Consider the following 123,240-nt stretch of genomic DNA (forward strand, 5'->3'; position numbering starts at 1 on the left):
CCAATTGGGCTGGACGTTGTTTTTGAACCTAGAGCCCACCTGCTGTTGCACGTGCCTTCAAAGTCCCCACAAAGGACCGATTTTGGTACCATGCAGGCACGCCCGCCTTCCAGCCCTATTACAGCCTATGTGGGATCTAAAGCGGTTTAGCTAAGGCTGCCTCATTTGGGCTTCACGAGGGCTTGCCCAAATTGAGCCCTTGTTCAAATTTCACCTGCCCTCAAGTAACCTACAAGGGGCCGATTGGGGCAGCATGCGGGTATGTCCGTTTTCTTGCCCCACTACGGCCGATGTTGGTCCCACAAAGATTTAATGGGGGCGGCCTCATTTCGGATCTATGAGGGCTTTCCCATAAAAAGCCCACATTTAGGTTGGATTGCCCTCAAATATCCGGCAAGGGACCCTTGTGGTCTGGATGCAGGAATGTGCTCTGCATTAGCCCAAGAAACACCGCTATGGGACCCATGCAGGAGGAGCAGGGGCAAGCCCAAATTGGGCTTGCCCACTTTTGCCCCATCGGGGACCGATGCAGGTTTTATGATGGTTGCCCCAGCCCCACTTGCCTACATCGGACCTACTGGGGCCCCACATTCTGTGCTACCTGGAGCAGTGAAAGGGCCCCGAAGACGGCAAGAAGGTCCCGAAAAAACATTTTATTAGGCTGACTTGCGCAGGCAAATAAACGTATACATACACTCAGTGGCGCCTATAAGTGATTGGCGGTCAACGAAGAACAGGGTGTCTGCAGCTCTTGGCCTCGCTCATTTTCAAAGTTGACAAGGCACCTTCGAGACAAGATGCCTAAAGAAGCTGCAACAATATGGAATTGTATAGAAGTAATTTCTCGGGCCTGCGATCATTGCGAATAAAGGTTGTGCTCCATACACGCGAAAAAGGAGGTATGCGATAAGACGTCGAAGGCGGCCGTTTCTTGCTTTGTCGCTTAGTGAGCAACCCCCTTTAAACAAACCGACCACGACGTGCCTACCGGTTTCGAAGTCTGTGTCACTCTGCGCATTCGTTAACATGGTTATGACCTACTTTGTGTTTACAGGTATGCTTTTTAGTTAGGGCAAACGAAATAGTTTAGAACAAACGTTGAATATGACTAGTTGATGATGTAAACAGCCCAAACTACAAGGGACAAGAGGAGAGAAACAGAACGAGCGCTAACACGCAACAAAAGGTTATGCGCTAAACCCTTCATGTATAAATGAACAATCAAATAATAAAAACCTGAAGCCACGACACTAAAACAAAGCTTCCAATGTACGCGCATAACACTGTGAAGCACTCTCCAGAAAAGTAATCTCCCTATTGCAAAGGAAAACAGTTGGTTTGCTAACGCATTCAAACCTTTAGTTGTGACTTAACAATAAGCCTTTAGCTTCGAGTCGGCAACCGTTCTTTGTCCGTTCCTCTTCTCCCTTCTAGTTCGCGCTTTATACATCAATAAGTATTTTCCCTATTCCAGGACTGCAGCTATACGTACAGCAGAAGTGTACAAGCGGATGCTCTTGAGAAGGTGAAAACATGGTCAAGGATCTGCGGAGGAAGTGCGCTACCGAGCCGAGCCGAAACTCACCAGCTTGATTAACAAGTTCCTTAGCTGCCCATTGGTCTGGTTGTGAAATGTCAAAGATGCATTTTATAATATGCGCCTGTAATGAATGCTAACATGCAGCTCAAATTCGGCAACAGTGTAAATTAACCACCCTTACCATGTAGTCCTGTAAAGCGCTGTAGTGAGCTCGCAGCTCTCTCTAGATCTTGACGCCGCCATTACCGTAAAATAACTTCTCTTTTATTTCGATACTGCGACTGCATCACAGCTAATTCAAATTTTCTACACCAGCAGTTCAGCAGCAGCGGCAATGGTAAAGCCGACGCGCTTAATTGTTCAGGCGTAGACAGAAACCAAGGGAGTAGCTTTGTCAAAAACTAGAAGCTGCCGGCGAAACCCTGACTGGCCAATCAGGCGTGCACTCCTGAGCGATCAGGGAACATTTCTGTTTCAGTAGATCTGAACCGTTCGAACGACGCAGCACGTTGTACGTACACATGCAAAACTCTTAGCGCGACAGCGCAAATGTTTTCTTAACACCCAGGTAGCACAAAGTAGGCTAAGAAGGGGGGGGGGGGTCCCGGTAGGTTCGGTGTAGGCAATGCAGAATAGCAATACAGGTTTAGCTAAGAATGTCTCATTTGAGCTTCACAAGAGCTTGCCCAAATGCATCTCTCGTTCATATTCCACCTGCCCTCAAGTAACCTACAAGGGCTTGCGTGGGACAGCATGTGGATATTCCCGTTTTCTTGCCCCACTACGGCGGATGTAGGTCCCACGGCAATTTAACGTGGTCGGAATCATTTAAAATCTATGAGGGCTTTCCTATAAAGAGCTTACATTTAGGCTGAGTTGCCCTTAAATATCTGACCAGGGACCCTTGTGGTCTAGATGAAAGAATGTGCTCTGCTAGCTCGAGCATTGCCGCTATGGGACCCATGCAGCAGGAACAGGGGCGAGCCCAAATGGGACTTGCCCACCGTTGCCCCAGCGGGGACCAATGCTGGTTTTATAATGGTTGCTCTTGCCCACTTGCCTGCATCTGGTCTACTGGGGCCCCACACTCTGTGCTACATGGGCACCGTCGCATTCACGTGGATGTTGCGCGCATAGAGTTTACGCCAATACTGAGTGGCACATCGAGTCACAAATTAACGAAAGTGTGGATGGCTGCTAATGCGCACATTCCAGTTGAGCCCTTCACGCTGCTTATAAATACATTCCGCCTTCAGTATAATGCCCCATGTTACCATTGATAACCAATGCATCAAAATGTGTCTCAGGAACGCGCACGTTAGGGGAATCAAATGCGAAGTCACCGCATTCCGCCTGGGGGATGGCACATCTCCAATTTCGTCGTAGTTCGCGTGAGGCATGCTAAAAAGCTACAAAAAGGCCACAATCGAATTTCGCAAAATATCACACCAGCCGCCCACTCGCCGTCCGTAAAAACTATGCTCCCCAACTTGTGGTGGCAGCGCTGCGCGGCCGCCTTGGGCAGTGTACCAAGCTCTCCCATAGAGTGACTGATAAGTACATGATCAAAAAGCGGTTTTGAAGGACTGATCACTTACCTGACGATTCACTGTGTGGCCCACGTAGGACAAGTTGCGAGAGCTAGCGATTGGAACAATTGTCGAAGCAGCGGCTTTGATGGAAAAGCGCACAGCTGTGGCGGCGGCACGCCTCCCGCTAGAAATAATTTCCATGTCGATATGGCATTTACTGTACATGCGAGAAATAGAACTTCGTGCCAAAAGTGAAACAAAGTATGCTATTTGTTTCACTATGGTGTTTCAATTACGCCTGCGCGTTGTAGTGACAATTTAGCAATGTTTATGTTTTTCTTTTTGTACGGATGTGTGCAAAAAAGATATCCTGGTGATTCTTGTGTATTGCTTCCAAACAAGCGCAGTGAATGCTTAATTGAAGCAGCGCTAAATATAAACATGCAGTGGTTGACATCAGTTTGTTGTTTTCGGCACTCGCATCTTACTCGACAAATCAAGATTTTACAAAAAAAAATTCATTGTTTGCAGAGCATGCGAAACTGGCTGCCTTCTAAACGTCAGCAACTTATTCTGAATTAAAAGTACTAAAGCCACCTCAACGCGAAAAAGGAAAGTGGCAAGTAGAGTACCCGGGTTAAAACATGACCGCTTTTGGCTGTGTTTCTTTTGACGCAGAACGGAGTGCCGATCGTGGGCTGTGCGATATCAACGAGGTGGTCGAAATAGCATTGCAGCCGTGCACTACGACAGCCCTTTCTCTCTTAGCGGTTTCATTCCCGCTTTCCGTCGTTCACTTGCGGTGCGGTTCAGGAGTCCATGGAGAAAGTGTGACAGATACGGCACCTTTCCTTTATATAAATCATTTCGTTACGGTCATTTGCAAATGCAGAACAGAAGGTCTAATCGGGCTTGAAAACAATCTCTAAAAGAAGGGACGAAGGCCGCAGTGTCTGTCACACTTTTTCCCGGAATGCCAAAACCGAGCCGACAGGTAATTTCCAAGCCTCATTCGACCTTGAGCGCTGCATGCAGAAAGTGGAAAATGACCTCCATCTGTCACATTCATTCTCTAGACACCTGAACAGCTCTGTAAGGGAATGGAGGAACGTTACATTGAAAGCGAAGAGAAAGGGTTGCAGTAGCGGTGGGCTCCGGAATATTTTCGACCGCCTGGGCCTTTTACCGTCACTGATATCGCACAGCACGGAGACAGCTTTTCGTTTCGTCTTTATCGAAACATAGCCAACAAGTGTGACAGATAAAGCGCATTCCCCTTTTACTCTAGCGGAATTAGGTATAGGCCGAAAATGCGCTCTATCAGGTTTTCTCCGTGTACGTCTAAAACGTTATGTAGAAGCCATTTACAAGCCTGATTTGACCTCAAATAGTATCGACAGGAATAGTTTATAGGATCGAAGGGCAAAGTATCTGTTACACAAGGTTTGTGGACATTTTACCATGCCGTCAAGATAGTATTAAAACATTTATTGAAACAGAGGAGTTCGAGCCCTCAGCCCCAGGGCACCCACACGGCCCCATTACACTCGAACGTTCATGTTATTTTGTTGTTGTTACGAACTTTATTTTTCAGCCGATGAAAGAGGCCCCCACTCCCCGCCCCCGCCACGAAAGCCTATGGGACGGAGGCCGGGGCCTCCGCGACTGAAGACAGGCGAAGCGATAGGCCCAACCGGCATATTGCAACAGAATGTGGGGGAGGGAGGCGGTGGTGGTGGGATGACTGCAAATTGTGCAGCAAGAATGGATGCAGATTTGGTGCTATCGGAATCTAATAAAAGGGGATGGGAGGGTTCGTGTATGAAGGAGGTGCCATAGAGTTTGGTGATAATTGTCTAGCGACAATGAGGCGGGGCTACAGTTGGAGACTGGTTTATAGGAAATAAAGGCCTTGTATATTACTTTTTTCAAAAACACATAGACCGCGCAATAGAGCTTATTTGCAATCCTGATTTGACATTTAGATGACGTCTACTCTAAGGTTTATAGCAGGGTAAGGCACAGCATCCATCTAAGTTCCTTTGTGGACACCTGACCCGCACCGTCGAGGCCATGTCCAATCGTCATTTGACATGCAGATCAGCATGCGACAACAGGAGTTTCGCTATAAAAAGCACAACACGTATTTACATTTTTTACAGACGGCTGAAATAATAAAGTGTTTAGTAGCACACTAACCGACAGTATAAACTTTTCGGTGCTTTGGCACCGTTAAACTTAGTGTGGTGCGATAGCTGAATTAGGCCATTTTTCTTGCTGTCGGTGTTGACGCAAAGGCTGCAATGCACGCGGCCATCTGTGCTGCTCATCTCTCACGTCTTGCACCATCGTCGCGGCTGAGTTTCGCAAAACCTGCTAACGTTTTTCCGGCGTTGCCGCCGCCCTTTTCATTTTAGCCCCCTTTTCCCTCTTATCCGAAAAGTTTCATCTCGTAACACAATGTCCTCCGGATCGCCTGATGCAGCCAAACGACGATAGTAACGAGCGCGGCTGCTAAGCTGCTCTTTCTCCGAGTTCATGGCGGAGCTCCAGCCGAGGCATGCGGCGCGCCTCTATATACACTAGGGATTGACGTTAGCGATCATGCGTCTCGCCACGCAGCTGCTCAAGCGTTAGCTACTTCCTACGCCAGTTGATCTTGACTTTGATCTTCAGCCTTGGTGGGAACAAATTAGATGTTGCTAAAGTTCCAACTTGACCTCGAAGCTGTTTGAATGTCACCGGAAACATTCGGTGCCCTGGCTTTTTATAGCCTAGTGAAGTTATTGCTTCAAAATGTCTTTGCTTGTAGGCAGCTGCCAGGGGCACATCAATTATCAAATTACCATGCTTTGCGTTTGTCCAGCTGTTTTCCGCCTACCGAAATTACAAGGCATGGTCGTTCTGTTGTCACTATCAAAGGTAAGTTTCCTCGTTTGCTGAAATGACGTCGGCACGTCCGCAGTTAAAACGGAAGGTGGCTTTTGTTGATTCAGGTAAACATTTTTGCAATTGGTACTTTTATATCTCCGTACCAAAAGTGCTTGCTTTTTTGAGAGGCCCCGTATTTCGCGGGCCGTATCCGGAATGCTCTACTTGGAATCGTATCAGCTAGGAAGACGCGAATAGCTAGGATTGGTTGGTTTGTAGAGTTTAACGTCCCAAAGCAACTCAGGGTATGAGAGACGCCGTGGTGGAGGACTCCGAAAATCTCGGCTATCTGGGGTTTTTAAACGTGCACTGACATCGCAGAACGCACGGAAGCTTTGCATTTCGCCTCCATCGAAAAGCAGCCGCCGAGGCCGGGATTCGATCCCGCATCCTTGGGAACAGTAGTCGAGCGCCGCAACCATTACGCCACCCCGGCGGGGCGCGAATGGCTAGGGATATGTGCAGATTATAACTTTGTTCGTCTACACCTCACATAATGCGAAGCCCATGACGTAACTGATGAAAACATATATTTTTTTTTTTTTGGAAGGGAAGCAATTAAGTGCGATGCATTCATACAGCTTCTGTCCAGTAGAAAGGAATTTTATTTCGTTGCAAGCAGCTCACAAGACAAATGAAGTTGGCCCCATTATTCTCATATGTGTGATGACGCCGAGATATACATAATCTATTTAGGACAAAGATAGCAAGGAAAAGGAGATGCAGGCTCCCGGAGTGTATTGCGCTCTCTTCTACCTTTCTCTCTCTATCTTCTCTATCTTTATACAACTCCAGCTTATCATTGGCTACTAAAGCATAACAGTATCTTCAAATACTTATCACCCTGCCATGATCATTAAAAGGACTTCTGTAATATAGGCTTTAGACGGTCACATTACGCGGTGGCTGCCTTTTTACACGCTATGCTGACTTTCCTGGCTAGGCAGTGCCATAATCGAATGGTACATTATTTAGGTAGTGTCAAACAAACTTATCATCACCTGTTCCCGGAAAGGTCCTAAAGTTCATTCCGTAAAAAGAGAAAACTTTTAAAAGTCTGATTCTTCTCTCCATCTAACACCAAATAGATACATAATAATAGTTTTATATGGCTAAAATTTCTTGCTAATGGTTGCCGATCAGTATATTGCAACCTGACACCATATTGGCAGTATCAGTGATGAGTCATTCTAGGACAAGCGCTCGGTTTATTCTCTGGATTCTAAAATAAAGGTTGTTTTTTTAGGCTCTTTCACTATGATGTGACTGGACGATTGAAGAGGTTTATTTTCGGATAGGTTTTAAGAAGGCGTGCATGGTGACTTAATCGATTACATAGTCACGAACGTAATTTAAGTTTTAGGTTGCCCGAACTTAACGCCTTGTTCTCTCCTTTAACCGGAGTTAATCTTGTCACACCTTTATGCCAATGGTACATAAGAAGTCAAAATGAACTACAAAAGTACAGAAGGTAATTTACTAGCAGTCTCAGCATGCCTTCCGTCAAAATAGATAAGATGCTGTTGAATGACAACACCAGCTGGTTTCCGCCTTCTTACTCCTTTCAAGAACGTTTATTTCGCCTTGCGTGGTGCAGTTCAGAATTTCACTCGAATATTTCCTCTATTTATCATCATGACTACATAGGTTACTGTAAACATGTATCAAGAAATCCTCGGCTACCATAACGGTTCTTCTTACGTGTACTGATGTTAATATACTACAGTTGTAGCTCCCCTTTCGACCCCCTACCCTCTCTTTGCACGGCGCTTTCCGTGTGTGCGCCGGTCATCAAATACCGTATTTTTAGATTCTAACCACTCTCCCTGGATTAAGCACCCCATAAATTCGCACACAATTCTCTAAAAACGTTTCCGTGGGATTATAAGCGTCCACCTTTCGCTAGGAATATTAGAGGTAAGCATGCCAGGCCCTTGTTCACTCAGTCGGCGAGCTGGAGCCGGCGGAGTACTGGGGTGGCCCGGTGTCTGGAGCGCGCACTCCGGCTTCTTGTTTTGTTCCGTTTCCACACTACACAATCGTAGGCGCCACAGGACGTCAAAGGATGGCCGGAAGCCATCCCGATAACTCTGTCAGCGCGCTGTTACGTTTATCAGAAATCGGTGGTCATTTAACGAAACTCAGCAGGTTCAGAGGGTCCGCGTGGCTTTTTTTGGTTGCATATGTTTCATAGCCATAGGCGTAACGGAAGTCGGAATGAGAGAAGAGAGCTAAGAAAGCTTGAAGCAAGCGAACTGTAGGCACGTTTGGCGAAGAGCTTTTTTAAAGTTTTTTTTTTTTTTTCATTTCGCTCACAGCAAAGGCGCAGTAATCTATCGCACTTATTCTGTGGACACCTGAACCGCACCGTGAGGAAAGAGAGGAATCTAGGAGTGAAAGTGCAAAGAGAGAAAGGGGTGCCGCAGTTGAGGGCTGCGGAGTAATTTCGACCACCTGGGGATCTTTAAGGTGCGCTGACATCGCACAGCACCAATCAACTCGAACCTATTCCGTCGCTCTGGACTGTAAAGTAAAAAACCATATATATTCTAGGCTTAGCATTATTAATGGCTACTCAAATGGTAGAGGCTAGACTAAGAGGACCTTTGGGAAATGTGGCTTTCTTACTTCCTTGATAAGGGCATCGATTTCCAGAGGATATCAGCGTTTTCTCAAAAAAATGTTTTTTCTCCCTTCCAAACTGTCACGATATCGGAGCGAAAACAAGAGAGAGGAAAATGGGCTGTTAAATTTTTCTATTCTAAGCAGACCCACCCCCAACTTCTCTTTCCGCATTGCAGTGTTAGACAAATGAATGAGACTAGAACCAGGTAAATACGTCAAGTTGACACCTACAGGATTTCCCTCTGAAATTACTTTTAGTGCCAGCGGAAATAATCTGAGTGCAGACTCACATAATCTGCACGCCGTCTAAGCTAGTTCGAGTGTTGAGTTGAGTTGACGCTTAGCTTGCTCATTGCATGGCTTGAAAAAAGATTTAAATTTCGCTTTATTTCTGGAATTCATGTTTCGTGCTTTGAAGCCCTCTACCGCACCACATATGGACTAAAGTGTTTGGCACCCGGTTTAAATTCGCTGGCACTTGTATTAATTGCGTTTGCACTCGTTGGAGCTGGCATTATTCGAGTTGACGTTTGGATTAAATACGCTGGCGCCATGAATAAATCTTTGGCACTCAAATTAAATTACACGGCACGGAGATTATACCAGTCGACGCTCAGATTATTTCCCTTGGCACTAGGACTTGAATCAGTGCGAAAACATTTAGACTCTCAAAGCGTTAACATTATTAAACCAGTCCGGAGCCTAAAACTTCTCTAGTTGGTTGTTCTGAGCCATAGATTCAGGATATTTTCGAACCCTTTATCGAACATATACATCTGTACCCACTCCGTGACACGTTTTTTCTTCTATCCTTATTGAGATCTACTGACAACATAATGCCAGCTTTCATAGCCTTCCGTCGTTGTAAATGGAAAACCTAACTGGTGCCCGCAATAAGCATCTCCACCTCGATGATCAGCAATTCAAGGGAACTGGGTTTTATGCTTAACTCTGATTGTGCAATATGTTTCGCTTGACTTACATTGTTGTTGATATTACGAAAGCTTTACTTGGCTTCAAAAGCATATCTTTAGCGCAAAAAGACTGGACACAAGAAAGACAAGTAGAACACGGGTGCTACTGGCAACTGATTTATTGAAGGGAGAACAAGGCATATAAATACAACAGGCGTGGTGCAACCGCAACTTTACAAGGAATTTGGATCCGGGGTAGAAATCGCAGTACACGCTATAGGAAATTCATCTCGGCATTGTACAATGAGATAGATGTGTCTTTAACAAAGTTCTGTCCCCATTTTTTTTTTCACAAACAGAAACGGGGCTCAAAATTAGTGGAAGCAATACCGTGGTCAACAAGACTCCTTATTGCAAGATATATTTCATGGTCTCGGAGTCGGTCATTCACCCAGCGCACTGTCTGCACAATATACATTTTGCAACAGGAAAGAGAATCATAGCAAAGCGAACAAATGTTTGTTTCTCTTCGCAACCCCGTATGTTATCTTCGCAAACAATACAACGCCTAAGCTGAAGAAATTTTCTTGATGCTGAATTGTGAAATCTCCGCCCCAACTCGGCCAACTAAACCCTTTTGTTGTTCATGGCGCTGACGCCCATGCTTCCTTTATCCTATGAGGTATAGGCTCGTTCACTGCATCTCCTATTTAAACTGCACTCATCGTTTTTCTATATTTCTCTACCGAGGCCAAGACGTTTCCATACCTCACCAAACCATACCTGACGACACCTACATAGGTATTGTAACAAAAGCCTGCATAAGAGCACTATGTGCTCTGCGCTGCCTGTTATTGCGAATTGCTTCATCAAAATCTAATGTTCTCGATAATATCACAGAACACATGTAGTTTCTCAGCTCAAGGTCTAATGCATTGAGAAAGAAAGTATTGTGCAGAATGGAAATACGATTAGTTTTTCTGCAGCGGCCGATATGACATAATAATGCAATAGAAAAGATATCCATACGATAGCAATATTCGCGAAACAATATAAATGTTCTCTTCTTGCACACACACACGTGCAGGTTTGTACGTGTGTATGCGTGTGTCATTTTAGTGCCAATGCACTATTTTACAAGGTCTAACCGCATATTCAGGATGTGCGATTTTTACCTTGATTCTGACCTTGCTAAACCAAGCAGAAAATGCTCACGCGCAGTCAAGCGTCAACTGATGGGTGCATCGCGGGCCCAAAAGACGCTGCACAAAGAGAGGTGGGGAGCAAACCGCGCACCCGGCATTTTAATAGGTATGTCGAAGGATGCTGGCAAGTTTCCTCTGCGTCACCTCGGAGTAGGAGTCATTAACGAATTTGCTGGGCAACAGCATTGTCTGGTTCATGTGGCGCCGGCAGTGGCTCAGCCCCGACACGGTGCTACTGACATCTTGCAGCGCGCCATGCTTGCCTGCATAGACACACCGCGAAATTCCTACGGTACGCCAGACCACGGCAGAGTGGCGAGTAAGCCTGGTCCTTCTACTGTTTCAGCCGAAGAAGCGCGCTGTGTCCGAGTTGTAACGGGAGAGAAGACGCCGTAAACGTGAACATGTTGCCTAATACGCGTACATCCTAGAGCATAAGAAGCTCGAAACATAGAGCAAAAAAAAAAAACAAATACTGGTAAACAGCTAACCCGAAATTAGACCGTGCTTTCGCACGTCTAACTCGGTTTAATCTTAGTTGAATACTTTCTTATATTTTGCAGCTAGTTTGTACTTACTAGCCTGGTCATGGGTCCCGCAGTTATGAAAAATAGTATTATAGCAGCCTGTGTCTAGCAAGGAAATGTTGGCACGTGACCTGATAGGCACTTCGTTCGGCGTGCTTTGCTCGGTCACGAAAGCATATAACACGGTAGATTTCGCAGTTCCCAACTCAGGGGGCTTTTTCAGAGGTGGATCGATGGTGGCAATCATGGTTCCTGGGTCAGAAAGGTAGCCCTCTTGACGCAAACATATCGCAGAGCTGCAAAATAGTAGCGAGCCCGTGGCCTACCTTTCAGTTTGTGTCGTTTTCTTTTTTATGCAAACATGCGCCCCGGATCGACCCTTTGATTGCATCTTGCCGCGTTCGCACCCGCCATTTTCTCATATCTTAGGCGCGCAATGTAAAGCAAATTAAAAGATGACACCGGACCGCTATTTTGATGAACTGTAACGCTTTGCATTGAACAGAACCAAGCATCACGCCTACTAGAAACAAAGGACCCCCTGTAGCTGGTCTCAATTGCATAGGTCATAAATAGATGGCGTTTAAAACCTATCTTGCTTGTGTGCCCGCCCCCGACAAGGATTAAATACGTTTTGCTCCCAACAGAACAAGTGCGATTTTTCTAATCATGCGTCAATAAATTCATTACTGTTCCCACATATTCTAGGCGGCTGAGTGTTACTTCCTGTATACTTTTGGTTGTTACACCATGTTAACAGAACAAATGCCCCCACATTATTTATCAGACAGCTGAAAGCAGCCTTGTCCAGGATTTGTTTCAGCGTTTATCATATATTGTACGGTTCTTTTTTCAGATATTCGCATATATTGTTATATCTACAGTTTTTATTCCTCCACAGTATTAGAATTGTGAAGAAAATATACCAGGGAATTTTATTTTACTTGATGTACAGCAGGATGTCATTGTAATATATTTGCATAAATTATGCAACCCAACGCTACTGCAACACCAGAAACCTTCAGCGTCTCCCAGTGTGAAAACATTATGATTGTCGCACGTTTTTTTGCTGGGGACGCTGGCAGCCTACAAGGTTCACTGGAGCTGTGACGGGAAGACACTGGTTTCATTCGTACGATGGGACAAAGCGCAGGAATTAGCCTTTTGATGCTAGGTGTACCGCCGGTATCCTCCATGACACTCCGAGAAGCAATATGTGTGCCTCGCCTCGGTGCCGGACTGGTCAGAGTATAATTTTTAATACAGTCGCAAGTCTAGAAAGGGGGAGCGGAGACATAGGGTGCATACAAGAATTAAGTTCCAAGAAATGATTTTACTTGAAACTAGGTGCGCACCTCTGTAGAAAACGAAGCCAGATTCTTTATATGTCATGTTTCTACCCGTGTCCATCTTTAATAGGCGACTACGATTGGCTCAACTCTGATTCTTACATCACCCATTTAGAAACAACGTACAACTGAAACTTTAATTTAAAAATTAGGCTAGCATCACACACGTCACTTTTGTTGACGGCAGTCCAACATAATTATTATTGCCGAAATGTTCACTCCTGGCTCTCTCGCAGACTGCCAGCAAGGCCCACGCAATAGCTAACGTATTCCGCTATGGCCAAGTACACCAGCAGAATAATACAAATACAAGGAGGCAAATAGTAGCCTATGGTGCGATGAACCCATGCGGAAAAGAACATAAGTGATGGTATGCATATACAGTACGTGTTTGTCCAATTTTGCGCTATTTATTGCCCTTCGTATGAGGCAGTTGACTGAGTCATCGTATATGCTTCCTGAACTGTTTACATACACCGAAAATTTCGTTATCAATAAATTGACGTTCTCGCTGCTCAGTTTGCTGCTTTTGAAGCTGTCAAATAAAACTGCTTGACGTTGGGCTCCAAAGCTCTGTGTTCATCGACATTTAAAGCCGCGGTAGCAGAGCATGTTCAAACAGAGAAGGTGTCAGAAATGTTAGCTCTTTCAAACTTCGTGTCTCAAAATATTTTCAATGCTCATTTTAATGGGCATAGGTATCCGGTACATTAGGTCATGAGGGCAGGCAGCAAGATCTAGTATTCAACAAATTGTAATTAGTACCATTAACATCGTAATTGTAATTAGTACCATTGATATAAATTAGTAACATCGAAGCACAAAGTGCTAGCAATAAAATACCGGAGCCGACTTAAATAAAAAAATAATAGGGAAGATGAAGACAGCGTTCCAATCGGTCACATTTTTTTTATGTCCTCAGCTGAAATAGTTAGATTGGCCATTAGCCCCTAATTGTTGTGGCCTCTGCTAACACTAATACTTATCGCACCGTCCTTCACCATCTGTTTGCTGATAACCTGGTTCTCCATTCAGTTTATTTTGCATGCCGACGTTGCCGGCTATACCGATTGCGCCAGGGACTTTTGAGATGCCTTAGAAGGCGTACTATACCTCAGTGATATAGGTTTTATTTCGGACAGTTCGAGATATGCCATGTATTAATGGGAAAGTGCAAGTCAGCGTTGGCCAAATCTAACGTATAAAGCTATAGTCAGATACAGTTGAAAAGTCTTCTTTATCTTGTCATAGGCCCGTAACCAATAGTTGTCAAGCTCAAGGTGCTTTGGCTCCCCAAGAATTTAGAAGATTGATGAAGGGAAGAAGATGACCTGGCGCCAGGGCGCCGGCACGAGACGCGAGCACCACCTGAACGGGCTAGGACCCGCAAGCGGCTATAATCCCCTAGCCCTATTAAGCAAGCTCGCTCTACAATAAAGCTCGTTATAATCTTGGTGGAATTGCGGGCACTGATTCTGGAGTTACGTAGTTGAACGCTTGGTACAATTATGCCATCTGATACCATCCAACCAACCGCTTGTTCACCGCCATTAGCAACCTGCCCCGGTGGGCTTCGTAAACGGGCTCCTGCCATTTTCAGTGGCACGGACGACCATGACGTAGAGGCCTGGCTGTCCTCCTACAATCTGGGCCTGCGCGACACGCGAGCATCAGATGAACGAGCTAGGAATTGCAAGCGGGTATCTTGACCTAGCCCTATTAAGCAAGCTCACCGTACAATAAAGTTCGTTGGGATATGCATTTCTGACTCCTTTCGTGTTTGTGGAAAAGTTACGTCCATCACTGTGGAGCATTAGAGAGTTACAGAAATGGAAAAGATGCAGTTTTGAAAGAAGTATTTGTCCTGACTTTTGCTGACGACGCCAGTCTCAACGATGTGCCCAATCCTGTGACAGTTTGGTGTGCAGTGCCTCGCATTAACGCCGGGTAGGCCTCCTTTGTGTCTTCGGGGCCACTGGATTAGATATATATGCCACCGCTGTGTACCCCTCGATGTGATGAATTTTGAAGATTAGCCAATCTAGAGAGGAGTGCGTAGAGTCATACGCTGATAAGCTCCCTTCGGGCCACCTATGTCCTTTACTAGATCATTTATTGTATGCTACAGAGGGATTATATATTTTGGTGGCAGCTTAGCAGTTAAACCTATTGAATCGGCGACTATTAGCCCATCGCCCCATGAGAAAATTGTGGTGTCTAATGTCGTTACTGATGTGCAACGTAAGCCCACCTAGCCTTCGCAATCTGGTCAGCTGTCAACAGATGTCGGGTGTGACCGCCTGAAGCGTCATATGCCTGTATTTCTCTGCTTTACCGATAAAAATATTGGCGCATGAGCTAGAACTACACAAAAACAATGGCTGCGGCGTTGAATGCCTGCGCGACTGAAACTCTTAATTCCACACTCAGATGTGCGGTGTAGGCAGCTAGCTGTCATGAAGCCTTGCAGTTCGGTCCACGGTTTGGATGTTCCATTTCTAAGCGCGGTCTCAAGGCGTGGCATGCCAACGTGTTCTGCCTCTTCTAAAGAGGACACTGTTCCAGTTAATCACATATCCTCCGGCCGGAATTCTAAGGGCAAAAAATCTAATAATTGCAGCTCCAGACCGAGGAGAAAGGTGTCGAGCACCAGGGAGGTATCATTTACCAGTGTGGCGACCGACATTGTGGATGCTTGACATAATAGCACGTTGGTCACAGTGGCGGGCCCGTCCGTGAGCTGGTCGTCGTAACCCTCAACGTGTGTGGGCTCCGCTCTTTAGAAGAAACGGGCAAAACTATGCCGGCTGTTTTGGACACTCGGTTAGGCATAGTAGCTGTTCAAAACTTTTAGAAAGCGAATTTATCGGGTTATTTGGCTTGTGTGCCCCATTCAACGCACTTTCCGACGGGTTGATTCCTGTTCTTTAAAACGTCTTCTGTTTCAGATTTTAAGCACAGGTAGATCCAGAAGCGCACCTTATATTGGGACTTTCGGCTTTACGTTATTCAGGGAGCTTTATCAGTGTCAATGATACAAATAATTGGATGAATTAAGCAGCTTTATTTAGTGACATTGCTCATCTTCTAGATTCTGATCGGTATATAGTACTAATTGGTGACTTCAGTTGTGTTTGCGAGCCACATGATCGCATAAGACGTTGTCAAAATGCCGATAAGTGCTCTGGTATTATTTCAGGAATGCAAGTAACAGTGCATTTCCAGCTTCTAATGTGCGTAATGGTTCCGTCCACCAAGGAAAATGAACATCACTGCGAAGTCTGGTGACTATTAGAGCAGTTTAAAAAATTCTTCTATGTTGTTTCGATAAAACGTTGCTCAGATATAATGTCCAGTAAAGCAATAGCCACTATGAACAGTCGTTTTAAATTACTACCTCTAACAACGACATTGCTGAGACATGACTTCAAGGCACTTTCGACGCACTGTCAACGTCAGCGCCAGCACCACTGCAAACGTCGGAAAGGGAGATACGTCTTTATCTTTCTAGTATTCGCTTGTTTACCCTCTTGCGGCAAATAAGAAAAGTGAAAGCCAAAAAGAAAAAATTAGTGAAAAGTTGAAATCACAACCACCATGTGAAGAAAAGGTGCAGAGAGAGCTAAAAGACTCCAGAACGAGAAGAAAGGCGTAAGGAACAGCCGCGTGGTCCCCTCCTATTTTTGTAAACCGGTACCTAGTTCCCGTCGCCTGTAGCAAACGTGCACGGGCGCCAAATGTTTGGAAGAAACAAATCGTACAAAAAGCTTGGGCTTGTGTTTTTACGACCATTTTTTTTCCTTTGCTATATCCCACTCCTACATTACGACAGTACAGGGGCAGACGAGTTATTAAAATAAAATTTCCTCACAACCGCTACTTTATTTATGTCTACAAAACACGCGCCATCATACTGGCATTTCTACAGAGAAACATCTAGGCGTATTATTAAACATTCTTGCTTATATGGTGCCAGTGTTTCATCCGTCTTCACATTTATGAAAGGAGTATAACATTGACGTCCAGATCGCATTCATCTCGCCACAAGGCTCGTCAAGCGCCGCATTTCAGGCAATATGTAAAGCCAATGTTTTTCTCTAATCATTTCATGGTGTTTCTGTGGAATAGATATAGTCCCCTCCAAAGTTTATGCCGCAGTGGGCCCTATGGAATCTTAACGCTCCGCTCGTAAAAAAGGATGACTTTGTGCAGAGAGCGAGGTTGGTTGGTTGGTTGGTTCATAGGAAGGGAAAGGCGCAGTATCTGTCACACTTGCTCTGTGGACACCTGAACCGCGCCGTAAGGGAAGGGATGAAGGTGGGAGTGAAAGTGGATAGAGAGAAAGGGGGGCCGTAGTGGAGGGCTACGGAGTAATTTCGACCACCTGGGGATCTTTAACGTGCGCTGACATCGCACAGCACACGGACGCCACTTCGTTTCGCCTCCATCGAAACGCGTATTGTTGCTTCACCAAGAGTACCGCATTATTCTTCACTTGGCAATATATTTAAACAAGACGTTCGTGGCATAGCTATAGAGATTGTTTCAGTAAGATTCTATTTTAAATAAGGTGAAGAAAAATGGTTGCTTCACAGCTTTTATAATTTGCACGAATTTTAACGTGAAGCGCCTAGCTCAAACACATGATAAATTGCTAGTATAAAGAGCCACCTTCAAACATTCCATGCACAGCGCTTTCGGGCAGCCCGCGTGAGATCCCTTAACAGTCGTTTAGACTCTGAGGAAAATGGATGGATAGATAAGGATGGATATTAGGAGAGTTCGCTTTGAAACAGGGTGATAATAGTGATCCCGCGGCTCAACCTTTCGTTGCATGCTTTTTAACTTAGATAAGGCTTCAACTTTAACTACTGTATATATATATATATATATATATATATATATATATATATATATATATATATATATATATATATATATATATATATATATATATATATATATATATATATATATATATATATATATTGTAGTGTGGTAATCTTCATCGATATAACCACTGACATGCGTCGCGTGCTGCCGCTCTCAAGGACGAAGAAGTTGTTCGCTGCCTTGCTCTTTCGCCACGCCTGACGCTTCGCTGCGAGTCTCCCCTGAGCGGCTGGAATCACCTGGGTTCACCGAATAAACACACCCCTACAATTGGTGGAGGTGCTGGGTACGTTCCCATCCACCCTGGAACTTAGAAGCCGCACGTTGACCACTGCTTCCACCATGCCAGACGAGACCACCTCGACATCGGCGCCCCTACCAACCACGGTACTGTGTTCTGGCGTTCTACGGCAGCGTGATCCATGCCTCTTCAGTGGCACGGCTGACCAAGACGTCGACGACTGGTTGTCGGCGTATGAACGTGTCAGCAGTTATAACAGATGGGACGACACTATTAAGCTAGGTAACGTAATCTTTTACCTGACCGACGTGGCGAACCTCTGGTTTCGCAACCATGAGGCAGACCTGCCATCTTGGTCTGCATTTAAGAAGAATTTTTCGGAAGTGTTTGGCCGTCCTGCAGTTCGCAAACACCGAGCAGAACAACGCTTGCGTGAGCGCACACAGCATGCCGACGAGTCATTCACAAGTTATATAGAGGACATCGTTGACCTGTGCAAACGTGTCGACCCAGTAATGTCCGAAGCGGCTAAGATCGGACACATCTTGAAAGGTATCTCCGAGGACGCGTGTCAGATGCTCTGGCTGAAAAATCCTGCCTCCGTCAGTGAAGTGATTAAACTCTGCCAGAGCTACGACGAGCTTCGAAAGCAGCGCGCTTCTACCCGGCGGTCCGGTTTTAGAGACGACACCATTTCTACACTAGCACTGGGTGGTTCTACTTCATCTGAGGACAGCCCTTTGATTCAACAGATAAAAGCCTTCGTTCGCGAAGAGGTCGCCCGCCAGCTATCCCTGGTCCCTCAATTACAAGACACTGGTCGCCTTGTTCCTGACATGGCTCCGTCTTTGGCCCCTACCATACGGCGTGCCGTGCAAGACCATATCGCTGATGTCCTTTCGCCCAGTTCCGTGCTCTCGCCCAGCCCAGTGCTTCCGACCAGCCCCGTGCCACCGCAAGTAACGGCGCCACTAACGTACGCCCAAGTTGCGGCCAGGCCGCTAATGCCAACCGCACCTGTTTCCTACCAGGCCGCCCCTTCCAACCATCCTTCACCATCGCCTGGGTCGGCGTTCCATGTCCGTATTCCAAGGGTACGCCAACGCCCTACGAACCCTTGGCGCACCGCAGACAACCGGCCAATTTGCTACTCTTGTGGGCTGCCGGGCCATGTAGCCCGTCTTTGCCGCCAACGCCTTCCACCTTCTTGCCCTGACCCCTGGAACTACACGTACGACGCCGACCAGCCCTCGCCGAGAACTCAACCCGGTTCCGAGTTCGTTCCTCGGGACAATCAAACGTATACCTCTCGCCGATCATCTTCCCCTCGTCGCCGTTCACCATCACCGCTTCCCCGACGTTCTACCGGCGCTGTTGAGGGAAACTAACAGTCGCAGTTCCCGGGGCAAGAACTGCGCTTGGTTCGAACTCTTCAAGTCCTCAGTCTTCTCCCGCAAACGTAATACAAGTGTTCGTCGACGGTGTCGCAATACTCGCTCTTGTTGACACGGGCGCTGCCGTATCCGTCATCAGTGAATCTCTTTGCCGTCGTCTTCGCAAGGTGACCACCGCACTACCCGACTTTTCGCTTCGCACCGCTTCATCCCAGCGCATTCATCCCTCAGCAGCGTGCACGGCCCGTGTTCTCATCGAAGACGTCTTATACACCATCGAGTTTATTGTACTGGCTCACTGCTCACACGACATCATCCTGGGCTACGATTTCCTTTCCGCTCATCATGCCGCTATTGACTGCGCCCGCGCGGAAGTTTCCTTTTTACCTCTTTGTGATACCGTCTTGTGTGACGTCCCTACCCGGCCTGCAAAACTCCTCGTCGCCAGTGACACAGACATTCCTCCATTTTCTGCTGCCCTCGTTCCACTCTCCTGTGAAAGCGTTATTAGTTCGACTGTCTTCTTCACACCTTCCGACGCCGCTTCACGCCATCCCTGCCTCCTGCTTCCATTTGCTGTCCTCAAGTTCGAAGATGGCCTTAGTGCAATGTACGTCTCAAATCCATTTTCGTGCCCGTCCGTCCTGCTACGCGGCGAGTGTCTCGGTGGTATTGAAGAACTTGATCCCGAGCTTGTAAATACTCTTCCTGCAACGCCTACTTCATTAGACGTTAATGTGCTCAGCTCTTGCGATACAGTGACCGCTTCGACACCACCCGATGTTCTTCAACAAGCTATTGACGCAGATCTCCCACCCGTACAACGCGATCAACTCGCTGTTCTTCTACAGAACTTCACTTCTGCCTTCGACCTTCCTCACACTGCTCTGGGTCGCACGTCTGTCGTTACGCACGCAATCGACACTGGTACAAACGCACCTTTACGACAGCGTCCTTATCGCGTGTCGGCCTCTGAGCGCCAAGTCATTGCTGACAACGTGGACGACATGCTTCGCCGGGGCGTCATACAGCCATCTAACAGTCCATGGGCTTCTCCGGTTGTTTTGGTCACCAAGAAAGATGGTTCCATCCGGTTTTGCGTCGATTACCGTAGGCTTAACAAAATCACGCGCAAAGATGTCTATCCTTTGCCGCGAATCGACGACGCCTTGGACTGTTTACAGGGAGCCGAGTATTTCTCTTCTTTGGATTTGCGCTCCGGCTACTGGCAAGTACCGATGGCTGATAATGACCGCTCGAAAACTGCCTTTATAACACCGGATGGATTATACGAGTTCAACGTTATGCCCTTTGGCCTCTGCAATGCCCCGGCTACTTTCGAGCGCCTGATGGACACTGTTCTTCGTGGACTCAAGTGGCAGACCTGTCTTTGTTATCTGGACGACATCGTAGTTTTTTCTGCCGACTTTTCTTCTCACGTTCTTCGCCTAAAGGATGTCCTCACGTGTCTCGCCGGCGCTGGGCTTCAGTTGAATTTGAAGAAGTGCCACTTTGCCGCCCGAAAACTCACAATTTTAGGCCACGTAGTTTCTAAGGACGGCATTCTTCCCGACCCCACCAAACTTCGCGCAGTTGCAGAGTTCCCGAAGCCAACCTCCCTGAAGCAGCTTCGGAGCTTTATCGGCCTCTGCTCCTACTTTCGACGTTTCATCTTGAACTTCGCCTCTATCATCGCTCCTCTGACCCAGCTCCTTGCCGGCAGCTCCGACCTTTCCGCCTGGACTCCAGCCTGCGATAAAGCCTTCGACACTTTACGCCGCCTTTTGGTTTCGCCGCCCATTCTACGCCACTTTGATCCGGCTGCGCCTACGGAGATCCACACTGATGCCAGCGGTATTGGGCTTGGTGCCGTCCTTACCCAACGTAAGCCTGGTTACAGCGAGTATGTTGTGGCATACGCCAGCCGAACATTGACAAAGGCAGAATCTAATTATTCAGTCACAGAAAGGGAATGTTTGGCCATTATTTGGGCTATCGGAAAATTTCGTCCTTATGTGTATGGTCGACCGTTTTACGTTGTGACCGATCACCACGCTTTGTGCTGGCTTGCCTCTCTGAAAGACCCATCCGGTCGCCTTGCTCGCTGGGCTCTTCGTCTCCAGGAGTTTGACATTCATGTCATTTATCGATCAGGTCTTAAGCATATGGACGCGGATGCTCTTTCCCGCTCGCCATTGCCTAGAGATAATTCGTCTGACCACGTCTGTGCCTACGATTTGTCGACTCTTACAACTATCGACATGGCTACCGAGCAGCGGAATGACCCCTGGATCAATGCACTTTTGAATTTTCTCTCAAGTCCTACTCCCGGTCATTCATCCAAAGCGCTCGTCCGCCAAGCCCACCACTTCTCCATTCGTGACGGTCTTCTCTATCGCCGCAATTATTTGCTTGATGGACGGAAGTGGCTTCTAGTCATCCCGCGTCATCTCCGTGCCGACATTTGTGCTGCGTACCATGGTGACCCACAATGTGCTCACGGTGGCGTATTGAAAACCTACACGCGCCTACGTCTGCGATTTTACTGGCATGGAATGTACCGCTTCGTAAGACATTTCGTGCGCGCTTGCGAATCTTGTCAACGCCGAAAAACTCCTCAGAAGCCCTCTGTTTCGTTGCAGTCGTTACCCTGCCCTGCTCGTCCGTTTGACCGCGTTGGCATAGATCTCTATGGCCCTCTTCCGACTACTCCTGCTGGAAACCGGTGGATTATTGTGGCAGTAGACCATCTGACTCGCTACACTGAAACATCACCGTTACCCTCTGCCTCTGCAAGAGACGTTGCTTTGTTCATTCTCAACAACTTGATTCTTCGCCACGGGACTCCGAAGGAACTGCTCAGTGACCGCGGACGCGTTTTCTTGTGCGACGCTCTCGAGGCCCTACTGAAAGAATGTCGCATCATTCATCGCACCGCTACTTCTTACCACCCTCAGACGAATGGCCTGACAGAACGCTTCAACCCTACTCTGAGTGACATGCTGGCCATGTACGTCAACGACGCTCATTCCAACTGGGACCACGTTCTTCCCTTCGTAACCTACGCGTACAACACTGCGATACAGACCACCACCGGATTTTCTCCCTTTTTTCCCTTATATATATATATATATATATATATATATATATATATATATATATATATATATATATATATATATATATATATATATATATATATATATATATATATATATATATACGTATACGTATACTTGTACGTGACAATATATATACGGGTTATCTTTAAGGTCCCTTGATTATTTCGATTTAGCTTCCATGCGTTCGTTACTACCCATTTATCCACTAATCTTCCAAAAGGTTTTTCATAAATCGAAGGAAATGCTTATTCTATACGATTTACAAATCAATTAAAAGTCAGACCACTTTTCTAATTTCCACATAATTGCCGTGGCGGTCCATGCATTTTTGTAGTCGATGGGACAGGTTTTGTATGCCCATGACATACCAGCTCAGCGCCATGCATTCCAAAACACAGTTGCCATGCCTTTGCGGGCACACTGTGTTCGCTTGAATTTCGCTGCCAAAATCCTATGAGTTATGCATCGAGAAACGCCAGAAACCAATATGCAGTGTTCTTCGAGTGTGGTCATCCGGTCTTGCCGCACCATTTCTTCGACCTTCGCGACAATCTCATCAGACACTGACGGTCTCCCGCTTCTTTCTTCGTCGTGAATTTCAGTGCTATCAGCTGCGAACTCCTTACACCACTCGCGGATGTTTTAACATTCATGCACGACTCACCATACACTTCCGTCGAGTGGCGATAAATTTCGATTAGTTGAACGTCATTTGCGTTCCAAAATTCACTAATTGCAAGAACTTCGCGCCTGGCTACAGCGATAAACGAGAGCTCCATGTCAAATGGCTGCTATGCCAAGACTGAGAGTCCCTTTCTCGCAGAGTGATGGCTTGTTGGAAGACGGGCAACAATGAGCACAGCTGTATGGCGAGCAGCCACACCGATAGTTTCCCTGCAGCCACAGCCCTTTGGAGACCTTAGTTTTTGTATTACCCTTGTATTATTCACAGAATGCACGTGTGTTCCTCCTAGCTTATACGAGATTAAAGCCAATGTTGTTTTGTTGCACTCTTTACTCATCATCATCATCAGCCTGACTATGCCCACTGCAGGGCGAAGGCTTCTCCCATATTTCTCCACTTAACCCGGTTCTGTGCTAGCTGCATCCACTTGACCCCCGCGAACTTCTTAACCTCATCCGCCCACCTAACTTTCTCCCGCCCCCTGCTACGCTTTCCTTCTCTTGGAATCCAGTTTGTTACCCTAAGCGACCATCAGTTATCCTCTCTTCGCACTACATGTCCTGCGCATGCCCATTTCTTCTTAATTTCCACTAGAATGTCGGTACCTTGAGTTATTTCGCTGACCCACTCTGCACGCTTCCTATCTCTTAATGTTACTCCTACTATTTTTCGTTCCATAGCCCTCTGGGTTGTCCTTAACTTAAGTAGAACTCTCTTGGTTAGCCTTCACGTTTCAGCTCCATAGGTGAGGACAGGTAAGATGCAACCGTTGTATACTTTCCTCTTGAGCGATACCAGTAAGCTGCGAGTCATAATCTGCGAGTGGTTGCCAAATGCGCTCCATCTCAATCTTATTCTTCTTGTTATTTCCTTTCCATGTTACGGATCTGCACTCTTGTCTATATTCTTGCAAATCATCAACAGCGGGGACGGTGAAATCCTTGCCTTAGCCTTTGCACTGCGCGACTATAGACCAATTTCTTAATCCCTCCCATACAATCGCAACTTTAATATCTCTGTATATTTCATTTATTAATTCAATTACTTCATTACCGATATCTTCAGATCAGAGTATGTTTCACAGAAGTTCCCTATTTACTTTCGTATGAGCTGATAATGTCAAGAAAGGCTAAATACAGCAGTTTTTTACGCCCTGGATATTTCTATGCATTGGATAATAAGATGATGCGATCATCTAGGCACCTACCACTCCTGAACCTGTTTGGTATTTCTCACAGTACATTGCATGGCTGGATGAACGCTGCCACGCTGCTGCCAAACGAGTGCGAATTTTATTGTGGTGATATTTTGCTCACTAATTCCGATGCAATAATACCCGACGTCGCCAGTGATTTGACCTCTCTTTTTTTCTGCCACTAAAACCACTGCTGCTGAAGTTCATGTTGAACTTCTTTTATGTATGATTAAACCGCTTTTTAAGGGTGAGTATAAGGCGATAAGCTTCCCTCAAACCTTAGCGGAACTGGAAGACAAAATTGATCTTTTGCCGCTTTCCAAAACGCCGACAACTGATGGGTTTTCATGAGAATTTTAGAAGAAATTTGAAATCTGATTTATTCCTCTCCCACTCAAAAGTATGAGAGGAGGATTGATAAGGCTTTTTTGCCATGAGTTACTCCGATACTGCATGAGATACTGAGGAAACCAATAGGCATGTCATGCTTTAGAATGTTGATTAATATGATTTTCGCTAAAAAGGATACTCCAAAATTAACTGCAGTTTGCGATGTCTACTTTAAAACTACCAAGACATGGGACATGGGGGTTGAGAGACTGGTGAATGTAATTTAACCTACAAGTGGCATGCCGGCTTCAGACTATTTCAGTGATTTTCACGAGCAGCTGACGCTTCTCATAATTGACCTGGGATTTGATCTGAAAGCAATCAATCAAGTGCCTGACTGTTTACATTTTTCTCTTTTAGATCATGCAAATATTGGTTCAGTTGTTTCTACAGGGATACGCCATTGCTACAAAGAGTGCTCAGCAAGCTTTAAATTAAACGGAAGTCTCTGACAACCAGTCACCATCAAGTCCTCTGTAAACCAAGGCTGTCAACAGTCTCCGCTTTTGTTCGCTCCATATTTGGAACCGCTTTGTTTAAGCATTATAAACAGTAAAGTTCTCAGATTTTTCGCATAAAGGGTCACGAACTAATAGTGTCAGCTTACGCGCCTGGTATTAGTTACGCACATGATCTCGTGTTTTTCTACTCTGAGAGGCCAAGTACAGATGAGGTTATTCGTTCAATGAAGTACTTTGCTTCAGTTTCAGAGGCTGAGAATAATAGTTGCAAGAGTTGTATGTGGGGATCAACACGAGCTCAATACGCTGATATGGCATGAACATCTAGGTAACCAAACAACCTTGGATTCCATTTTAGCGCGCCCATAAAGATGGTGTCCATTACTGGAAAGATTATGAGCCATCTGTTTAGAGCTATATATGCTGAGACTTGTGTCTCCCGTGCCCTCTTTTTTTGCCAGGGCTACTACCTGCACTGTGTTTTAAGCTGGTAAAAGGTATTACATTCTCCAAATAAATTAGTGAGAGAAGCCTTATACATTGTGTTTCAAAAGTGTGAATACAGTCGTGTGGAATTCGTCTTTTGAACCTATGAGGCATGCATTTTTTTCCGGCCTGTTCTCGCAGGCGGCCTTGGTCTTGTCTACCTTTAGTCCGCGAGTTAGTTTCAAATTCCAGATTTTCTTTTAGGTGGTTCAACCCGATAATATGTACATTTTTGCAAGCACATTTGTTCATATTTTACCCAATCTTATTGTGCATTTTAACCTTCCTCATTGTCCATGCTTATAGCAAGTAATCCAAGGAGTGTATTTGGCTGCTCGATTGTTTCTTCTCCAATTTTCCTCTGAGTTCATTTTTCAGCGTCCGGGAAAAATTGTACAATGATTTAATTTTTGTGCTCTTCTCTCCCTCCAAGTGCCGTTCCTTTTAATGTGGTTTACCTGGACACTATGTACCTCAAACAGAGCCCAAAATGCGTATCTCGTCGTGTATGAGATCTTTTGCGTATAAGGCACATGCGAGACTTTCAGTTAGCACATGGTTAGAAAAGAAAGCATTTTGTGTGTACGTAAAATTCCTCATTTATAGTTGTCCAGGAACTACAGAGCAATGTTTCATTCATTGCAAATAATGTATCAAATGTTAGAGCCCTGAATAGAAGACTTAAAATTACAGGGCAATATGTACAATAAAATACTTCACTATCGTATGTTGATGAACATTTACACACGTTTCTTCTAATTGGATTACACAGCATCTGCAAAATGTGCTTCATGGACTGACATTGTGAATATCTTCTCTACAATGGACAATTTCTGATTGTTCATTGAAGGGAATTGTATGCGCAAGATTAGTTCGAACAGTAGTAGCACTCGTTTGTAATGATATGAGCTGCAGTCTTCTTCAGAGCTATTTAACTAAGTACATCGTAATTTTGCATCACTTTGATCAGATGCTGTTTTTTATAGTAATATGTACCTAATTCATGTACATATAATTGTTTCACAGTAATAAATGCCATGCTGGAAAAAGGCGCCAGTATTGAATTATGTTGCAGTGTAAAAAGCTATAGAACACGGGGTACCTCGTTCGAATCCTGCTGGTGGTGAGTTTTTGCTATGTTATCCTTTTTCTTTTTACTTTTTCGCTTATTTAATGTAGGTGAGGCAGCTTTTAGCTTAGTAATTATTTGTGATTTGAGGCATTTTTCTCCTGTAGACCAGCGACACCAGAGCCGGGCGTGCAGGTTTGTCACGTGGCAGTATTCCGTATCCCAATATGTCCAGTCTTCAGCGCCATAGATCACTCTGGTACGCTGCGCCTCAGCGGCGCTGGTTTATGCAATAGGGAAGACTTCACTGGCATTATGAAATTAAGCAAACTCTGGAGTTTAGATTCGCATTTTTGGTTTCGGATCTGCAGTGTCCTGATCTGAAAAATATTTTTTGGTAGGTCTTGGAAATAACGTCTTTTACTCGTTAAAGCCTTACTCGTTACTCGTTACTCGTTATTAGAAGCCGAAAAACTGTCAAAAGCTTGCAGGAATTCTCTTTTAATAGCTTCAGTGAGCCTAGAAAATAGCAAGTATATTTAGCAATTTAGAACATGGACAAATATAAAATATTGAATTACATATATTTGAGGCAATAGGGAGAGAATAAAAATATCACAGACTCGTACCGCAACTTAGCATTTCAATTTTTCTTAGAATCAATGGTAAGAGAAGTTAATGCCTTGTGCCAATAGCCTGCACTTTTTGCGGCATTTGGGACAAAGTGCAGTGGTGAAGGTTCATGCATGATGTTAGGTGAGGTAAAACTTTATGGACGGAAATGGGAATAGGAAATAGGGATATAACAAGCAGGTTGGTCTTCTCTCTCAGTCCAAGGCTTCACTGCCTTTTGCTGCTTCATGGAATAGGGGAAAGATCTTTAGCTGGACGACAAATGATTCGCTGAACAGCGGCGTCACCTACTGCTCGTATGTGAGTTCTGTCTGATTGCACTTTTGTGGCTTCGCTGTACATCCCCCTGGTATGTGGAATAGAGGGGACAGGTGCTATATTAGGGGCAGCAAAGCTTTAGTGGGTGGGATGCATCTTACTGTTGGCATGTAAGTTAGGATATGGATTAGTTTTGATTAGGTGCTAGTATATGGCCTCAGCTGTTCTGTTTCTTGCATGGAAGAGGGTATTTACGCCTCTCCAGGCTAAGATGTTCCGGACTATCTCCATATGCGCCTTGCATAGAAATGGGGGCATAAGTAAGGCTGGTCGTTCACATGGCTGACCAATTCTCGGTGTTGGCTATTTGCTACCTCATATGTCTTGAGCCTTTCGTGGTCAGAAATTAGTTGGCATAATGATCTTATTTGTATTCGGCGGAGTTAAGTTATTGGTTAAGAGGAAGACCAAAAGGAGGAAGTGACAAGGCCAGGAGTGTTCGAGCTAGGCCTGCCGATTGCTAAAAATTCATTTTAATATCATCGATCACAATGTATTTTAAATAGTTTAACACCCCATTACATATTGTTGAAACGAAGTGTACTGATGCATCCCTCACTCTATGGGCCTAAAACCACAGTACCATAATTCTAGTTCCAGCTTTAGGCTGTGCATTTCCTGCTCTGCAACGCACAGCAGTTCGGAGCTTGCCCAACTGGACTCGACCAAGCTGCGTCCAAAATAACCACACCCTGCCTCACATCCCCGTCCTGCTCCGTCATCAAGAGACACGACGAACTATGGATAACCTAGCATGAGAATCCCACTGACTCGTGAGACAATTCACATTGGGAACATGGCCGCAAAACAGAATTTATTTATTTATTTATTTATTTATAATACCCTCAGGGTACAGTTGTACGTTACAGAGGGGAGGGGCGCATACAGGATATATATATAAAACAGAAGGTTAACAAAAGCGTACAAATCTGAAAAACAAAGCAAATAAAAAAGAACAAGGTACATGTGCAATTTAGGAAATTTAGGAAAACGGCATAGGTGTTAAAAACAACAATATAAAAATATAATAAGCAACAGTGAAAGATAAGCGACCACATCAGAGACCATGTGCATCGCCTCGAGACGCTGCCATAACTATGCACACTGGCCTTGCTCTAGCCATTCAGTGAATATCTGGGCTTTGGTCGTAGGGCGTATCCCAGCTGTAGCCCTCAATCTTCCTAGCCAGGTTTCTGCTCGTAATCATCGCGTCGGTAAGTCTTTTCCATTCCTCTCATCTCCGCACATCATCTCACGCCCGTTATCACGCCATACATGTGACAGACTGCAACTCTGTGTCCATCATCAAGACGGTCGTTTCGTTGCAACGGGTAGTGATGCGGACTTGGAAGACCAAGAAGCCAGCAGTCGAACGCGCAATAGCTCTCGCGTTCGTCCCACCGCCATGAATAAAACCATCGCATAGTCATAGACAATATTAGTGTTGCAGTGGGTTGTCACCCGGTTATATTATTATTCTCACAAAATGTCGCTAAACTAGCTGCGTCGATGTGCGTTTCAAAAACAAAGCGTTGTAGCTGTGGCATCAAAGCATGTGAAAAAGCTGCTACCAATCAACAAAAACGTACCTGTCTTAGACAGATTCTTCGCATTGTACGTTAGCCGTAATGTCACGGCATGTCGTGTTCTTTAGGTATTGTATACAGCCGCTGAACTGTTCATTGATTTCAATAATATCAATGATAAAAGCTGAAGCACACCTATGCACGATATTTTTATTGGAGTTTCAATGCATTAACTGATATTTCCAGATGCGTGGTGATCCAGCTTTGTTTTTCATGTACGAAACGGTCGGTTTAAAAGTTCCTCAAGCTTCAAACAGTGAGACAAACATGTTTTCGGAGCAGGTGTGAAATATTCTGTCCTAGGTGGGCAGCCTCCTCAGTCCAGGTAGCCGTGGACCCGAGTCATATCCCAAGTCCGGTTGACCAGACTACGCTGATCATCCAGGCTGGGGCTTGACAGCTGAGTCTCCCACTGCTCTTCCGTTAGGTCCCTGGTGGTTAGAGCACCATTTGGTATCTTGCATCCCCACACCATATGCTGTAGGGTGTTTGGTACGTTGCAAACTGCGCATTCATATCTGTAGGTGGTGGGTGAGATCCTATGCAGTAAGGTGCCGTGGACGTGGCTGTTGATTTGAGTTTTTCGCGGGGTGACTGCTTTTTATCTGGTTAGTTTTTTGTGGGGTGGAGAATGTTTTCTTCTATCAAGTCTGAGTCTGTAATGCAATAGGATAAGGAAAAAAATTCGACATTGCTTTTCGAAGGTTATTTATTGAGCTACCTTTGGAAGAGACACCAGGACATCTGATTTGGCTTTACCCTGCCACCTAGCAATCAGTCCGGATAGCAGCACAGGGATATTATTATTGCGATATTAAAAAAAAAATGTGAAACATTCGGTGCCTTACTCCACCGAATTTCATTCCATCCCTTCAGTTGTTTGTATCACCTGCAGATGCTTCAAAACACAAAACGCTAGGGTCGTTTATTAGTAGGGACTATGCTGCCACAGTTTGTTTGCTGCTTAGCCACCGCTCGTCATGGAGAAACTATCAGAGGAGCGGGCAGAGACCACATTGTTCGTGTCTCTTTTCATCGCCTTGTAAATTATTAATTCCCGGCAGGGTGCGAATAGGTGATTTTAAAAGGGAGTGGAAAATTCGGCCCTTACTCCGATCAAAAAACGGTCCTCCAGTCCCCATTGACTGTAGCGCTTCTGCTGAAAAAAGGAGGTGGAGGAGGGCTGCGGAGATGTAGAATGAATGATGATGGGCCAATTGGTTACGTGTGACACTGACGCACGCCATTTTCAGGTGAAAAGTCACCTTCCTAGCTGAGAAAGGTAACGTTCGCACATGGGCGTCTTAATTTCAAGAACATAGAGAGTCGGTAATAAAACAAACAATACAAGGTCTGGGGTTTGGTGCTTGTTAAGAACGCTAGAGCGATGTTCTTGCAAAGACGTTTGGCCATTTATAAGAATAGACTTATTGAGGCAATATATTTTATGGCTTTCGGCACGCTCTAAAACCCTGTATTGTGTTCGCAGTGGTTAAATGTCGGACTGTTCTTTTCGACCGCAACTATCATGGATATGGAGTTTCTTTAAAATAATTACCTGGTCTCTCTATATTTCCACACTTTATAGCCTGTTAGTGACATAACAAAGCCCGACTTTCGTATGGTGACTTCGACAGATACATAAAAGCCCGAGTTTGTGAGTTCATATAAGCTCGAGCTATTATAAGCTTAAGAGGCCTCCTTTTTGTCGTCTTGAGAATGAAGGCGCAGACCTGCTTCCTGCTTGCCTTGTTCTGCGTTATAGGAGCTTTAACGCATGGTGAGTTTGAGGAAAAAATGTTGGTTTTATATATCCTTATATGCAGCGTTTCCCAATTATAGGTACATGCTTGCTTACAAGAACGCATAATCCTTATAGAAATTATGCGTTAGTGTACCATACGGTGCTGAAATGAAAATGAAGAAGCCGGTGTGAATGTTTGTAACCTATGTGGTTTAACGACGCAAACAACTGACGAGAACTTTAGGTTCATTGCTTAAAGGGCTCTGCAAAGATTCCGTTGTCTTAGAATTTCTCGCGCTCACTCAGACTGAAAATTGAAAGGCTGTATTTGTACTCATCAGCTGATTAATGCCGCCTTCGTGTAAATTTCAGCCAAAATAGAAACTGTAAGCAAGCGATGAGCTGTATCTTAAAGGCACTAAGCCTTTGCTGCAGTTAGAAGTGAGTCAGATTTGGCATGGAACTTAGTAACGAATACTGGATTCTCTGTCTAGAGAATAGGCATGTATAACAGAAGTGAAGTCGATTCCTTTTTTGTGAGGATATAACTAGTTAACCTTCTTGAGGTCTGTGCGTGAAAGACAAGTCCTGAATATGAGAGACCTTAGTGGGCATACGAACTCGATCTCAATGGCAGTTGTGTGATGCATGGCAATGATGCTTAGAATTACGTTACAGCTCCAGTTACATATACAAATAGGTTTGGAGGTGAGCCCTGATTGATATGCTTAATAATTTTATTAGATTTAATATTTTCAGCGCAAGGTAATATTTGTGCAACTCTAGGTCACGCCTCGTTGCTCATGGATTCTGTTTACTATACTTCGTAAATGTCTCTTAAGTAGATTCTTGATGATTATCTCATTACTGGCATGGCCGTTAGTTTAGGCTTCGATATAATATATGAAGAATTGTTAGGTTTTATTCTTCCATAAGCTACCCGGATTTCAAAGACTACTTTCAATACAAATAGATGGTACTTAGAGTATCAATCGTGTCTTTGGGTTCAATGTAGACATCTTAGATACTAACGTTTTAAGAATACTAATACTTCGCATACAGTTGGCCCAGAGTTATGTTCCTTTGTACTGGTGGTCGGCGAATTACAAAAACAATGAACCTAAACGATCCAAATTCACCACCCCGTTTAGAGAAATAAAGCCAGGCCATCATATTGAGTAACAACACAAGAAACAGATTTGCAAAAAAAATCTGATTTACACATAAAGGATTAGCTACTAAATGAGCAAACCTAAATTACAATGAAATATTGCGAATAGGTAGATGCACTGTTATCCACTGTAGATGTTGCAGAAATAGTAATGATTCTGAAACAAAATCCTGAATAATTTTGAGATCAGCTGTGCAAACGTTACTTCACACTCTCTTTTTAGCATTTTTGATTGATATACAGAACAAAATAAACTACACAGCTTAAAAATCCAAAACGAATAAAGGAAACACTCTGTCTAATACAGCGACTTCAAGAAATTGCAGACATTGACAGATGTTAAGACACGAAATGCTTACCTGCTAGGCCAAACAGTGTTTTTCTTAATGACGTATCGCCGTGTTAGAGATTTAAGGATGCATAAAAGGTCTCGTTTACCTCTTCGAATGGCCCGACATTCAGAAATGATTAGAACGCCACTCTATCTTAAGAAAATAATTTCAAATGCGTGCTACTGTCAACTGCTTAAAATTACTTAACAGCAGATTTAACCTGGCTTAAGCTCGATACATCTGCAGTCGTAGGAAATCGACACTAATAGCAAACAGTCGACAAAAAATCTTTAAAACAATATGTCATGACAGTCGAGCAATGCATATGAAAACACATCGCTGAGAACCGATGTTATCTGGAGAATAGGGAAATCGAGAATTGTTTTTTTTTTTTTTTTTTTTTTTTTTTCGTAGGGCTTCCGAACCCCGAAATATGCAATCTAGACGGCGCTGAAGGAAGGTGTCCCGGTCGTGAGCCTCCGTACGAAGGTTGGTACTTCGATTCAAGGTACGGGTTCTGCGGTCCCTTCAAGTGGGACGTGTGCGGCGGAAATCGGAACCACTTTGAAAACTGTACATCCTGCATGCAGTTCTGCACAAGTGAGTGTACTTCATTATGAAGCGTAATCAGTGTTAAATAGAAATAGCATAAGATCGTATTATATGCTCCACAAAACAGAAATTAATGTTTAACAAAGATGAATCTCATTAACGAAATTACAATTAGGGGCATTATCAATACACAGTTATAGTAGAGATCGCGATAACTGAGGACTTGCTCTCCGTTTAGTTTCACCATCATGAAGCCCACCAGTTAGGGCTTGCATTAATACAGCGCCATATTTTCTAGCCAAATATAAACAAACTGACCTAACTAACTTTTTGACCAACGGCGTAGACACGCATTCTTGTCGTTATATGCCACAGCTTCAAAAAACCTAATTTGGTGAATAGTGACTGGGTTGAATAACGCAGTGAGGTTACTGATCTTACAAATAAATTGAATAATTTTATCAATGGTTATTAGAAGTTTCATCTTATTCCTAGGCAATATTTCAACATTAGTCACCTTAAATTTTGTGTGGCGTTTATGTAAAACGTTTCTAACCGTCGCCTTTGACAAAGTTACTAATACAGACACATGACTTCAGTCCGGATTTTGAAGTATTATTAGGCATTTGACTGTAATAGGCTTTCCATAAAATAATGTTTTGAGGACTATATCGTGTACATTAGTGTTAATGTTAATGTTTACTGTACATTACAGACCACCCACAGCCAGAAGAAGTATGTCGCCAGGTTATCAGCGCCGAGTAAAAGGAAATAAACGGGAAGAAAATTTTATCCCGAAATGTAATTAGGATTCTTTGTATCAATATTCAGTTATAAAGTAAGGTCGGTTTCTTTAGGCCACTATAAGGCGAAGGTAACCGCAAAAACCAAATATATTCGAAGGAAGTGTTCGTGTAGGCTGGCTTTCCAACATTCGTGCCGAACTTCATGTCTCCATCCTTACGTCTCTCATAAATTTTAAAGTTTGAAGTTTGTTTATTGTTGGACGAACATGCGCCGTGTAGGGTGCAGAGGTAAAGAGAAGATGCCTGACACGACCTCTGCAGCCTCACAGTTCAAGACAACTCATATCGTTTTTAAGAGGAACATCACTCAAGAGCAACAAAACTCGTCATTTTAAAATAACTTACATCCATGAGGTACGGCTTACGTTATATCGTAATAGTAATCAAAATGATTGTTACAAGGGTAGGAAATACATGTGAACAACAGGGTAATAACAACACTGGTATCACAAAACACAAAAACAGAGTTATTTGATTCAAACGCAAGCAGCGTATTTTATATCATGCTATGAAGAGGTCTTCGGATGGACCAACAAGGTGTGGACTAACCTAGAAAGAAACTAGAATTGCAAGAATTAACATTTCAGTAAATAATTGCTGAGAAACAGGCAAACTTTAAATAAATTCTAATTTATTACCAGGACAGCACCAGGTTATAGAAATGAACATGTGATGTCACTGGCCACCAACAACATTTTGCATTAATTTTGGAAGCTGTAGAAAGGTTTTGTGCACTGAACGTTAAGGTCATCGCTGTTGAATATTTAGTCGCTTGAAAGTTTATTGTCTGGCCCCCATAGTTAGTCCTTATGGCAGGAACACTGTAGTGTAGTTTACAAATTGCGTATGAAGTGAAACTGTCGACAGGTGTCATTTGTAGCTATATTAGAGTAAATCTATTGGAGCAATTTGAAGTAATAATCTTGATCGGCCCTAGGCATGTTATATTTTGCTATTTTGCGAAGAGTGGTTTGTTCAAGACTACATGAGACAGTCAGTTAGAAAGTTGTGTTTTTCCACATGAATTCATTACTACGCAGCTGGCTACTAAACTGTTCGCATATCTCAAGGGGATGCAGGCTATTGCTGCCTACTGGGTATAAAGTTTCCCCCGGCCTTCGTATTGTCAAGTGTTTTTGCTGGACTGGACAAAGCGATATACCTCTACACCTGTCCGATATATTCCTAGACTTGAAGTTCCTGAGAAGCTGTTTAGAAGCAGTTGGGTACACCGATACCGGTCACCACGCGGTGGCATAGCGGTCCTCGAGAGTCTGACGGAGAAAGGAATCGCCACTGAAAGAAAAGTGTCGAGCTGAGGTCGTCATGACGGCTAGGCGAGTACACTCGTTCGTTCAAACTCTGGGTCTACTTAAAGGTCTGCGAACTACCGGAAGAAACGTCCACAATCATTTTGTACTCGCAAAGAAGCAGGCACTACAGTCATCAAACAGGTACCGTAACTGAACTCACAAAATCACTGAAAACAACGCGGATGAAAAGCGTCTCTAAAAATTTGAGATCGTCGTGTTTGAAAAAAGTAAAAAATAACCTTTGCTCGTGGACTCCGCTTCACGACTGGGAGCTTTTCCTCCAGTGGTTTTCAGCTATGCAAAACAAAAGGAGTGTGCTTTGAAATGAAAGTGAACCGCTTGTTTTCTTACCGACAGAAGCAAGCCAGGAATTGATAACAATGCGAATGTAGCGTCAGCCAATTATCTATGAATGATCGCGCTTTGGCGGAGAGAATAAAGAAATTCTAAGTATACTTAGTATATACCTGCTTCTAAGTCCTCAACACATAAATATAGATTTTGAACATAAATTGTGCTTTCTCGTGGTTTCAATCGTACGAGGATAAATCGATCTGAATGTTATAACAAGGACTCCACAGCTGGTACGATCGCAGGATGGTATTCACCTTACAAACAACTCTTGCTTGCACGGTAACAAACGGGAACACATGAAGCAGGTGGCGGACGAGTACAAACGTCACACGCCAAGAACATAAACCACTTGCTTAATTACTACACATAATACGCAAATTTTAGACTTGCGTGTTCAGCATCTTATAGAGACATTCAGTCGCTCAATTCTAGTAGTCTGCTGAAGTCATGTTGTTCGGCCTGCGCGTCAGAAAGACCGAGATGCACCTGAGTTCGATTTTCCTCGCAGCGCATGTTGTTTTTACTGGCTCGAGCTCTCGACCCGGAAGCCGGTAAGCCTGCATCGTGTAAAGAGCAGAACGGTAATGGAGACAATTTGCTTCTCCCTGGAATGATTTAGGTTCAATACAAAAAACTCAAAATCGGAGCGTCCTTACGAACGCATATTAAAACAATGAAGAGAATGCAGCAAGCCAGCAGTAACCATTATTTTTTTCTCGCTAAATAATCTTGTCAAAACACTTTAGAAAACGAAGTTAAAGGTGATCGAACATGGACTGAGGGGCAAACCAGACCGCAAATAATATTTTGACATGTGTACTTCTCTTCATGTGTGCAGCGTAGTACTCACTGACGGAGTTTATGTGCGCTTTTGCTTTCGAAGAAGAAACTATTAGAATGGGAAAGAAGGCGGGAGGTTAAGGCACCAAAGAATGTTTTCAGCGAAAATATCTTTTTTCGTCGGAAACCAGGGGCTCATTGCATCAGAAAGAGGCAATATAAAAGGAACCTGCAGATAAACGAAAATTAGGCGCTGCATGATCATTGAACACGAAAAGCAGACGCAGTGGTTTCAGGTGCCTCTATGAAGAGTTCAGCAATTTCAAAGGGACCTGATAAGAAAAATAGTTGCCGTACAATACATTTCCGGAAATGGTTAAATACCAGTAGGCGAAGATCGTTACGCGAGACATTCGAAGCCATGTATCGCCGTACACATGCCTACCTCTTATGTAAAGTCCCATATTGGGGCCTTTGAGGTATCAATAAATAATAAAATAACAGCAGGTTTATGACTTGGTAAGAAATGTAGGTGCAATAGATTAGAAGGCACCTGACAGGTTTATAAAAATGGCGATAGCATGAAATGATCAAAAGCGGAAGAGGAAAATGAACAGGAGAAAGGCCATGTGCAAGCCACACATCAATAGCAAAAACTTACCTAAAGAAATGCCGCAGCAAATAATAAAAATATAAAAACTTTAGTCACTAAAAATTATGAACATATACTTCCAGGGTCATCATGTATATACACAAAGGGGTATCATATTCCGTTCAGAAAGGTGCACCATTCACGTTGTATGTGACTGCCTTCCAAGATAATAATAATAAACAGAGAGCCTGCGTCTGGAATTCTAGTTATCCTTTAAATACAGAGCCTACATGTTCATCTTTTAGTGGGATGACAGCTGGGTTGCCTAACGGTGGCTGTGGCGGCTCCCAAATTTCACGGGCCGCCATCTTGGTTCACAACATTGCCCTGCCTGCTTGAGGTATATCCACAAAGCATCTCTTCAAGAGCGTCCTCCTGCTGAACACGATCGAGATTGCACGATCGATCGTTAAGCTTAGATCGAATAGTGTAGGTCGAGTGCAATTCCGCTTGACTATTTTCATGTTTTAATTAATTGCCGTTACTTAACTGTGAATAAAAATTGAACTTCAGGATATAGCATCAATGATATAGCAGCGCAAGAAGTGGGCTCCCTATTTAAAGAGGTTCATTCCTCTTGTTTCCTTTGCTCTATATTTATGGTTCAGAACCGCCTCTCTCTATTTTCTATAGCTCGAACTTTTAGAGCCAGAGTGGAGAACAATGAATTTATGTCATGTTATTTTCGGTCGGCTTGATTAAAATGTCTGGCTCTTTCTGATGCTTAAAATGCCTAACTCCTTGCTGACCAGTATCTGGACGATGACCGTTTAATTGTACTCTCTTTGACTGGTCTGTCTAGCCATATATTGTTTCCAATAGGGTAAGCATCCTAGAATGTAGGCAGCGCTTCACAATGTGAAATTAGACCAATTGAGTTTATGCGGTAGTTTCGAGCATACTTCTATTTGTAAATTTCTGGCTGTATTACATTTCCCCACGAAAACAATGTGGTCGCGTTAGATGCACCTTAGCAAGTTTAGAATGTTACAAATGCATATAACGCTTTCGCGATGTTTGTATATATTGTGAGCCTTCCATGGATGTTCTTTAATTTGTACATGCCATGATCTTCCTCTTTCATTTGTACATACCATCATCATCGTCCCGCGGCGCCGGCTCCGGCACGCGCCTGGGTTTTGTCATCGGATTAAAACGCTAGACAAGGCATCGCTGGCCTTGCCGTCACGACCTTGCCGTCTCAACCTAGCCTTCTTTCACAAGTGGTGGAGGTCGAGTTCGATCCCCTTGCTGCCTCTCACTGGAGCTACGTTCCGGTCGTCGTTTGGCAACTACCACCATAATCATGTCCACCGAGAGCAATCCCGACCCGGCCGGACCCTCTACCTCAGCTGCACCGACGCCTCCGACTCTGCCCACACGTCAACGCGACCCACCGCTGTTCGCTGGTCGTCGTGACGAAGACGTGGACGACTGGCTCGACACATATGAACGCTGCAGTGCCTATAACCGGTGGGACGATGCTTTAAAATTTCTCAACGTTTCGTTCTATCTAATTGAGGTCGCCAGAAACTGGTTCATTAATCGCGAACCCCACACTACTAACTGGACCACTTTCAAACAGCAATTCCGACAATACTTCGCCGACCCGGCAGTTCGGACTGAGATTGCGACAAACAAGCTCGCTTCCCGCCTTCAAGGTCCCGACGAATCATATGCGTCTTACATAGAGGCTGTTCTTGCACTTTGTCGGCGCATTAGTCCCACCATGACGGAACCTGAACGTGTGCACCACGTCTTAAAAGGGATCAATGCTATGGCATATCACACCTTAGTTGCCCAGAATCCTTCAAGTGTCGATTCAATTATTACGACCTGTCAACGCCTCGACCAGCTGCAGTCCTCTCGACTACAGCCCGGCTTCGCAACTGGTCCGACCTCTGCTGACCTTGATCTGCGGGCAATGATTCGAGCAATCATCCGCGAGGAGCTTCAAGCCCTCAATCCTTTCTGTCGACATGGGTGCGATCATTCTTCCGCACCTCCTAATGACGCCGTTCTCCGCAACATGATTAAAGAAGAGTTAGCTACCATCAGCCGCCCTATGACATCTGAACCTTCTGCAATCCGCCCAGCGCCGACCTACGCGCACGTCGCGCCGACCTACGCGCCTGGGTTTTGTCATCGGATTAAAACGCTAGACAAGGCATCGCTGGCCTTGCCGTCACGACCTTGCCGTCTCAACCTAGCCTTCTTTCACAATATTGTTATGGATGAAGGAGGAAGGAGAGGGCAGTGGCGCGGGCTGGAGCGCGCGCGCTAGGCCCGCACACAGATTCATTAAACGTCATCTCACGACCATCGAGCATCTTCTCTCTGTCCTCTGTTCTTCTGTTGTCATCGCTTGCCGTCACATAACATTTGGTTGGAGGTGCGGCGTAAGTCATCCCCATCCTCGTCTTGGAGCATCGACGCCATCTCTAAGCCGGGACCATCGACTGAGGGCCCAGGGACATCGCCGAGCGGCTTCGCCCCAGCCCTTCAAGCCCAAACCTGACCAACTACCACCGCTCAGCCCCCAGCCCGGACCTGCAAGGAGAACAGATAGATTAATCAGAACCGAGACGAAGGACCCGAAAGACCCGAATGACCCGAAGGAACTGATGGACACGAACACGCAACCCCCGCCCAAGCTGCCCGACGTGACCTCGAGCCATCGGTCCCATGGACTCTGGTGACGGATGGTTTGCAGCTCCAGGGGAGGCGGATCACCCACGCATCAGACATCGTACCGGCAAGCCGTTCTCTTCTTACTTCTTCCTCTTCTTCAAGCATCCAGACACGCCCATCATCGTGCCATGGAATCATCATCGGTAAACTTCCTCGTCCACGATCGGTACGATCGCTCGGTGGCCCCGGGTCATGTTACGGACGAAGGAGGAAGGAGAGGGCAGTGGCGCGGTCAAGAGCGCGCACGCTAGGCCCGCACACAGATTCACTAAACTTCATCTCACGACCATCGAGCACCTTCTCTCTGTCCTCTGTTCTCCTGCTTTCATCTCTTGCCGCCACGTAAAAATATGTTAGTTTTATTGGCTCCGCGAATATTGTTTTCAGGTGGTCACATTGCACATTACCATGGGTGGTAATGGTGCAGAATATTGCGTATATTGAAAAGCGCTTTGGATATTTCGTTTTAACAGACGATGGGCGTCCAAATTTGGCTTTCGACCTTTTTTTTAGCACACCTTTGCGTTTTAGAGTGACTGCTTATTCGTGAGCTATATTCAAAGAGTCACTAGAAAAGCGACCCTTAATAAGAGTTTTTTTTATTTGTGCTGTTCGCTTAAGCAGCCCTTATCACCGCAACGTATTCTGGAGAGCCTATTGTACCAATATATAACAATATTTCGGTGATGGCCAGTGGAATATTGGCACAGTTGTCTACCCAGCGTCTTCTATACCAAAGAAGATTTTAGCTTTCAATTCTCGAAGCACATCGCATCGTAGTTTTGAGAAAATCGTAATTCAGTGGAAAAGTTAGAAAGGGTGACTTTATGCTGCATTGAAAGCTAATATGGGATGGGATACAAATAATTGGAGGGTTTCGGACACATGCTGCCATTCACGATGATCTCAATAGCGGAGGAAATAAGTAGATATTTAAGAAATGAATTTAGTATTTTCGATTCCAGAACTGCAATGTATATATATATATATATATATATATATATATATATATATCAGCGAGCGAGTGTGATTCGAAATTGCTACGCATACCGAAAGTGTCACGTTCTCATTGATGCGGCTGGAGAAGTTGAAAGCTTGGGGAGAAAATCAAGAAATGTAATGGAAATCTATCTTTTTTCTCCTGGTGTGGCAAAGATATAATACTAAACAGTGAGCTTGAACTCAAGCAAATGAGGAAAAAAAAATATCTAAAGAACCTGTGGTCCTACTTCAATTTAGAGCATTCATAGCCTTTCTCATTCGGGATCATTTTTCACCGCTCCTGCATTTCTCAATTACATCACTCACAGACAACATTAACTGAATTACTTATGAAGACGCCACGTTGAAATAGAGGTCAGATATAGTTACTGTAGATAGAAGTTCAATTACCTGCCAAACGTTTCCTAAAAGGTGGATTTACTCCGGTCTATTTTGATAAGAAATGCTTATGAAAGCTTTTTTGTCTTCATAAATATTTTTACAGTTACGATTCCTGATGTTGTGACTGGCTTGGTTTTTGGCATAGTAAAAGTTAGTCGACAAGAACTACGCACGCTGATTTGCGGAGAAATGAAATTTATTGCATGTATCCGAGTTAAAGATGGATATTTGCTTCACTGGAAATGATTTGCTTTGATTTTAGGTGTCTAACGTCCGAAAGCTACTCAAGACCATTAGAGACGTCGTAGCGGAGGGCTCCGGACATTTCGACTACCTCGGGTTATTTAGGGTGCATTGACATAGCACAGCACACGGTCGTATCGTTTTCCCCTGCATCGAAAAGCAGCCGCAGCTCCCGGGATTAAATCCTGCTTGGGCACAGTAGTCGAGAGGCTTATCCACTGTGTCTCTGCTTGCTTCTTCTGCAATTATTTCTTTCTCTTTGTTGCAGGACTGCTCTTTTAGACACATCTGTAGGCCTAAGTCATTACTCTGCTTGAGATTTATCTCAAGTGTGAAATGCCCAAATTCAAACAGATAGCACCACTTGGTAGTTTCTACAGAACCGCTTCCGCTCGGCACCTCTCGCTATCGCTATGCTGCTACACTATTTGCCACATTTCCGTAAAGGCTGTGGGGATCCTGCGCCCATTCTTGGCCTTTTGAAATACGCGAGCTCTATCCATTCTATCCTGGTTCGCGAGGAGACACTGCAACTGCTCATGTACATACTTTATTGCGGGGCGAGACATGTGCTCGTCTTGAGAGTGGGCCTTGATAAGGAAGATGAAAGGTTAAGACGGGGGAATTCCGAGGGAGCGCTGCTGAGGCATAATGCATCCTGGGTGAACATGGAGACGGCACGGAGGCTTACCAGGATGAAGACGAAGGTGGTGCCCTGTGAAAATAGTAAGGCTGTTTGAGTGAGTTATTATCACGCGCTAATGAATGTCTCTCGTACAGCTTGGAGCCATTTTTCCATGCCGCATCCCCCTATTCGTGCCCTAGTTTGTTTTGCTTTGCCGCTTCATGTAGAAGCGCAGTCCCCTTTTACTTGTGTCATCATAGCATAAGGCTGCCGCAAGCCTCGAATGTATGCTTCGCTTTACAGTAGGATCGGAAGTTGTATCGTTCCTAAGTGCTTTTTGCTGACTCAAAATAAGCGGGTCTTTTTGTACAGACTGTGTTTGCAAGTGGTCGGGTGAGACCATTTCTCGCGGGTCCGTTTTCTAGAGGCAGAACATGCAAACCTTTCGACTCGTTCTCCGGTTTATCAGCTTGAGTGCACTAATGTCCTGTCGCGAACGCCAATATAATGACTGCAGCCCTAATAACTGTAATTACTAAGAGATGCGCCACTAATTGGTTCGCAAGCTCCGAGACGCGTTTAGTTTCTGGGGTAGCTGTTCCGGTATGACAGGAGATGCCTTCGACTTGCGGGGCAAACTCAAGTGGAATAGTTACCTGTAGTAACAGAATAAGGCCATTTGATACGTAACTTTTGCCGGTTCAAGCCTGACAAAGTGTCGCCGTCTGAGTGAGCTAACAACAAAAGCAAAGTTTATATACAGAAAAAAAAAATTCGCGTTAGAACTTGGAATACATACACGAGGTTTAGAAAGGGAAGGCAAAACATGCATCTAGAGAAGCAATAATGCAAACACCTAGTTTACTAAGAATGCACGAGAAGGTCAGAGCACCAAAAAACCAAACTACAGATATATCTTGGCATCGACGGAAGTGGGGTGGGCTTATTCCGCAACTATAATTTCGTCCTGCTTTGTCCCGTAGCCTTCTTCTCTGTCCCTTGTCTTTTCGCGCGGTTTTATGATGCATTCCAATACTAGTCACCAACAAGTTCGCCTCTCACTATTATAACTTTTTATTGGGCTGACTCGCGTCCACAAAACAGTAAAGCTACACGGCTTCCTCAGTAGCAGCATAGTGCTCATCGGGCGTCTAACTATGAATGCGCGTTTCATGCGGCTGTGTTCAGTTCGAATTCGGCGCAGAAACACCAATATAAATTTACTCAGGCATGCTAAACAGTCAAGAAAGTGGACCGAAAGAATGAATGCAGCAGCAGCTACGAACCTTGCGAATAAAGGCTGATTCCTACTTACGCTGGTGGCCATGTAAGCAGTAAAGAAATCTGCTGAAGCGTTACTCATCTCGCAGCTGACGAGATTCAAACAGCACAGCAAAAAATAAGCCATAGTGATCCCGCGGCAACCGTACTGAGCTGAGATGCCGGTATTTGCATCTCAGCTCAGCGTCACCCCACAGCACGGGTAGCGCGCCAGTTTAAATGCCCTCAAAAGGAGCATGATATTAGACCGAAGGAGATGCCGTACGCTCCAATCGGGATGACAGGAAGTCGGCTGAATTATTTTACAACACCCTTTCTGCTCCGCGCCCGCATGCGGACAGAAAACCTGTGGCCCGGATGCTCGGGGAACCAATCGAAAAGCAAACGTACAACGGCCTAAAGGAGTCGACAAGGGGAGCGGGCGGACTCACCTGCGAACTCTGGTGATCCCCACTTTGAGCTCTGCCTGCTCGTTGCAATACGCGCTGCTAACAAAACCTAGCCCTCCGATAAACAAATATACCGTTTGGTCATCGGTGTTCGTGTTGCTCATCGGGGCCACCAGTGTGGTCTGAGCTAGCGGAGTGGTGCTTGACCGTGAGCACTGTCGCAGCATCGTAGATAACTTCAGATCATTTATAGAGAACAAACAGCCATTGCCCTTAAATAAGTGAAGCACTGCTCGAGTTTTTCTTTGTCTATGATGGCGGCAAAATAAGCAGTGAAAATTTTCTGGTGTGTTCGTCCTTGAGACAGCATTCACTGCATTGATCTAAATACGAACTTCGGCTGTGCTATTCTACAAGCAGTAGATCGTTGTCAAGAGACCCACAAAGATTAGGTTGAACGATTCAATGTCCATATCTCCAGTGTTTGCATATATATCTCGTTCTGGCTACTTGCCCAGTATCGTATCATCCCAGCTGGCGCCAAATAAAAAGCGGCATTGAAGAGGCACGAGAAAACAATATAACAGTGTTTGACGCCTATCTTCATAAGAAGTATGAGCCAGTACTTATCAAGCAGGTGGTCATAATACACAAAACTTGTTTTTCGGGCCACGCTCAATGCTATGACACTCCCTTGCTTCACAAAGCGGGCTATGAAGTGGCGGCCATGGTGGGTTGGGTGCGGGTGCTGCAACCAGGGCTGCCGTAGTCCTGAAGTGGGCTTACGACAAACATCCCGATGGGTCCCACTTGGAACTGATGCAGGCAGCCTTTATGGGCTGGCCACATTCCTCCGCATTTCCAAATGTGCGCTCCCCGCCCACATCTCCCGATGGTCCTACTTCCAGAAAATTTGGGCAGCATCTCTGGGTGAAGGTTTATTTTTAAGGCGAGAGCCTTTTTAGGCTCATGGAGCCTTTTTAGGCTCATGGAACGAAATCCCGTTCGCCAATTTTGTGCGCGAGATCTGTCATATTCCGCGACTTTCCGAGATATCTATAATCCCACACTTGAACACGAGCCAAGAAATACCACACCACAGGAGCGATGGCGTATCATCCAAAATTACAATTGCCGGAGAAAGTGTGATATTTACTGCGCCGTCCCTTTACTGTAAACCAATTACAATTATATGTAGCGATGCAACAAACACCGATGAGAGGTAAATGATACAAGAGAAAGGTTAGTTTCCCCCAATTTCCTTTTAAGATATCTAAGAGGCCCTCTATTTTCTATTTCGGTCAGCCGCTGAAATAATGAAGTAGGACCGAGAGATGTTCTACAACTACGTTGAACTTGGGTTTGCCCACATTATTCACATAGCTGTCCAAAGTAGATACTTTATGGCCAGCCCTGATCATTTTTCTACCAATGAACATTTATGTACATAATTAAATGTTATTTTCTACATTTCTGTTCTTTCTGAAGAGACATAATATCTTATTGCACAATCATTTTAAATGGTTATTCTAGCCTAAATGACTTCACATTCCACCTTGTGTAGGCAATGAAGTTGTGTGTTGAGATTGGTAATACTGAATTGAGAGTTGTAAGTTGTCCATTTCCAACACTTACAGACGAACAGTTAGCAATTTCTGTGCTCCAGTCTTTTAGCACAATATGCATGAGCGCGAGAACCAAAGCCATGACATTTTTATAACCCGCTGAAGATGCAAACGACTCTTACACAAATCGACTATAATAGTAATTTAAGACAATGTATAATGCAAAAAAGGGTTGAAAGAATGTATGCACAATAATGTGCAGATACTCCGCTTTGGTCAGCACAGCTGCAGCCAATGTAGGACAAACAACGGCATTGATTCGGCCGCCCAATTTGTACTAGCGCTATTTTTCGCGACAAGAGCCCGCATTTAGGCTGTGTGAGCATTTATTCCCAACAAATCTGATGAACATCTCAGTTTCTACCTCCGCCAAGGCCCATGTGGGACCGAAAGCAGTTATGTGTGGGCAGCCCAAACAGAGCTGGGTGTTGCTTTCGCACCTAGAGCCCACTTGGCAGTTGCATGTGCCTTCAATTTCCCCGCAAGGGCCTAATTTTGGTATCATGCTGGCAAGCCCGCCTTTCAGCCCCATTATGGCCAATGTGGGGCTTAGAGTGGTTAAGCTAAGACAGCTTCGTTTGGGCTTCTTCGTTTGGGCTTCATGAGTGCATGCCCTAATTCAGCTCTCGTTCATATTCCGCCTGCCCTCCAATAACCTACAAGAAACCGAGTTAGGCAGCATGTGGACGTGCCCGTGTCTTCACCAGTAAGGCCGATGTAGGTCCCACAGATATTTAATGTGTGCGGCCGAATTCGGGTATATGAGGGCTGTCCCACAATGAGCCTAAAATTAGTTTGGATCTCCCCTCAAATATAAGACAAAGGACCTTTGTTGTCGGAATGAAGGAATGAGCTCTGCGTTAGCCGGAGTAACGCCGCTATGGTACCCATGTAGCAGGAACAGGGGCAAGAATAGGTCTTGCCCGCTTTTGCCTCATAGAGGACCTCCGCAGGTATTATGATGGTTGCCCCAGCGGTGCTTGCTTATATTGGAACCACTGTCCCCAATTCTCCCTGATACCTGGGCTCTAACCAACTTCCCTCCTGTTTGACGAGGGACAAAAAAAAACATAGACCCCCACGAGCTCTAATACTTAAATCGAGAAAAGCTAAATTTTGGCGACATGTAAGCTCTATATTTAAAGGCTCACGACGGAAACAGCGTTAGTGGAACCTACCGGAATCTCGTTAGCGAAAATGCTCTTTTCTAATAACATAAACTTGGATGTCTCAAGTTGTGCCTCGAGTACTCTACACATACCAATTATCATTTATTCGTGGATACAAATTTTGGAAAAACACATCCAACATATAAGGTCCCTCTGTATTTACGCCATACTAACCTGAATACGGGGCATAGGGAAAGCTTGTTTGACTCCGGATCCAGGGTTGACTTCCATCTGACAGGAGATTTTCCCGTTGGCAGGTTCTTTTGATTCGCCGACTAAAAAACTGCTACATGGCAACAACTCCCTGCCGGCGCATGCTCGTAATTTCTTTATAAAAACAACGACGCTCGATTTTCTACAGTACGGTATCTTTACCATTGTGTAAAAATCGGCGAAAAGGCTCGGCAATTTCTTGTAGCTCTGGGTGTATCGTAAGCAATGCGCTGGCGTGTTAACGTCGATAATAGAAAGCTGTAGCTCAACGCGATATGCGATTTGTTGCCATGATCCGCCACCGGGCATTCCTCTGCGCATACTCAGGTCACCTTGACGGCGCTAGGTGGCGACCACAGGGCAAGATATATAGGTGGGGACACAGCACGGACGAGGTACTAGACGCAAGTGATCAGATAAAGTACAAGCCACGCTCCTCCGAACCCAGCCGCTGATCGCAGCATCAGCGTCGATGTAGCGGTAAATCTTGGTCGGGTGAAAGAATCCACATGCATGATCGGCGCCGTTGGGAAAGAATCCAGCTAATATCGCACAGGGCGTTTCTCCGGCACAAGCCCTTCGCGTGGCCCCAACTGTGTCTCCATCAGCACCAGAAGTATCACCAATGCACTTTACTCTTAAGGCGTGCCCATTGCGGCAGTGCAGAAGCGAAGTTTAGAATATTTTAATGGCTTTTCAATTATTTTTAACGAAATATATATCGTAATAGCGTAGCGAAGAAAAGGTTGAAGCGGCACATTATGTTGAAATGCGGTAGAATATGCAGCACATCACCCAACCATTCAGTCATTATCACTCCATCGAAGGCGCTCGGAAGCACAGTTTTGTCAATTTAGATACCGCTGATAGGGCATGGAAAATGAATCTCGCGTTCGCTAAGGTGAACAGCAGAAACATAGAAAGCCTTGGGCCTTCTTAAGCACTTATGTAATGAATAGAATTCGACAGTGCCCCTACCCCTTATATATCACACAAATTGCTAACTTGAAACGATTGAGAAGTCGAATAAGATAAGCTAGCGAACAAAAGTACGAACGAGTTACGTGTACAAAAACGAGAAAAACCGCTATGATTTAAGGTTTTTTTTACCTGAGGCAATACACACAGTCATCAATATTTTCACGAACCTCAACTGCACCACCAAAACGCGTAACCAATTGCACCCGCCATGCCTCCTTTACACATCTTGACAGGGCTGTAGACATTCACGCAATGACAATGCGCGTTGGCAAGCTGCCAAGTTTACTGGTTCGGCTGTAGCCACCGATGCTTCCGTCAACATAACAAACTGTGGGCGCACACCATCATGAATTTTTACTAATGCCCAGCGTAATTGCATCCAGGAAGAACTCAGGCCCCTACAGGCGCAGTAGCGGCACGTGCTGGCAGTGCCGTACCATTTAAGCACATGTGAAGAAAAGGAAGCCTGTATACTTGCAAGAACCAATGTACTCCCTCAAAATTCTAACATTCCTTGTTTAGGTAATATGACAGTAAGCATGTATTGAGGTAATCGACAACAAACTTTTTATTCCTCATGGTAAAATAAATTTGTTACATTTATTTCTAATACTTTATTTTCTTTTTCAAAACGGCATCAAAATATATTTTCTTTATTTCTCAACACTTCCTCCATCACAACCACAAAAAATTGTGGTTAAATTTCCCGTTTCCAATTTCTTCAATTATTCGGAGCCGAGAATTTCTTTACAAAATCTTTCTGGCTCTTGGTGGCCTGCAAACAACAAGAAGCGTTCAGTACTACACTGAAGCACTAATTAACGCAATAAAAAAAACTTTAACGTTATGCAAAACAATTGTGAAGACGAAGCAAGTGATCGGGTCCTCAATTTCCAGTACAAAACCCCTGGCCCCGAAAGAAGCTGAGTTTTTGCATGGGTGGTCTGCATTGGAAATGCGGAGAAAATGCGTCGCAGATGTCGGATGAACTACTTGGTACACTTACACTATGCTTGAATGTCGTGCTATTTAAAGTTTGAGATAAAATCTCTCCCCGGAGATGATAGAAAATTATAAAATTCAATTTTTCTAGGTTTTAACACTGACATTTTCGAATAAAAAGCTTTCAAACACCGGCTTCTAACAGTGAATATTCGAAACGATCTACTTTTAATTACGTATTTTTTATATCTGTCATTGTTCGCAGTGTAATGCTGTAATATAAATTAGTAGGGATATGAACTGGGTCTTTTTATGTGTGGAAATGCGAAACTACTGGGAGATTCACTTCATAATTGCGTACCAATTTCTTTTATAAAAGATATCGTCAAGGTTTAGCATAGCTTTCACCATGATATTACGCCCACGCCCTCTGCTGGACCAGCGCCACATATTGTTTGGGAAGAGCAGGGGGGGGGGGGGGGGTAGGGTTGCTCAGTGGATGCTGCATAATGGGGCAACGACAGTAGGTCAAAGAAGGCGAAAATTTATCGCGAACATATTTAAGTTGTGTCGTTATTGCGGCATCTGTAATTTATTTAGGTGCGCATTATTACTCCTGTAGGTTTCATCAGATATCTCGAAGCAAATTTCGTAAAACCAGTATGTTTTGACTGGGTGCGCCTTTATTCAGTTTAAAATTTCCAACCTTCGTGCAGGTAGAAGGGTCTACTTCGACGTTGGTGGCACAGGATCGATTCTCAACAACACTGTGATTTAGTTCTCTTAATTTCATTGATTGAGAGTTCATGAGGCAATGCTTTAAGTACAGGTTATGCTGACGTCTGTGCGCGGACAGGCACTGATAGCATGATCGGTTATCAGTGCTTGTGGGCGAACATGTCTGCCGACATGTCCTGCACTCACCACTAGTGAGAGAAACAAGGCTGGGTGAAATGCATTACAAAAGGCTGAAGGGTATTAGACTTAAAATATGTCGATAACTAAATGACTGTTATACTCTGTGTGAGCAGGGAAGAATCATAATTGTTAAGCCTTCCTTTGGTATTTTAGCAACTGATGTTAACATATGTACGGTTTTTATTTAAGTAGCCAAAGAAGACGATCACTAACTTGAGCAGCGCTTCATACAGGAAGTGCAGTTGCCAAAGTTGTTCATATTTCCGCCGCATACGTCCCACATAAAGCGGCCGCAGTACCGTGCATTTTCATCGTAGTGCCACCCCACGTATGGTGGAGGCCTCCCTTCACACGTTCCTGGGTCTGCGTGTAGCTTGCATTCTGAGGGCAAATCTGAACCTGCAGTACAAGGTCAAGTCGGTTTTTAGCATTGAATTAGTTGGAAACACATTTGAGACATTCTGTATAGCATAAGCTTCTAGTAGACGCGTCTCTGAAAAGCATGAAAGCTTTTCAAAGATTCTTCTCAAAACTACACGTAAATATATTATCAGAAGCATCTTTTCAGTAGGATTTCGCAGTTATTATTACTTGTAGTGATGCCAGGTATGAGCCAAGTAAGAAAATACGCCATTTATTATGACATTTAAATGTTATCTTTTATAAAACGTAGTTTCTAAACAGCTTCCCTCTGAGAGCTATATATTGCTCTCTGCTAGCTATATATTGCTCTCTGCTTGCCCTGGAAACTGGAACATTCAAAGAACTCAGGGTGTTGGTTTTTGCATTAAGTCTGTTTTTAACGCTGGAAATTCTCCGCGCGTCAAGCAGCGTGACCAAGTGGTGTGCGTTTCAGCGTTTTATAACGACTCTACCTCCAGCCAACTAGAGTTTAAACTAGAACAAATATTTTATACTTAAGCATTTCAATGTTTGTTCTTCATAAATTTAAAATCAATAAGAATGCTCGCTAAATAACACCTATAAGGTTGTGATTGAATACGTTCATTCAAAAAGATGAAGGCGGTGGTTCTTATATTAATAACGAAATGTTAAACAATAGAGACAGCGATCTTATTTTCCTGGCAACTCGAATGCTTGTCGCTGTGGTTGTTGACCTAATAAAACCTAATAAAAATGGCGCATATAACCAAGGGGGATTCACCATGACTAGGCGGTGATTACTGTTTCTTAGATTTCATACTCTAGAATTAGGATATTAAAAAAATTAGCAAGTCAGGTTCACTAAGATAAATGGCTGAGGGGGGCACTGCGGCCTACTGAGGTTTAATATGTTATATTAAAGATATAAACGTAAATAGGCACATCAAAAAGATAATATCTAAAGTAATGGACGAGGATTTATGACAACAGGCTATGAAGAAAACGTTTTGATTATGTGGCGGTCATCTGCTTCGTCATTCGCGTGCAGCTAATCACAAATTCTTTCCATCCTCTTACTGCGATTCCGCAAAAGTATTTTTGTTTTCTTGCGCACACAGAATTCAGACATCACTGCATGGTTCAAGGCATTTTACTTCTCTTTTTCAAATCTGTGTTACTGTGCATTTCAGTGCACCTCAGCGGTTTTGTTTACGGCTGCTGATCTTAAGTACCGGGATTGATTCTGGACATAACATTTATTTTAGATGGTGCTGGCACGTCAATATGTGCGTAGACTGCGGGATGTCAGAGATAGAGAAACAAGCTCAGGTTAAGGAAGATAATCTATGCCCCGCTACTACGGTACATGCACATAGCTACTTGGTCAATGTCCAGCGGTTAAAACAAAAATTACACATTTGGTCATCGCAACGTTTAATTTCTAATGTATGACATTGAGTTAGTGGTTATCGTTACATCGACACCGTTAAAGGCCCTGAAGTTCTGAAATTCTACGCCGCCATTTCTAAAGCAATGTCGCATCACACTCTTAAAGTCGGATCATAAGTCACCCTCAAATTTAACTTCATAAATAATTTCAGATGAAATTAGTTTCTTAAATTTTCAACTCCCGCAACACAAGGCATATATTTTTGAAACAAAATATTACTGTTAATTACCTTGAACTAATACAAATACAAGGCAAAGTAATGCAAGCAGAAAGCTGGTTGGTGTCTCCATTGTCAAATCGGCAGACCAACAGTTGCAGAAAATCTGAGTTGTTCACTAGAATTTATACTTGCCAACTAAACATACCTGCTGATTTTTTTCCGCGCCTAATGTGCGTAAACGGACTTTCTGACGTCACTATTTGGGTTGCAAGCGCATGTAGCAAAAATGTACTCTTTGTTGGCGTTCCTGTTGCATGACCCATCAATCCATTTTTGCGCCTGTGGGTACATTACTGTATTTTCATAGGCGGGAGCAAATCGCAGAAGAATCACTGCATGAATAATGTGCATTATGTTAAGATGGTGAAATTCTTGTAGCAGTGCCTGTGATCTCTGTCCCAATACTTGAAAGCTTAACCAAAAAAATGTTCGCTTTTTTCAGAGACACATCCAACCTGTAAGGAAGTTGATGGGTGATGAAAAACAATGGCTAGTTTTTCCAATGCTTTCACTAGCATCTATACCGCATTTTGCTTTATTGAAGCACCATTGTTACATGGTATTATTATTAAGGCCATATGGTTGTTCCTGCGCACATTAAATGAAGATTGATTGATTTATTGATTATTATTTTTACAACATTGTTAAAACGCTTAAGCTGCATGTCGCCTCGACATAAATTCAGAAGTTTGAAAGTATCTGGAGGGCTATTTGAAAATTATATATCAAGGAGTATCAAGAAGACACAATTTGCTAAGTGACCTCCGTATGAATGATAAAAGATATATACTATATTACCTTCTAAATGCGACTTTAAGCCAGGAGTTGAAATAATACAATATATTGTGTAAGCGATGCTATTACCAGTCATTGTTTTTCTGCGGGATACTCAATAAAGCTATGTAACACAGCCCTGCATCTTTTTTCATCCCTCTGCATTGACATCACAATAAAACTGTGTACAATATATAATCAAAGTAGGATGACGTGTACATAACTTAATACAGTAAGTCCCTTCAAGAACCACCGGTTTGATTTATCTGTACTGCAAGCATTGTTAATATTCATTCACGTCACAGCCATAACACACCTTTTTTTAAACCGAATTGTTTATATTTTAACTGCTTCATCTTTAATTTGCGAAATCAAAATTATATCAGTGAATGTGTTGTGGGGTATAGACGTGACAAAGCATTATCCTTATAGGCTTTTCTTCCCAGATTTATTCAGTGTTCGTTAAAGTAACATTGAGCCCCTAGACTTCTAGACTCTGAACCAAAAGACGCCTCTTGACTATTTTATTGTAAGTTGTAGAATCACAGGTTGTTGAAATTTCCACTGGTTGCTAACATTTGTCTCTGAAGATAATGAGGAGAATTTCTCTTTTATCTCCAGTATTTGCTGGCGTTTTTTCGGCTGGTAATCTAGTGAACCTATTTCTATTGATTTATTTCCGTATTTTGTGCCACTAGCGTTTTCCAGTGCATCTACTGAGTAGAGGAGCTATACTTCTCGTTATACGATGGATTTTAGAAATGCTGAATCTGCATAAAATGCTTGAAATGTTGGAATAGGAGCTTGTCTGCACACAAAGCAAGAAATGCGAGAGAATCTGCGCGTCGTAATCATCTTAGAAAAGATGACTGGTTGTGGCGGCTAGCCAGGCGACGTGCAGTGTAGCGGTAAATCCGGTGGTGTCATTGTCGTTGTCTTTGACCATGAGGGAGAAAAAATTGACACTCGCTTAGCTCGGGTATGCCAGGATATATGTAGCGAGAGGTACAGGGTCATCCACGTCTAGCTAGAACACTGCCCACTCCTTTCAAAATAACATTGCGTCCGACGCAGGCGCATATCGATGCAAAGCGATGCAAGCACATACATAGGGAGCCGGACGTGCTGCTTCACATGGCCTGCCACTTAGCTTTATTACATAGTAGGGTCGGACGGAATGACGCTTTGAAAGCCGCGACCATGTCATAGTGAGAGACATTGGGTATATGTACACATCTTTTATTCATTTTGCTTGACATGAGACCCAAGACTGTCCTATGATCGGTGAAGTAGCATGCGACAACCTTAAGATCAGTAAAGGTAAACTCTTCTTGGCTACACTGCAGTCTAGCCGCGGCTGGACTCTCCTTACTGCACCTATGTTAAACGTGACAGAGCCGTATTTTTCATCTCCGCCTTTTATGCGCAATGCTGTGCATGCGGCGCGTGGTTCGGGAGATAGAGCGGCGTGCGGCGAGGCGACGGCGAAGCGCACTCCACACCTGCTACCACCGCGAAGTGCTCGACTGGTAGCCCAGCGTTAACAAAATCGCGATCGAACACAGAAACCTAGTACAGGTCAAAGGTTAGGACTGACATTTATTATTTCATTGAGGTTCCTGTACGAAATGAATCTAATTGAACGGAAATAAAAACTTTGTCACTTTGGTGTAGGGGTGAAAGTCAAACCCGGCACATTCGGGTTCTACGACAGAGACACGCTGCTCATATCACATGAAGGTTGGCCGGATCCACATTAAAAACATGTAGACCCACGTTAATTGCGCGAAAGGAATCGAAAGTGACAACATAACTCCTTTGTGATCTGAAATGAGGAACTAATTATGTGCCAGTATGTTTACAGCATCCGCGCGGAATTAACCAATACGACATAATATATTGCAACAATGACGCATTTCATATATTATATAGGCGTAAATGAGTGGAACCCGATAAACTATAGCCTACAATCATCAATAAATTCTACGGTTCATGAAGCTCAAGCGCTGCGGTACACGCCCAAAATCATTTACAGACATGACTTTCAAAGACAACCGCTTTCCGACCAATAACCATGCACTTGAAGGATCACATTTCGTCTAATAAATCCCGTATATCATAAATTATATAAATCTTTCCTTTTCACTAGATTCCTACAAAATAACAAAAAATTAAGTTAACGAAAGTACGCAGCACCGCACTAAACTAGTGCACTGCTGCTGGATTGTGCCGTCAACATATTCTGTTGCCTGTATCCAAGCGCGTGTGATAAACAACGTCGGGAAATCACTGACAATGCACCGATATTGTTCCAAATACTTTTATATCTTAATATAATACTGGAATAACAAGCGAATTGGTGACGCGAAGTGAGCTAAGCCAAAATACTGCACCGTTGGTCTCTAGCGCGTTCTTGTTTTCACGTTTGAACATTTACCAAGGTAGCACTGTTGCTGGAAATGCCCCGACGCTTGTCTTAAAGAGCATTTGGAGATTATGTTGTTTCTGGAACGATGTAAACGTCGCGAAAGAATGCATTCATTGTTCGACAGCTGCGTAGGATCAAACGATCAGGAGGCCACACGGCCACCTCGTTTCCCCGAATGTACTTATCAGCTCCTGCCCCCAGAACCGTTACAGTCGTTTTTCACCCGCCTATATGGGCTGGCAATCCTCATCAGCGCCGCCCAATTAACAGCGAATAGGAGCAGTGCCTCGCTAGAAGAAATGTTCCGTCCTCGCAAAATTAAAGCTTCTTACCCCCCTACACATTATCAACATCATTAAAGCCTTTGGCAGCTAGTACAAGGCACAATGTTAAATTGCTCTATACCATTTCGCATAGTCTAGGATTTTTTTTTTTTAGTAATGTTCACTTAAGCCCAACCCACTTTATGCAAGTGACTATCAAACAAACCTTCATCAGCGACATGTGGCCGCTCGGAACTCGCTGCGTTATTCAGAAGCAAAAAAGATATACAAGCTCTGGTTATTTTTGATGGGGTTTAATATCCTAAAGCGACTGCAGCTATCAGAGACGCCGTAGTGGAGGACTTCGGAAATTTCTACCTTCTTGGTTACTTTGATTTGCAATGGCATCGCACGGAAAAATGGCTTCTTTATTTTCACCTCAAATATTTTAGCACCTTCTTAAACCTCCTCACCCTTTAGTGTCCTATGCACGGTCTACAGAAACGAAGACAATGCATGAAGTTGAATCACAAAGTTTGCACGGAAGTCTTGCAACAAGGCTCTCGGCTAGTTTAAGCCAACTAGTATCATGTATAGAACAGTCTCTACAACACCCTGGCACCGAACGGGTTTGATGGGTCTTCCGCCTTCTTATGGAGAATTTAAGAGCAAGGGGCGATCCCATGGCGGAATGCACGTGGCTATTGAGGCAAAATTGATGATGGTCTGAAAAAAGTGGCAGACTAGTACATTGGCACAGCAATACACACCAGCTAATGAGCATATATTGGCGTTGCTAATTTACTCGTAGACAACATAAATGCCACTGCGATTACCAGTGATTTGCGTGCCATTTAATGAAAACCTCGTCCCAGAATCTTGTGAATATGCAAACCACATACTCCAAACGCACTTGAAAAAACCACGAACTACCGGAGGATTGAAAATATGGCAAAACACTGCTGGCTATTAAATCATGTAAACCCCTATCACGTTTATATCTTTACTCTGTCTCTTGGCAGTGTTCATCAATAAGCTCTGCAAGCGCGAAATATAAAAGAAAGGGATTTGAAGAAACATAGAGGTGCAGCAATAATAAACGTAGGCAAAGAATGAGGCTACAGATTGACGACATATGTCGTGCGAGGCACAAAAAGGGGAAATTATATGACGAAAGCCGCACACGACGAAAAACACTAGGACAACAGTGTGCTATAACAACAATCGCGAATTTAATTGCCCTTTACGCGGGCACGGTACTGACTATTCGGATAGTTTATTGTCCAGCTAAAGCGGTTTATTCATTGCATTTGAATTCTCGCCATACTGACAGAAGAAGTCGTACAGATTCTTGCGACCAGCTTTTCGAGTTGGGGGTGTGAAATTGCTATGCGCTGATGCAATTTCGAAGCTAATACCTTTATGCAAGTAGTTCCCTGCTCAATAATTAGCCCAACGTTATTATTAGCTAGGCTAGGGTTCACAAAGGATTCTGGCACATCTAGCGACCACTTTAGGTAAAACTTCACTCCGTAGAGAAATAGCACTTTAACCTATTCATTTTGTCACCAACATTACTTTAAAAAATTGATCTCCACCTCCACTAGCCTCTCTATTCACTAAAACCCAAACCGACAGCGCTCAGGTGACAGTTTTTCTTTCCTGTCTGCAGAATGCATTACAGCTTTCAATATTGAATGTTCAATATTAAATATACGGGCGGCAGAATCCCCTAAACAATCGTCTCACTGCTGGAAGGAAGAATGAGAAAACTGATCGTCGTAGAAAACCTGCCTGGTTGTGCCTATCTTACAACCAGAGTCCGGGTAATACCTTAAATTTTAAATTCTTCTCTGCACCTTTCAAATAAATTGCAAAAGCAAAAAAGGAGCATGACCAAAATATAAAAACACATATATTTTAAATCCTTACAAAGAAATGCTCTTTATATATATTCATGGAGCTCCGCAAGAGTTCTTCAGTCTCACAACGTACTAATTAAATAGAGCTTACTCCACAAAGTAGGTTAGAGACCCTGGAGTGCATTGCTAAGCTAATGTTACGCTGAAAAAACAAATACGTACATTATACGTAGGAACCAAGAATAAAAGCAAACACTTCTCTGTTCTACCTGAAACAGAGAGAACGGCAATAATGCATCCATAGAGGTGATCGATATGATGCCGATGAATTCACTCCGAGAGAGAGATGCTGCAAGCCAAGTGCTTGGATTAGGTTGTGCCGCTGTTTCATTCTTGAAATAACGTAGATCTGTTTTAGAAAAGCTGCACAAATTTACAAATGCGATGCGTAACGATGGCGGCTACGCTGCCTAACCCCCTGAAGGGTTGATACGGAGACATAGCCGTCTTTATTTGTTCTCGCCTTTATGAAGTCACCGAGTCTTCTTGTTTTGGGTTTTGAAAAATTAGGGCTGTGCAACGTGTGGTCACTGAGATGGTGTGGTGTTCGAGATGCTGATCTAACTGAGCAATGCAGACTGAGAAAAAAAAAATATGTCAACGTTTTTTCCAGCAGGAGAGCAAGATGTGATTCTTTATTCATTTGGTACTTGATGTGCTTTTTAGTTTTTCTTCTGCCGACCACTGGCATTGCATGACCCACCCGCTGAGCATCTCATATCTTAAAAGGAACTTGAACCAACGCTTTCACCTAATTTGCTGAATGTATTAAGCTCTAGTAGCGATCTATGCGCAACCTCTCTTACCAATGTTAGTTTGAACTCAACGAGCGGGATATATGTCTATGCAGTGGTGAATTATTGATGATTACGCGCGTTTCGCAAAGTAAACAGCGTGCAGCAACGGTTGTTCGGACCATCCGCGGAACTACATAACTACTTCGCAAAAGGTATCAGTATTGGCGCCTGTTTGGAAATGGATAGAACTGATAAAAAAGAAACGCATAGGCGCGATGCTTGAGCTTTAGTGAAGGGATATTTAGGCCGACATTAAGCGGTTTGGCGCATACCGAACTCCATGGTAAAGAAAAAAAAAAGTTGTATCGATCGACTTTGCATGACATTCAGCTCTTTTGTTGCCGGCGAGACTCTCTAATTCCTGCTGCCCGATATCCTTTCTTTATGGCGTGACACTGAGACGTTCTTTCTGTATGGCTTGACACTCTCGGCGCGTCTTGAACGTGCATGAAGCCTTAAGTTCATTTTTGTAGTTACTCTGGGATACAGACAATACGTACGCGGTATCTAAAATTCGACCACCCTGGGTTCTTTAACGTGCACTGAAATAGCACAGCAGAGAGGCATCTGGCTTTTCGCCTAAACCGAAAAGCGGTCGCCGAAGCCGGGATTCGATCGCGAACTTGGGAGCAGAAGTCGCGCGCCCTAACCACTTCGCCATCCCGGCTGGGTTTCATCAAATGTGAACCATCATAATGTGTGGTGGCATTACGACGCGGTTTCAACTGCAGTAGACCATACACTCCTGTAGAGTTGTCGACATGCGATATTCGACGTAAAGGGCCAGTTCGAGTCGTTCGAGTCGTGTTTCATTGCGAAAGCAATACTACTCTAGGTCTCGATCCTTCAGCGTGGCGCGGCTGCATCCACGTGACGCTGCGACGTCACACCTCACGTGACACTAGGGTGAGAGCTGGGCTACCAATCCAAGCGGTCGGCGTAGCGCGGCCGCACCCACATGACGTTGGGACGTCACACCCCATGTGACACTAGGGTGAGAGCTGGGCTACCAACTCAAGCGGTCGGTGTACGGGGGTCGCAGCCACGGCGCAGCGCGTGACGTCATGCCCCACGTGACACAAAAGCGGTCGTCGTGGCGTGCTAGAGGCGCAGCTGGTGCTCACGTGATACGTGACATCAGGCACGTTCAAAGCGGGGCGTTATATGTGGGCTGGCAGCAGCTGCCAACTTGGGTCTCTCGTTTCACATGGGACGGTTATGTCAGAATCAGCCTGCTAGGACCCTTGCATTCACGTTACACCTATAGGCCACTAAGGCACGTTCATACAGGTTGGTTAAAACGGAGCTTCATATATGGGCTGAGGAAGAAGAAAAAGAGAAGAAGAAAGCTCGGTCACCCGCGGCTAATGCTTTCGCTCAATATTTGGTTCAGCAGCGTTGAACCCTTGTAATTGTTTTGTGTGTGCTTCAGTTCGCTGTCTTCTGTGTAAAGAGTGGGTTGTCTGTGTCTACTTCTAAAGGATCGGAAGGAGGTGGCCTAGAGGATTGTATTCAACGCGGCTACATTTTAGATCTGCCAAATATGCAGCAGTACGTTTACTCAACCCGGAAAAAGGTGAACGGCTGTCTGTATGTCTAAGCAGTCGTCTGCAGAGGTAAGCAATGTTCACAATCTGCATTTAATGTACTTGTGCACTTTGCGATGTAAAATAAGTCGGATTGATGACGTATTGTGTTGTACAGCTGTAGTATTTGTCACTATATTATCTAAATAGTGTTGTAGGCGATTTAGTTTGACCGCCGTAAAGGGGTCACCGTACCTGTAGGTTGAAGCCGCGGTGAGTTATTGCGACAAGACGTGACGCATAAAGGCTGCAGCGTGAGTATAGACCCAACCGTTCTTGTATCGCGGAAAATAATACTATATATGTCCAGAGATTTTTGTAGTTTTAGCTTTTGTAGGAGGCAAATTGGGTCTTTTTTTTTAATTGGAAAAGTCTGAACTTAAAAAACGTTTGCATTAAAAAAGAAAGTTTGAAGCACTAATTTGCCCATGTATTGTCTCGTTCTACGCTTTTCGACTCGCACTTTTTCCCATATTCTTGTATGTGCTTTTTAATGTATTTTCATGTAAACTCGTGCTAGTTTAAATGCACGGTTGACAGCCGAGATAAAGGCACTATTTAGGGAACCCTAGCCTTAAGCTAGTAGCATTTGGAGCTCTAAGTCTTATGCACCTTTCTTCTGCTGTCGTTATACGGCTGGGGCCAGAACTGGGTCTGGCAACAGGCAGCGCGAACAATGGTGCTAAGACAGGAATTGTTCGACATAGTACTACACTGCTATGCCGTCGGATGGCGCTCGAAGCTTGCACAAAAGGCCGTCGGACGGTGCTCTCTAAATAAATAAATATACCGCGTGTTTCATGTGTTGTTTTTGAGATGTGTTTCGACGTAGAATGCATATGTTGTTGAAACGCGCCAACTATGGCGCCTTTTGTACTAAGGCGCCAACATGCATATGAATTCCATCCATACAAGCCGCTTTTTGCTGGTTTAAAATCGAAAAGCCCATTTTCAGGAGCAGTGGTTAGGGAATGGCTGCTGTTACGTCCACATACCGCTGCCGCACGACACCTTTTGTCAAGACCCCTTTAAGGCAAAACCTAACCTTCCTCATATTCCTTTATATGCTACCAATTGATCTAATTGCTGTAAGATCATATTGCCCAGTTGCGCAGAAATATCCTGAACATGAGATATGCGGGGTGCAAGGAGGCGGAATCTGGATGGATGGTTTGAATTCCTTTTGATTCTTTATTTGCGGGCAGTGGTTTGAAAATCGAGCTATTGATGAGAAAACTGAAATCATGCTACTTAGGAGCCACGTAGCAAGATATTCGTTTTATTCCTTATATGCAGTGCGAAATAGCATCACGCGATAACCAAGAACTTACTTCGAAAAGCGTAGCTTGTTACCTTCTCGGAACGGACAAGGTTCCTTTTACATTTCAAGCTTTTTTTCACTTTCTAGCAAGCCTTGTCCGAGTGCCTTGTCCGAGTTCTAGCGTGCTTCCACGGACCGCGGTTGTTGCTTATGGTGCGGTGATAGTGACTGTAAAAGCTTGATTGAAGACGTCGTCTCCTGCGCTTCGTAGCCCTAGGTACATACATGCCTGACCTCACTCTCCTTCAGACATTCATGTGATGACGATCCGATGATGTTGATGCATTTTGGCTTGCCGGCAGCATCAGATGTCTGAACATATTCCAGAGCAATAAGTATATAGCGTGGTAAGCTGTGCTTGTTTCTGGTATTCTCACACCAGCCTCACCTGTGCACTTGACACAGATGCATTTTAAACAAAAATAGAATATATAAATTGGTTCAAGGCGGCACGACAGCAGACGAGGATTCTATGTTGTACATGTGTGCGTCATTATTGAAGCCACCTGTGTGCATACGAATGGTGTAACAATGAAATCGCTCTAAAGGTTATTTAGCGACGATATATTCTTTGTGATCTGGTTTCGTTTGGCGTGTGAGGTTTTATGCCCGAAAGTGACTCAAGCTATAAGCAACACCGCAGTGGGCGATTCCGTAAATGTCGACTCCCTGGGGTTATTTAGCGCGGAATGACATCCCTGAGTACACGGGCACCTTGCCTTTGTGATCTGGATTGCGTATTCATTGCGTATGCATAGGATCAGATTGTTCAATAAGTGTTGAATATAGTTGGTTATCATTAAATTAAACTTCAATTTCGTTTCTTCAAAATAACAGCAATGGCAATCCGACATTAAACATTATGCATAATGGGCCCTTAACAATGTTGGGTTATTGTTATCTAAATAAATCACCGCGGACACAATAAAAGATAAATTTAAAATAAAAAAATACACAGCAGCTTAAGCCTCTAATTTAGAGGAGACGTGATAGCGCCTTTAACCACAGCATTTTCATTACTAAAATACCTGCATTACGAAACAGGCGCAGTTTGCCAAAATATACAACTTTTTTTTATTGTTCTAGTATTTGTTCAAAGAAAGGAAGGCGCAATATCTCCGCGATTCTCCATGAATATCTGAATTTGCATCTAAAGAGGTATACTTCGAGGATATATTTGCTGTTGGCTCGAAGCCTTGTCGCAGCTAACACTCATAACCTGAATAGCACATAGATGCTAAGTGAGAAGCGAAAAGTTATGACACTTTTCGTTGGGTGAACATTATGATAAAAACTCAAGTGCAGGATGTCTCCGACCCATTTTAATCAAAACCAAAGGGCACGGACACGGCAAGAATCTCTTACTGAACGAGCTGTGCACGCTAAAACTTTATTTTCCTGTAATAGGAATGTAGCTCGTACACTGTCAAAACTTTCCTGCCAAGAAAAGAGGTCTGGCGGGTGGCCAAATATCGAGCAGGGCATTGACATTGCTTTCTGAAAAGTGACGTAGCAAAGATCAGGAGAGCGTAGGAGCGCTGCAGCTAGCAGATGTGGCAGAGTAGAAGAGCGCCCCACACCTAAATGCATTAGGGCTGTGCAGCAAAATCTAATGCGTATGCATAAGCAGCGTAACGGATCTCGATCGATGCTAGGAACTGGACAATAGAATTTCACTGAAGGCACATGGAGTATTTGGCGCTCCCATAAGCCTGGAGTGGATTCCACATGTTCTGCATGTGGGAGATTTATCCAGAGGGAAAGAAAGTTTGGTGTTCGATTTCAGGTGGTTTAGGTTACGAGAGACGCCGTAGCGAAGGGCTCAGGAAATTTCGACCACCTGGAGTTCTTTAACGTGCCCTGGTGTCGCACAGCATACTGGCATCTTGCTTTCTGCCTCATTCGAAAAGTAGCCGCAGCGGCCGGGATTAGAACTTGCTTCCTTTCAAATCAGAAAAAGAACTTTGCAGTTAGTTATTTCTCTCATCTTAAAATGGACACATCTCATAAAGCAGTCATCCATACCAGGTGTTGTGAGTTCGGCATGTGTTTTACTCGCTCGAGCCATTCCTGCAGTCTTGAAGAAACCGTCTGTGCACACCGAAGGAAGGTGCGACTTTCAGATGCGCGTAGAAGCACCATTAGGCAGTAAAATATCACATAAAAATTTGCAATAATTTTAAAGCCACAAGCACTGCAGCATGAGAAAACAAGGTAAATAAAAAATATCGAAAACAAACAGCAATATTTATTAGGCGAGAGGTTTCTAATGACAACAAAACGAGTGTAAATGATTGCAGTTCAGTTCAGTTCAGTCGTTCAGTCGTGTCCGACTCTTCGTGCCCCTATGGACCATGTCACGCCACGCTTTCCGGAATATCACTATCTTCCTAACATCACATAACTTCATCTGCAGTGCCTCGAGGATGCCATCTAACTATCGCGTTCGATGCCTACCCCTTCTTCGGCGACCCTCAACCTTTTCCAACATCAAATCTTTCTCCAGCGACTACTCTCTTCTCATCAGATGACCAAAGTAGCTGAGCTTTAACTTTAGAATTTGACCCACCAATGAGCAGTCAGGGCTTATGGTCGACGATATCGACTGATTTTATTTTCTGGCAGTCTAAGGAACTCTCAAGAGCCTTCGCCAGCACCACAATTCAAACGCTTCAATTCTTCGGCGGTCAGCCTTTTTCACAGTCCAGCTCTCGCATCCATACATCACAACTGGAAAGACCATAGCACGAGTTATACGGATCTTGGTTGGCAGACTAATGTCTCTCCTCATTACTAGGCGGTCAAGGCTAACCATTGCCCTCTTTCCCAGAAGCAGGCGTCTCCTAATTTCATGGCTGCAGTCTCCTTCCGAGGTAATCTTGGAGCCCAAGAAGAGAAAATCTGTCATAGATTCCACTTCTTGTCCATTGATGCTCCAGGACTTGATAGGGCAAGACGCCATGATCTTTGTCTTTTTAATGTTCAGTTTAAGCCCAAACTTCTCACTCTCTTCTTCTACGCGCATCAGAAGTCTCTTGAGTTCCACTTCACTTTCTGCCATTAAAGTGGTATCATCCGCATATCTAAGGTTGTTGATACGTTTTCCAGCAATCTTCACTCCAGCTGAAGACTAGTCCAGACCGGCCTTCCTCATGATGCACTCTGCATATAGGTTAAATAGGCAGGGCGACAGTATGCAGCCTTGCCTCACTTCTTTCTCAATCGGAAACCAATCAGTAAGACCATGCCCAGTTCTGACTGTGGCCTCTTGTCCTTCATACAGGTTCCTGAGGAGACAGATGAGGTGAATTGGAACTCCCATCTCTTGGAGAGCTTGCCACAATCTGCTGTGATCTACGCAGTAAAACGCTTTCGCATAATCAATAAAGCAGAAGTAGATGGGTTTCTCGAACTCTCTTGCTTTTTCCATGATCCAGCGAAGGTTGGCAATTTAGTCTCTAGTTCCTCTGCCCTTGAAAAAAACCCAGCTTGCATGTCCGGAAGCTCCCGATCCACATACTGCTGCAGCCTTCCTTGGAGGATTTTCAACATCACCTTGCTAGCATGCGAAATAAGCGCGATCGTGCGGTAGTTGGAACAACCTTTGGCACTGCCTTTCTTTGGAATGGGGATGTAAACTGACCTCCTCCAATCCTGTGGCCACTGCAGAGTTGTCCAAATCTTCTGACATAATGTATGCAGAATGTTAACAGCGTCATGGTTGAGGTTTTGAAGCAACTCAGCTGGAATGCCATCAATTCCGCTAGCTTTGTTCTTAGAAAGGCTGGCTAAGGCCCATTCAACTTCACTCTTCAGGATGCCCGGCTCGAGATAAGTAATCACAACCGTCTTATGTTGGGTTTGCACATTCGGGTCCTTCTTGTACAGTTCTTCTGTGTATTCCTGCCACCTCTTCTTTATCTCTGAGGCTTCAGTGAGGTCCTTGCCTTGTTTGTCCTATATCACGCCCAGCTTAGCACAGAAGCTTCCTTTGATATCTTTGATTGTCTTATACAGCGCTCTTGTGTTCCTTAATTGGCTGTTGTCCTCAACTGCTCGGCACTGTATGTTTAGGAAGGCATTCTTATCTCTCCTTGCTATTTTCTGAAAATCCGCATTGAGAACCTTGTATCTTTCTCTTTACCCCGTAACTTTTGCCATCCTTCTTTCCTCAGCTATTTGCAAAGCCTCTTCAGATAACCCGTTTGCTTTCTTGCATTTCTTTTGCTTTGGAGCTACCTTAGTAGCAACTTCTTGTATTATATCACGAACATCAGTCCACATCTCTTCGGGCTCTCTGTCTTCTAATCTAATTTTTGAAATCGAGTCCTCACTTCCACAGCATATTCTAATGAAATTTAATCCAGATCATACCTGAAAGGCCTTCTAGTTTTCTGCGTTTTCCTCAATCGAAGCTTAATTTTGGCAACAAGAAGCTGACGATCGGTGCCACAATCGGCTCCAGGCCATGCTTTTACTGCTTGTATAGCGCTTCTCCATCTCTGCTGGCAAATAATATAATCGATCTGATTCCTGTACAGACCGTCCAGTGAAGTCCATGTGTACAGGCGCCTCTTGTGCTGTTGAAAATGAGTATTCGCTATGGTCAGGTTGTTTTCTTGACAAAACTCTGCTAGCCTCTGCCCAGCTTCATTTGGCTCGCCAAGACCGAACTTGCCTATAATTCCGGATATTTCTTCACTCCCTACCTTAGCATTCCAGTCTCCTATGAGAAAAACGACATCTGATGATGGGGTGCGGTCTAAAAGGCATTGTAGGTCCGCATAAAATATCTCAACGTCAGCTTCTTCAGCAGTAGTGGTCGGTGCATAGACTTGGATAACTGTTATGTTGAAAGGGTGACCTTGGATCCGAAGTGAAATCATGCGATCGTTTTTGGGGTTGTACCCTAGCACTGCTTTGCCCATTCTTCAGTTTACTGTGAGAGCAACCCCATTCCTTCTCTTGGATTCGTGCCCACAATAAAAGACATAATGGTCGCCGGAGTTAAATTCTCCCATTCCGGTCCACGTGAGCTCGCTGATACCCAAGATATCGATGTTCAATCTGTCCATTTCTCACTTGACGACATCCAGTTTACCTTGCGTCATAGATCTTACATTCCATGTTGCTATGTGATATATCTCCTTGCAATATCGAACTTTCCGGTCGCTTCCCGACACATCCACAACTGAGCGCCCTTTTGGCTTTAGCCCAGCCGCTTCATTCGTCCTGGAGCTACTAGGAATCGCTCTTTGTTCATCCCCAGTAACATGTGGGACGCCTTCCAAGCTGGGGGGCTCATCTTCCGGCGCCATATCATTAATGGTATTGTGACTGGCCATAGGGTTTTCTTGGCAGGAAATACTGGATTGGGTTGCCATTACCTTCTCCAGTGAATCACATTTTGTCAGAACTCTCTGCCGTGACCTTTCTATCTTGGGTGGCCCTACACAGCAGAGCTCACGACTTCATCGAGTTTCGCAAGCCCTTCCGCCACGACAAGGCAGTGATCCATGAAGAGGGTAAATGATAGCACATATACATAAATGCGCTAAGTAAACTGCACTGTAATTGTCCAAGCTGAAAGCCCATGCTATTGACATCCTACACTGAGCAATTTGGAAAACCTTTGGTCTTTGTACCACTTCCTTACGCAGTTGTTCACAAAAAAAAAAGACATTGCTATGCTATCTGAGCAACAATAAACGCTGGAGAGTATCGATGAACATCAATTTGTGCACTATACAAAGCGATGAGTGGTAACGCTAAGAGCAGAGCAGTTAACATGCATTTTTACATCTCGAATAGAAACATGAGCGACTTAAACATGTGCATATAAAGCGTTTTGCGCTTAAGCGTGCGCGTAATCGCCGTCTTACGCAGATATTCAATATTGCGTCAACACACCAGAGATCCTATTTGAGTCGACAAGGCGGGAAAATGCCTTTTGAGAACAATTGTGTAAGATGGTCGTACGAACCCGAAGGTGCTGTCCAAACGCTCGGTGTTGTAATCATAAGAATGCCAATAAGGTAGGTTTTACTGACTTAACATTTGCTGTTCAGTATTCTTGCACAGTCGTACAGATGTGCAATCACTTGTGTCGTAATTTGCCGCTGGAAATTTCGCGTCTCGTATACAATGTTTGTTTTTAGACTGTAAGACTTGTCTATACCATGAAACTCAAACGTTTTACATTTAATTTATTTCGTTCAGGCTTTTCAAGTTCACAGAGGCCATGCAAGTTCTGACTAACACATTATGTGCTGCTATGGAGGATTCCACTAAACATGCTCTTGCCGGAATTTTAGGGCGAATCCCTTTTTTGGCCTTTCAAAGCTTGCCCAGAATGCGTGATCAGAAAAGGTCCATCGCACTTCCACTTGAAGAAAGGAAAAATTGGTTGTCTCCACCGGGAATTGAAAAACTATCCCTGCGATCCCCAGGCAAATGCCTAAAGCAGTACTCCGCGCCCACTTTCCCTCTTTACTGTCCTGCTCTGACGCACGATATTTCACAAAATGATCGCCGAGTCGCAACATGAAGCGCACAAGGTTATGTCCTGGTGAACAATTTTGAGAGCTCTGTGGAATCTACACTGCAGAAATGAGAAAGCTGAGCGTTGCTGGGGCACACGGTGCATCATATTTTTCTCACTACCATTATCAACTACAAGCACTGTCATTATCAATGCTAATGTCATCAATGTCAATATATCAATAATTCAGCGTCACTGTTATCGTTACAATCATCTTCATGGTAGAAAAGGAGAAACGTCATGTGCGTTTCACGATCCCGGACGTGGCGAAGAAGCGCTCGGATGGGGAATCGAGTGATGGAGGTTCGATTCCTGGGAGAGAACAGATTTTTGTTTTTCTTATAACCTTAGTTTCGGCTTCGGGTGATGACATCATTCGACTGGCAGCTTTAGTGTTATCGGACGAATGAACACAGACAGTATGAACCTATAAAAATATGATGACAAAGTAGTTTCGTATCAGCCACGAAATGAAGCTTTACGGCACCGTTTATGTCTGAAAGGCTGTGAAACGCATAACATAGTTTCTTGCGGTCAAAAAGAACAATTTCCTAGTGGTTTGAAGGCACTTCGGCATTTAATGGCGCAATGGTGGCTTCCATTTGCGGCTGGGATGAAAATTATTTGGTTTCAAGACCTTTGACGAAGACTACCTGTAGGGACGTCAAGATATGCCAAAATTAGCCTGTCTTTTTGGCATTATAAATCCCGCTGTTGCATCGAATTTTCTTCCCGTCTGAGCATGTCGGGACATTCTGCAGCCGCTTTTTGTACCAAAAAAGAAGACTCTCTAAAATAAATTTGAGCAGATCTTCAATCTGTGTTAGAGTGATAGCCAGTCATAATTTAGCTCCATGTAAGTGGAGGCCCATAAGCATAATTATATCAAAAGAAACCTGTGTATCATTATCTCTTTTTCAATCATTCATTTTGTTTTGCATTACAAAAGCAAGCCATGAAAACCGGAGGAGAGTAGGCAAAAGGTTTGTCGACACCTGATGAAGGCCCATCCACCCGGTAAGAAGACTATTTAAAGAAATATATCTAGAAAGCATAGTATAAAGGCATATAACTTGCACAGATTGATACATTAGAAATCACGTTATATCACAGAATATCGCTTACATGACAGAAAACGGAGAGGTCTTCGCCCTGCAGTGGGTATAGTCAGGCTGATAATGATGATGAATCTCATATTACACCGAGAAACAAAATACCTAGTATGTGTACAGAAGAAATACATATAAGACTGCAAGGAATTACAGCTACGCACGTCTGGGCAATCCAGTCCGCAAAAACAAATGTGAAATACAAAAGGTCTAATCAAAGTTTCGTTCGGATTAGGTCCCTAGACCTAGGTTGAATACACGTTTTTTAATTTGTTAATCACTACAGTTTTCAAGGGCACGATCTAAAATTTGTGCATAGGAAGACAACAAACTAGATGGGAGGTATGTCAGCCTTTCAAAGCCGTAGTTTGAGCTAGCATTCGAGACATTGTATTTTACGTGACGTAATCTATAACTATGGAATGCTAAAGAGTGTCTCAAAATTTTGTCTCTTTTTATCAGCGTGCGGCCATGATATGCGACCTTCCTTTTGTAAGTCTGCTCAACGGAAATAAGGCTCCATTTCTGAAAATGTTCTTTCGTGCTTTTTTATTACGTATGTTTGCTATAGCGTGGACAGCTCTTTTCTGTAGTAGCAATATTTTTGTTTGGATCATTTGTGTTGCGTTTCCCCATACCTGTAATTCACAATTTTGTATCAATTAATAAATGAATAGAACAGTTGTATTTTGAATCTTAGCGGTAGTAGCGCTCTAAACATATTTGTAATGCAGATAGAACTGTATATTTTTCGGCTAAAATAATCAATGTGATCGGACCATATGAGGTGTTCTTCAAACAACACGCCCTAAAACTTTATCGATTTTTCATGACTAAACACATTATAATCAAATTTCAGCACGAGGTTGTCTAGTACAGTTTTGGTTTCGGCTCTAAGAGTACATATTTGGTTTTCTTGACATTTAGTCCAAGCCTGTTGCCATGGGCCATTATGACCCATTATGAGGGCCTTAAGTCATTATGAGAGTTCTGCCAACTTGAGATTAGCTCTTTGCTCTGTATGCCCTAAGGTTCTCTATTGAAGAAAAGGTGTTTGTGTAATCAGCATACATAATCACATCTTTTGTGTAGGGAATATGTTGGCTATACCATTGATATAAAGCAAGAATAAAACAGGACACAATACTGAGTCTTGGAGAACTACGGTTGAAATTTTGCCCATGTTAGATTGAAAACCATCTACTACTATAAATTGGACTCGGTTATCAAGGTAGCTACTTATTAAATATACGAGAATACATCTTATGCCATAGTGGCACAACTTTTTTTTAGTATACCATGTTTAATAGTGTCAAACGCTTTACGTAAATCTAAAAATGTTTCTATGGTAAGAATTTGTTCTGTATGCTTTCTAATAGTTTTTCTTTTATCTATAATTATGCATTGATTGCATCCTGTCTAAATTAGAGAATAATGCGCGACGCTCTTGGAAAATCGTTCGTTATAGTCCGTTGCAATGCACCCCAACAATCCTCTGTTTCTCAGCAATGAAAAAATTTGGTCTCTATTGTTTTTGGTTTCTTGCAGATGAGATCAGGCATTTCTCACGGTGACCAAACAATCTTCCCTCAAAAAATATCTTTACTAGTAACGTTCCGGCATGTAGTTCAAAGGAAAAGGTCCTAGCTCCTGGCGGCAACTACATTTTTTACTCTCTTTACGACATCACTGCCTAGGTGTCCAATTGCATGCGGCCTTGTACAAGGACTATGAGAAATAACATCACACAGACCGCAGTAAAGCTTTATTCGCTTTATACCGACTAAGCATTCCACAGGCAAAGCGCTAAAAGCTAACACTCCGATGGCCTCCCTATACTAACCAAAACTCTCACACGCTATATACTTCTTCGGTGAAGCCAACGAACTCTGGAAGCAGGCGCACTAGCCTGACTTAGTAGATGGTGTGCAATAATGCGTCGAATACGTCGCGAGGAAATAAAATCGGTTGACCACTGGGCGTAAAAAGAGGTGCTCGAGCCTCAAACCCTCCTCTTGAATCAATAGGAACTGGTTCGTACTCCCAATTCCAAACCTAAATGTTGTCGAAGAAGGCCAACTCTAGCTCTATGGAGCTTCTGTACATTTACATGCGAACAATACCGTAGTTGTATTACCTGCCAAAGCTCGCTACTATCACCCTTTACTGGACACGAAAAATTACGATCTTTTTCTCAATACCCCAACATTGTGTATTAAAATACTATACGCCGCGGCTTGCGAGAAAGAGACCTCTTTGTCTGGCGTAAGGATGAGAGTAGCGGCGAAAATCGCATTGCAGTTAGTAGTGATAACGATAAATGCGACAATGAAATGGGCACCGCAGTGAGTGATAATGATCATAGTATTGATGTCAATGACGGGTAATTTAGTTGATAAATAATATAGTACGAAGACAATGACAATTCAGTTTAGAAACCAGTCCCGTAAAGTGTCTTTCGCCATTTCTGCCCTTCAGCAAAGTTCAGCAAGGTCTTCAACATTTTTCCTTATTTAGTGGGATGGCAGGCTAAGCATGTAAATCGTCTAGACATCTCGAAAGCTCAAGCTATATACGTCAGGCTGAAGCCATATATTTCAAGAGTAATGCGCTCTGCGTGCGCGGGTTAAACATTTGCGTGATAAGAACAGAATTAACTATGCCACTCATTTTATAACAACGTATCATCCAAAATAACATGATAAGCGGTAAGCTGGATGGTATAACTTTACGTAAACTCAGGATCACCTCGAGAATTGCCAAGGTCTTTAGATAATCAACTAAAAATATCAAGACAAGAATTTCACACCTAGAAACGCCTTCCGGTTTGACAGGTTTATTTAGAATCACACGGCGGTTATAAAAGTTACATGTAGACTGTTTTATTGGCTTTGTGGGCAGTCGCAAAAAGGAGAACTCGTTCTTTAATTTATTAATTGGTCAACAAAATACATTATACATGTAAATTAGGTATTGACAAAATATTGCTAGTGCGTTTTTATTAGGCACCTTACGATACTTTACTGACATTCTAGTGCCAAGCTTTGCACAAACTGCGCTGAAGAACTGCTGGAAATGTATTACATTTATTGCTGGTGAAAACTCTGCGAAGGACGGAGATTCCAATCACCACCTCTCCTGGCAGACCGCGCGTAATTTGAACAGCGCGACCGTTGTGAACTTTGCCTTTGCAAAGTCTTAAGAATAGCTCTGCCCTACCGTGTACGGCGGCGGCGCTAAGGCGGTGAAAAGCTGCATCCTTCAGCACTTTGTGCTCGGCCAAGCCGCCCAATTTCAATAAAGTGGGACGTTAAACTCCTCCAGCTAATGACCCTTGACAAACTCTGATGTTGTACTGTTGTTTTACCGTGAGGCAGTAGAGCTCAGGAAGAAATTATTGGCGAGAGTAGTGTCGAGGTGTAAAGCGATCTTCAGACGTCCTCGAATTCAGGTAGCACAAAGTGGGCTATAAGGGTGGGCCCCGGTGAGTCCGATGTAGGCAATGCAGGACAGTCCCGGTGGGCTCAATGTGGGCGCTGTAGGAGGGGCCGACGTAGACCTGAAGAGGGCTGTCGACAAAGCCCCGATGTGCCCTACTAGGGACCGATGCAGGCCGCCCTTGCGGGGCTGCCCACATTTTTCCCGCATTGCCAAAAGGGAACATCCCGCCAACTCCCCCCGATGGTCCTACTTTGGACAGATTCGGGCAGCCGCTCTCGATGAACAATTTTTTTATTTCGTTTAGCCCCTCAGATAAAGACGTAGGACCGATCCGGGTTCTATAACGTAAGCCGCACTTGGGCTTGCCCACATTATTCTCAGAGGGGTCCGATGCAGGAAATTGATGGAAAGCCCTAGTCCAAGATCTGCCAATAAATATTTATGCTCATAATTAAGTAATTATTTTATACATGTCTGCACTTTCTAAATAGCCAGAATATTAAATTTTACAATACTTCATAACATTAATCTAGCCTAAATGACTTCATGTATCTTGTTCAGGCTATAGAGGCGTGTGTTCTGAACAGTAATATTGCGCCGAGAGTTGCAGGCTATCCACAGTAACCACATAAGGAGCAAAAGTTAGCAATCAGTATGTTTTAGTATTTTTAGCGCAATTTGCATGAGCGCGAGAACTAAAGCCATGTAATATTTTTAACCGACTAAACATGGCAACCACTGTTATACAAATCTTCTATAATAGTAATTTAGGGCAACATCTAATACAAATAAAGGTTGGAAAGAATGATTACACAATTGCACGCACGCCTTCTAGCCCCATTACGGCCGATGTGGGACCTACAGCGGTTTTGTGTGGGCAGCCCCAATTGGGCTGAGTGTTGTTTTTGAACCTAAAGCCCCCTTGCTGTTACACGGGACTTCCAATTTCCCACAAGGGACCGATGTTGGTATTATCCGGGCCCTCCCGCCTTCCAGCCCCATTACGGCCCATGTGGGATATAAAGCAGTTTTATGTGGGCAGCCCCAATTGGACTGGACGTTGTTTTCGAACCTAGAGCCCACCTGCTGTTGCACGGGCCTTCAAAGTCCCCACAAAGGACCGATTTTGGTACCATGCGGGCACGCCTGCCTTCCAGCCCCATTACAGCCTATGTGGGACCTAAAGCGGTTTAGCTAAGGCTGCCCCATTTGGGCTTCACGAGGGCTTGCCCAAATTGAGCCCTTATTCATATTTCACCTGCCCTCAAGTAATCTACAAGGGGCCGATTGGGGCAGCATGTGGGTAGGTCCGTTTTCTTGCCCCACTACGGCCGATGTTGGTCCCACAAAGATTTAATGAGGGCGGCCTCATTTCGGATCTATGAGGACTTTCCCATAAAAAGCCCACATTTAGGTTGGATTGCCCTCAAATATCCGGCAAGGACCCTTGTGGTCTGGATGCAGGAATGTGCTCTGCATTAGCCCAAGAAACGCCGCTATGGGACCCATGTAAGGTCCCATAGCGGCAAGCCCAAATGGGGCTTGCCCACTTTTGCCCCATCGGTGACCGATGCAAGTTTTATGATGGTGGCCCCAGCCCCACTTGCCTACATCGGACCTACTGGGGCCCCACATTCCGTGCTACCTGAGTAACTAATCCCCTGGCGGCGCAACCCTCTCAGGCCACGGCAGATCTCAAGCGGGTAACCAGCTCTCAGGCTGATTGCGTCTCACAGCCCTCCGACAAATGCTGCCTGCGTATTGTAGAATTTCATTTGTACCCGTTGCACAGGCTATCTAATCCAACAGGAATGCGGTTCTTTGGGGTGAGAGGGAGACCGTTATGACCACACGTCGAGTGCACTGCTCGCAAGGAGGAGGTGCCACGGTATCTCCTCAACCGTCATTGCAGTAGAAAGTCACGGCCAGTAGTCTTCGGCCCTTGTGCCGATCCTGTGTCTAATGTTCTTTAAATATTGTATAAAACGCGTTGTAGTCATCTCAGCGATGCTATCTCGGAGTCTTCGCAACCGCCAAGGGAGCTAGTAGATCTCGATCACAAAAATAGTGACGAGTGCTAGCCCCCAACTCCACTGTGCAGCAACATCCACACCAAAGCTGAGAGAGTTAACGTACCAGTGTGATACTTTGTCAATTGTTTTTCCCTAGCTGACATTCACATTCTCATTACTTGCAGTTCCCCTGTGATTTTCTGAATTCAAGGGAACATTATTAGTCTATGTGCCACCGACACACTCCACAGGGCTCATGATATTACAGAGGAGAAGGACATTTGCTCAATAGAAGTATGCTCGGTCGGTAGCATACAGACTAAGCAAACCAGTGCTTCTACACAGCCTCCTACAAAAGCGCGTCGTATCCGTTACTTAAACTGCGGATAAAAAAAAACTGAGTGTCGTGAAACAGAGCAGCCATTTAGGCTGCCATTGTTGCCCTTATTCACAAATACGCGAGCCGAAATTGAACATTTAGAGCTGAATTTCCTGTTACATACGCGCTAGAGTTATGCAAATGAGAGTAGTCAAGAAATGCTACGTTTACAAGGTAATGATGCAAGAGGCTCGTTTTTATTATTATATTTTTAATTCGGTTGCTGATAACAGCTTTGTGTCTGCCTGGCTGCATAGCGCACCTGCGAAAAATGTTTAATGCACTAAAGACTATTGCTTGTTAAAAATCTTTAAACTGAAAAGATAAGCGGCACTGAACTATTTTACTGATTGATTTGTCCTTTCTTGATGCCGAAAAATATCCTAGCAGCCTACATTTTACGACGAACTTTACGAGAATGGTACTATACTACACCGAAAATAACAAACACAAAGGATACAGCTTGAAACAGAAAGAAAGATTTCAATGGGAAAGTGATACTAATAAAGGCAACTGCCTGAAGTCACGCTCAAGAAATTAAGGTAAGCTTCACTGCACACAATGGCAGCTCGGCAACCAAAGTTCTACATAAAGAAAGTAGTAAAATTTCTATAAAAAAAGGTGCTAGGTCAGGAGATACAATCTCCAAGCACTATTTGCAGCTTGATTAACAGAATTATTCAGACTTATAATTAGAGCAGTTAGAGGTAAATGTTGATGGAGAATGCCCCAGTAATTGCAAATCACTGATGACATAGCCTTTCTACGTAATACAGGGGACGAATCGATTATAATGATTAATGACATTGACAGGAAAAGCAGAAAGCCAGAACAAAAAATCAATATTAAAAAGTATAAAATTATGTTCAATAGCCTGGGCAAGGAACAACAGTTTACAATACGTTGAGAAGTACTGGAATTGGTGGGCAAATAGTTTTGCTTATAGCACAGGTTACAAACGCCAATTTTGATGACGGAATGCAAATACTTGGTTTACTTTAGTTTGGTGTGGTGTAGTGGTTACGGCGCTCGACTACTGTTCCCAAGGACGCGGGATTGAATCCCGGCCTCGGCGGCCGCTTTTCGACGGAGGCGAAAAGTAAAGCGCCCGCGTGCTGTGCGATGTCAGTGCACGTTAAAGAACCCCAGGGGGTCGAAATTTCCGGAGTCCTCCACTACAGCGTCTCTCATAGCCTGAGTTGCTTTGGGACGTTAAAACCCACAAACCAAACCAAACCAAATACTTGGAAAACTTGGAAAAATAAGACTGAAACGGAGCGCCTTTGGCAAGCACTCCCAGATTATGACTACCCGCTTACCGGTATCGCTGAAGAACAATGTATACAACAATTCCATCTCGCCTGTACTTTTCTATGGGGCTGAAACGTGGAGGCTAACGAGAATAGTTCTGCCTAAGTTGAGGAAAATGCAGAGAGCTATGGAATGGAAAAGGGTATAGATGTGACGTTTAGACATAGCAAGCGGGCTGAGCGGGTCAGAAAAATAACTCGAGTTAATGACATTCTAATGAAATGACGGAATTGCCACGTGCAGCGCATGTACTTCTAAAGTAAGGTTGGCGGATAAGGTTAAGATGTTTATTGGGAAGAAGCGGATACAGCTTGCGTATGACCGGGTCACTGAGGCAACATCGGAGAGGCATTCGCCTTGCAGTAAGTATATGCCGGATGATGATGGGGATGATGATGGTGGAAACAGAACAGGTAGATTATCGAAAAGCCTTTTCCCATGTACATGATTATGATAAAGATTAAGGGAGGCATTTTAACAGCATATTATAAGAAGAATAAATGCCTCGATTTTCTCTGGGAACATATAGCTGTGCGCTATCCCGCTTTTCGTTTTTAGCTCGACATATATACAGGTTGTAAATATTGCTAGCTATATCCACGTACTTGTACTGGACACCTTGCAAAAATATAAAAAGCTTTTATATTCATAGGCACCTATTTTTATTGTTCACTGAATCAGCCCACTGTGCGGTTAACTAAAACCCATTTACGAGAAATATGTTAGAGAATTGTATTCTCGTAGCAGAAAGGTATATGTAGAATGGTAGGACAAAGTATATTAAACCATGCTTCCATCACATTGTTTTATATTTAAGGCTCTCAACTTGGGGGAAAGTCTATCAAGCATTGAATTTTTCCAAGTTCCAACAATGACAAAACAGCATATAGAACCACTAATGCTAACTCAATGCGCTCTACAGCTGTACAATATCAACTTCGAAAAGTCTTCAATCATTTCGTAAAAATAGTTTCATTTTTACAAGCATAGTTGAAGAAAGAAGCTTGCCCAGTCTCGGGCGCTCTGTGTTGGTCAGCTAGATCAGAAGCTATCCGCCAAGATACATACGCTTGAAGCGAGGTGAAAATGTCACGAATTATCTGACAAGATCGGGTGTAAACAATGCACTCGGCGCTATTGGTCGACATACGTCTTCTTCCTCCGCCCTCCAAGCACAACCTGCTCAAGCACTGAAGACATCTGATAGCAGAGCTGCGTCCCCGAAACCCTTCCTATGTTCATGTTACTGCTCACGGAACGCTCTTGACTCGTTCAACACTCTACAGACCCTTGCGGCGTTCCTCGTTCCTTTCACCTCGGTCGTCATTTATGAACCAGCCACATGCTGCACATTCCCTCGTGTCCCGCGTCCATACTCCTACACACCGCGACCAATTGAAGAAATTGATGGTTGAACACAGATGTACATTTTTGATCCAAGACTTTCCTCTGTGAGCCAAATAAAAACTTCTACATTCTGTCAATAAGCGTATCAGCCCTAGCTGCCAGATTAGTGAGCATACTTCTTGGCTCTATTTTAAACGTCACAATTTGTACGCATATTCGCGACTAAAGTTTTGCAATGTGTGGAATGCCAAAATTATTATCACTTGTTAGTTCCAAACACTACATGAAAATTCGCTTTTATTTTAGAAGATAAAACTCTGCTTTACAAATACTTAGCTTTGAGTTTATTAAATCTTTCGATAACCCCACAGGAACAAGTAGTTTTGATAATACCGAGCATACCGCAACTCTTTATTTGCATATATGCATATATAGGCGCTTAAACTGAAATCGCGGACATTTTTCCTGGGAAGGCGATTTAACTTAACATGCTGCAGTTAGCATTTTCTTTATTTAGCTCGTTGCCGATATAAAGATGATGGTTAACGATGGCTGAGTTAACATTTTTTCTCAGCTTCACTCGCCTTTTTGTTTGGAGTATTTGATTTGGGGTACCACAATTAGGGCTTCATTTGCTGTACATAATGTCACTGTTTTTATCAAGATTTGTGTCCTTGTCACAAGCAGCTAGCTCCAAAATGCACATCTCATAGAGGAAAACCCATGATTCCGCAAGTAAAGTTCTGTACTGTGACACCAATTTACCAGCCTCAAGGGTGTTGTGTGCGACCTTTGTTTTCAGGTGTACTTTGTTAAAGAAAATTGCTCTTACTATTCTAATCAGTCAGCTCGGAGCCTACACATTTCAGGTAGTGTGTTATTTCTTCACCATCTCGAACAATCAATATTCGATATGCCTAGATAATGATATTATTAGTAACTCACTTTTATGACCAAAATTATTATTTAGAGTTCATTTCTTTCAAGAAGATTTCATTTAGTTTTGCTTACAACACCCGTTCAATTTTTAACTTAAATTCCGATTCCAGAGTCACTGCCATCTGCAATTAAGTCGCCCATCAGTCCGGCGAGTACAATGAAATATTTGAGTTTTTTGAGTAACGTTGTCGTGATAAAGCATGTAGAGAAATAAAACGAGCATTTAACCACATGGAAGCTGCTTAGAACGGTAACAGATGATGCTTTATATAAGCCACTTCTGTGCGTCTGTGTACTGTTTGTAATACTTCAATTCAGCTTACTGCAGCTCTTTTTGCTTTAACGGCCAGCGCTTTTTTATTTCTTTAAAACTTAGCACTCCTCTTTCAATACCTTTTAGCCGTCAATCTGTCACAGAGTATATTTGATCACCTACGCAATATTTATTTCCTCTACAACCCGTTTGTTTGTTGCAGGACTGTAAATTACGGTTTTTCCTTTTCGACCAGCTAAGAGAACTGCTGTAGCTGATGAGCCGCATTATCAGTGCGTTCGCTCTCTTAAACAATGCTAGGCTCATGAGGGCAGTACGCTGCATTTAGGAGGATGTCTGTCTGTGCACACGAATTTTGTCATGCGCCTGCAACATTTTACGTCAACGTGCCCAGCCCTTTGTTCCCACTAATTGCCTTGGACTGCGCGAGCTTTGATATGGCTGCCTTTCGAAGCAGAAAGCGCTCAGCGTTTTGCATTAGCGAAAATAAAGCTGAAATATAACCTTCGGCATGTTTAAAAAATTTCACAGGCGCGTTACTTTCATGGGCAGCACAAGAGGTCATTTTGTTGCAAGAAAAGAACTTTCTTTGACTCTCACCGAAGTACCAACTTGCAATAGTTCGATCATATTGTTCCCAGGTAGTGCTGGCCTATGAGGCCCAAACGCAAACATCCTGATAGTATTCATCATCATCATCATCAGCCTGACTCTACCCACTGCAAGTCGAAGGCCTCTCCCATATTTCTCCATTTAACCCGATTCTGTGCAAGCTGCATCCGCTTGACCCCCGCGAACTTCTTAACCTCATCCGCCCACCTAACTTTCTGCCGCCCCCTGCTACGCTTTCCTTCTCTTGGAATGCAGTTTGTTACCCTAAGCGGCCATCGGTTATCCTCTCTTCGCACTACATGTCCTGCCCATGCCCATTTCTTCTTCTTAATTTCCACTAGAACGTCGGAAAATTGAGTTATTTCTCTGACCCACTCTGCACGCTTCCTATCTCTTAATGTTAGCCCTACCATTTTTCGTTCCATAGCCCTCTGGGTTGTCCTCAACTTATGTAGAACTCTCTTGGTTAGCCTCCACGTTTCAGCCCCATAGGTGAGTACAGGTAAGATGCAACTGTTGTATTTCTTTCCTCTTGAGCGATACCGGTAAGCTGCTAGTCATAATCTGCGAGTGCTTCCCAATGCGCTTCATCCCAATCTTATTCTTTTGTAATTTCCTTTTCATGGTCCGGATCTGCGGTTACTACCTGTCCTAAGTAGACATAATCGCCTACTACTTCCAGTACTTCGCTACCTAATGTAAACTGCTGTTACTTCCCGAGGCTGTTGAACATTACCTTAGTCTTCTGCATATTGATTTTCAAGCCTACCTTTCTACTTTTCCTGTCTAGGTCATCAATCATTATTTGCAGTTCATTCTCCGAGTTGATTAGCCAGGCAATGTCATCAGCAAATCGCAGATTACTGAGGCATTCTCCATCTACCCTTATCCCTAACTCCTCCCATTCCAAGTCTCTAAATACTTCCTCTAAACAAGCTGGTAGTATTACTATAAATTTAAAACCTTTGTGGGCGAATAAAATGAAAATAATATTAGCCGCCACACAGGGTTCTGATAGGTAGATTGCTACTGAGATCCCGCTGACGGAGCAATGACACACAATAACTGCGCTTGGGGGCCCTGAAAAAGGTATATTTATATACCTTGTTTTCACTTTCTGTTTGTTTCTGCATATTTATATCAATTACAAGCACATTGACCTCGCTGAAATACAGGGGTTCATCATGAAAAGTCTGCTCGGAGCAATCGACCACGAAAGAGGCCGTAAGAGACATCTGTTTGAGTTGCCTTTTGAGACGGCATCTGTACCTATCCACCATTTGACCCCATGGCCTGCACGGTAACAATACCGGGGTCACCTTTCGGCACCCCACACTCAGAAGCGACCCAACTACATATATTGCTTCCCCTACATCGCCACCCGTCCTCGAGTGAGCCTGGCACCGGTCACAACATCCGCAACGGATCTCACTGAAACCTCTGGGACACATGCGCGCTCATTTATTACTTAATAAAGAAATTTCATTCTGAATATATATTTCAGGTTTATTTGTCTTCAGTGCATTTTCCAGAGAGTTCCACAAACAGATCTGTATGAAAATGCCCGCAAACAACGGATTGCAAACGAAACAGGCAACGAATATATAAATATTGACATTGGCATAGAAGAAGATAGGCTCAGTTTCAAATTGCAATATCAATTATTTTGGGTGCATGAGAACATTAGAAGCCAGTGAACAACATCTGATGCAAATATTATGGTAGTCAATAAATAAGCTTGTCTTGCCAATATTGAATAACCAGTCTATAGTCGTAATTACCGGTTTGAGACTGGTACACCATTATTGTAAGTATGCCGGATACTCCTATGGCTAAATATATGTCCTACACCAGTTTTTAGAGCGGTTACATTTGACTCTGGTAGCCCAGGGGTCGAATGTCAATAAAGGCTTAAGGTTGTGTGATTGTGTTCTGATGCTGACCCATTGTTGGTCCAATGATGTTGTGCTGATTGAGACGCTGCCTTTGGAAAATAAATATCTACCCCAGGTGGATTTCGAAACCGAAAATCCCTCTAAGAAGGGGTCTTAATAAAAGCCAGAAAAGCTGCCATATATCAATATAATCCAATCGAAAGTAGTCAGTAGCGGAGATAGCGATGACACCATGCTATGATGACTAGAAGTAATACGTGACGCCAACGGGAGATTTGAAGCCTCCATTTAGAGCCGAGCATAGGTGATGCTGTGGCCCGTAATGCGATGCTTGGTACACGCCGCTGGCTTTGGGCGCCTTGGGTATATTTGGGATTGCCGTGCGTGAAACGTGTGGGCCTTCCAGTGATGTTGCAAGCAATAGTTGCAAGGATGCAATTTTGACCATTAAAATTGATTGATCGCCACTCCGATACTTCTACTGCGTATAACCTCGGCGTAACGAAAAAAAAACTTTGTGAATCCTTTCAGTTTGAGGAAGTGAAGAATTTGACGAAATTTCTTGGGGTGGGGATAATGCATGACCAAAGTGGAAGACATAGACAAATAAAAATAGATGAATAGACGTTCCGACCCTATGGGGTCGCATTCTTTTGGTCTGTGTCTTCCACTACTTTAGTTTCAGGAATACGAGGCGTCAGCTGACTTCAAAAAATCTGTATGGGGTTCCAAGCAAACAAAAGAGAACATAGCAAACATTTTGCGTCGTAGCAATCTCAAAGTAGTGCACAACATACCATTCACGGCAATTAAAAATAATGTACGCAAGCTTCTGTGTAGTTAGAAAACAAACATTAAACATTGGACACTGGCGGTGCATCGCTCGCTAGTAAGAAATTCGGAGGCAGGAATATCACTTCTCACTATATAAAAAAATTATTTCATCTTGAAGGTAAAATATGCAACTTAGAGCATCATCCAAAGCTTTTAGTATTTTCTTCCTTTCCTGTTTGGCGTTTCCCTTACAGTTTTTTGGGCCTAGACAAAGAAGTGGAGCCTAGTAAGAACATACAACTTGATAATTTTGTTTCAGATGGACATACTGTGGTTAGAGCATCCCACAGTGGTAAGCTTTGTCGAGAAGCTCTTCCGGTTGCTTTTTAGTGTTCGTATTTCTGTTTTCAGCTCCCAGCATGCCGCTTAGCACTGCTGAAGCACATTGCTTCCAATAAGTGATTTCTGGACACCTAAAGCATTGACCAAGATTAGAAACTGCGAGGAAGTTGAATGGTCTTTGCATCCGGACATTTGCCGAATGACTCCAAACAGTCTCTCCTAAAGGTTCTGACACAAGCAGGAAGTCGTCATATTCAATCAATCAATCAATCAATCAAAGTATCTTTATTTCGCAACTTTAAAAGGCGAAATAGGTGGCCGGGAAAAAGCTGCGTCCTTGCAGCTTCACTGCGCTCCAACCACCCATCAGCAGTGGAAACGGATTACATTAGAAACAAAAGAACTATATTTACACATCACGTACCAGTACAAGAGCATATCGGCATGCAGAAATGAAAACTTACAGTGGTATTTGAAAGAAAAATTAAAATGCTCATAATACACTTTTCATAAAAATTAAAAAGTGAAAAGTTAGCTTCTACAATATTATTGAAGGTGACGGGCATTTTATACACTGCACTCTACATAAGGTGCAACAGTAATGAATACTGAAATTATTCAGATAAAACACATAAAATGTGTACTAGAAATAAAAATAGGCTCAAAAATGCGAGTAAAAATGACCGAAAAGAAAAATAGCTTGGTTGCGCGGAAGTTCACCTTCGTGGTCAAATAGGGTGGCAAGTGGGAAATGCTTGACATGGTAACATGAAATACCTCCACTGTACTGTGAATAAGGAAGCCTTCAGAGCCGGCAGTCGGTTCCCATGCGTCTACATAAGCCGAAAACTTTAAATGATCTTCTGCGTATCTCCAACCCGGTATGCACCTAATCTGCACTTTGATGTTATGGCCTCAATTAACCTTCTTATTTTTCAACACAGCTGGCTGTAGCAGGTGGGCTCGTCTGCTTTTCTTCGAGGTTTTCATTAAAGAAACAGGCTTCTGAGTGGAATTCCAGTAAAATGCGTAGCGGGGCTAGTCGGTTCATGCTCGTAAACGTATGTAAAGCGCAACAGAGACACCAAAATCAGACAAGAGAGACAGGACAGGGCGCTTTGTCCTGTCTTTCTTGTCTGATTGTGGTGTCTCTGTTGCGCTTTACATAGGTTTAAGCCTCTGAGTGTTTCGTCACTAAAAAGCCTGAATGCGTAAATAACTCTCAATTTAAAGAAGACTTTCGTCCGCACGAGACATTTATTAATAAGACGCATGGCTTTGAGGGACGTGGACGCTGTGCAAAGTTCCGGACATTGAATAGGGTCAACACTGGCATGGACGTCTTGCAGTTTCAAACCAGCTCGCACCGAGGCATTTCTGGCACATTTTGCAAGGTGCAAAAGTCAGAGAGGAAGTACAGGAAGCGGTCTGAGTCTGTGCGCAGCTGCATTCTACAGACCATGTTTTCTTTTCTGCCGTGTATGCCAAAAGAGTGCCACATAAACCTGCTCCACGCAGCTCCGTCACTGGTCATCAAGTTTAAGAGCAAGCTAGCATTTTCTCACATGACCCCCAGCTTCGAGGATTACTTTAGCTAAAGTGGTTGACTTCCCCATTGCTATGGGATCCCAACACGCCAATAGTCTGGTACAAACGATACGCAAGCCATAGGCGTCGAATGTGATGGAGAGCTCACATTTCGATGAGAAATTCCAAGGTCCACAAAATCTTCGATGGTACCGTTGGATGCTAAACTAAACGTTTCGAATGGCTCAATCGCATCGGTTAAGGGTCCGCCATGGATTTGGTATCAGTGCATTCCTTTTGTTCTAATGCAGCTCTAAACATCTCCTCACTTAGGCAAAACCCATTCGGCCAAACCGCTCGGGAAGGCAACGTCATTATCTTGTTTCTGCATAAGTGCTCATAGATCCCGCACACACCACGCACATAAGTACGTATTCCAGCGCCCACTCACTTTCACACTTCATTCTTTTCATGCATTTTCTTTTAGACGCTGGAAAGCGCGCCGGGACCTGAGGCTGCTGGTTCATAGATGAAGCCTTACCCGCTTCCTGAAAGAATGCAAAATCAGTGCAAATTTGTTCGCCTCAACTGCTCAATGCGTGATTTGGCTAAAAGGACACTTAGACGGCGCCTTTTCGCTTTTACTGTTCGCAGCTTCAACCTATACGAAAGCGACAAGATCCCAGTTTTAATTTCCTTTTTCTGTATGATGCCTAATAAAGGAGTAGTCGGCTTAGGTGCTTGCCCTGCGCAAAGGCACTTTCTGGAGTATAACAAAATCCTCGGCAAAATAGGATTAACCTTCTGCTGCCACAGGTCTTTGCGATGACATTTGTTTCACATTCTCCTGTCTTAGCGAATCCTCTATAGAGAATCATGTAGTCCAGTTTGTAAAGCTACTCTTGTGAATTTTCCATGTCAGTAATGAGAAAGAGTTTAAATTTGTTTGGTAAGCTTTGTAGAAGCAGGTCCGGAGAGACAACAGGCACGCTCACAAAGCAGGTGTCTGGCGTCGACTCAGCGACGTTTCGGAAGTCTCTCTATAGTCGTCTCTATAGTAGTATAGTAGTATAGTAGTGTAGGGGTACTTGACGACAAGTGAAGTGGTGGAAAGTTGGAGCTCATTGTACCTTGTTGTGTGCGGCAAACTCGAAGACTGTGCAGCACAATTTGGTGGGGATATGTTGAGCTCGATTCTTCTAGGATTTGGACAGTTGGCGCCAAACCGACTGAATTATGGGAAGAGTGGCCGGTTGCTGCAGGACAGAGTGTGGGCACGTGTTTACAAGCCGCGCGTGTTTACACCCTTTCGAAGGAGTGTCTCGGTCGCGCACCCGTTCCCTGAGACGGCAGGTTGCCCTTTCGTTTGCGGTCCAGCTAGACGCCGCCTGTGCAACCTCCTGCGGTCCGGAAGCAGCCGCGCCCCTTTTGCGGTAGCGTAACCGCCACCGCCCGCTTCGGTCAGTGGACACTGCTAGTGGACATCTGTCTTGGAAAACAGCGGCTGCGTCAAAAGAAGTGGGGCGACAGAACTGGAAAGCTGGAGGCCCATTAATCGACAGCCGGCGGACACGCGGCCGTTTGGACACTCAAGTTCAAGCAAGGCTGACAGCGAGCTGAAGCGGACGAGCAGAGATCACTTTCGTCGGCTCTGAAGAATTCCCATTCCAAGGGGGGATGATACATAAATTGACCAGCATCGTGGTGGGAGGACCGGCGAGAGTGTGAAGGCAGCTCCTTATCGTGAACGGGTTTTCGTCAACGAATGTGGTTCGTTCATTAGGAAACTGCAAACTTTCTCCTCGCAGTTCGGCTGCATCTTATTCGGCACTTCGTTGGGGAACCGAGACATTTCGGAGATCATCAGGGACTGCAAACCATCACATACTAACTGCGTTTAGTATAAAGCAAAACGAAGCATAACAAAGTTTAAAATGCAGGAAAGGTAGAGCGGGGATACGCAGTGCTACGCACCTACTTCGTATTTGATTAAATATTCAAATCGGCCACATTTTTTAAAATATTATTAGGGCCTAGGCGAATGTTCCTCAGGTTCGCTTGACCTAATCTCTCCCGCTTTTGAATGTTTTTGTCTCGACTTCCCTCGTCAACACGCGCGGTGCGCCCCGAAGAACTGCTAGGTTGCCCAATAGTTACATTTTCTCTCAATAGTGCACTTCTAGCTTTCAGTACCGCTTTTCTAGAATGTCTTAACTATTCGCATCAGTGATGGTGGCTAAAGCCATGAAACGCATCCTTTTTTTTCGGTATTCCGTAGTTGCACGGGCCGAAACGATAGCACGCCGAATAAAGCTTGTGAATTAATAGCACTACCAGTGATCCCACTAAGTTCCTTGCTCCACTTGTCTTCACATTTGAACATCAAAGCTTCACTCCTGGCATTGTTTACCTTCCTAAGGGAAATAAAACAAGCCGATATTGCTAAAACACAATGAAGAGAAGAAAAAAGGGGCAGTCGACTTATGATTCATCTTTGTTCCAAGTACAGATACAGCTTAAGAACAGAACGGTAAAAGCCTTGCCAATACGGCCTTCCCACCATCAGCGTCCGCTTATTATTCTCAAGTCTCGGTAAACCAAAATTGCACCTGCTGGCATCGTATCGCATACGGCTGCTATGCACGTGCTGTGTGACTCATTGTGACGTCGTCGAACGATAAGAAAACAATGATTTGCGTTAAATTCCTTTAACAGATTTGTCATTTCATTTTTGCGTTGCACATGGTCATTATTTATCTGAATAAGAAACTCAACTTATGAATTAAATACTATTATTAGGCTGCCTACGAAGGCTCTCAAATGAAGAAATTTCTTCATGAGCGGCGCCATTGCACTGTGCAGCAGCGACCTATGTTCGGGATGAAACGATAACATTGCACTAGAGATTGGTGCTATGTATATGTGGCAATATATTTTCCTTTGTTCTGCTAATCTTTTTGTAATGGACGATTTTTCAATATAGTTGAGATGTTGGCGGTGTGCAGTGGCGCTTTGAAATAAGCGAGCAGAGCGCTTTACAAGCGGTGATAAAATAAAAAATAGTGAAGGTATGTTGCCAACAAAAGTGCGTCAGAATCGTACTGCGAACCGCTTCGGAGCGGTTCCTTCGACTTGTTCCGGCTCGGATTCAGTTCCAAGATGGCCGAAACAATTCGGCTTCGGTTCGGTGCCGATTCCTGGCGAAAAATCGAGTTTGGTTCCAGTTTTCGGTTCGGTTCCGGTTTCGGTTCGACACCCTGATTGAAACTGCATCCCTCGGATCCCTGGCCAAGAGTTTTAACCAACTACGCCATGACCTGGATTTTCGTCTCTTTTCGATAAGAAAACTTCCGAGTAAGAGAAAATAAAAAAGCTCATGCCCTTAATAAGTGCCTTCGTTCTCACTTGCCTTATGTATTCTCACCAACTATGGAAGCGTAGGAAGGGGATCTATGGATTTTGGTGAAACTATAAATTTCCTCACATGCGCTTTTCTCTGCATTGCCTGTATCATCATCATCATCATCATCATCATCATCATCATCATCATCATCATCATCATCATCATCATCAGCAGCAGCAGCAGCAGCAGCAGCAGCAGCAGCAGCAGCAGCAGCAGCAGCAGCAGCAGCAGCAGCAGCAGCAGCAGCAGCAGCAGCAGCAGCAGCAGCAGCAGCAGCAGCAGCAGCAGCAGCAGCAGCAGCAGCAGCAGCAGCAGCAGCAGCAGCAGCAGCAGCAGCAGCAGCAGCAGCAGCAGCAGCAGCAGCAGCAGCAGCAGCAGCAGCAGCAGCAGCAGCAGCAGCAGCAGCAGCAGCAGCAGCAGCAGCAGCAGCAGCAGCAGCAGCAGCAGCAGCAGCAGCAGCAGCAGCAGCAGCAGCAGCAGCAGCAGCAGCAGCAGCAGCAGCAGCAGCAGCAGCAGCAGCAGCAGCAGCAGCAGCAGCAGCAGCAGCAGCAGCAGCAGCAGCAGCAGCAGCAGCAGCAGCAGCAGCAGCAGCAGCAGCAGCAGCAGCAGCAGCAGCAGCAGCAGCAGCAGCAGCAGCAGCAGCAGCAGCAGCAGCAGCAGCAGCAGCAGCAGCAGCAGCAGCAGCAGCAGCAGCAGCAGCAGCAGCAGCAGCAGCAGCAGCAGCAGCAGCAGCAGCAGCAGCAGCAGCAGCAGCAGCAGCAGCAGCAGCAGCAGCAGCAGCAGCAGCAGCAGCAGCAGCAGCAGCAGCAGCAGCAGCAGCAGCAGCAGCAGCAGCAGCAGCAGCAGCAGCAGCAGCAGCAGCAGCAGCAGCAGCAGCAGCAGCAGCAGCAGCAGCAGCAGCAGCAGCAGCAGCAGCAGCAGCAGCAGCAGCAGCAGCAGCAGCAGCAGCAGCAGCAGCAGCAGCAGCAGCAGCAGCAGCAGCAGCAGCAGCAGCAGCAGCAGCAGCAGCAGCAGCAGCAGCAGCAGCAGCAGCAGCAGCAGCAGCAGCAGCAGCAGCAGCAGCAGCAGCAGCAGCAGCAGCAGCAGCAGCAGCAGCAGCAGCAGCAGCAGCAGCAGCAGCAGCAGCAGCAGCAGCAGCAGCAGCAGCAGCAGCAGCAGCAGCAGCAGCAGCAGCAGCAGCAGCAGCAGCAGCAGCAGCAGCAGCAGCAGCAGCAGCAGCAGCAGCAGCAGCAGCAGCAGCAGCAGCAGCAGCAGCAGCAGCAGCAGCAGCAGCAGCAGCAGCAGCAGCAGCAGCAGCAGCAGCAGCAGCAGCAGCAGCAGCAGCAGCAGCAGCAGCAGCAGCAGCAGCAGCAGCAGCAGCAGCAGCAGCAGCAGCAGCAGCAGCAGCAGCAGCAGCAGCAGCAGCAGCAGCAGCAGCAGCAGCAGCAGCAGCAGCAGCAGCAGCAGCAGCAGCAGCAGCAGCAGCAGCAGCAGCAGCAGCAGCAGCAGCAGCAGCAGCAGCAGCAGCAGCAGCAGCAGCAGCAGCAGCAGCAGCAGCAGCAGCAGCAGCAGCAGCAGCAGCAGCAGCAGCAGCAGCAGCAGCAGCAGCAGCAGCAGCAGCAGCAGCAGCAGCAGCAGCAGCAGCAGCAGCAGCAGCAGCAGCAGCAGCAGCAGCAGCAGCAGCAGCAGCAGCAGCAGCAGCAGCAGCAGCAGCAGCAGCAGCAGCAGCAGCAGCAGCAGCAGCAGCAGCAGCAGCAGCAGCAGCAGCAGCAGCAGCAGCAGCAGCAGCAGCAGCAGCAGCAGCAGCAGCAGCAGCAGCAGCAGCAGCAGCAGCAGCAGCAGCAGCAGCAGCAGCAGCAGCAGCAGCAGCAGCAGCAGCAGCAGCAGCAGCAGCAGCAGCAGCAGCAGCAGCAGCAGCAGCAGCAGCAGCAGCAGCAGCAGCAGCAGCAGCAGCAGCAGCAGCAGCAGCAGCAGCAGCAGCAGCAGCAGCAGCAGCAGCAGCAGCAGCAGCAGCAGCAGCAGCAGCAGCAGCAGCAGCAGCAGCAGCAGCAGCAGCAGCAGCAGCAGCAGCAGCAGCAGCAGCAGCAGCAGCAGCAGCAGCAGCAGCAGCCTGATTATACCCACTGCAGGGCGAAGGCCTTTCCCATATTTCTCCACTTAACCCGGTTCTGTGCTAGCTGCATCCACTTGACCCCTGCGAACTTCTTAATCTCATCCGCCCACCTAACTTTCTGCCGCCCCCTGCTACGCTTTCCTTCCCTTGGAATCCAGTTTGTGACCCTTAGCGACCATCGGTTATCCTCTCTTCGCACTACATGTCCTGCCCATGTCCATTTCTTTTTCTTAATTTCTACGAATGTCGGTAACTTGAATTATTTCTCTGACCCACTCTGTACGCTTTCTATCTCTTAATGTTACCCCTACCATTTTTCGTTCCATAGCCCTCTGGGTTGTCCTCAACTTAAGTAGAACTCTCTTGATTAGCCTCCACGTTTCAGCCCCATAGGTGAGTACAGGTAAGATGCAACTGTTGTATACTTTCCTCTTTAGCGATACCGGTAAGCTGCTAGTCAAAATCTGCGAGTGCTTGCCAAATGCGCTCCATCCCAATCTTATTATTCTTGTTATTTCCTTTTCATGGTCCGGGTCTGCGGTTACTACCTGTCCTAAGTAGACATATTCGCCTACTACTTCCAATATTTCGCTACCTAATGTAAACTGCTGTTCCTTCCCGAGGCTGTTGAACATTACCTCAGTCTTCTGAGTATTGATTTTCAAGCCTACCTTTCTACTTTTTCTGTATAGGTCATCAATCATTATTCACAGTTCATCCCTCGAGTTGCTTAGCAAGGCAATGTCATCAGCAAATTGCAGATTACTGAGGTATTCTCCATCTACCCTTATCCCTAACTGCTCCCAATCCAAGTCTCCAAATACCTCCTCAAAGCAAGCTGTGAATAGTACTGGGGAGATTGTGTCTCCTTAGCCTAACACCTTTCTTTATGGGAATTTTGTTACTTTCATTATGCAGAACTATGGTTGCTGTGCAGCCACTATATATATCTTCCAGCACTTTCACGTACGGCTCGTCTACCCCCTGATTTCGCAATGCCTGCATCACCGCCGATGTTTCAATTGAGTCAAATGCTTTTTCGTAATCAGTGAATGCTATGTATAAGGGCTGGTTAAATTCCGAGCATTTTTCTATCCCCTGATTGATGGTATGGATATGATCGATAGTAGAGTACCGTTTCCGAAACCCTGCTTGATCCTTTGCTTGATTGCAGTCTAAGGTTGTCCTGATTCTATTAGCGATTACCTTAGTAAATACCTTATACGTAACAGACAGTAAGCTGATTGGTCTGTAATTTTTAAGGTCCTTAGAGTCCCCTTTCTTGTGAATGAGGATAATGTTTGCATTCTTCCATGGTTCCGGTACCGTCGATGACACCAGGCACTGCGTATACATTACCTGTATGTGTATCCAGAAAGCAGATGACTTAGATTCTTACATAGTCTTTGTGCACCAATACCTTTCTATCGGCAACCATATCAGGAGCTTCTTTACACTAGGTTTCAAAACTTATCAAGCGCATTTGCATTCAGTCTGCTACGCCAATCATATGTTTGTGCTATGGCAGGTGTTTTTACAGCTGTCTAAGATGTGAAAGACATTGACCACTGTTAATTCAGCGCTGTTATGTTATGTGTTTCTGGAACATATTGGAGCGGACACTAAAGAAGGACGTTGAAAGCACGTCATGTAGTAAATTTTTGCCTGTTCGGAAGGACTGTCATGTTCCTTGTGATTTTTTTAATGATGACCCTATTTAGGTTATGGAAAAAGAGAATGAGGGACCGTTATCCTGAACCACAATGATTATCGAAGTGTTTATTCCGAGAGCAGCGCACTTTGTTGCGGGATATGTATGCTACGTGGGAAGAGCCATCTAGTTGGCAACAGCATCACGATGCTTGAGTGTGTCTTCTTGAAACTATCGATATTTTCATAGTGTGGAATTACTGAACTCTATCTGGCTTGCGTTATGCGGCGTGGTGTTTTGAGGAATTACCAGTACCACGCCCGTAATCTTGAGAAGTGCATAGTAATACTGCTCTAGCGTGAGGATAATAATAGTATGACAATGACGCTGCAATAAGTGCTAATGATAACGATAATAACAGCAATGATAAAGACAGTGCAGTTAGTTGATAATGATAAAGGGACCAAACGCGATGCACTGTGTGCCGCAGGAACTCACAGTCTTTCGTATTTCTGCTGTGTGCATTCTATACTGCTCTTGGAATTTTTGTAACTTGGCACAGCACCTGAACCACGCATGTGGTATGCAACAAATTATTGCAGGTATGGATAGGTAGCCGTAATCAGATGCATTTTCACGGCCAGGAGTGCACATATGCTCAAAACATAAACTATTCGATGCCAAATGGTGAGACAACTAATAACATTCGGAAAGATCAGCAAAGTAGGAGACATACCGTGTATCCTAGTTGCCCGAACATCATAACTAAATGTAATCAGCATATAAAACCTAGTGGTTACTGTCTATGACATATGACACGGAGAGCAGTGCGCAAATATAGGAACAGTGTGCTAAGGATATACATATATATATATATATATATATATATATATATATATATATATATATATATATATATATATATATATATATATATATATATATATATATATATATATATATATACACACGAACCGTTTCTCAAAATGTCAGAGAACCGAATTCATTAAATAGGCATTGTTCTTTATGCGGAATAAAGACAGGTTATATCGTACTTAGTGGTCACTTAAAACAGGTGCTCATCCTTAAAAGTTTAACATTGTTTAACAGCAGCCAGTTACGTGTTACCTTACCGCGCTTAAATACCGTACACGTGTGCAGTACTGCGCACTCACATCAGTGAGCAAAACCTAGTTACAACAAAGTAAATCTCTACAATATAGTTTAATTCATTTAGTATAGTTACAGACATCGGAAGATGAATGGCAGGCACGTTATCTAGGTTTAATTCAATGCTGGTAGACTTTCTAACATGCGCCCCGCTTCAGAAAATGAATTTCATGCTGTTATGCGTCTGGCGAAGAGAACATCAAATGTAGCTCTCATGCTTGTTAAATCCCACTACGGTGACGTCAAAGGCAAACTGGGGGATGTCTGTGAGATTTAAGTAAGGAAAAATGGGATAAACCTGCTTCTGCACAATGGTACATGCAACTTCAGAATGGCTTCTTGCACAGAAATTATATTTAACTGGCAATGTTACCCTTAGTTTCAATGCGCAATTTTACGTGGTGACTTTGAACGTTCCCTAAGACGTCAGCAAAAGCATTTAGGCGAAAAACATGTGTTTCTGATTACAATAGAAAAAATGAGACAATGGTTTTGCATGATATTCTGTAGGTAAAAAGCCAAGCTATTGTACTCATATGCGCTAAACTTTACTGATGAGTTATAGAACACAAGTGGCTACCTAATACGCAATTTTTTTTAATAAGCTGTAAGCACCATACACTTTACGCTTCTAAACTCAATGCTGACATGACAACACCCCCTTTTAATCGTTTCCTCTTATAAGGTAACCAGTAATGTTCGTTAACGTCTATATATAAGCTCAGTCGAAGACCCTAGAATCTAAGCAACTCTCGCAGTCACGGCGACGATGAAGGCGCAAATAATATATTTGATTGCTCTAGTCTGCCTTATGTTGGTTTTGGTGAACGGTAAGCCTTCGTATCTTTATTTGCATTTTATGCCCTTTGAGGTATCACTTCACACTTTCAGAAATTCGCTTGTTTTAGGCCCATAGACCAAAAATGTGCGAGTGATTAAAAAGTGACCAAACAAGGCAAGTTAAATAGTCAGCGCGAACCGGCGGCTAGTCGACGCAGGCAGCCGCTTTGCGCTGTCTTTTATACTTTTTGTACTCGCTATTTTTTCTGCCATAGAGATCATCAGCCAGCACTTCTCATAATTTAGGGTCCCCTCACTATGCGTCGTCACCGGCTGGGCTGCTTTTGCACGCCGCACCTCTCTTTCTGCGCTGCCAACGACAAGGAGGATATTGCGGAAACGATAAGCAGGAAAGCCGCTCTTTTGCGGTTTTAATTTAGTTTTTTATTAGTTTCTATCCTTTTGGCAGGGACAGCGTCCGCAATATTTCTACCACTTCTTCCTATACTAGGCTTGTCGCCCCCTTTCTCGATCTCTCAGCTTTCTTCCTAACCTTCGATCGCTTGGCTTGGATGAACGGCAGGAACTCACAGGCCAAGGTAGTGCTCCGAACAAACATTCACACCGTAAGAGCATTCAATATGGCACCTAACTGCTGTGAAACTAAAACCAAAATGCCCAAGAAATAAATACGGCAGTAATGCACCACTTTACGACTCGCCGCGGGGGCGCAGTGGTTATGATGCCCGAATACTGTTCCATGGTACTCTCGTTCGAACTCGACTTGCCACCATCTGCGTTTCGATGGAGGGAAAATGAAGAGGCTTCTGTGTGCTGTGTATTGTCAGTGCACCAAAGACCCCCCTTTGGAAAATAGGAATATTTTCCTGTAATACTAACCTAACGCTAGCGCTGATTTAATTGAGTAATTTGATACACAGACAACCTGGAAATCGGGAAAGCATATAATCTAAAGTATATCATTTGATTTGTTAAGAGGCAGAAGGACAAATGTCCCACTGAAATTTAGGACAATTAGTTTACCTTGCCGTTGCTATTCAAAATGGAAGCATGGAAGCAAAGTTCTGTATCTTCCGTTGTAACGGTTTCACTTCCTTTTCTACACCCATGCATCGTATGTACTCGATAATGTGCAGACTATAGGTTAAAAGAACAAGCTAACGCGGACTTGTCTGGTTTACATTGTTACAGGAATTTGCTTTCAGGATTCGAATACGCGGTTTATGAGTGAGTCATGAGGAAGGCGCTTCATGAGACAGCGATAGTTTCTTCCTTGCTTTTTACCCCATCCTACATGCACACATCGTTATCGATGTGAAACTCGTCATGAACAAGAAATACTTTCAAATCTTGCAACTTTTTGGATATTAGAACTTCCCGCGACATTTCCCGTTTCTTTAAAGCATATGGCGTGTGATAATTCTGGATGAAAATACGGGTACGTTTAAGTCTAGAGACATTTTGAAAGGTAGCCTTTTTTCTTTGAAATCCTGAAGAAATGACTGTGACTGGTTTCACAATGTTGGCTCATCTAGCCCCTTGCAAGCAAACAACCGATGCGCATTTGTCGCCTTGTGCTTCAAAATATGTCTCGAATTACTTTGTCGCTAAATTCGCATTGTGTTTCATGAATATCGTCCGGTATACTGCAAACAACCAAGGTAAAACTCGCACGTACATTTTCAAGATGAGTTTGCTTACATCCTTCCTCTCCCACGAAAGCCTGTTAAGTACGAAACATGTCATCAAGATATCGCCATAAACTATACAAGTCTTGATTTGTTCTTATTCTACAGCCACCGGCACTCCGCCTTATCACTGTGATTCGAGCGTGGGTATCGCTTCTGTATTCTTCGTTTGTTAATATACGTTATCACGAGACAAGGCATTATCATTTTCTTTGTCGCGTAAGATGCGTAGAGATGAGTCTCGATGATTCCATCCAATCGCGTGTGTCTCTACAGTGTCAAGCACGCGTGTTGCTATCGCCGCCGCCGATTGCTTAGTTCCTTTAAGGGCGATAGTCAGCCAAATAGAGGTTATTCAAGTGAAGTACAAGCCTTCTTACTTTTTTGCCAACAGCATTGTTACCAATATATGGCATTATTCTACCTTGAGTGTCTTCAGTTTGATTTCGGATATCTGGCAATCAGTCTGTAAAAGCATTACTCCTTGCTCATGCTTCCACATCTTGCTTTGTAGCTTTGATTTTATGTGAACTGTCTCTTCGCGTAGAAAATGTTAACCTTCATGTATCGTTTTGAGAATTCATTGTTGGAAATCGGTCAAGGGTTTCTTCGATATCAGCTCATAGCACAAGTTTAATATCATGGCCTGCGCTGCGTTCGGCTATGGACCATCTTGACAGCCGTGCTTTCACAGAGGAGAAAATCCTCGGCCCATGGCCCCAGAAGGCGTCTAACGGCAAAGCCTTCAAAGCACTTATGTGTTTTATGAGAGACACAAACTTGATTGAGAAACTGTGACTCTGCTCCTCGCCGCCTTACCTTTCCTATCATTCTATCTCCTTTAAACTCCTCCTTCCCCTTCCCCAGTGCAGCGTGGGTAGCAAACCGGAAGCTTTCCTGGTTAACCTCTCTGCCTTCTCTTTCTCTTTCTCTCTCTCTCTCTCATGGCAACACTCGTAGGCAGTCTTGAGACACCCTAGTGGGCACGGCAACAAGCAGAAAATGACAGACAGATTTGAGAAAAATGAAATACGAACTAGCACAAGGCTTGATTAAAGACAAGCTCTTGATAGGCCCACTGAAGGTGGAACAGTGAAGACATTACGTAGAAGGTGTTTGGTGACGTCATAATTATCAGGGGAGGTGTGGCTTGTACCGTGCGGGCTTCTAGGCTGGTATGATGCAACAAAAACATTGGTGGTGCTAGTTGAACGAAGAAACTTCAGGCTGCATGTATCGTACGTGAAACAGGGCGTTGAAACGAACACTTTGGGTCACTGGAATAGGAGCATGCCGACGCTTCAATGCAGCATACAAACACTCCCTGCACAAAAAAGATCTTGATTAGAGTCGTGCCCTTTTCAGGCGTATCGTGTTCAAGCGAACCAATTCTACGTGTTGTTTTGTTGAAGGTTAACCTGTTAGGTGATTTTTTGTTGCAGGGTGGGAACGACCCCAACACTGTTTCCTAGAGTCTGACGAAGCACAATGCGGGACTGAACGTCCTAAATACCGGCGATGGTATTACGATCATAGATATGCGGTCTGTGGAGTATTCTTATGGGGCGGATGCGGTGGAAATTTGAACAACTACGGTAACTGCTCATCCTGCATGAAGGAATGCTCATGTGAGTTCTCCCTAATCCAGAGTCTGTAACTGTGAATTAGGAAGAGCGAGCATCTATACCCTTTACAAAACCAAATGATTCATGCTTACCAAGGTGCTTACCCGCTCGTCAACGACACCTTCATAATATTATTCCAGTAGAGATCTCTTTATAGGAACGTTAGTCACATGCTGCTTTTAAGGATTAGGCAACTTAATATCGGCTTCTTTTATGTACTTTGGTAAGTGTTAGCTCTAATAGTGCCAGAAATTTGAAACAACTATCTTTCGACGGAGAAAAACAGTAACAATTTTCAAATATTTACCGTTAACAGTTGAGGCTTGAATGAATCCACATCTGTTGGAGGTTGATTAAGCTCAAGGCTACGTGTTAAATGATGCTCAGGCAACTCTCTCAGAAGCGATTATTGGGCTAAACGTGCACCTCATCTATATATTTAATGCTTCCTTAACAGTCATATCCAGTGTAACGTGTTGTTGACCCAATATCTGCAAAATATTCGTCTTCGCTTTGCTATTGACGGTAAGCGAAGGAAGCCTTTAAATCGAAGCCTGAGAGAGGGTTACATATTACTCGTTTTCAAAAAGTCTTGCTAGACGATTCTTGAGAAGCAGTGTGTCCTCTGCCAAAAAAAGGATCTCAGTGACAGGATAATTGACTATGTTTTTGTTTTATGCTTCAGTGCATTACCGAACTCCAAGAATCATATCAGTGCACCCTCAGCCAGTAAGAGCGTGTAAAGAGATGATTTTGTGTTTTGTGCTTCACTGTATTACCGAACTCTAATATTCATTACAGTGCACCCTCAGCCAGTAAGAGCGTGTAAAGAGATTATTGGCGCCCCGTGAGCGGAAAAGCCGCGGACAAGAGGAGTGCTGCTAGAGAAAGGCTCGTCAAAAGAAATTTGAAGAAGTGCAAAGCTGAGGAAGAAAAGCTATTTCTATAAAAAAAAACATCATTGCATCATTTAAGTGGAAATAAAAAATTACGAAATTGTGCAGTGGATTGCATTTTTTATTTATTTTTTTTATTGATACTCTCAGAGCAGATACATTACAGAGGGGAGTAGGTTAAATACAAAAATATTGGTAAGTATCGCAAGAAATAACCTATAGAAAATAAAGAGTCCTGTTGAAAAAAAAGGATAACAAGTGGAATACAGATAAGTATTTATAGCATACAGTACAATGAGATTATTAGAAGGCATTACACGGTTACATTTCCACAGACGCGTTTCATGATTAGACATTTCATGAATTAAGGCAGGTAAGCAAGTGACACGCCCGGTGAGTAATCTATTGAATACAGAATAAAGCACCGGGATATTACGTGTTGCGCACAGCAGACTGCAATAATGGATTTCGAATGATCATCGCAAGAGAAGAATGAAGGCTATTCCAGACGTTTTATGTGCGCGGGATAAAAGAACCCGAGAATATTTTCGTATTACATGTGATTGTGCCAAATTTATGAACATAATATAAGAGCGAAGACAAATATGAAGGTGGGATGTGCAGATCATGGAGAGGTTTGTGGCGGATTATCTAATGAAAGAGACAAAGCCGTGCGGCCTTACGCCGGGATGCACGCGGTACGAGGTTTAGGTTGTATTTCATTGTGGATGTTCTGTAAGTGCAATTATAATTAGAGAATATGCATCAAGCCGTGTTATTTTGAATCATTTTGACCTGGTTAATCACTGCATTGATGCCAGCATCGCAAATTGATGATGCGTACTCCAATTGTGGACAGGCGAGCATTTTGTAAAAGAGATGTTTAGTGTCTAAAGGCGCCGAGTGAAAGTTACGCTTTAAATATCCTAACATGTGGTTATCTTTATAGATGATGAGTTTGAAGTGAGGTTTTCAGCTGAGGTTTGAAGTGATATGAAAGCCAAGACACTTATATGAAGTGACATTCTCAAGAGCGTTATTGTTAAGGTTATTTGTTTGGGATATGGCATGAATTTACACTTATTAACGTTAAGCATCATTTGCCATGTTTCGCATTAAGAGAACGTATGGTTAATATTAGAATAGCTCGTGTGTCAGCGTTAGATTAAATTTAATGAAATATTACGCAGTCGTCAGGAAATAAGTGAATTGATGGCTTAATGAAATTATGGAGGTCGTTATTGAATATGAAAAAAGGTAAGGGGTAAGGGCAGTGCCTTGTGGAACGCCGGAAAAAATTGGGTGTAACGGAAGGTGCACGCCACTACCTGTTACAAATTTTTGACGTCCTGTAAGAAAGCATTCAAGCCAATTTACTATGTGTAAGTCAAGACCTAGCATGCGTAATTTTAGTAACTAGAGACGATGAGTAACCTCCTCGAATGCCTTGGAAAAATTCAACAAGATGCAATCGGGGATGGAGCGGCAGTCAAGAATGGCATGTAACTTATGATTGAATAAAGAAATTGTGTTTCGCATGAATGTGATTTCTGGAAACCATGCTTTGCGGGATAAAAAAAAAATGATTTCGCTTCCGAAAATTTACTATATGGGAAAACAACTCATGTTCAATGATTTTATGATTTTACAAGGGTGATAGAGATAGGGCGATAGTTATATCTACTTATGTATTTATGTACTGGAATCACTTTCGCTGTCTTCCAGTCCTGCAGAATCATGGCATATCTAATGATTGCAGAAATATTAAGGCTATAATGATCGAAGAAAACATTTTAGTACTGTTTAAAACTTTTTCCTTAGTATAGTCGATACCGGGCGCTGAAAATGATTTCAAGCTATCAAAAATTATTGACATTCATTCCGGCTTGAAAACAGCAGCATACATAGGCAAGTAATTATGGGCACAACATTCTGGTATGTTCGCCGGCACATCTGTAGTAAAATGACTAGAGAAGACATTGTTCAGTATTACTGAGCATTCATGATCAGGGCTAGCTTAATCGTTAAGGATGGCAAGTACGATTTTAAATGTGTCAGCTGAATTAAGAACTTTCCAAAATTTTCTAGAAATTCTGTTAGTATGTGTGGTTATGTCTCAGTAAGAAACAATGTTTTCGAACTTTTAACCGCTGAAACGTAGTTTTCGTTCGCACAGTGATACAGTGACCATCGACGTTGGCTATGAGATGCTTTAGCTAGACGATATAAACGCGTTTTTCGGTTAGAAATTCGTCTGATGTATGTGTTATACTGAGGTGCCTTTTGTTTGCACGAGGTTTTTCGAACTGGTATGTAACGGTTTATAAGCTCGGTAATCTTTAGTTTAAACAAATACCTTTTGTCCTCAACAGTGTGTAAATCGTAGTTATTAATAAGTACTGATAAGAAATGACCTAGATAGCTGTTTATTTTGATGACATCTCCACGGGAATAATTGCGCAAGGTTTTGGTCTTTTGAACAGACTTCTTTTGTTATATAGTGATAGAAAATTTAAGCGTAATGTGGTCACTTACATCTGACAAGTATATTATTTGTGAACACAGTTTGGGGCTAGAAAAAAAGAAATAAATCAGTATGTTTGCAGTATTTTCAGTGATTCATGTAGGGTGTGTGACGATTTGCGTTCAGTTGAAGCACGAAGATAAGCCTATAAACTCCTGGGATATCAACGAGTAAGGTTTATTAAGGTCAGCAACCAAGGGTCAATCAATACGTGGCAAATTAAAGTCGCCGAGTAAAAACATATGTGCTGGCCGGTAACGCGAAGTTAAAATGTTTATGGCGTCATGAAGATGGAGGTGAACTGGATGAAGCGTTAGGAGCTCGATAACAAGCACCTAAAATAATTTTACTGTAATTTAGTTTAATAACAACGCATATAATTTCTAAGTCCCATCGAATGTTAAGGGCGAAATATTCTAGGTGTTTGCGAAAGGGCTATCAGCACACCACATCATTAAGTATCTATAAGAGCTTTAGACCAGTTAAGATAAAAGGCAAGCTACAAGTAGTTTAGGAAATGAAGATACAGGTAAAATAAGATTAGCAATAAGGTTTTCCTACTTCCCATGACTACTATTGTCAAAAGAAACTCGTTAAAGGTATTTATGAATATTGATAAGCAAGATTTCACTTTCACTGGAAGAAATAGTAAAAACAACGGAAGATCTCTAAATGTCGCTCCTTCATCAGTGATTAGGCAACCTAGATTGTGCAGCATTTTTTCTTTGTTTGTTCTTTAATAGTTCTGTTAATAATAGTTCTGTCGTTGCGCTGTCGATAGAGACATTGGACATGAAAATGAGGTTCCATGTCAAGCATCTGTCGCTTGTGCGCGCACTACGATAGACGTCGCCTCGCTGACAAGATCATGAATATGTGGGATTTTCATTCTGCCCTGTAAAATAACTTTACGCAGTGTCAATGTGCTTTTGAGTATTGTTTATTTGTCTAGCTTTCTCTGCACACTCAATGCGAGATAGCTATTTGCTTTAATGTTGTCCGCTCTCAACAATAGGTTCCAACCAGCTGCACAAGTAGATGTCCATCTCAGGTGTGCGTACGTAGCTCCTCAAACAAAAGCGACTCTCTCCCACTAATTGCGCAAGTTTATCATCAGTTGCGCTTTTCTATCCCACTAAACGTTTCAGACAAAGCCACACCTATAAAAGTTGTGTTGTGGCCTGAGCCGTTATATGTCTATAACATCCTAAGTAAGAAAACAGCGCTGTGGAACGGTACTCCTCCAAACTTTGCGACTGGCGCCTACTCGTCCACGCGGATTAAATGCTGAAAAATTCCAGTCCAATCTGGAAAACATATTTCTGTGAAAGTAGCATGGAGCAATAAATGGCACAGCTACACTGCTTCTCGACGTGCTGTCGTAAGAAGGCAAAAGCGCTGTGTGGAGTCCAATGCTCTGAGGCCGCTGTTGCAAAACTCCCCTGTGCACCAAGCTGAAAATGTGACCTCCAGCACATTATTCCTAGCCTGCCCCTATGTAGAGAATATGAAAATTATATTTCCCCTCCAAAAATATAAATATAGGTGTGTGAACGAAGACCTCTTCCTTAAAAATGTGGTCTCATTGCAGAATACAACTGCGAAATAAATCTTCTTATAAAGCTTCGAGTTCATGACCGAAACTGTTCAGGTCTTTATGCAATGTTATATGTACTGCGTTCTTTTGCTAGTTTCATTCATTCATTCATACATTTTTATTCATGAGTATGACCTGAGGCCTAGAGGGGAAGGGGGTAGGTTAGGTGAGGTTGAGGGCGCCAGATTCCAACATGACGTCTAGCAGGGCACTAAGCTTGCGCTTGGCGTCCGTATCGGGACTGTCTAGTCTTCGTAAGTCTGAATGTGGTGAGAAGACGTGTAGCGGCCGCAGAGGCAAGCCATGCCAGTACAGGTCCAGATCAAGTGGTGCAGGTCAACGGAGTCAGCAGGGCAGTTGGGGCAGCTGATCTTGGTTCGTCGCCATCGACTCAGGATATCCGGTGTGTACGCTGCACTGGCTAGTTTCGTGTTATTGTGGAACTAGTACCTAATGCGTTCCACAGATGTGGCCGCGTACTTGTGCGCCGCATATTGTTTCATACCACGCTGCGTATAGTAAACATATTCCTCTTCATCTCGCGCTGTGCAGAAAACATATAGCGCCTAAGGCACTATAGCAAATATCGCAGTCTTTTTCCTCATTCTCAGGAACGAAGTCACTCTGCTATCCCCGCATTCGATCAAGCATCCTGTAAAACTGCAGCAGACTCTCACCCTGTGCGGAAAGGATTGTCGTCTCGATAATTCCATCTGCAAATCACTCTCAAGCTACTTATTGAACCTCATGGTATTCCATATGCTAAGCTCCTTCATACAACTGCATAAAATACGCCGTACACATACATCATCTCGCTAAATATAGACGAAAGTCGTGTCAGACAGGCTGCCGAGAAAATCGAATAACAAAAACGCAGTCCCATAATTTGATTTGGATGATTGTGGGCCCGTTGGCGAGAAGCTTACCAAGTGCAGAAGCGAGCCGAGATCGAATCGGCAGCAGCGACTACGGCTGCGGCCAATGGCTAACGCTCGTGAAACTTGGATCAATGACAGTTGAACCGCCCCACCGAAGCGGTGCTGTGGTTAGGACGCTCAACTGATCTGCCTAAGTACAAGGCTGTGCCAAGGGGAAAGGCGCCAGTGTACTATACGATGTCAGTCTAAATTGAAGAACTCAGCGGGTCAAAATTTCTGGAGCCCTCCACTATAGTGCCTCTAATGGCCTGAGTTGTTTTCGGACGTTAAACGCCTTAAACCAAACCATAATTGAAGCTCTACAATTTTTTGTTTTCTGAGAACTACACTAATGTGATCACCCAAGCCGAGTATTGAAATTGTATGCGCCTAACTGGCTGAACTGTTTCGTGCAGTCGATAATTCGAATAACATCAATGACCGTTCATAGCAGCCTCTATTTTAGCACCCAAAACCCAGTGGCTGCCGTAGCAACCACTGGGACTTCTGCGATACGCGTTTCATATTCGCATCGTCACAAATCCCGTTCATGCTGCTGACAAATGCTAGTTGTTGATAGACAAGAATAGGCAGTGACTGATGGATAGGTTGTACGAAGCCACATTGATAGTCGGCGTGATCGAGTGGAAGGGAGCTGCCAACTCAGCCAGCTTCTTCCATACGAAAATGTGAGAAAGGAATCGAATAGCGTAGGACATCATGTGTGGTTATTCTGGGTTTCTTAGCTCTTCCCTAACAGCATGCGACGTGGCCTCACCCGGGAAGTTCCAATTAATGACTGACGACTACGTGCCTTTTGGCCTCCATCTGAACTTGAGCCGAACTAGTATCAGCGCACAGTCTGACTTGCCCAGCAAGATAAGTTCCTAGATCTAACATCTTCAGCAACAACAACCCAGAGTGTAAGCTAACTTAAAATTTCACCGTTTCTCATTCTTATTCGCATTGGTGCGATGAATAGAAGTATGCATTCCAGTGGCTGGCCTGCCAATATTATTTTCTTTTTGGCATGAAATGCTGCTGACCTCGGTTCATTGTAACCTTGAGTGGATGTGAAAAAAGTGTCACATTTTATTAAATCTACATGACATTCTTACAGTTAATGGCATCCCCATTTAATGCAGTGCAGTGCCGACATCTCTGCAAAGATTTTCAGTTAAGCAGGCCCCGAAACGGTAAACAATGGGCACAGAACGAGATTTGACGAGACCACTTTGCTCTTTCATGCTTCCGCGACCTATAAAATCAAGGCGACACGGTACTATGCACGTGCGTTGAATGCTTCCCGACGTCGGTGATCGTGATGGCATTAGCTCGAACAGCGATTGGGAATTTCGAATCGAGCTTGTTACTCTGTTGCGTCGTCAGCTCATTGTGTTCTTCTCTTCAGGGGACCGTTGCATACACGACCAGGAAGCACGGACGCACTGTTTTCTTACGTTAATATCAGGCCAGCATCCCTTCTTGACGCGTGCGCATCTGCATCGTGCGGAAATACAATATCACCACCGTCACAACTGCATAACCCGAGCAATGCTGCCTGATGAAATAGGTGTACAGAGCACATTACAAAAAGCGAGTGCTTGGCGAGCTATGCGCCACACCAGATATACTCCAGGCCACTGCCGAACAAGCCATGTAGAAAACAAAGCGGTGCAACTGCAAGCGATTGCTTCGGCGCACAAATAAAACCTTGCATAGACGCTGAGTGGTGTGGTGTGGTGTGGTGTGAGCGGGAGTGGTGGGGCATGCTATGCACTAGATCCATTTCACGTTTGTGGCTAGTACCATCTACAACTAATGGACTACTGTCTGTAAAATTTGCGTTCTTCTCTATACTCGTAACTGGAGAGCGGCAGCATTTCCTTCAAGACAAATACATCTTCGAAGTAAATGCTACCGCTCCCCAGTTACGAGTATCTTATCGTATCTTCTCTTGTGTTTGTGTTTGTTGCGCCACATTTCTTAATACGATGTACCACTTTCCTAGCTTAAGCCTAGCATACTAAACATGCAGATGTTGCTCAACCTAGCTTGTCCATTCCTACAAGTGTCAATCAAGGATTACAGTTACAAATAAATATTACTTTTGAGGCATACACTGGTTACCAAAAGCGACCGACTGGTACTAAATAAAGCGTAGAAGAATTTTTTGTTGATCAATGTGATCGTAATATTATCATTAGAAATTTAATTAACGACTACCAGCAACCAGCCATATGCAATTGCTACGATTCGATCCTACGACTTCCGAATCCAAAGGTGATGGAAAATACCGCATTGACCCTTCACGCAACCATTTAACTCGTTTAACTGATCTTCGTGAGGGCTGCGCATTATTATTCCAAAATTAATTAACAACTCTTGAGTTACCTTCGCAGAAACTGTGGTTAGATATTGCAGGTTCCACTTCTCAATTAACAGAAAAATAAAATTCTGCTTTCAACGGGCATCGAACCTTCATGCCTTGGAACCCAGCTGACAGCATTAACCAACAGCACCACGATCAGGATTTCTTTTTTCCTTTTAGCATGATAGAACCTCTGAGAAAAAGCAACTAAAACAGCTCGTACTTTTATTAGGCGTCTTAATTGACAACGCGCATGAAGGGATTCGATGAAAGTTGGTTATGGAGGTTGCATACTCCTTAAACGCCCTCCCGCGCGCTATTTATTAGCCCGTATAGCCTATCCAGAAGACAAATGACAGAGGTTGTTACTCATTCTAAGTTCACCAATACCATTCAATCAGCAACCTTATCAGGAGCTTCTTGACGCTAGCGTTTTAGAGCGTGTCAAGCGCATATGCATTGGGTCAGCTGCAAAAATGTTCTTCTTAAATTGTACATATCAAGTATCAAGTCTCCTTGTCAGTACATTGCTTCATGACAGGTATATTTTTATGCCAAGAGCTATGTTTTTCGCCTGTCTAACATGCCAGAGACCATTAACCAATGCTTCAATCAGAGCCGTGATGCTGGTTTTTTTCTGGCACATTTTGGAGTGGTCTGTATGGAAGGAAATATAGATCACGCCATATAATCTTCATGTTTGCCCTTTCGGAAGGACCGTGATGTGCCTTATGGTTTGTTTATATTCATCGGTCTATTTAGTTTATGAAAAAACTGTATATGGGATCGTCATTTCGAACAACAACAATCGTTGAAGTTTTTATTCCGAGAGCAGGGCGCTTTGGTGCAGGAAGTGTACGCTACGTAGGCAGAACCGTCTAGTTGGCTGCCGCATCGCGATGCTTGTGTATACTTCTCTGAATATTGACATTTTATGCTGTGAAATTACTGCATTTAGCAGGCTTGCAATATGTAGCTAAGTGAATTGAGGGATGAACTCGCCGTGCCACGGATCGTGAGAAGGACATAGTAATTCTCCTTCTCTAGCGTGAGGATGATAGTAACTATGATAATTAAACTGCAATAAGTGATTGTGATAATGATGATAGCAGCGATTATACTGACTTTGCCTTTATTTATTAATGATAAGAAGACCAAATACGATGCACAGTTTACAGCAGCAACGCCCAGTCTTTCGCATTTCGCCTGTGTAGATTCCACTGTGTTCTCGGAATTTTTGTAACCAGGAACAACGCCTCAGCCACAACATATGATATGAAAATAATTGCTGTAAAAGGTAGATGGCCCATTTAAATCAAAATATTCGCATGTTCAGAAGTGCATATATACTGAAAACATACAACATTCAATGCCAAAGATGATGCAATCATGAATATTGTCAAACATAAGCAAAACAGAAAATTACTCTTGTATCCTACTTGCCCAAAATCAGGAGTAAATATATACAGAATGTAAGAACTAATGGTTATTTTTTGTGACATATGACACGTAGAGCAATGCACAAATATCTGCAGCGTTGAGCTAACTATATGTAGTTATATCTTAGAAACAAAAGGTTTCTCATCGTATAACGGAATCAAATTTATAAATAATTTATTGCATTATAGGCGGCCTGAAGAATGGGAATATCATGCTTAGTGGTCGGTTAAAACAGGTTTTCTTTCTTAAACGCTTCACATTGTTTCACAGCAGCCAGTCACACGTTATCTTACCGTGCTTAGGTATCATAATCGTCTGCACTGATGTCAGTGAACAAGGGCTGAAATAAAAGGAAATCTCTAGACAATATTTTCTTTTATTCATTTAGTACAGTTACAGACATCGGCAGATGAATGGCTGGCATGTAATCTTGGTTTAATTCAATGCTCGCTGGCTTCCTAGCGTGCGGGCCGCTTCAGAAAATGCATTTCATTGTGTTATCTATCCGCAAAAAAACAAACATATGTAGATCTGCTTGCCGCTGTGGTGACGTCATAGGCTAAGGGGAGCTGTCTGTGAGGATTGAGTAACGTAAAACTGCATGCGCCTGCTGCTGCACAATGGCACGAACAGCTTCTTCCAAGAAGCTAATTTCTAAGAAAGCTAAGAAGCTCATTTCTAAGAAAGAACAGTAGGTTCTTTCTTAGAAATTTGGTTATCATACGAGTAGTAATCATCCATGATTTTGCACGGTCGTTTTGAACGTTACCTGAAGACGTCAGCATGGGTCTCTAGGCAAAAAGCGTGCGTCTCGGGATGGAATACAGAAAATAAAACAACATTTTCACAATATACCCAGTAGGCGAAAAAGCCACGCTATTGTATCTACAGGTGCTCAAACTTACTGATGTGGTAAGTAACGCAAAATGCTAACCGATATGTAATTTTCTCTTAATAATTCATGGCAACCTAAACATTTGCTCTTCAAAACTTAATGCTGACACAACAAAGCCCTTTGTGCTCATTTCCGCATCTAAAGTAACCAAAAAGGTTCGTTAACGTTTCAATATAAGCGCAGTCGAAAAACCCCTTAACCTAAGCAAATCTCGCAGGCACTGTGACGATGAAGGCACAAGTCAATTTTCTGATTGGCCTAGTCTGCCTTATGTTGGTTTTAGTTAACGGTAAGCCCTTCGTATATTTGTTTCCTTCTTCTACCATTTGCGGTATCATTTGACATTTTTAGAAAATCGATTGTTTCTTGGTTATGAAGAAAAAATCATGGTTATGAAGAAGTGGCCAAACAAGGAAATGCTCTAGTTAAACAGGCTTACCGTAACCGGTGGCTGGGACACGCGGGCAGCTGGTTCGCGCTAAAGCTTTTTATACTTTCGCACCAATTAGTCCCTTTAGCACGCATTTCACACAGCACTTCTCAAAATGTACGGTCTCCTCTCTGTGCGTTGTTGCTTACACGGCTCCTATCGCACGCCGCACCTGTCTTTCTGTGCTGCCTACGACAAGGATGGAGCGCAATGATAAGGAGGAAAACCACAACTTTCCATTTTTGAGTTTGTTTTGGCTAGTTTTAATCGTTTCGGCAGTGACAACTGCTCGGTACGGTGGCTCCGCAAGAGAAAAAACGACAGAAGAGATGAAGACAGCGGGCTGTTCCGACTAGCATCTACTGCCCCCGGAGCCAGCGTAAGCGGTTCAGGTGTCCAGAGGAACAAGTGTGACATGTCCTTAATATTTCTCCCACTTCTTCGCATGCTTCCCTCGCCGCCCCACTTTTTGATCTCTGAGCTTTCTTTCCTACCTTTCGGTCGCAGGGCTTCAATGGGTCTCAGTCACGTGATGGCCTAGGTAGTACTCCGAGTATTCAATAATGCCGTTAAATAGTATAAAACTAAAATCATGTAATACAGAAACCAAATTTGGGAGAAATGAAGATTATGGGCTTGAAAAGAATCTCGGGCCTACGAATACCACTGTATCTAAGGCCTGTGAAACAATTCAAAGAACAAGGCTTCTATCTTGAGTGCTCAAATTGCGCAATGGACGGACAAATTTAGACTTCGCCTCCATCTAAGTACAACCGTTAGACAAAACCCACACCTGTGAACTCGAGGTTTACTACAGAAGGCGGAAACCGCTAAGGCGTGACTTTGCTCAATAGATGAGGCGATGGGATACTGTGTACTGATTAATGGAACAGTAATAGAAAATTGTCGCGGGCACGCGTTTAACAAAAGTATTGTTCTATTACAACAAACGGAATAACTGGAAATGGACATGGAAAAGTCCTAATGGGGTGATTACATATGAAATTGACTGCATACAGTGTTCTAACTCCGCCATTATGCAGGATGTAGAGGAAATTGGGAGAGTGCGATGCAGTGAGTACAAGATCGTAACGTCTCGAATTAGTCTAACTCTCAAGAGGGAAGAAAACAGATTGGTGACTAAAAAGTGTATCAAAGAAATAGGGATCACGGGGACGACAGAAGAGATTAGGATCTCGCTACAGAATAGATATTCTGTTCTAATCAAATATGACGAATTAGCCTCGAAGCAATGAACCATAATTACAAAGATATCATGACTGAGTGAGCTGAGTAAGTAGGCGGTAGGATAGTTCGCGAGGATACCGGTAAGCTGTCTAAGAAGACTAAAGATTTGATTAAGAAACGTCAAAATAAGAAAGCTTCCAGCCGAATAGATCAATTGAACTGGCAGAAGTATCAGAGCTAATCATAAGCGTAAAATGGTCGATATAAGGAAGCATACCATGGAGAAAATTGAGCATGCTGTACAGAACGGGGGCTGATTAAAAGCGAGGAAGAAATTGGGCATAGGCCAAAATCAGATGTATACGCTATGGGCCAAGGTCGAAATTTTATGACGAATATGGACAAGATAGTCAAAGTAGCCGAGGAGGTCTGATCTGTACAGTAGCCAAAGTAGTCAGGACAATAATGAAATTAGCAGTAGGGAAAAGCAGTCAGACATTCCGCCAGTGATGAAGGACGAGGTTAAGAAAGCTTTAGAAACTATGAAAAGGGGGAAAGCAGCTGGAGAGGATCAGGTAACTGCAGATTTGTTGAAGGACGGGAAGGATATCGTACTAGGAAAACTGGCTATTCGTATACGCGATGCTTTGTATCATTGACGTTACCGGAACCATGGAAAAACACAGACATTATCTTAATTCATAAGAAAGGGGACGTTAAGGACTTGTCAGCTTTCTGCCTGTTACGTATCAGTTATTTACTAGATAATCGTTAATAGGATCAGGAAAACCTTATAGACTTCAATCAAGCAAAATATAAGGCAGGTTTCTGGAAAGGGTACTCTACCACCCATCATATAGATACCATGTACCAAGTGATAGAAACATGCTCGGAATATGACCAGCTCTTATACATAGAATTCATTGATTACAAAAAAGCATTTGACTCTGCAGAAACTTTGGCGGTTATCCAGGTATTGCGAAATTAGGGTGTAGATGAGTCATATGTGAAAATACTGGAAGATATGTACAGTGGCTGCACAGCAACCAAAATTATGGATAAAGTAATTAACAAAATTCCTATAAATATATCCGTTAGGCAAATACACCATTTCACCTGTACTTTCCCAGCTTGCTTAGAGGAAGTATTCAGAGACTTGGAATGGGACCAGCTAGGGATAAGGGAAGATAGAGAATACCGCAGTAATCTGCGGATCGCTGATTAATTGTGCTGCTAAATAACTCACGGGATGAACTGCGAACAATGATTGATGACCTAGACAGGAAAAGCTGATAGGTAGGGCTGAAAATCAATATGCAGAAAACTAAGTTATTGCTCAACGTCCTCGGAAAAGAACAGCAGTTTACGTTAGGTATAGCAAAACACTAGAAGTAGTTGACCAATATGTGTACTTAGAACATGTAGTAACCGCAGGTCGGGACCATGAAAAAAAAATAACAAGGATAACAAGATTCAGATGGAGCACATTTGACAAGTACTAGCAGATTATGACAATTAACGGTATCGCCCAAGAGGAAAGTTTACAACACTTGCATCTTACCTGTACTCACCTATTTAGTTGAAACGGGGAGACTGACGGAAAAGGTAGTGCTCAAGTTGAGGACAACGCAGGGTGCTATGGAACAAAAAATGATAGGGGTAGCGTTAAGAGATAGGAAGAGAAAAACCTCAAGCTCCAGGCTTGCAGTGGAATTTAAGGAGAAGAAAAGGGCGAGAGCAGAACACGTACTGAGATGAGAGAATAACCGATGGTCGCTTATGGTAACGAACTGAATTCCAAGAAAAGGAAAGCTTAGCAGGGGTGGCAGAAAGTTAGGTAGGCGGTTGAGGTTAAGAATTTCGCAGGGGTCAAGCGGAGGCAGCTAGCACAGGACCGGATTAATTGAAGGAATATAGGAGAGGCCTTCGCCCTGCAGTTGGGTTTGTCCGGCAAATGATGATGATGACACCGAACTTAGAGGATAGGACGGATGCCATATTCACTTTCTTTAATAGTCCAGGGAGTGTAAGGCAACGCCGATGTGTGGTTTCATCTTGGCTTTCGAGCTGTTCTAATTTCCTTCTAGCAGATGAAAACCTGAGCTTAGCGTGAGTAGTATTCTCCGTTTTTACTTGATGTCAATGTTGTTGGTATTGTTCACGAGAATCTTTACACCTAAATATCCAGTTATGTTAAAGAGGGTGTCAGTTGACACTGAATGATATCAGAAAAAACGTTTAAGTGGTGCTATGTTAACTATATCTTTGACGGTGGCCTTCAACATGATGATTGCATCTGAACATACAGTGTGTAGAAAATGATACCAGAGGAAGACTAAACAATGAATAAAATATATCTGAGAGACTTTTTAATTGCTGACTTTACTTGTCAGGAGTTTCTAAGTTCCGCCTATCCCGCTTTTTTTTGTGACGACATTCTGTTACACACAGACGTGTATAGTTAATGGAGCATCGTTGAGAATGTTTCGCTTTAAATTCCTCATACCCTTACTATATCTAAGGTTTCGTAGAGGTGGTTGAGGGTATGTAAAATTCGTCGCCGCTAATAAGTAACCTAAATTTCCAAAGACTAGATTGAAATTAGTTGCTGGGTTCACAGCACCGGTCCTGATGCTGTATTTCTGCTCAAGGCAAACTACAGCTTAAGTGACAGAAGCAAGTCACTTATGCTGCGAAGAGTGCAGTGTGCTGTACCCCCCGGGGCGACCTATCTAGTACGATAAATTTCTGCCGAAAACTGGAAGGAGATGCAAGGCGGGGGCCGTACACTTTGCTACTATTTTGGAAAGGAAAGACATATTCGCCTAGCACTTCCAGCGCTTCGATACCTATTTTAAACTGTGGTTACTGTCCAACATTACTTTTGTCTTTTTTTATTATTTTGTAGAGCTACATTCATGCTTTTCCAGTCTAAATCAATAATAGTTAGTCGCAATTGGTCCCCTGAGTTACTTAACGAAGCAATGTCATCAGCGAATCGCATATAACTCAGATATTCGACATTGACCCTGATGCCTAACTGCTCCATTCTATGCCTGAAAAAACTCTCTAAGCAAGCTGTATAGCACTGGAGATATCGGGCCTTCTTTCCAAACAACTTGCTTACGTGGAATTTTATCAGTTTTTTTATGCAGAACTATGGATGCTGTGCATGCACTATAGGCATATTCCAGTGCTTTCACGTATGAATCACCTATACCCTGATCTCCATATGCCTGCATTACTGCCAAGGTTTCGACCGATTCAAATGCTTTCTCGTAGTCAATGAGTGCTATGTATAGGCTGGTTATATTCCGAGTCCTTTTCTATCAACTGGTTGATAATGTGGATATCATCAATAGTAGAGTACCCTTCCTGAAGGAGTAACGTCCAGCTTAATCCTAAATTTGAATAAAGTCTAAAGTTGTCCTGATCCTATTAGCATTTACCTTAGTACAAACTTGTACATATCAGATGGTAAGCTAATTGATCTCTAGAAGCGAAAGTCCTTAGAGGCCCCATTCTTATGAATTAAGATAATGTTAGAAGTCTTCCATGATTCCGGTACTTTCTATGTCATCAGGCATTGCGTCAACCGCTATCAATGTATGCTTGATGCATTAGGTCATATGATCCCTGAGTGTAACGGGATCAGATATTGCATTCTGGCTGTCTGTACACTGCAATTAAAACAAAATATGCCCAAACAAGTTAAGCTTTAAACAAACATTCTGTGTCATTAGTACTTGGACGAAGAACGGTTTATGTTTGAAATTTAAAAGCAAAAGCGACTCCCCACCTGTAGTTACACTATCTCTATGAAAACATTCGTATTGCACGAGGAACTAAGACATCGCTGCTAAGTTCACTGAGGAGGCAAGTTTCACTAATGATAGTGAAGCGCAGACTATAGGCTAAATGAACAGCTTCAAGCGAACGTGTCTCGTTTAGAGTGCTACAAGTATTTTTATTCAGCATTTGAACATGTGTTTATGAGTCGGTAATAAGGAAGGTGCTTGAGGAGACTTCAATAGATTCTTCCGCTCAAAAACCTCATCCGATATGAACACATCACTATCGATGTGGAACTTGTCATAAAAAAAAATGCTTTCACATCGTGCAACTTTTGGAATTTTCAATTTCCGACAACTTTCCCGTTTCCTTAAGGCTGATGGCGTGTAATCGATTTCGATGAAAAAATTGGCTCCTTTATGTTTCGAGACGTTTTGAAAGTTAGCTGCTTTTTAATTAAAATCATGGAGAAATAATTATGACTGGTTAAAAAATGTTGCCGTATTTTCCTGTGAATGCGACGAAAATTGATGCACAATTAGCGCCTGTGTTTTCTTATAGGCCTCGAATTATTGTGTGCCTAAAATTGGATCGTGTTTCATCAGTATCCTCGGGTATGCCGTAAATGATCAGGTTAAAACTACTACACCTCTTATCAAGGCGAGTTAGCTTACATGCTTCCTGGACTATGGAAGCCTGATAACTAGGGAACATGTTATAAAGATATTCTAGCTTGACTGTCTCCACTTTCATTTCGGATATCTTGCAATCAATCTCTGAAAACTTTGCTCGGATATCCGTATTTATACTTTGTAACTTTGATTTTAGGTCAAGTGTCTTTTAGCGTAGGAAATATTGACCTTCCAGTATCTTTTGTATAATTAATTGCTGAAAATCGCTCAAGGGTTTTCTTCAATATCCCCGCATCAAAGATCATGACAACCCTCGTATGTAATTTTGAAACACCATAGTGAGCAGCACGGGAAGCAGAAAATGGAGGTCCGTTTTAGAGAGATAGATTGCGAATTAGGGATGCGTCGATAAAGGGCCTGATTAACTCTTGAAAAAACTCACTAAAGTTAGAAAAGTGAAGTCATTACGTAGAGGGCGCTTGGTGACGCCATAAATATAATGAGAGGGGTGGCTTGTACCGTCTTGGCAACTAGGCTAGTGTGATGCGACAAAAGCATTGTTCATTACTTGCGAGAACACGTTAGTTCATTGGCCAAGAGCACACATAGGGTGCCAGAACACGCTTTCTTGCTGGCATAGGAGTATGACTTCCTGCGCGAAGAAAGGTTTGATATGGGCCATGCCGTTTCCAGGCGTGTTGTGCAGAAGCGAACCCGTTCTATCGGTTGCTTTGTATTTATCTGATTTGAACCGTGATTTCTGTTGCAGGATGGAAACGCCCCGAACACTGTTTCCTGGGGTCGCACGACGGACAATGCGGGACTGAACGGCCTAAAATCCCACGATGGTACTATGATTATAGTCAGTCGGCCTGTGCACCATTCTTGTGGGGCGGATGCGGTAGCAATGACAACAACTATGGTAACTGCTCAGCCTGCATGACAGAATGCTCATGTGAGTTCTCCCCAATTCAGGCTTTTGTAACTGTGAGTTACAAAGAGCGAACATCTTTAACATCTACAAAAACAAATAATCCTTGATTACCGAGCTGCTTATCAGCTCGTCAACGGCACCACCCAATATATATTCCAGTAAAGCTCCCCTTAGACCAAGGTTAGTCGTAGGCTTCTTTTAAGATTTAGGAAAATATAACACGGCTTGTTTTATGTATAGCGCAAGGTTTTAGCTGTAACAGTGCCAGAAAATAAAACATGCCTATCGCACGGAGTACAATAGTAAACCGTGTCAAGTTTCTGGTTAACAGTACAGGCTTGAATGAATTGAAATCTGGTGAAGTTATAAAGCTACGTTTAAATTGATGCTCAGGGAACTCAGAAGACATTATTTGGCTAATCTTGCACCTCATATATATACATAATGCAGTCCCAACAGTCATATCCCGTGTGCCTTGTCACTGACACAAACTTTCCAAAATTGTCATCTTTGCTTTGCTATTGACGACAAGGGAAGCAAGCCTTTAATTCGAAACCTGCGTGAGGATTACATTTTAGTCGTTTGGCAAATGTGTGCTTCTAGACAGTACTTGAAATGCAAAGTGTCCTGTGCTCCATAAAAGCTCTCAGTAACAGGAAAGTTGCCTAGGTTGTTGTTTTGTGCTTCACTGTGTTACCTAACTCAACTATTCATTACAGTGCACCCTGAGCCAGTAAGAGCGTGTAAGGAGATTATTGGCGCCCCTTGAGCGAGAAAAATGCGAACAAGAGGAATGAAGTCAGATAAAGGCTCATCAAGAGAAATCTGAAGAATTTCCAAAAGCCGAGAAGAAATCGCCATTACCCTAGTTTCAGCATCATTTGAATGGAAGCAAACAAACTCGAACCATGTTCTGTGAATTTAATTATCTAGAATCAATAAAAGCTGTTTCTTTCCTCGCACCCTGCTCACTGTGGAAACGCCAGATAATAGAAGCTAGTGATGCAATCGAGTCATATCCTTAAAGTTTTAGCTTCAGTTTCATCTGAAGGAAACAAAAGCACTGCAAAAATAGCGAGTTAATTTCCGGCTGCTTCGGCCACTGAGAGCGCCATGCGGGAGGTAGACTAGCCTCGCGCGAGGTCGTGCCGGCTTGCATCAGCTCGCTGAATAGATGCATATCCTTCTTATTGAAACGCAGTTTGGAGGCCACGGGAGGTCGGTTTAAGAAATTTTGGGCTAAAAGAACAACGACGTCGCTTCCAGGAATTTCGGAATTGTCATGATCCCATGTGAGCCCATAATGTTTAACGGTTAATAGACCGGAGCCCACCCTACTGAAAAACCAAAAGTTCTACGTGCCAAAAACCTCATAAAATCTCATCTAATCGCATAGACTCTCATACGGTTCATATCATTGTCACAAGATATCGTACATAATTTTTGATAATGTACAAGAAGCTAAGAGACCTTATGCAATTTTATGCGACTTGTGATTTTTATGTGAATTGAGTGAGATTGTGGGAGAAAATATGAGGTTATTGCTTCACACAATTTTTTCAGTAGGGCAGTCACCGCAATTCAAGGAAATGACCTAACAGTACGCGCAGAATTTATTATTACATCTTTACACGTACTTCAATAATTATCGACTATGCATGCGGATGTTGGCATTCGGAAAGGCGGCGTCCTCGTTGTTTACATTAGGCACCCCATTTATCCCGCCGCTCTCTCCTTGAAATACGGATACGTACCGGCCGCGATATTTATTCTTAGTTGTTATTTTTTTGTTAATTTTATTATTGTTGTTTTTTTTGCCACCTAATTTTGACAGTACGCGTCCGTCTTGAGGTGTGGGTATGTGCACAATGGTGCACGTTTGCATTCGTGTGTAATGTCGTTGCAAGTTTTCTTAATAAATAAATTTACCGAAAGAAATTTGCCATAAGTCGTATATTTGCAAACAGTTGACTAACTACATGCTTGCGAAAGTCCCGATAGATGAGGGTTACATATAGGTGAGAAAGCAATGAATAGCTTCCTCACAGCCTCTTCGGATTCTGTTCTTATATACTACAGCTAATTAAGTGCCGGCCCCCAGACAGTGTTGTCTGAGGGAGGAGTTGGCGGCTACTTGCACTTGTTCTCCTACAGCTAGGAAGTGAGCCTCTTATGCGGGAGCCAGCAGAGAAAATTCATAGCACTCTATGGAGAGGTTGCCGCTCGTTGCAAACAGCAGTGAGTCCAATGTGACGCTTTTTCCGAGTAGTGCACTTTATATTCACTATCAGTCTGCGTAACGCCATTGTTTTCAATAAAGTATTTCTGGGTGTTAATACAATGGAGAAAAACATAAATCGACTGTAATTGCTTCAAACTCCAGCTATGATATGTGTCTCTCGTTCTGAAATTCCTTCCAAACGATGAATGAAAATTCGTTTCCGGATAGGCAGGTACATGTGCAGAAAACAAAATTTTGGGGTTCAGGAAATTTTAAAGGAACATTTTAATGGAGATAATGGCATTTCTCTGGCGACTTTCTCACTCTAAAAATTCTCTTCATATAGCTCAAGCAACGTTCATGGTTGCTCGTCTCTAAAAACTGGTGTCTCATCCAGATTTCTCGTAATTTTTCAATGCCGTTCCGCATTGTTACGCATTTACGCGCGTTCCGCATTACGCGCATTCACGCGCATTTTATGCTGCTCGTAGTAAAAAAGAATGGTATCAATACAGTAGCAAATTTTACACTCGGGAAATAGTGGAAACTTTATATCTTCTTCTGAATTTCTTAAACCTCGTGGTGTAAAGCAGATAAGAAATCAGAAAAGCGCTAATTCCAGGGCCCAACGTTAGCATCATCACGTATCTAGGTTTGGTAGGAGGAAAGAGAGAGATAGTGGGAAGGGTGAGGTATTTGGGACAATGATTACTATTGGCTTGATGGGCACAACAAGTTATGTGGTACGTCTGGTTATTTTTTTTTCATCACTGCTTCCTTATTAAATATACGGATATATACTGGGTGTTCTACATAAACTGAACGAAGAATTAGGAAAAACTGTGCAGCAAAGTTTGGTTAAATGAATGACACATAGTTTTTCGTCCTGTAGTCCTCCTCAGAGTACTTTACATACTGCCCATTTAGGTAATTAGCTAAGATAAAATTTGCTAAATATCCACCATTCATTTTGGTAAAGTGGGTTTCATCATGGTTGTGGCTGGGGTTCGGAAATAGCATATCAAATTTTTTCGCCCAATGTTACTATCACGTGGCCGTTATTTCCGATATTTAAAGAAACCTGCGAAATATAACCTAGTGTCACGTGCCTGAGTCCATTCTTTATAATATTCCCGCGCCCCCAGCAACGTTTGGACGAAGAAAACGCAAGCAGTGACTGTTCCCAAGTGAGCGACCGCACCTATTTTTCGGGCTGCACCATGATGCAAATAAAAAACCTAGCCTGTCTTGAAGTAGACGACTTGAGCCTTTTCTCTTTATTTTTTGTTTCGTCACTGAGACAGCTCGATGTTATATCAGTCCAAGTCTGCTTTCGCTGGCCTGCCCATTAGTTATCGCTGATCGTGGCTCGGACTTCAGTGCTCAAGCAGATTGTGCTGACGCAGATTTGAGACTACTGATAGTGACCTCCATAGGCCGCTCATTTCAAGAGAGGGAGTGTGCATGCTTCTTTAATTCAAAATGCGTTTGGAAGCACTGCAATACGGTAGCGCAAGACCGCAGTCACGCGGTATTTTTTTCACATTTCGCGGGCTTTTTTTAAAGACTGGAAAAATCGATTAAGTAGGTGGTATGCTAATAGACGAAACTAGACCGCTTGTATCTTAACATCCTCTACAACTTAATGAAGTGAACTTGACCCTAAAGAATTGCGCAGAAGGTAAATATTACTCTGAGGAACCCTACATGTCGACAAACAATGTATTTTGTCTCAGTCAGCTAGAAGCTTCGCTTTTTTTTTTAAATCATATGTTTAAGTTACGTGAAACACCATGTACAAAAAAATTAAAGGACACTTATTCTCCGCCCGAAAGATCTGACGAGACAGCTGCCTATGGCTCTGTGGAGCGCTTCAACACTAAGAAATCGACGGAAGCGTGCACAGTGAAATTCCAATGTTCCTTTTACATTTAAACTCGGAGACGCTACCTACTTTCGCATAAACACATTATTTATAGATGCAATTTAAGTGGCTGTCACATGACACTAACACAAGAATTTTTTAAACTCTGCTCTTGGTTACGGGGAAACGTTGTGCGAACTAGCTGCGTATCGCGTAAAAAGTTTAGGCCTCTTGGTCAGCACTCGAAATACACGAGCTCAAGAAGAATGAGAGAAAATGAACAGTGGTAAATGTCTAATGCAAAAAAAGAGGGTGACGCTCTGAAAGCAGAGCAGTGCGTTTGGCGGGGAAATAAGTGGTGTTGTTTAACCCTGCTAAACCCAGGCAAAGCGAAAGCATCGTTATAATTTATGACGTTTCTTGTTACTCATTATCATTAGTACTATCGCTACCATCGTCATTATCATCTCAATGCACCGTCATTGTCATCGGCGGAACTGTCAGTACCATCATCACTACCTGCATCATACTTCGCACCATAGACTTTGCCATTTATATTTGGGATTTGTGCATTTGTAGCTTGTTGAGGGTAAAGCAGTATTAATAAACCAACTTTACTTTCATCACGGGAAATATTACAGCATGTTAGACTGATACAGTGTTTGCAAGAGAAGAACGAAAGCAAAAATAATATATTTGGCATGTAGGTACGGAACGAGAAATCACTGGAAAGAGCTACAAAAGTATAAACATATCTACCAACAAAGGGTGCAGTGCATTTCGGGTATCCAAAAGCGCCAGGAGAGTTGTGGACATACTCCGTATCGCATTATTCTAGGACGTTTGGTAGCGCCTAAAATGTTTTATACTTACACAATAAGCTTTTGTCATGCTATACTTCCCGCGCTATCTGAACAACAATAGGGGCGTTGTAGAATGTCTTCAACAGAATTTGTGCCCACGTATATGAAATATGGGCAGGCAGCGCTCTGCACACAATACTGAATGCTCACGATAGTCGAAAGCATTGTCTGGAAAGAGAAAGTTGCAACAGGTCACACTGAATCACTGAACGTTTTGACATCTGCGGAAACCATTACGAATGCGTGTGCAGCGCTTCTGGCTAAGACCACATGAGAGTCTTCATTTAGGGAGTGGTGAAGAACACGCTGTAGGAACGGGCTCTTGCGTAGCGCCATTGCGCAGCACGCACGCACAAGCCTTTTTATAAGGCGACAGCTATTTCTGGCAGTTGAAAAAGCAGCTGGTGTGTCTAAAAGCGGCTGCAGTTAAAAACCAGCCCGATAATAGTTCCTCTTTAAGGCGCATGATAAGAGAGAGGGCAGGTATCCGAAGGTAGGTGACGCCTGTTTCGACTTTTATTCGTAGTGTGATTATAATGAATGGACGAGAATTTAGCGGTTCTGTAGCAGTGCACAGCCATTCGGCGGCATGTAATGAGTTCTCATCTAGTGTTAGCCATGGAAGGAAAAGGATTTGATAAGTCTATGAGAATTCTCATTGGAGTGCGCCTAATCTGCACAGAGGAGGGCATGTGATTTGTAGAAAGAGGCAAAATGAAAAAAAAAATTCAGGAGCATTAGGCTCACTAAAGGGCTTCAAGGCAGAACCCTACTCCACCACGCTGCTTAATTATTGACTGAGAGACCGTTTGTGATTGACTTGGAGGAGAAGGAAGATGAGGAGGAAAGGCAGGGAGGTTAACCCGTGAGAGAAACCGGTTTTCTACCCTGCACAGGGGGAAAGGGGTGAGTGTATATAAATGTTGTGAGAGAGGGATGGGTGAAGTTAGTACAGTCACATCACAGACATGCCACATCACATCACGTCACAGCCATATCACGTAACATAACAGCAAACTCATAGTCTTTTGATAAGGCCTGTGCTTTTGACTATAATTGTTGTTATGGCTGTAGGAAGAAGGAAAAGAAAAGGCACGGTTCTGCTACTGGCTCTATAGCTAAGCCACCTCCGCTGCCTCGTCCGGAGAGAAGAGAAAATAGAGAACAAAGAAAAGGAAGAGGGAGCGAAGGACGCATGCCGCAACAACAGCCGTCGTCCACTACCAAAGCGTTGGTGGGTGCAACGAAGGCCTGCAACAGATAAACATTCGGTGGAAGGCTAGCCCCCGCCCAAGCGACGGTGACCTACCTGCCCCAGCCCTGTCCGACTTGAATTGTTATAGATCCTGCGCCTATTCATTGATGCCAACCAATCTTAGACGCCGCTGACGCCTGCTGTACTGCATCTATTTCTATATTTGCTCTATGGTGCGGCGTTCGAGGAAGAGCCTAATGAAATGCGTCATGGTGTTGGCCAGCCAGAAAACCCATCTTTGAACCCTATCCCCAACCTCACCCTTGAGAACTGGGAGGCGACCCTGTCCAGCTGCTGCAACCTTGAGGCCCAAAAGGTCATAACGCCGCGCGCCCGGGCTGCGGCAAACACCAATGAAGTGCACCTGACTAGGCATCCCACCTCGTTTATATACATCTGTACATAATTAAAGAACACCAGGTAGTCGAAATATCTTGAGTCCTACACTACGGCGTCTCTCATAGCCTGAGTCGCTAACGTGAAAGCTCACAGACTAAACCAAACCAACTGTTTTTACCACCTCCGATGCTGGAATGGAACGCCCGGCGGGATCAGCTTCGTATATGCGTGAATCTCCTAGTGACGTCATTACCAGCCATAAGGTCATGACCGGATGGGACGTCATTATCAGTCCTGGTTATTAGCCTTGACCAGATCTGACGTCATGGTGTGAGGTCATCATGTGACGGCTATAGACGTCTCGAAACGTCTGACCATTACTATTGGTAGTGATAAAAAACCATGACTTGCACTTTCTTAGTATTAGTTAATATCAGGTTAATATTAGTTATTATCAGGAGTATTAGTTAATATCAGAGTACCCCTTACAAGTAAGTGATGGTTAATAACAGTTACGATGACCTCCAAATGCATGGGTTGCTATTGGCATATGCTTAACTATTTTCTTATTAGTCATAAATTATCATAAAGTTTTATTAAAAATACCTTAACTAATGTTTCGGTACGATCCGATTGCTATTGATAAAGTATCGATTCAGTGATTGCCATATGCCCATATTATGCATGCACCCGAAACGCAGAAACATTTGTGTACAACAATATGAGGCATAAAAGCCTTCGCCTTAATACCCAAAGAAACCAAGCTACGGGTTAGCCATTGAAGTTTGTTCGACATAGGAAGCGTGTAAAAAATAATTGCAGCGTGAGCACTGAGTTACGTGGAAGCCACGCAGCACGAGGAGTGTGATGCACGTGAGCGAAAATATGTATAACCTTAGAATGGTTGCCACAAGAGCTATTACATCGGTGGCTACGGCGGCGAAACGAGTGTACGCCGTGTGCGAAAAAAGCTTGACAGAGAGAGGTTTTCAGCCATGATAGCATTTCTCGGTGCAGTAGGCGTAATTAGAAGAGGATATGAAGAGCGCAAGAAGTGCAGCTAGGGAAGGGTTTTATCGGAAATGTTGTTTGGTGTCGCATTAAAATATTTACCGCCCCTTCCTCCCTACCCGTTCAATCTTTTCCCGAAATTTTGCGATCATCCGGCAAAATTTTGCTTTCTTTAGCTTCACATTAGATATCTACCCTACTCGAAGCTCTCTTCGCTTCGGGGACTTGATGAGTTACGTTTGAAACAAACGTGCTTAACTGCAGGTATGACGCTAGACCAGTGACAGTAAGCATTGGCTTTGGAAGCCAGCGTTCGTTGCGCTAAGGAGAGTGCACAGCGGGCAGTCTGGATGTATAATGGTGACAAATGCAAACCTACACGGCAGGTACACCGCTTGACACAAGCCAGATATCTGGTATACCAGCAGCGAAAAGTGGAGGACTTTGGGGCAGTGGACACTCGCACTCTCTGTAGACGGAGCTTCCTGAGTTATCGGACGGGTTTTGTACATGCGTATCACACACCTTTCTTTTTCTGGCACGCATCTTGCCATATATATATATATATATATATATATATATATATATATATATATATATATATATATTATACGCCCATATCGTGACAAAGGAAATGGACAATAGTTTTCTAAGATAAGCTGAAGGTTACTAGGTAAAAAAGCCGGATAACATACAAAGTGGAAAACGCCGTTTTTTGAAATTTCTGAACATTGCAAGTGTGAAGCCGTACTACTTTCCCACTAGCCTTGTGCGGCTACTCTTCGTAGGATGGAGAAGGGGGAGAGAAAGGAGACATGAGAGCTGTGTTGCAAAATAACACCAATTAAAGTAGGGGAGATAGAATGCGGCAACTAATTGCGTACTAAATTTTATTGTAGGTAATGCTCAACAATGAAATGGTGGGATGCATAGTCCTACAAATTTGCTTACAAAGTTCTTAGCGCGAAAAAGGCGTGAGGGTAACATCCATTTTTTTTTGCGTGCTTTAACCGCCTTGAGGCAAAGCAACACGGTGCCGGATGATGCTGACATGGTGGCGTGACGCAAAAAAGGTGACTGCCGTACCTTACCTCCACGGTGTTCAGAACCGATTATGCAAGTTTGGGGTGAAGTCTGATAATGCTTTTGTCTTCACAATTAGGCGCGATAATGCAACTGGAAATCATTTTTAGCATACAGTGTCCCGTAAACCAAGGTTCAACACTTCAAGATGTCTTGATGTACAACCGCCGGAGCAGTATAACTCTCTAGGAGGAAAGGCGTACTCCAATCTGGTGTTGCGCTTGCAACCGCAGAACTGCAAATCAGACGATCACCCATCTTGTTGCATACCTCAATTCACCGGAACACCTGTAGATTATGAAAATTATAAAAAAATAATCGATTGCATGACCATGTCTTTGTTGTCTTAGTTGCTTCAATAAATTTTCAATTGCTAGATCAGCGTCATCTTGTTGGCTTCTTTTCTGTGTGTTCTGTCTATTGACTGTTTTAAAGAGAATTCTGTTAAATTATTATGTCGACGGCAAGGTTCCCTTTCTCTGTCAAAAGTCACAATACGCGATAGCCAGCTCCAGCATTCGGCGCCAACAGGAAAATTCGCGATTGTACTGCACTGCCACAGTTTAGATAGCGCGTAAGCGGTGTGAAATTCGCTCCCGGTGTGTGCTGTGCCATATTACTGTACGCTAATGGAGATCTGTTTTATTAGAAAGGAAATTCGTGGAACGAACAGGCGGTATTGAAGGCGCTATTGCGTCCACTCTAAAGGCGAAACTTGAGCATCGCCCTGTTTTTACTGTCTCTACATTTTGTTCCGCTGGAGGTAAGTTCATATATATTGTTACATGTCTTCTGCAAGGTTGTTTTGTTTTTTCTTTGCACATTCTGCACTTTTTTTTCATCTTCAGTTACTATCCGTTAATTTTCGATTTCCTCTTCGATTTCCTCGAGGTGGCAGTGGAACAGTACGACATGTTTCTTGTCCTGTGGATGGTACGTGTTTGCGCGCATGCTAGTTTCACCGAGAAGGCAAAGAAGTTTCGCAAAGTAAAACGGTTTGAACTGAGTCACATCCGTGGTTCGTTAAAAATGCAAATGGACAGCCAAAGCGGGCCATTTAGTCGACTGCAAATAGAGCTAAAGGTGTAGGCTAAGATATCAGGAAGCCATGTAGCATCATACCAAACAATGTACTTGTCCACAAAGTAAGTAGCAGGGACCTTGAAAACTTGACATTGCACAAGGAGTCCCATTAGCTCACAGTGGACAATGTCAAAGCTGGCTTCAGGCAAAAAGAAGTTGCAGGCGGAACAGGTTGTCCAGAGACATTGGCTCGTTGACTAGCGTGTCGCCAAGAGCTTTTCGCGTGCACGATACCTAGGTGGGCTAAGTTGTGCGGGTTGTCGAATATCTGGCTTCGGAAAACATGCGGCGTATAGCGGCACGGAACGCACCTGGATGTAACGCAGAATAGTGTCACGTGGTGGTGACCAGGGTCGATGACAGAAATCAAGAGTCGGTGATTGCACTGAAGAAACTTGGGCTGACTTGCGCCCACAAAAGAACTAAGCAACTCGGCGACGGCGATAGCAACAAACGTGCTCGTCGATCATCAAACAAAGAATGCCCGTCGCACTCGTCAACGCTCAATTTAAAGGCTGCTCAGAACAATCTAGATAAGGTCGCAAACTGCTAGTAGCACAACCTGGA

General features: G+C 43.7%; 2 protein-coding genes across 4 annotated transcripts; both read left to right on the forward strand.

The window, feature by feature from the left end:
* Nucleotides 1-30,692: 30,692 nt before the first annotated feature.
* LOC146176537 (PI-stichotoxin-She2a-like) lies at nt 30,693-96,324 on the forward strand. 3 transcript variants are annotated; one of them, XM_084582822.1, is made up of 4 exons: nt 30,693-30,876; nt 32,758-32,943; nt 95,156-95,341; nt 96,140-96,324. In XM_084582822.1, the coding sequence occupies exons 1-4, from the start codon at nt 30,816-30,818 to the stop codon at nt 96,187-96,189; spliced, it is 483 nt and encodes a 160-aa protein (XP_084438948.1). In that variant the 5' UTR covers nt 30,693-30,815; the 3' UTR covers nt 96,190-96,324. The 3 variants fall into 3 exon arrangements, with proteins under 3 accessions (XP_084438948.1, XP_084438950.1, XP_084438949.1); XM_084582824.1 differs by lacking the exons at nt 95,156-95,341; nt 96,140-96,324 and adding an exon at nt 51,757-52,236 and having other exon boundaries at nt 30,713-30,876; XM_084582823.1 differs by lacking the exons at nt 95,156-95,341; nt 96,140-96,324 and adding an exon at nt 33,611-33,706 and having other exon boundaries at nt 30,718-30,876.
* A 9,816-nt stretch (nt 96,325-106,140) lies between these two features.
* Nucleotides 106,141-113,839, forward strand: LOC146176538 (kunitz-type serine protease inhibitor textilinin-3-like). Its single transcript, XM_084581004.1, has 3 exons — nt 106,141-106,267; nt 112,790-112,975; nt 113,674-113,839. Exons 1-3 carry the CDS (start codon nt 106,207-106,209, stop codon nt 113,721-113,723), a joined length of 297 nt encoding a protein of 98 aa, XP_084437130.1. The 5' UTR covers nt 106,141-106,206; the 3' UTR covers nt 113,724-113,839.
* The last annotated feature ends 9,401 nt before the right edge of the window (nt 113,840-123,240 follow it).

Source organism: Amblyomma maculatum, chromosome 10 (genome assembly GCF_055883805.1).
Source record: "Amblyomma maculatum isolate TAMU_Amacu chromosome 10, ASM5588380v1, whole genome shotgun sequence".
Classification (NCBI taxonomy): Eukaryota; Metazoa; Arthropoda; class Arachnida; order Ixodida; family Ixodidae; genus Amblyomma; species Amblyomma maculatum.

What these genes read in the sequence shown, in the direction of transcription:
- LOC146176537 (XM_084582822.1), top strand. Translation starts at nt 30,816, where the DNA reads ATGAAGGCGCAGACCTGCTTCCTGCTTGCCTTGTTCTGCGTTATAGGA. An exon ending in TATAGGAGCTTTAACGCATG is followed by an intron (nt 30,877 to 32,757) that starts GTGAGTTTGAGG and finishes TTTTTTTCGTAG; the next exon opens with GGCTTCCGAACCCCGAAATA. An exon ending in CTGCATGCAGTTCTGCACAA is followed by an intron (nt 32,944 to 95,155) that starts GTGAGTGTACTT and finishes TTTTTGTTGCAG; the next exon opens with GGTGGGAACGACCCCAACAC.
- LOC146176538 (XM_084581004.1), top strand. Translation starts at nt 106,207, where the DNA reads ATGAAGGCACAAGTCAATTTTCTGATTGGCCTAGTCTGCCTTATGTTG. An exon ending in TATGTTGGTTTTAGTTAACG is followed by an intron (nt 106,268 to 112,789) that starts GTAAGCCCTTCG and finishes TTTCTGTTGCAG; the next exon opens with GATGGAAACGCCCCGAACAC. An exon ending in CTGCATGACAGAATGCTCAT is followed by an intron (nt 112,976 to 113,673) that starts GTGAGTTCTCCC and finishes TATTCATTACAG; the next exon opens with TGCACCCTGAGCCAGTAAGA.